Source organism: Astyanax mexicanus, chromosome 23, assembly GCF_023375975.1.
Source record: "Astyanax mexicanus isolate ESR-SI-001 chromosome 23, AstMex3_surface, whole genome shotgun sequence".
NCBI classification, from domain to species: domain Eukaryota; kingdom Metazoa; phylum Chordata; class Actinopteri; order Characiformes; family Acestrorhamphidae; genus Astyanax; species Astyanax mexicanus.
Genome location: NC_064430.1, coordinates 4,852,589 through 4,996,767, shown reverse-complemented (window position 1 = coordinate 4,996,767; position 144,179 = coordinate 4,852,589). Strand labels below are relative to the sequence as shown.

At 36.8% G+C, this 144,179-nt stretch overlaps 5 protein-coding genes across 7 annotated transcripts; 2 read left to right on the top strand and 3 right to left on the bottom strand.

Annotated features, from left to right (window-relative positions):
- Positions 1-27,098: 27,098 nt before the first annotated feature.
- Positions 27,099-32,154, bottom strand: crybgx (crystallin beta gamma X). Its single transcript, NM_001320206.2, is given in 6 exon segments — positions 27,099-27,410; positions 27,986-28,125; positions 29,254-29,389; positions 30,498-30,619; positions 30,972-31,020; positions 32,081-32,154. Coding segments are annotated over 6 exon segments (624 nt in total). The 5' UTR covers positions 32,125-32,154; the 3' UTR covers positions 27,099-27,277.
- A 4,057-nt stretch (positions 32,155-36,211) lies between these two features.
- Positions 36,212-52,471, top strand: lctla (lactase-like a). 3 transcript variants are annotated; one of them, XM_049470978.1, is made up of 15 exons: positions 36,629-37,087; positions 39,250-39,421; positions 39,604-39,764; positions 41,707-41,794; positions 43,037-43,146; positions 43,257-43,385; positions 44,626-44,721; positions 44,832-44,886; positions 45,716-45,881; positions 46,769-47,039; positions 47,981-48,107; positions 48,225-48,424; positions 49,989-50,052; positions 50,308-50,372; positions 51,331-51,414. In XM_049470978.1, exons 2-14 carry the CDS (start codon positions 39,286-39,288, stop codon positions 50,370-50,372), a joined length of 1,668 nt encoding a protein of 555 aa, XP_049326935.1. In that variant the 5' UTR covers positions 36,629-37,087; positions 39,250-39,285; the 3' UTR covers positions 51,331-51,414. The 3 variants fall into 3 exon arrangements, with proteins under 3 accessions (XP_049326934.1, XP_049326935.1, XP_049326933.1); XM_049470977.1 differs by lacking the exons at positions 36,629-37,087; positions 50,308-50,372 and adding an exon at positions 36,212-36,616 and having other exon boundaries at positions 51,331-52,471; XM_049470976.1 differs by lacking the exon at positions 50,308-50,372 and having other exon boundaries at positions 51,331-52,471.
- Positions 52,472-53,572: 1,101 nt separating this feature from the next.
- tipin (timeless interacting protein) lies at positions 53,573-62,002 on the top strand. The gene is made up of 8 exons (XM_022665266.2): positions 53,573-53,735; positions 55,062-55,212; positions 55,429-55,522; positions 56,323-56,398; positions 56,990-57,112; positions 57,404-57,470; positions 57,559-57,768; positions 60,647-62,002. The coding sequence occupies exons 2-8, from the start codon at positions 55,074-55,076 to the stop codon at positions 60,886-60,888; spliced, it is 951 nt and encodes a 316-aa protein (XP_022520987.2). The 5' UTR covers positions 53,573-53,735; positions 55,062-55,073; the 3' UTR covers positions 60,889-62,002.
- Positions 62,003-62,241: 239 nt separating this feature from the next.
- dis3l (DIS3 like exosome 3'-5' exoribonuclease) lies at positions 62,242-83,948 on the bottom strand. The gene is made up of 17 exons (XM_022665252.2): positions 83,727-83,948; positions 82,437-82,590; positions 81,602-81,730; positions 80,947-81,082; positions 79,957-80,124; positions 79,056-79,134; positions 78,775-78,954; positions 77,445-77,614; positions 77,038-77,199; positions 75,764-76,014; positions 74,871-74,963; positions 72,997-73,521; positions 68,405-68,559; positions 67,497-67,675; positions 65,844-65,989; positions 65,539-65,710; positions 62,242-64,553 (listed from the first exon to the last, which is right to left on the bottom strand). Exons 1-17 carry the CDS (start codon positions 83,854-83,856, stop codon positions 64,206-64,208), a joined length of 3,177 nt encoding a protein of 1,058 aa, XP_022520973.2. The 5' UTR covers positions 83,857-83,948; the 3' UTR covers positions 62,242-64,205.
- Positions 83,949-84,347: 399 nt separating this feature from the next.
- muc15 (mucin 15, cell surface associated) lies at positions 84,348-96,930 on the bottom strand. Its single transcript, XM_007246935.4, has 4 exons — positions 96,677-96,930; positions 91,466-92,270; positions 88,215-88,385; positions 84,348-86,463 (listed from the first exon to the last, which is right to left on the bottom strand). The coding sequence occupies exons 2-4, from the start codon at positions 92,253-92,255 to the stop codon at positions 86,342-86,344; spliced, it is 1,083 nt and encodes a 360-aa protein (XP_007246997.3). The 5' UTR covers positions 92,256-92,270; positions 96,677-96,930; the 3' UTR covers positions 84,348-86,341.
- Between the last annotated feature and the right edge of the window lie 47,249 nt (positions 96,931-144,179).

Below are 144,179 nucleotides of genomic sequence, written 5' to 3'. Positions count from 1 at the left end.
ATATATATATATATAGTATCTTGCACCAAAAACAGTTCTACAGTGTCACAAAAGTCATGTAATAGTTTGAAGAAGACTTTATCTTGATCAAACACATTTTAAATAGGAAATTATTTGGGATACCGACTGCGGATGAAGAAGAGTTTACTGAGTTTATGGAGTGTGTGTGTGTGTGTGTGTGTGTGTGTGTGTAAGAAAGAGAGAGGATGTGCTCAGCATGGGTCAGGCACTCTTGGGGAACGTGCTTTATATCACAAGTAATTGCATGTGATTCTCCGTCGACTTCAAAGCCGGCAGTATTGCAGTTCAGGGGTCGGAGGCCAGACCACTACCAAACCCGTCCCCCAATTTCCTGTCCCCGTCTGGCTGCGAGCGGGACGGAGGCCCAGCCTCGGCAGCAGAGGAGCAGCGTGTGGAGGAGACACCACTGCTCCCTGACCTGCTTTCAGGACAAAACTACAAAAAAAAAAATCAATGTCTTCAGTGAACTTAGTCCCAGAGACTAATCCTAGATCAGTGCCGCTGCTCTGCTTTCTAAATAGCAGCCCGCATTTAGCCTGAGCTCCTGGACGCCACGCTCTGCCATTCTGGATAATATGGAAATGATATGTTTGGAGGCCTGTTGGACCCAAACACTGACACAGATCTTCAATTTTAAACTGCATGAACATCCAGAACTAAAAAAATACATACTTCAGATTGAACCTCATTATCGGTAGGGCTGTGTGTTGACTAGAACTTTGCAATATATGCATATGTATCTCAATATACTAAACTCCAAAACTCTTGGAACAGTGAGATTGATCCCTTAATCATTCCTGTAGATTAAAAACATTTAGGTTTGACATTAATAAATAATTAATAGGCGGCAAAAGATCAACATTTCAGCATTCAGCACAAATGTTGGCTATAGTTACTACAACTGTTTGGAATGTCCTAAAGAAGAAAGTCGTCACTGGTGTACTAAGTAACAGATATTGAACAGGTAGAGCTAGGAAAAGCACAGCAATTGATGTCAGGAACATTGTGTGTTCTGTAAAGAAAGACCCTAAAACAATTGTTATTAACATCAGCAACATCCTGAGGAAGGCAGGAGTGAAAGAATCACAATCTACACTTCACAGAATACGTCTATTAGGAAGAAGAATAGGAAGGCCAGGCTGGAATTTTTCAAAAAGTACAGAAACGATCCTTAGAATTTATTTTTGTACTTAGCTAAGAGTCTTTCAATCCTTGTTTGGCTGATTTTAGCCCAGGCTTTTAGCTTGTTTTTGTATTTAATTACACCCATTTTTTAACCCATTTTTTTTTTTACATTAATAGTGAAGTGTTCACTGTGGCACTGGCTGCAGCACGATACCACCACCACAATGTTTAACAGTTGGAGAGGTGATCTTTTCATGACGTTTTTTTAAGAATTAAACTTTACAAATGTGATGGAAAGACTGAAGTTTTGAGAAATAAAGAATCTGCTACATTGTGCTCCCCTCTGTTATAAATGTGATCCATATAATTATAAATATAAATGTAAATGCAGCGGAATACCTCCATCAAATAATGTATGCGCCCTCGAGAACGGATGCATCTTGTGGCGGGATGCCAAATTTTGCACAAATTTAAACCAAAACCTGTGCAAACTTACCAGATGCTTCAACGCAGCAACCTGCAAAATGTGCAGGTTGCATATTTAGGTAATATTTAAAGAACCACACAAATCACTAAAGCATTGAATTGATTGTAAAGTTCTGAATGACTGCACGCACTGCACTGTCTCAGCTCTGGAGAAACCCAGATTACGTACAAGTCGAGGTACGATAAGACCCATCTTTCAGCTTAGGTTCTGTCACTTGTCTCGTGATACCCAGGCTTACGATATCCCAGAGGGCCATTCTGCTATCAAATCAGACAGGGCTAACCATATCCCCCCCCCCCTTGGCTTATCTCCCTTGCTCTCTTCTTCCCGCCATCCCTCCCTCGTCTTCCCTTTTTTAATCATTTCCCGTTTTTGCACTGCCAGCGTCAGTGACACACTGCAGTAACGGTTAATTGCGGGAGAGATAAGGACGTGCAGAGACAGCGAGAGCCCCGGGGAGGAGCGTCTACATACAGACTACAGGACTCAGAGTCCTGATCCAGGACCAGCTTCACACACCACCTTCCACCACATTTACAGCACTGTGCAAAAGTTTTAGGCACCCGTGGGGAATTTCAGTAAAGAAAAAGCATCTTATCTGTGAAGTAAGAGTTTATTAGATCAGTAAAACACAATAGCTCAGCATTACAATAAATACAAACAGCACTTTTACAAAAAGCAAGCTGAGCTTTTACAGCCCTGTTTTTTTTTTCCTTAAAACATCTCCTAATCTCTCCTCGTCTGAGTTTAATAGAGTTATTTCGGTAACACTTTCTATAAATGTCACCTCTATAAGACTCTATAAACGTAGTCATAACATATTATAATGCATTCATAAGGCATTATAAACATGGCTATACATATTTATAAAACTCTAGAATTCATCATAGCCATGTTTATTATGCATCATGAACTGTGATTATAAGCTGTATATATATGTAAGCTTTATATCATGTTATACGTCAATACCAAGAAACTCAATCCCTGCTTGCAGACTATATCATGACTAAAAAAGCTTCCAACTTATAAACACACCCTCAATAATCCTATAAATATATTTTAACCGCTCATTAATTATACTTGTCTTGAATATAATATTAGTTATAGTCCATTATAATGTATTATAACAGGTCTTTGTGCATTTTAAGTAAAGTGACAGACTTTTTCATTGCAGGACTGGATTATTAACGATAGATATATACTATTTTAACATGTATATCATAAACATAGCTTATAATGTATTATGATCACAGGTCATAATGCTTACTAAACATGGCTATAATGGGTTATGCATTTTTATAAATATTTACATCCATGTTTATAATGCCTTATGAATGCATTATAATATATTATGAATGTAGTTATTTCTAATAAAGTGTGAGAATTTGCATTGGTGCCTAAAACTTTTGCACAGTACTGTACATTGCTGCAATCAAAAATTGTGGCATCTCTTTTGCTGCCATGGAAAAATGTGGTTGCCAAATAAACCACAGATGCTAGCTCCATCTTACTTAGCAACTTATCAATTTGGGTGCAACTAGCAGCTCATTTATGCAGTGTTTTTAATAGGATGTGCAGCTGCAAGCAGTGAGCACAGCACATACTGCGAGTGTGAACAGCATGGAGCAGCAGAGACAGTGTTTGTTCATAGTTATAATCATAGGTAATTAGTGTTATCTGGCTTATATATCAGATTAAACTGCACCGTATCAGCAGTTTAGCTCAAATAAAAGAAGTATATTTGATATCTGGGTCAGACAGATCAAAACCGGATCATGTTTTAATCACAAGTGAACCTCTCCAGAGTTCGTTTGGGACCGGACCGAGACTCAACTCCTCTAACAAGTCTCAGTCTGGTTGTTTTGATCCACACCAAGGTCCAATACCTTTTTTACACCTGCTTAAAGGAGAACTCCAGTGTAAAATGGAAAGAGTTTTACACTTTTACTTACTTTTGATGAATAGCACACCTCCGTTCTCCTACAGCGTTCTGAGATCCAGAAATTTTAACAGTTTGTCCAAACAGCCTTCAGACTGGGTGACACGGGGCATAATTTGACCTACTAAATCATATTTTCCACAATTATCAAGGTTTAAAGTAGTCTATGTAGACTCCGCATAGCATAGCAGCCGGCGCCAGGAGTAATGGCGGCGCTCGGAGCTGAAGCTAGAGTTATAGGATGTAAACAGAGGTTTTTAATAAGCTTCTTGTGCACTTTTTAAGTTATTAATGCCTCGTTTTAAATGTCAGGGCTCTCCCTGGATTCTAGTGTAGTATCTGGAGCTATGATGCCATGTAGATGCATGAAATAAGTCTTCGCTGATACTGTTCTTTGTATATAAGAAAATTTATTACAGAAAAAAGAATAATTAGTACAAAAGATAACAGCATCATTAACAAGCAAACCGGTTTTGCAGGGAGAGAGCTCTTTTCCCAAATTTCTGTAGCTCTCTGCTTTTCCCTTTGCGTTCAAGGGCTTTTATACCTCAGACCACAGCATATCACATTTCTTTACCATAAAAGGACATATGTATGTTTTTCAGGCAAAAGACCAACAGTTTAGAGTAAAAACAGATGTGGGGTGTTCTCATTTCTCGGCCCACGTCCCAACGAGCCCCTTCACTCCAGGCAAACCCAATGACCCAGCATTCTCTTTTGCACAGACAGACTCCTTAATAGATTTTCATATGGAATACAGTGTTTTACCATTTTAATACACCACACTAGCAAGGAGGTGTGGAGCTACTTTGAGCTGGATAATGATGGAAAAAGCTATTTATCGGGGCAAATTATGCCCCGTGTGTCACAGTCTGAAGGGTGTTTGGACAAACTGTTAAAATTTCTGGATCTCAGAACGCTGTGGGAGAACGGAGGTGAGCTATTCATCAAATGTAAGAACTTTTTATCATGTTTTACTACAACAAAAGTCCATTTTACACCAGAGTTTTCCTTTACAAACAGTACAAACAAAACAAATAGCGATCGTATGAAAATAGCCACACTCTAAAAAGTGATTTTGTGTTGAAGTTGAGTGAAATTACCAGCCAGTACAACTCAATAAAATGAGTTCAGAGAACTTTAACCTGAAACTTTAAAATTCTTGTTGAGCCAATGAAAAAATGTGATTTAAACCAACTTTTAGTTATACTACACGTGTCAATACTCTTTCTACAGTGTTGGTTCAAACAGCTTTCCCATAGGCTCCTGGCATCATATATTTGCATATTGGGTGTGGCCTCTTCCTTACCTACTGTCTTTTTGTTGTCTGTTGCCCAAAACTACCTTATCCTGGGCGTACTTTAGTGTAATATGTGTGTCGACTAAATGATTTAAGCCTACTAACATGAAAAAAAACTGTTGAGTTAAATAAACTATTGTTGTGTGAATAAAACTCAGTTAAGTTGAATAAACTTAACTGATTCAAGTAATCATCTAGCTTTGGCTCAGTTAAGTTGAATACAATTAAAGTTGTATGTATTTACAACGAAACTGAGTCAAATCTAAATGATAACTCGACTAAGTTAAGTTGAGCCAATTAATGATTTTTTACAGTGCATGTATTTAAGTTTGTAGCTGTTTTATTCATAGGATGTTCTTCCACATTGATAAATATAAATATATCTAATACTAACACTCTATTATTCAGTACACATGTGCAAAACACACATTTATGTTAGTTCTATTCTCAATTATGTTCCACAGCAGCATAAATATTCATATCCTTAATAACTGAAATAACATAAAACAATAAATCATATTTTCTTGTCCAAAAAAAAAAGAAAAGCGCTGGCAAAGCTCAAACCCAGCATGCTTTATAAGGTGGGTTGGGCCATACTAGAGGCCCTAGGTTAATACACACACACACACACACACACACACACTCAGTGCCGGGGCTCCAGATCGCAGCTTCATGGTCCGTCTCACGGCTCACAGCAGGGATTGACTGTGACACGTGAATGCGGAGCAGCTCTAATTTAGGCAGCCATGTTTCTAAGCCCATAATGGCGGCACTATAAGCGCTTTAGGAGCTGGACAGAAACAGTCCAGAACCCCTCGCTCAGTCCAGAACCTCCAACCAGCAGCAAACAACAGCAGCCTATCTGTGCTTAACAGCATAACAGCATGCAGTGAGGGTATAATCAATAAGTTCAGGGGTCAATATCAACATACTGTAGCTTTTAGCCCTTAAAACAACCTCAAAAATCAATGTTTTATTGTTTAATTTGACTATTTGTCATATTTGTAATACTATAGACTACACAGAATCGCACTTTTCCTCAGCCAATCACCAACTCATCCTAAACATAACCTGAAAAATGGTTGCTAAAGTGCCCTCTAAAATGTCCTCAAAAGTGCCCTCTAAAATGTCCTTTAAAGTGCCCTCTAGAATGCTCTGTAAAGTGCCCTCTAAAGTGCCCTCAAAAGTACCCTCTAAAATGTCCTCTAAAGTGCCCTCTTAAATGCCCTTTGAAGTGCCTGCTAGAATGCTCTGTAAAGTGCCCTTTAAAGTGTCCTCAAAAGTGCCCTCTAAAATATCCTCTAAAGTTCCCCTTTAAAATATCCTCTAAAGGGCCCTCTAAAATGTCCTCTAAAGTGCCCTCTTAAATGTCCTTTGAAGTGCCTGCTAGAATGCTCTGTAAAGTGCCCTCTAAAGTGTCCTCAAAAGTGCCCTCTAAAATATCCTCTAAAGTTCCCCTTTAAAATATCCTCTAAAGTGCCCTCTAAAATGTCCTCTATAGTGCCCTCTAAAATGTCCTCTACAGTGCCTTCTAAAATGTCCTCTACAGTGCCCTCTAAAATATCCTCTAGGGTGCCCTCCAAAATGTCCTCTAAAGTGCCCTCTTAAATGTCCTTTAAAGTGCCCTATAGAATGCTCTGTAAAGTGCCCTCTAAAGTGTCCTCAAAAGTGCCCTCTAAAATGTCCTCTAAAATGTCCTCTACAGTACCCTCTTAAATGTCCTTTAAATGCCCTCTAGAATGCTCTGTAAAGTGCCCTCTAAAATGTCCTCAAAAGTGCCCTCTAAAAGGTCCTCTAAAGTGCCCTCTAAAATGTCCTCTAAAGTGTTCTTTAAAGTGCCCTCAAAAGTGCCCTCTAAAATGTCCTCTAAGGTGCCCCTAAAGTGTCCTCAAAAATGCCCTCTAAAGTGCCCTCTAAAGTGCCCTCTAAAATGAGAGGACAAATTGTTGGTGCACGTCTTGCTGGCGCATCAGTTACCAAGACAGCAAGTTTTTGTGATGCATCAAGAGCCACGGTATCCAGGGTAATGTCAGCATACCACCAAGAAGGACCAACCACATCCAACAGGATTAACTGTGGACGCTGTAAGAGGAAGCTCTCTGAAAGGGATGTTCGGGTGCTAACCCGGATTGTATCCAAAAAACATAAAAGCACGGCTGCTCAAATCACGGCAGAATTCAATGTGCACCTCAACTCTTCTGTTTCCACCAGAACTGTCCGTCACCACAATCAATTATTGAGGTCTAAAACCAGGTGTTTCAGTTTCATTGTCCAACCCGTGTAGATATTGATGTGCAAATTCCTAGAAATTAAATTCTTATTGGTACTTTTTAAAATTATTTTATAACACAAACGTCACATAGTGTGAACAGCCCCACACAATGAACAATATAAGGAGGTTAGGCCACAGGGTCTGTAAAGGAGCTGTAAAGCTTCAGAAAGCCCCGGCTGCAGGAATGTGTTGGTTGAGCAGCTCCTGGCGGTGGAGAGCAGGGCCGAGGCACGCCTGTGTGTCAGTGAGTAAACCGCTCTGGCCTGTGTTTGTGTTTGATAGGATCAGTAGCTCAGTGGGTGGCAGAGAGCTCTGATGAGTGAGGGTTCAGCTCTTTAAAACCCGGCTCTGGTCTACAGGCGGCTCCTCGGCTCCGGCTCCACACGGACCGGACCGGACCGAACGTAAACAGCCAAACAAGCTTTTTAAAAGAGCCGTCTCCAGCCTCCAGCCTTTAATTGAAAACAGACACTGCTCTCCGCCTGCAGGGGTGGGGTTCAGGCCCCTGCTGCTACTGCTGCTGCTGCTAAAGTTCAGGGTGACATTTTAGTCAGCTTTCAGGGGGAAATGTTCACAAACAGAGACTCAAATCTCTGAAATGATAACTTCATTATTATTTTATTCATTGTAAATAAATAGGAAAGTAATCCAGATTAAGAAGGAACACATAATGACTCATGTATTAACTTAAAAGTATCTCGGGAGCTGTTAACTTGCAGTTTTTGAGGCTAATAAATCTGATGAACTTCTCCTGTGCAGCAAAGGACACTCTTGTTCTTCCTTTAATGGGCAGTCCTGATGAGAGCTAGTTTCATCATTATACAGCTCTGGAAAAAAATGAAGAGACCACTTCAGTTTCTGAATTTCTCAGATTTTCTTACTTATAGCTAGATGAACATTGCTGAATGAACATTGATGTTTTATTCTATAAACTAGCGTCAACTTTTCTTCCAAATTGCAAATACAAAATATTGTCATTTAGAGCATTTATTTGCAGAAAATGAGAAATAACTAAAAAAAAACAAAAAAAAAGATGCAGAGCTTTCACACCTCAAATAATGCAAAGAAAACAAGTTCATATTCATAAAGTTTTAAGAGTTCAGAAATCAATATTTGGTGGAATAACCCTGGTTGGTTTTTAATCACATTTTTCATGCATCTTGGCATCATGTTCTCCTCCACCAGTCTTACACACTGCTTTTGGATAACTTTATGCCTTTACTCCTGGTGCTTGGTTTGATGGCTTGTGATCATCCATCTTCCTCTTCCTTGATTATATTCCAGAGGTTTACAATTTGGTAAAATCAAAGAAACCTGGTCTCCTTTTTTTCCAGACCTGTAATGTTTTTGATGGTCTTTGCGACTGCACTTGAGGATACTTTTAAAGTTTATGAACTTTCTTTCGGATTGACTGATCTTCATTACCTAAGGTATTTTTTTCTTTCTTTACTTAGTTGAGTAGTTCTTGCTTCTCATAATTAAGCAATTATGTATGAGAGAGAGAGTGTTATAAAATGTAATATTGGCACTGCTGTGCTGATCTACGGCACTTAGCAAGAACCTTGAGAGTATTATTGCGTTTATACCAAAGTTCCTTTATCTCTGTTTATTGAAAGATTTTGAGTTAAAGAGGAGAAGACAATAGGATCTGTTTGGTTATAAACACTCCACCAGTTAAAATAGTTCCTGCTCTATTTGTAGCTGCGCTGTTTGGTTTGTAAGCGCTGCATCGTTGCTAGGTTTCCTAAATGTGGTGGAGTAATACATGGAGAGCTTTGGTTACAGTGCGTTACCGGCTGATAATGGCACTCATAGAACACCTCTCAGCCAATCACATTGAAGGGTCGGAACTAACTGTGGTAAAATATGGCTTAGAACATTACTCAGATAGGACTATTTACTGTATACCTGTAACTCTACCTCTTCACAATTTTACAACTGATGCTCTCAAACACATTCACGTAATTAACTATTGTGCTCCATATAACTTGTGCTCAAAGAAGAGGCACACGTTATATGGACATCCATTCATCTGCTTGTACCATTCTGTGGAGGAGAAACCAACCACAGATGCAGCTTCCCTTCTCTGGAAGGTGATATATGCTGTATAATTTACTAGCTGTATGGTGTCCCTAGAGCACGCCTTTATTTTTCTGTTAAGTTGGAAAGCTAGTTAGCTAAGGTTAAATAGACAGTTAAAGAGGTTAAAGAGACTATATATTTGCATTCTACTAAAATACATTCATTTTCAATGGGCATATATGCAGCTGAAGCACTAGGAAGCCTAGTGCACCCCAAATTTATCAACATTAACAATTTAATAATATAACATTATATTCATTTTGGCTTTTAGAAAAATGTGTTTTGGGGTGAGCAGGTTTTAATATTTTCTCCTTACATTACTTTTACTTTTAAACTTTAAGTAGTTCTGAAACCAGTACTTTTTAAAACCTTACATTTACTTTTACTTAAAGAGTAAAAAAAAATTGAGTTGATACTTTTTCAACTTCTACAGAAGTATTTTGAACTCTAGTATCTATACTTCTACCTTCTATACTCTCTCTCTTTCTCTGTTTAGTACTCATCCCCACTGCTGAAGGTCTTTATTACAGAGTGAGGGGGGAGAGAGGGAGTCAGGCCTGGCAGCAGCACCAGGCCTGTTAGTTCTGGCTGAATGGAGGAGAGAGTACAGGAGGCTTAATTGGTCTAGTGTGTGTGTGTGTGTGTGTGTGTGTGTGAGCGTTGGTGATAATTGTGGCTCACAGGTGGCCACAGTGGTTGCCTCACACAGCCCAGACTGGGAGTTCACATCAGGGCCTGGGACAAAAGACACACACATTCCATCACTGACTGTAGTCAAATCCTGCAGCCATGTCGCTCTGATAACCTTCACTTTGAAGCCTCGCTCTGACCGTCATCAAACGAAGCCCAAACAAAGATACTTTCATTATCAATCATGCAGTTCATGCAGTGAATGTGAACTTCGTGTGCGCACAGATTAAATTCATCAACATTTAATGTCCTTTGAGATAATGTACTGTATTTTTTGGCTATAAGGATTATTAAGGCGCACTATCAATGAACGTCTATTTTCTGGACTATTTATAAGGCGCATTATATCACAGTCAGTTCCGTCCCTGCAATGTGATTGGCTGAGAGGCATTCTATGAGTGCCGTTATCAGCCGGTAATGCACTGTAATCGAAACTCTCCATGTATTACTCCGCCACATGCTGTACAGGTAACCTAACAACGATGCAGCGCTTACAAGCCAAACAGAGCAGCTACAAACAGAGCAGCAATGGAACTATTTTAATTTGTGGAGTGTTTATAACCAAACCGATAGTATTTTCTCGTCCTCTTTAACTTTAATTATTGTATAATTACAATAATACACATGAGGTTCATGCTATAATGTGTAAAATGTGCACTGTTGTGCAAATAATACACGTTATAGCACTTGTGAATTATTGCTTAATTAAGCAACACTAGTAAGGATGCCTACATCGAAGTGAGCTAGAATGTCGCCATGTTTCCCTTTGAATGTTGAAGCTGGGGGAAGCGCCTAAGTAAACAAAACTGTAATTTAAAATAAGAAAAACATTTTCTTTCAAAGTCAAATGAGCGCTGGATGTTAATCTACACAGATTTCTCCCCTGAAAACTGTTCATTTGGGTGACTAAAGCGCTTCTGTTCATTTACAGTAAGCTTAGATTTCCAATTATATATAATTATATATTCCAATAAGGGTGAGTTCTCAGTAAAGTTTCTCCAGCACTAAGGCTGGGTTCAGCAGCATTAGCATTAGCTGCTAAATGCAGTGCTAGAGGGACGATAAAATGAGGAACACTGAATGTTCAGGTAACCCATGGTCCCACGTAGCTTGTTTTAACTTGGTAAACATGCAGACCACAGTCATTATACTCGCCTCTGAATGCCGAAAGAGCTAGTGCTGCGGTTAGCAGCTAATGCTAATGCTTACAATGTAAAAAATCATAAAAAGTAATGAAACACATTGAATAAGAAGAGGTGTGTTCAAACTTTGAATAAATCTGAACCACTAATAGAGCCAAATCTGAACAAAATGCATTATAATATAATAATAAAAACAAAGTGTTAATAACACATGGATTACATTATTTTTACTATAGTGGTCATGAAATTCTTTACAATATGTAATTAGCTATAGTTTTTCAATACTTCACGTGCAACTGAAGACCCAAACATTTAACATGCATATGAAGATCAACTTACAGACATCCCAAGTTGCAAAAGTTGATTTCAGGGAGGTTACACTCCGCCCCCCCGCCAAAAAAAAAACAAAACTTGCACACATACCAAAGGATAACGAAACTTTACTTTTATATTAATTAATTTAACTTTTTTTTTTATTAAGTTTAGAGTATTCAGAGGTGAAATGAGTTTTATCTTTTTTCTTTTTGGAAGTTCCTGCCTCTGCTTTCCTTTTTTGGGGGGGGAAAAAAGCCTTTATTTGACAAAAATTGACATCAAAAACATTTCATATCATATTACAATAATTATTAATATTGCCTCCGCCATGATCTGCTTTCTCTCACTCACTGAACAAATCCCGTCCGGGAGGGGGGAAAAACACTGCCCGCCCACACTAAAAACTGATTGGCTGTCTCACAGACTCTTTGCAGAGAACAGGCCAATCAGAACCCTCTCTGTTTTCACTCTCTCCTTCCCACACGCGATTAGAGAATAAAAGTCTGTCGCCTGTGTGCGTGTTTGTGTGCAGTGTGCTCTTGGGGAACTCATTCTGAATTCCGGGAGATTATATGTGACTCGCGGGCATCAGGGAGCCGCTACCGAAATGCGGGAGACTCCCAACACATCTCAGTTATTTCCGGCACGCACAGAAGGCGTAAAAACACAAACAGGCGCCAGGATCATACTAACCTGCATCCACTAAAACAAACCACGCCCACTACTACCTCATTCTCTGTTGGGCTATGGAACTGCCAGTCGGCTGTTAATAAAGCAGACTTTATCGCCTCTTATGCGAATCATCAGTCATTACAACTGCTGGCACTGACTGAAACTCGGATCAAACCTGAAAATACTGCTACTCCGGCGGCTCTTTCCAATTATTATTCCTTCTCCCACACTTCTCGTCTCTCTGGACGAGGAGGTGGAACGGGCCTATTAATCGCTAATGGCTTAAAACATACTCCACTATTACCGGCAAACACATTCAATACATTTGAGTATCATGCCACACTGGTTAATACTCCAGCAAAACTTGCCATTATTGTTCTCTACCGTCCTCCTGGACAAATGGGCGAATTCACGCATGAACTTTACATGCTACTGTCTTCTATCCCTGAGCAAGATTGTCCCATGCTCATTCTAGGGGATATGAACATCCACCATTACAGTACCAGCTTCACAGACTTCCTATCCCTCATGCAGTCTTTCGAACTGGAGCAGGTCCCCAGCCCTCCAACACATAAAGCTGGCAAACATCTAGACCTGATCTTCACTCATAACTGTGACACCGACTCTTTAACTGTCACTCCTTTGCACGTCTCAGATCACTACTTTATGAAACTCAATATTCATATTTCAAATAAACCCACAGCTACTCCTACTATGGTCTCGTTCCGCCGAAATCTTCGAGATCTCTCAGCAGACCAGTACTCCTCGCTGGTGACTGACAATATGCCTCCACCAGGCTCATATTCATCACTCAATGTAAATGATGCCACTGACACTCTCTGCTCCACACTAAGCTCCTGTTTGGACAACCTCTGTCCTCTTACATCTCGAGCCATTAGCTCAAACAAACCGCAGCCATGGCTTAAAAATGACACACTCAGGGAACTACGCTCCAAACTCCGAGCTGCCGAAAGAAAATGGCAAAAAAACAAAGAACAAGCAGACCTAAAAAATTACCAACTGCTCCTGGCTTCTTTCTCAGCCAACCTCACTACTGCTAAAGCTGAATTTTATCACAATAAATTCTGCTCTCTCACAGACTCCCGGAAACTATTTGCTACATTTAAATCACTACTCAACCCTCCGCCTCCTCCTCCGGCTACATGCCTTACGGCTGAAACACTTGCCTCATTCTTTACTGGCAAAGTGGCGGCCATCAGCAACCAGTTTACTGATGCACAATGTAGCAGTCCTACTGCATCCTCTACTGCCCGGTGTCCCTCCACCGAAGGCGTTGCTTTCTCCTCGTTCACTCCTCTCACTGAGAACGAGACACTGGCTCTCCTAACACGTAGCCGTCCTACTACGTGTCCGCTTGACCCAATTCCTTCAAACCTACTGCAAACTATCGCACCTGCAATCATTCCGGCTATCACTCACACGATCAATGCCTCTTTAAGTTCTGGTGTATTCCTGACTGCTTTCAAACAAGCACATGTGACACCACTGCTTAAAAAGCCTTCTCTCAACCCAGCCCAGGTTGACAACTACAGACCGGTCTCACTACTACCCTTTCTCTCTAAAACACTAGAAAGAGCAGTTCTAAATCAGGTCTCTGGCTTCCTCTCCCAGAACGACCTTCTGGACCAGAACCAATCTGGGTTCAAAAAAGGACATTCTACCCAGATGGCTCTGTTGTCTGTGACTGAAGCATTGAAAACTGCCAGAGCTGCAGGTCAGTCCTCAGTGCTCATTCTGCTGGACCTCTCGGCCGCATTTGACACAGTCAACCATGACTTCCTCCTAACTATACTCTCAAACATGGGGATCGCAGACAATGTGCTGTCATGGTTCAGATCATACCTCACTGGGCGCTCGTTCAAGGTGTCGTGGCAAGGACAGCTGTCCTCAGCCCGCTCCTTATCCACTGGGGTTCCCCAAGGTTCGGTACTGGGACCCCTTCTCTTCTCCATATACACCACCTCTCTTGGTCAGGTTATCCGCTCACACGGATTTTCCTACCATTGCTTTGCTGATGACACCCAGCTATACCTGTCGTTCTCACCTGAAGATCACTCTGACATATCTCTCTGACATATCTCTCTGACATATCCTCATGGATGAGGGAGCATCACCTTCAATTAAATCTCTCAAAGACTGAACTTCTGGTTATACCAGCAAAACCATCTTTTCAACACAATTTCTCTATAAGTATCGACTCTCTCTCTCTCACCGACAAAGGTTGCTAGGAACCTGGGTGTTATGGTTGATGACCAACTCTCCTTCACGCGCCATGTGGCCTCAGTTGCTCGGTCCTGCCGCTTTGCGCTCTATAACATCCGAAAAATTAGACCGTTCCTGACGCAACAGGCCACCCAACTCCTGGTGCAAGCGGTCGTCATCTCACGCCTCGACTACTGCAATGCCCTGCTAACTGGCCTCCCGGCCTGCGTAGTAAAACCACTCCAGATGATCCAGAACGCAGCAGCACGTCTGGTCTTCAACCAGCCAAAACGGGCACATGTCACCCCGCTGCTCATTGAGCTCCATTGGCTACCAGTTGATGCTCGCATCAAATTCAAAACTCTTACAATCGCCTACAAGGTGATGTCAGAACAGGCTCCTTCCTACCTGCACTCGCTCCTGAAGGCTTACGCTACCTCCCGGCCGCTGCACTCCTCCAGTGAACGTCGCCTCGCTTTGCCAAACATTCACACAAAGCAATCCAGACTGTTCTCATACAGAGTTCCCCAATGGTGGAACAAACTACCTTCTACTACCAGATCAGGAGAATCTCTCGCTATCTTTAAGAAACTCCTGAAGACAGAGCTCTTCAAAGAGCACTTACTCTCTTAACACCTCTAACACACTAACTACTTCTAACCTCATTTCCTTCTTCCTCTCCTTCACTCCTCTATCCTATTATTCCCCTTTGACCTCCTTTTATTCCTATCCAAAGATGTTTTTCCTTTAAACTTATTTTACATTGTACTTGACTATTGTAAGTCGCTTTGGACAAAAGCATCTGCCAAATGTAATGTAATGTAATGTAATGTAATGTAATGTAAAACTCCCGCAGCTTCAGGGAGACTTGGTTTGTCTGAACTTATATAGCGCCTTTCTAGAAACCCAAGGACGCTTTACAATTTACACGTTTTACATACATCAACACACTTGTGAGAAGCGGCAGCCAATAGCGCACAGCGTACTCTCAACCGGAAACAACCGTCCACCAGGAGGACTGCGTCGGGCACTACAGCATTTTACCCAGGACAGAGTGCCAATCCATATCTGGGCACACAGTCATGCATACATTTACACACACACAAACTTACATACATAGCACACACTTTACACACATACACTCCAGATAATTTTTTTTTCAGTATCCAATTTACCTGATCTCCATGTTTTTGGACTGTGGGAGGAAACACACAGACACGGGGAGAACATGGAAACTCTACCCAGATAGGGACTTGAACCTGAGACCCCACTTTTTTTTTCTTATATTTTTGCTCAAGTATTTTTGGTATTTTTTTCTTTAACGTCCATTAACTATTTTATTAAAGCAACAATATTATTACTTTTTTACTGTATTATTATATAGAGTTTATAAGGTTACACTCACTGTAATATATTGTGTGGTACTGCATTAAACAGCATATTGCTCAACTCCACTGCTCTCCAGATTTCCCTACAAGGCAGAAAGCCATGCAAAACAACTGTAATTCCTGCGGGGAGGTTTCTAGGGCTTCTGAAAGTGCAGGTCGGCCCTCATGGCTGATGCTGGAACTCGGCATTTTCCTTTTTCTCTCTGCTGGCTGCGCGGCCGAAAGCATGTCGTAACAAGACGCCGCGCCGCATACCGGCTTGTAGCATCAAGATTTTCCTGATAATCATCCTGAAATAGCTTGTCAGACATGCAGGCATGTGCAGTTAAGCCCTGCAAGGTATTTTCTCGTGAGATCATCTGTAATTAAATCTCACCGTACCCTAGACAGAGCCGGGTGAGAGAAAGCATTCAGAGCGTGGCCAGATCTGCCAGACTGGTATCTGGCCATCTACAGCCGGCGAATGGAAACGTGGCATGATGGGAGCTGCGAGTCAGGAGGATAAAAGGCTCGGGTTTATGGGCGTAACGATCTGCGTTGTGTTATTAAGTGTTATTAAGTGATGTTCAGCTTAAGCTGAAGGGATTTCCATCTGTGCTGCTGCAGTCGGAACAGTCGGACGGGGCGATCAGATAAATCGGCAGCGGTGATAATAATTTGCGCTGCATGCCACCAGCCAGTTTCACAAGAACCGTCTTGTTCTGCTGTTTGTAACGTGACGTTCGCGGCTGGAGATGAGCTTGTAATCCTCAGTGACAGTGGGGAGCTTCATGTTCCCCTCAAGGCCAAATCGAAGCACTTGGAAATTCCCTCTCAGAAAAATCAGCAGCGAAAACAAAGACATGTTAGTCTAATAGTAAGTTTAATAGGTTCTCAATTATAGTTTTTTTTTTGAAAGCAGGCATAAATGAATACTCTGTTAAAATATACTTAATGATGTTTCAGACCAGCACTACAATGCTTTAAATAAAAAAAGTATTTGCCCTGTCACAGAGGCCAGAGAAGAGCGGATACCAAACACACAATTTATTAAATAAGTGGTTAAACTTAAAACTGATAAGAATAGTCAGGGACAGGCATGATCAGTAACCAAAGGGCAGCATAAACAAGCAGTATGAACCAGAGTGAGCAGGCAAAGAGGTCAAACAGGAAATCCAGAATAATAAAAAGTTCAAGGCAAAAGGATAGTCAAAAGAACAAAACAGGTCGGCAATGAGTATACTTGCTAAACATTAAAGGGCTCGGTATAAAAAGTATTGAACAGAAGATGAGAGTAAACGCTGTATAATCTAGAGACATCTCGGAAAATGTTAAAGATGTGATGTGGTGGATTAGTGTAGGTAGATTGGCAGTCAGCTGCGTGGTAAAATAGAGCTGTTTTGTCACCACAAAAATCAGTACATTTTCGGGATGTCAAGAGGATGAAACAGTAGAACACCTGCTGATTGAATGTTCTAGGACTGTTGGAATTTGGAGGAAATTAAAGGACATTGGTATTAAATTTGTTGTAAATGCTAAAACAGTACTTAATAAAACTCAGATATCGGCAGATGCTGTTGTTAAACAAATAACTGGTGATCTCAAAAGACAAAGAACAATGGACATGCGGCACAATTAAAAAGAAACAAACATCCATGGACAATTTTAAATCTGTAATGTAATTTATTTATTGCTTTTTGATCTGTTTTAAATGCGTAATTGAATTAGAGAATGTGATTAATGTATCTTTTTTTGTATTATATTGATGGTTTTTGTACAATTGTCTTGTATTAAATAAATACTAATATGAAATAAAGTATATTTTAAAGAGCAAAAATGGTGGTCAAAGATGCATAAAAAAATATAGAAAACAAAAGGTCAAACAACAAAGGAAACACGAGGTAGAAGAGCTATGAAAATAGATTCTATACTGGGCAACTATTTTAAAAAAGGGGCTATTTACTGAAAAAAAGGCATGAGAACTAATTAGAAGGCCGGTGAGCTAGAACACTGAAGCGTCACGTGTTCAGGAATGTCCGGGAGGTTAGACGCAGGTGTATCCTGGGAAATGGAGTCTTTATTGAGAGAATCAGAGTCTGTGGCAGGCAGGCAGGCAGTGACAGGACTGACACATCCTTACATTTTAATATAACCTAAGTAAATATAAAAAGCTGTTTTTAAATGAGATGGGATAGAAGTTGATCTAGAGAATGGGTGGGAATTGAAGGAATAAAAAAGCAGCATTTATTTGTTCCATGGAGAAATTATGTTTGGATAAAATTAAGTTTATTATTTGGGTGTGATGAAGAATCCTAAATGACTCATGGCTTCATTAGTATGTAATACAGAATGTAATTACTGCTCTTAGATTAAAATAATGATCTAAATCAATAGAATTAAGATAATAGACTTAAAAGCATAATGTTGACAAGATAATTGAGGTAAATGAACAATACACTGGATACAGTACGTCTGAGCAGCGTTCAGGAGTGCATGCGGCGGGTGATCAAAGGTGGGGTGTGTGCTCAGGTCACTCCAACACTCTTCACACACATGCAGTGAAGCCGAGAGCTGCTCCTGGTGTGCGGGTGTGAGACTTCGGTGGGTAGAGCACTACAGGGTGAATGGTTTCGCCACTCTACTGCCAAATTCTACCACTCTGTGACAAAGGTACAGGATTAAATGTTGAAATATTGCCATTTCATTGGATACAGTGAGGTTGTAGTCGAATCTGGAACTAAAAACAACCGTGATTCTGATAAAAAAAAGTATTTCAAAGTATATAAAAAAAACAGAAACCAATGATTTACAAATCTAATAGACTCACATTTAATTCACTATACAGCTCTGGAAAAAATTAAGACGTCAAATACATATACAACATATTTCAGCATTTTATGTTGGGGAACATTTTTGTGACATTGTTCACAATTTTTAGACACATTTTTGCAGATTGATGAAAAGATGAGACCTCCACTCACTTTGGCTTCTGACTCTACCTTTAAAAAAAACATTTAAACCCAGTCATGTGAGTTAGTTAAAAATTGCACATATTGAAGCTAAAGTGTTTTTTTTACACTTATTTTTTCTAGTCTTTCCAACCTTTGTAGAATCACGCTTCTCTAAGGCAATGCACGAGTCTGGGGTTGGTAGTTACCAGGTCAATGGTATATATTTGACAGCAACATGCCAAATGTAAAGTTTGGTGGAGGGGGGATAATGTGCAGGTTGTTTTTCAGGAGTTGCGCACAAAGCAAAGTCTATAACGACATGGATGAGCGAGCTTGGTGTGGAAGAACTTTATGGTGTCACACATTAGCCTGTGTCTGTCCTGTGTTTTTCCCTCTTTTGGTTTTCTGTGCTCCTGCCCTGTTTTCCTGTCTTGTGTTCCCAGCCATGTGCTTTTTTGAGCACATGGCATTGTTTTGTTATTGTTCTGTCTCCGCCCTAGCCCCGCCCTAGCCCTGCCATAGCCATTAGTGTTGTCACCTTGTGTCTTGTTTGTAACCCTGCCCCCTCGTTACCTGTCTTCACCCTCCTTGTGAATAAATAGCCCCTTGTATGAGTGTTTGCTTGTGGAGTCTTTTGTATCTATGTGACTGTATATTCGTGAGTAGAGTTTGTGGGTTTTTCTGTTACTTAGAATCTTTTTTGTTGCTACGATCTTGGTCTGTTGTTTTTGTATTTTCTTGTTATTCTTTGTTTAAAGTTAGAGTTTCTAGTTTCATTAGTTTTCCTTGTATTTGTTTTAGTTTAATTCTTATCCTAGTCTTGTTTTTTGGAAGTTTTTCATAAGTTTTTTGCGTTACCCGTGTTTTGTTTTCTGTATTTATTTTTCTTGTTTATTTAATAAATATAAATATTTATCTGCATTTACGTCCACCTCCTCATTCGTGACGCATGGCCTGACCTCAACCTGATTGAACATCTTTGGGATGAATTACAGTGGAAATTATGAGCCAGTCATTCTTGTCCACTATCAAAGTCTGACCTCAAAAATGCTCTTCTTTAAGAATGGTGAAAATGATCCATAAACACACTCCTAAACCTTGTGAAAGCCTTTCCAGGACAGTTGAAGCTGTTAATCTCTATGGATTAAGAATGGGATGTCACTAAATTCATATGTATGTAAAGGAAGACGTGACAATACTTTGAGCATTATAGGGTAAATGCATACATACGAGATACAAGATGGCAATCAAAAAAGGTATAAGAATTTTAGAAGTATTTTGCACCTCAATAAAATGCAAGATTTCTTTGACGCCAAAAAATAAAGGGTTCAAAAGTGTAATCTAGAGGTCTGCTGGATATCAGTAAGTATATTTGTGTGTTTGAATGCATGAAATGCAACAATGCTGAGCGCGGTAAAAGCCGAGCCTAGACGCTGAAAGCCATTTAACAAATATGCAGCAATTTTCCGTGTGTTTAATGTGCGCATTGTGTAAAGCACCGAGGCGATTTGCTTCTCTGCTGGCTATTGTAAGATTAAAGGGGAAACATGGCTGGGAATGCTGAAGAATGCAGCATGGCAGACTCCGTATCAGGGTCACGTCGATTAGATGCACTGATAGTACAGACGTGTTTCTCGGCCAAGCCCTGCAATCAGGGGCCACCCAAACACATGCTAGCTCACACATGCTAACTTAAAGGGCCATGACTTATTTTTCTTAAAACCCTGAGGTCCAGTTATGACTACTGTGTGGGTGTACAATCATTATTTTTCATTTACTGTCCTGAATATTTGATTATTTATCTGTACCTCTAGCCCAATAGCCTAAAAGACCTATATTGATCCCAACCAGCCAACAAAAATGTATTTAAATATGATAAAGGCATGCATTCACTTTGGCATCATTTCTACAAGCTTCTGCAATGTCCCAACATTTAATTCCCAACAATTAGTTCCCTTAATTTTTCTCCAAGATTAATGACGGGTGATTTAGAGCACAGCCTTCTCCAGAACACCCTAAAATTTCTCAATTCAGGTTCAGGTCTGGACTCTGTGGTGTCCAATCCAAGGACTAATATACAGCTCTGGAAAGAAAAAGTTAACTTAAAGGTTTCTTTGTTTTTACCCAATTGAAAACCTCTGGAATATAATCAAGAGGAATATGGATGATCACAAGCCATCAAACCAAACTGAACTGTTTGAATTTTTGCACCAGGAGTAAATCAGCATAAAGTTATCCAAAAGCAGTGTGTAAGACTGGTGGAGGAGAACATGATGCCAAGATGCATGAAAACTGTGATTAAAAACCAGCGTTATTCCACCAAATATTGATTTCTGAACTATTAAAACTTTATGAATATGAATTTTTCTTCGCATTATTTGAGGTCTGAAAGCTCTGCATCTTTTTTTTATTTCAGCCATTTCTCATTTTCTGCAAATAAATGCTCTAAATGACTATTTGTTTTATTGGAATTTAGGAGAAATGTTGTCTGTAGTTTATAGAATAAAACAACAATGTTTATTTTACTCAAACATATATCTATACTTTACTGAGGTTTTAGAGAAAGATTATGATGAATGTTTAAGGGTAGGAAATGAAAAAAGTGAATTCCTCAGACTGAACCCAATGTTTCATAAACAACCTTCAACCAGCTTCATCTGAAAGTCCAAAACTCAGTTCATGAAATGACTAAGAACAGCCACAACTATGCTCCAAAAGCAGCGGGAAACAATGGAGGAAAGAGAGAGAGAGAATAAGAGAGAGAGAATTATAGAGAGCGAGAGAATAAGAGAGAGAGAGTAAAGTGGAGGAGGTGGAGAGCTGTGGTTAGACTCACATACTTCACTCTAGAGGCCACAACTTTAACCAGGAAAATCACAATGTGGATGAGCTGCGCTCTCTCTCTCTCTCTCTCTCTCTCTCTCTTTCTTATATTTTATCTCTATCACTCTATCTCAGTCGTTCTATCTCTATGCTTCTGCCCCACCTCTCTCCTTCTCTCTTTCTAACAAAGTTCCTCTTCTTTTTTCCTTTCTTTTCTCTTCCTGACCATTTTTCTTTTCTTCTTTCTTTCTCTCTCTCTCTCTATTTCTCATTTTGTATTTCTCTATCCCTTCCTCTCTGCCCTTCTTTCTCTGCTCTCTCTCCCACACTCTTTCTTTTCTTTGCTTTCTTTCTCCACCACATCTCCTGCTCTTTTCTTTCCCCCATTTCCTTTTTTCCATTCCACCACTTCTCTTTGTTTGTTTATTTATTTATTTATTTCCTTCTATTTTAATTTCTCCAATTTGCCACTTTTTATAATCTTTCTTTGTCAATTTTCACTTCCATATTCTCTCTCTCTCTCTTTCTCTCTTTCATTCTATCAATCTATCTTTATCGCTCTTTATATCTCAGTCGTTCTGTCTCTATGTTTCTGCCCCACTGCTCTCCTTCTCTCTTTCTAACAAAGTTTATCTTCTTTATTGGTTTTACCTCTCCTTTTTTTGTTTCTTTCCTTCTCTCTCTCTCTCTCTCTCTCTCTCACTCATTTTTTTGTCTCTATTATTCCCTCTCTGCCCTTCTTTCTCTGCTCTCTCTCCCACAGTATTTCTTTTTTTCTTTGCTCTCTTTCTCTAACACATCGTCTTCTCTTTTCTTTCTCCCTATTTTCCTTTGTCCATTGCTCCACCACTTCTCTTTCTTTCTTTCTTTCTTTCTTTTGTTCTCAAACCTGCCACTACTTTAGATTTTTTCTTTATCTCTCTTTGCCTCTCTCATTTGCACCCTTTTTTGTTGTATATTACTTTCTCTATATCATTCTGTCTCTGATCACTTCCATTATTCTCTCTCTCTTCCTCTCTCTCTTTATTTAAAAATTTCCATTGCTCCACCACTTCTCTATGTCCTTTTTTTTGTTTCTTTCCTTTTTCTTTCTTTCCATTTTTCTCTGTACTTCTCCATCTCTTCTTCTTGTTCTTTCTCCAACTCGCCACTACTTTAGAATTTTTCTAAATCTCTCTGTTACTTTTCACCCCTTTTTTCTCTGTATATTGTCTCTCTCTCTTTCTCTCTCGCTTTCTCTCTGGTGGGTGTGGTTATAGTATATAGGGTGTGGTTATATCTGTGGGCGGGGCTTGGTGTTTCGCTCTGTAAGTCAGTTGGTCACAGCTGAGACTGTAAACCAATTGACCACCCACACACTGCATTCCTCCTGCAGTTCTGAATGAGCTCCATCACTCTTTCTCTCTCTCTCTCTCTCTCTCTCTCTCTCTTTCATACACTCACATACTTCCACGATCCTATACATACACACACACACACACACAGCCCACAGTTCACATGTTATCAATCAGGCCCTGAATTCCCTGGATACTGGTTTACCCCAGTATGTTTATATACTGAGCTCTGCTGCTGTACCTCATCTGGCACAAATACCCCAGTTTACTGACCCCAGTAAACATACTGACCATTAACATTAACTTTAACCAGCTCTTATCAGACCAGTGATAAGCTGAAGCTGCCATCCGTATCAATACTGTTTCTGTAGCACATCCCCTATAGCTAGTTCTCCTCGAAACATCTGTTCTTACAGATCTGTTGTTTTAGATAAATCAATTATTTATGATCTGTTTCAACAACAAAAGAACCATTTTTGAAGGTGTCCAGTACATGTCTGACTGCAACATGCCAAATGTAAAGTTTGGTAGAGGGGGGATTATGGTATGGGTTGTTTTTTCAGGAGTTGGACTCACAAAAGAGATTTTGGACAATTTCATTCTCCCAACTTTGTGTGAACAGTTTAGGGACTGCATACCTGTGCACAAAGCAAAAAGACATGGATGGGAGAGTTTGGTGTGGAAGAACTTAAAGGAGAATTCAGGTGGAAAATGGACTTTTGCTGTAGTAAAACATGATAAAAAGTACTTATCTTTGATGAATAGCACACCTCCGTTCTCCCACAGTGTTCCAAGATCCAGAAATTTTAACAGTTTGTCCAAACACCCTTCAGACTGGGTGACATGGGGCATAATTTGCCCCAATAAATCGCTTTTTCCAGTGTAAAAGCGATTTTACCCCCGTGTGTCACCCAGTCTGAAGGGTATTTGAACAAACTGTTAAAATTTCTGCATCTCTGAACGCTGTGGGAGAGCGGAGGTGAGCTATTCATCAACTTTTTATCATGTTTTACTACAACAAAAGTCCATTTTACACCAAAGTTCTCCTTTAATGGCCTGACCTCAACCTGATTAAACATCTTTGGGATGACTTAGAGTGGAGACTGTGAACCAGTTCTTCTTGTCCGACATCAGTGTCTGACCTCAAAAATGCTCTTCTTTAATAATGGTGAACAATTTCCCATAAACACACTCCTAAACCTTGTGAAAGCCTTTCCAGAACAGTTGAAGGCGTTAAACCCTATGGACTAAGATCCATATGTATGTAAAGTAAGACATGACAATACTTTTGGCAATATAGAGTAAATACATACATACAAGATGCCAAGAAGGTAAAAGAATTTAATAAGAATTCAGGATTTCTTTGATACCAAAATAAAGGGTTCAAAAGTGTTCAAGGGTTCAAAATGCTGTTTCTGAAACACATCCCCTATTGCTAGTTTACCTTGAAACAACTACATTTAAAATAGATACATTAATTTATGTCCTGTTTGGCAATAATAGAGTTTTAAGAGTTCAGACATCAATATTTGGTGAAATAACCCTGGTTTTTAATCACAGTTTTTATTCATGCATCTTGGCATCATGTTCTCCTCCACCAGTCTTACACACTGCTTTTGGATAACTTTATGCTACTCACTCCTGGTGCAAAAATTCAAGCAGTTCAGTTTGGTGGTTTGATGGCTTGTGATCATCCATCTTCCTCTTGATTATATACCAGAGGGTTTCAATTTGGTAAAATCAAAGAAACTCATAATTTTAAGTGGTCTCATTTTTTTCCAAAACTGTATATGTAAGGCTAAGAACTATCTAAAAACTATATAATACATGTATGTGTTTTATTGGCATGTAGTGGGGCTATAAAGAGATGGATGATCACAAGTCATCATACCAAGCTGAACTGCTCGAAGTTTTCAACTTCAATTTGGTAAAATAAAAGAAAAACTCATAATTTTTGCTTGAATTAGGACACATTATTTAATCAATTACTTATAATGAGGTGAAAATTATAAGTAAGACTGATTACGATTATTTATATCTTTTTTTTTTTTTTTTGGAAATAATTTGAAATATCATGTAACCGTATCAGAATTCCCATCAACATCCGACTTCCAGGATAAACAGAAGGCAGCATTAGTCTGAACTGAAGCCCCGGGGGCCAGTATCAGTTGTTGAGGGACGTTGGTGTTGGGGGTATAACTGTGCCAGGTTCACCCTGTGACCTAGAGCAGTGCTTGAAGAGCTTAAAGCCCCGGTGGTGTAAACTCTGCAGCACAGCTGTAGATCTCTGTGTGCACGCGAGGAGGTACGGTGAGGAATTCCAGCAGCTTTAGCTCCGGGTCGGGTCGGGGAGTTGGGAGGACTGGGTAAAGGGTATTTCTGAGGGTCGTGGGAGCAGCAGTTGCTCTCCTCCTGTCGGGCCAATGACACCGGGCTACGTCTCTGTCACAGACACTGGTGCTGAGATATGGGTCAGTGCCAGCTGATGCCTCTATTATTATTATTGCAGCTCTGGGGGAGGACTTGCCACTTTACAGTGAACAGACCTCAGATTAGAATTAACATTCTTGTTTTATTCTATAAACTATAGAAACATTTCTCCCAAATTCCAAATAGAAATATTGTCATTTAGAGCATTTATTTGCAGAAAATGAGAAGTGGATTAAATAAGTTCATATTCCTACATTTTAGGAGTTCAGAAATCAATATTTAGTGGAATAACCCTGTTTTTTATTAACAGTTTTCATGCATCTTGGCATCTTGTTCTCCTCCACCAGTCTTACACACTGCTTTTGGATAATTTTATGCTGCTTTACTCCTGGTGCAAAAATTCAAGCAGTTCAGTTTGGTTTGATGGCTTGTGATCATCCATCTTCCTCTTGATTATATTCCAGAGTTTTTTTAATTAGGTAAAATCAAAGATACTCATCATTTTTAAGTGGTCTCTTTTTTTCCAGAGATGTATATGTGAAATAATTATTTGATTTTTTTTTTATAAATCAGAGGATTTGGGTAAATCTTAAATTTATGATTGAAAAGTGTTCTCTTTATTGTCAATGATTATTATTAGTAGTAGTAGTACCAATTATTATTGGTATTATTGGAGATCAGGAGAATCTCTCACTATCTTTAAGAGACTCCTGAAGACAGAGCTCTTCAAAGAGCACTTACTCTCTTAACACCTCTAACACACTAACTACTTCTAACCTCATTTCCTTCTTCCCCTCCTTCACTCCTCTATCCTATTATTCCCCTTTGACCTCCATTTATCCCTATCCAAAGATGTTTTACCTTTAAACTTATTTTACATTGTACTTGACTATTGTAAGTCGCTTTGGACAAAAGCGTCTGCCAAATGTAATGTAATGTAATATTATTAAAGACAGATCCAGGATTAGTGGTTAAGCTCACTACAAAAAATCAAATAAATATATATCTTGTATTAAGCAAAAACAAACAAAAAAAAAACAGTAAATGGGGTGACAAAGTTTTCTTTCAGTACAATTAAGTACAATTAAGTCTCAACAATTGAGAGAAGAAAGACTTAAATCAAGCAAAAATCCCTAACATTTTTCATTTTTCAATTTTGGCAAAAAAAAAATAGACAAAATATATTTAAATTTGAGACAAAATCTGCCAATAGGGCGAGTAATTGTCTTTTCTTAAAAAAATAAAGCAACCTCAATGTCAAAATGAATAAAATAAGACTTAAATCAATCAAAAATCTAATGTTTTTTAGATTAAATTGCAAACAAGCATCACTAAATGGACTGCTGATTTTTTGGTGTCAAATTTGTATTTTGAGTCAAATTACTTAAACTAAGGTGAGAATTCTAAGTAAGAATGATTAGGATTATTTAATTCCTAAAATATTAAAAATAATTTCACACTCACACAATGCTTGAAGAAAAAAATAAGCTTAGTTCCTTGAAATTTAATAATTTCACTTGCTAAGATTTAGATTTTTGCAGTGTATGCACGAGTGGAAATTATCATTAAATGTCCTACTAAGCATTCTAAGTGTAAGATTATTTGCTTATTTTAAGTCTTGCTTAGAATTAATCTGAACTCAAAATAAGCACAAGATGATATTCTGATTCTAATGTCTAAATTTAAGCCACAAAATCAGTGATTTTTGCTTAATTTAAGTTTTACTTCACTCATTTTAAGACTTTCAAGATTGCTTATTTTAATAAATCTTACAAAAAATGAGCTTACCCCATTGGCAGGTTGTTTTCCTTAGTATAAGCAAATATATCTCAATTTCTATCATTTTATATAATATACAATATATTTTTTCCAGTGTATGGTTTTACATTATGGATGAAAATAACTAACAGAACAGTAGGATTTTGTCTTTTTCAGTCGTTTATTAGTAAAAATATTGTTTCTGTTTGAATGTGAGTAGCTTGTTGAGTGTAAAAAGGTCAGCGGGAGGAGGTTCTCAGTTTCTCAGGTTCTGGTTCAGGTTCTGGTTCAGTTTCTCAGGTTCTCAGGTTCAGGTTCTGGTTCTGTAGAGGGTTTTTACAGGAGTTCAGCTGAAACGGATCTTACGCATGGAGCCCACAGTGCTGCTCTGAGCTCCCCAGTCTGAGTAGTTATTGTAGTCTTTCCTCTCCAGGATGTAGTGTGCTCCTCTGTAGTTGGGCTCCTGATACACCACCCAGCTACACACACACACACACACACACACACACACACACACACACACACACACAAATACATAAAATTATTATGCAAGTTTAAATAAGAGTCAGAAAGACTTATAGTATTTATTTTAACCCTTTCAGGCATGCACAGAAATTTCCAAAAGCAGTGTGTAACACTGGTGGAGGAGAACATGCCAAGAATCATGAAAGCTGTGCTTAAAAATCAGGGTTATTGCACTAAATATTAAAACATTTGTACTGTTGTTTCTAAATTACAATTTGTTACAATCACCATTTCTTATTTTCTTCAAGTAAATGCGCTAAATTATAGTATTGTATTAAAAATTTAGTAGAAATTTTGTCAGTAGTTTATAAAACAAAATATCAATGTTCATTTTACTCAAACACATACCTACAAATGTCTGATATATATATATATATATATATATATATATATATACATATATATTATATTATATATATGTATATATATATATATATATATATATATATATATATATATATATATATATATATATATATATATATATATATATATATATACGTATATTGTGCAACGTAGGAATACTCACGCTCCGCCCATCACTCTGATTGACGCGGCTCTGTTGAGGCTGTATCTGGTCATCAGGTTGGGGATATCATCCTGAAGCTCGACCCTTTTCCCGGAGAAACCTGGCCTTTCAAACAGCTGGGCCCGGGGGGGATTAGTGTCCTGTGGGGATCAGGAGTTCCCTCGTTAGTTACTTTTTTAGAAGTAGAAGACATTAAAAATTTTATTTTGTTAAAAATGGCAGAAAAGTACTTGACATAGTTTGTTAATGCCTCACTGTACATTAAAACTAAGAAAATCTAAAAGGTTTGGGACCAATATTTAAATTAAATAGTGTTTTATTCACTGGTATGGAATTACTATATATAATATAGAAGTATTCTGCTTTTATTCAGTGTTTTTTTCAGTGATATATGATTTATTATTCTGCTTTTAATATAAAAGAAATAAAAGAAAAATGTTTTTGTGTGTGTTTGTGTTAAATGCTTTTCTACAATTATTTCTCATTTTTTATTTGTCACTTTTTAAAATACATTGTAGAAAACCATTTAACACAACAGAAAGCAAACATTTTTCTTTTATTTCTTTTATATTAAAAGCAGAATAAATTATGTACCATTTTTTCCCTCCTCTGATACATGTAAACCCAGACTCGCATCTTTTCCAAATGTCGCATCAGCATGGCTGATTGTGCTCTCTCTCTCGGACTCCGGCTGCTGAGGCTAAGGCATTAAAACTAAGAAAATCTGAAAGGTTTGGGACCAATATAAAATTTAATCAGGGTTTTATTTAGTGGTATATGATTTATTCTAAAAATGTGTTTTTTTGTGTTTGTGTTAAATGGTTTTCTACCATTAATTTTAAAAAGCGACATTTTTCCAAATTTTTTCCCATTTTCTCCCTCCTCTTATACAAGTAAAACCAGACTCCGCCTCTTTTACAACTACCACTGTCAATGAAGGATCACTGAATAGCATCACAAAGCAGTCAGAGGAAAGCGCTGGATCACCAGCTCTGATACATCAGCTAACAGACACCTGTGCTGACCGACATTGCACTAGGAGTGATGAGAGCAGAGAGACAAAGAGAGAGAGAGAGAGAGAGAGAGAGAGAGAGAGAGAGAGAGAAAGCGCTCCATCTATTAACCCACCTTGAGAGAGCAGCATGGCTGATTGTGCTCTCTCTCGGACTCCGGCTGCTGAGGCTAAGGCAGCATGACCGTTGATTTGGCCTATAAAGGCCTATACAGCATTTTAAATGGAGTAATGTATATGTATGTATTTGTCTTACCTGTCTCACAGCGCGTACAGAGGAGACACGGTCGGCCTGGGCGCACCACTTTTCTGTGCAGGTATACTCGCCCCTGTCGGACATGTCCCACAAGTACTGCCGCCCCCGGAAGTTGTCATGTTCGTAGCCCACCCAGCTGTTCACAAAAAAAAACATTATTTTTATTATTTTAACTAGAACACTTACACAATACCCCCCACCCCCCAAAAATAGTATAATACATAATATTATAATATATAATACACTATATGGGCAAAAGTATGTGGAGCACCTGCACAGTCATTGCTTAAGAATGACAAAAAAAAAAAAGGAACGGCATTCAAATAGATTTTGGATTGAAGATTGCTGCGTGGGTTTGTTTTTATTCAGCATCAAGAGGAGAATTTGTTTAATTGAGTTCAGGATGTTTGATTATGATCACCATCCCAGCTCATCCCCAATTTCCAGCATTTATTGTTTTTATTTAAAGTGCCTTCATGAATAAAGAAAAAAAAAAAAAAAAAAAAAAAGCAATAGCGAATAATGTATTTCTCCCAAAGGAAATGATGATTCATTTAGGATTATTCTGTCCAGTAAAAAACATGTATCTCCAAAACTGGCGAGAATATTCCTTATCTCTGAATAGAAGTTCATTTAAAATAGGAGTTCTGAAAGTCATTTCAGACCCTTTCTATTCATCTCTTCACAGCAAAAGACCTCAAACAATCTAAAAACATCAGAAATGGACAAAAACATCAGATACATGGAGATACAATGGACAGCATTGATTTGTTTAGAGTTGTTTAGAATATAATGCATCTATTTAAATAAGTCTGATTTAAGCACCGATTAGCTTAAATCTTTGGCTAAATATACATCATTATTTGTGATATATTTGCTTTTTTTAGGCCGAGATTAAGCAAAATTTAAGATTAAAATCATGGTAGTGATCAGAGAAGGACAACAATGAATGCATAAAGAGTGTATATCATCACTGTCCAATGAAAAGCAAGTAATGTTTAGTTTACTACATCATTTGAACAGACAAGCTGTCCCTTACACTGTGCCAACATTTCTTGATGAGCGTAAAAAAAAAAACTCTTTTTACATAGACTTCCATTGAAAGTGGCTGTTTTGGAGATACTTGTTTTTCATTGGACAGCGACGATATACTGTATATTTATATGTGTGTTTATTTCTATATGTTTTTTATATATGTGTGTGTGTGTGTGTGTGTGTGTGTGAGTGTGTTTTTGTGTACTTACGCTCCACTCTCCACCTGCACGGAGTTGCATCTTTCAGGGAAGTTCTTGTCACTCAGTTTCTGACAGTCCGAGCTCAGGTCCAGCCGTCTGCCGGCAAAGTTCCTTTGCTCGAAAAGGGTCACCTGATGTAGAAAAACGTAGATTTACAGAAATTTCATTCATTTATTCACTTCTTTTTGGAGTGTCTGCATAACTGAATTACCTGAGATGCAAACAAAGTCTTTCTAAGTGTGGTCAGAGTTACTTTTAAGTATTAAGAATATTCAGACAAGGGACTTGGAATATAAAATGTCTAAATATCAGACATAAATAAAAAAAAAAACAATGTCAATCACTACAATGGGCTCTTTTCATCAAGTAAACCCAATAATACTGAGGTCAACAAAAACGATGTGATGATCACAAACAACACACCAAGCACCAGAACCCCACAAATATGTTTTTTTGTCCGTAAAAATACAGAGAAAGACTCACCCTCCCGCTGGACCCGTAAAAGGCACGTTGGAGCACAGACCCCAGCTTGCTGTCAAACACAAATCACCACCAGAGCGCAGTTATACCCACCAATAATACACAGCAAATTCACAGATTCACACAGAATAATATACTGTATATATGAGGCAGTTAGGTAGTAAAGTATATACAGCTCTGACAAAAATAAGAGACCACTTAAAAATTATGAGTTTCTTTGATTTTACCAAAGAAAAACCTCTGGAATATAATGAACTGAACTGCTTGACTTTTTGCACCAGGAGTAAAGGCATAAACGTGTCCAAAATCAGTGTGTAAGACTGGTGGAGGAGAACAAGATGCATCAAATAACTGTGATTAAAAAACAGGGTTATTCCACCAAAAATTGATTTCTGAACTCTGAACTTTATGAATATGAACTTGTTTTCTTTTTGCATTATATGAGGTCTGAAAGCTCTGAGTCTTTTTTGTTATTTCAGCCATTTCTCATTTTCTGCAAATAAATGCTTTAAATGACAATATTTTTTTATGGAGTTTGGGAGAAATGTTGTCTGTATTTTGAAGAATAAAAATTATATTTAAAAATTTAAATATATATATTTAAAATTGGTTAAAGTTAAAAAAAGTTAAAAGTTTTCAAAGTCATTTCAGACCATTTCTATTCAAACAATCGTTAAAACAAACAAAAATCCCATACATGCAGATAAACTGGACAGCAGCGGTATGTTTTGAAGCCTTTTTGAAAATGAAAATATTCTCTAAGCTCTAGATTCGATACTCAAAGCAAAGTCTGTAGGGCTGTAAGATGCCAAGAACTTGGCGTTTCCGTATATTGCGATATTGAATGCAAGATAATACATATATATGTTTCGTTTTTATCCAGTCATATCAGTCGGATCTTATGACATAGTACAACCCTGCTATCTAGTGGGCGGGGTTAAAAACACAACACTAACCACTATGAACCACTTCTGACACCAATTTTTACAGTGTTAACTAATGATGGTACAGTATCACAAAACAAAATATAGCGATACTTCGATATATTGATAATTTTGTACACCACAAAAAAGTATGGTGCCGCTTAAGAACAGGTGTGTGCACCGACGTACCTGGTTTGTTGGACTAGTCCGGGGACCTTAGTAAAGATGCTCATTTCAGCTCATGGTGGGCACATAAATGCCCCTTAAATACAGCGGCTTAGGAGAATAAGGGAGTACTAGAAGGCTCATTCCGCTTCGGCCGGTCTCTCCGCAGCCTCTCTCTGCATTGATATGCTAAACACAGCAACACAGCAGCACAACACATACAGGACACTGTGCTTTCACAGAACCCAGTCACCAGGATGAGCAAACAAACACACACACACACACACACACACACACAAATACACACACACAAATACACACATGCACGAGTGCGGCATACAAAACATTTACAGGCAGTGGGGCATATTCCATAAACCATTCAATGTATACATGAACAAACACACACACACACACACACAGTGTTAAAAGTATTACACACACACACACACACACACACTTTGACACACACTCATAGAAGAGAGTGCAGTGTAAACACTTTCCCTCAACAATTCAGCGTTTTTCCTGCAGCACTACAACAATGCTTCTCTCTTGCATTGTAAAGTGTATTAATACTACTCAGCTCAACGTGCGACACTAAAACACACACACACACACACACGCACACACACACACACACACACACACACACTAAATACTAGGCCTAACAGTGGGCAACTGGAACATTCATTGAATGAATAAATAAATAAAAATAAGTCTCAGTTACTCAGATTCTAAATTTTGCTCATAGTTTTGACTCTCTACACAATCTACACTGTCCAAATGTGGCCAAATAAGGTGTCGTCAAATTGTCTATTACTGCCAGAGGACACCAGTCCACCTTAAGCCAACCATACATCATGGTTGTCCAATGGAAAACCATGTATCACCAAAATTGGTTAAAATATTCCTTAACTCTGCCATTGAATGGAAGTTAATGTAAAATAGGAGTTTTTAAAGTAATTTTGGAGCATTTATAATCATCTATTTTCAGAAAAAGAGCTCAAATAATTGAGAAAACTCAAAAACGCCAAAAAATCAGGTACATAAAGATACATTGGACAGTAAGGATTTGTTTTGAGGCCTTTTTGAAGATGAAAAAGTTCTTGAAGCACTAGAATCGAAACTCAAATCAAAGTCTGTAGGGCTGTAAATGGGCAAGAATTGGCATGAATCATGATTCATGGGTTACGATATTACACACACTGAATACTAGGCCTAACAGTGGGCAACAGGAACATTAGAGAGCTTGAAGGGTAGAATAAAATAAATAAATAAAAAAATTAAATTAGGTCTCAGTTACTCTGATTCTAAATTTTGCTTAAAGTTTTGACTCTCTCCACAAAAAAAACTGTCCAAATTTGGCCAAATAAACCAAAAAGGTGTCTGCAAATTGTCTATTACTGCCAGAGGACACCAGGCCTTTTTGAAGATGAAAAAGTTCTTGAAGCACTAGAATCGAAACTCAAAGCAAATTCTCTCAAAGCAAAGGCTCTCTAAAGGCTCTCAAAACTGTCCAAATTTGGCCAAATTAACCAAAAAGGTGTCGTCAAATTGTTTATTCCAGCAATTGGACACCAGTCCACCTTAATCCAACTGTACATCATAGCTGCCCAATGGAAAACCATATATCTCCAAAATTGGTGAGAATATGCCTTAACTCTGAATGGAAGTTCATGTAAAATATCAAGAATCGAAACTCAAAGTAAATTCTCTCAAAGGAAAGGCTCTCTAAAGACTGTCCAAATGTGACCAAATTAACCAAAAAGGTGCATCAAATTGTCTATTCCAGCCATTGGACACCAGTACACCTTACATCATAGCTGCCCAATGGAAAATCACGTATCTCCAAAAATGGGGGGGATATTTCTTAACTCTCAATGGAAGTTCATGTAAAATAGGAGTTTTCAAAGTAATTTTGGAGCATTTCTATTCATCTATTTGCAGCAAAAGAAAACTCAAAAACACCCAAAAAAATCAGATATGTAGAGACACATTGGACAGCAGTGATATGTTTTGAGGCCTTTCTGAAGATGAAAAAGGGTAAAATAAAATAAAAGTAGGTCTCAGTTACTCAGATTCTATGTTTTGCTCATACATGTAGTTTTGACTCACTGCACAGTTACTCCCATCTAAATTTGGCCAAATAAAACAAAAAGATGTTGTCAAATTGTCTATTTCTGCCAGTGGACATCACACTGCAATCAACACCACAGTGGTTGGCCAGCATTAGCAGATATAACCAAAATCAATTGCAGCAAACAAAATACTGGTCAAAAGCTGGTTAACTAGCGAGCTTACAAACATATGATATATTATTTTCTGCATCTGACCCATAACCACTTTTGAAAAACATATTTAAAATATATGCAAATTTTGTCACTCAAAATGTTTTGTTTTAAATGAGACACATATAAAACAGATACAAATCTGATTGTTTAATCCAAAAACGAGGAACAGTATCGAATATCTCAATTTCAACACTCTGTCCTGTTACCTAAATTAATTCTTAGATTTTATTTGTTTAGTTTTAAAATACACATTTTGGGAAAATCACTAGAATGTGCTCAGTGTCCTCATAGCCACCATTTAGCTGTTTTTTCATGTTTTTGCTAATTCTATGCTAAAATCTCTTGTCTTGTTACTTTCAGTCCTGTTACCCAAAACATGCCAGTAACAGGAGTGAGTTTCAGTAACAGGAGTGAGTTCCAGTAACAGGAATTCTTTTTTTTTGTCATAAATATCAATTGTTTGAACATGCAGTCAACCATTTCTTTACAATTTTCAAGACTAAGACTTTCTTGAGAGAACATCAAAGGAATTAGTGGACTTGCTTTTAAACATGTTTTTTAAATGTCACATGAGTTTTGGTAACAGGACTGAGAAAAATCAACGATGATCACGTTGATTTTATCGCTAAATCAACGTTGAATCAACATCATACCTTCAACCTTTAATAAACCATAGTTCACTAAAATGAGAAAATCCTCTAGTTAACTGAGTTTAAACAATAAGCTTACATCACTGCAGTAAATCTGACTAGAAAAAAGGGTACCACTTTAAAATAAAACTACTTTTATTGAATATAGTTATAACACATACATAGAAAGGGCAACAATATAGATGGCTGTGTAATATAGTTCACTATTTGGCAAACAACAGGTCATTGTTGCCCTTTCTACCTTTGTGTTGTAACTAATTATTCATGATTTTTAAGGCATTTACAACCTAATTAGTAGCCATTAATAGACTAATTGTGAGCCATTCATAAACCCTTTATAAAGGTAGTCTTATTTTAAAGTGGTACCAAAAAAATTTACCCATCACCACTACCAATCTGATTACTGAACATCTGATCTTAAAAAACACTAAAACAGTAAAACTAATAGAACATAAACACCCGCAGGTATGGTGAAGAATTGGTGTTAAATTAAAAAGCAGTTACTGCAAATAGAAGTAAAACAATTTTTATTTTCCATCCAGCTGTTTTTAGAAATTATATGGTGATAAAATGTAAAATGCTGATTCAAAAGGCAGAAGGTTGAGGAAATTATGTTGATTCAAAATTAAAATTTCAAAGTTTGCACAACCATTGAACATTAAATGTTGATTCAACGTTGGTTTAACGATGTAAAAATAACCTTTTGACCAGTACATGTTTTAAATACTTAAATATATGTGTTATTAGACTCAGAGTTGAAAAAAAGATTTAAAAAAACTTTAATTTGGAAGAGTTACAACAAGCAAAGAGCACCCATTCGGTGGAATTGTCCTTTTAGTCAAGTCAAATCAAGTAGTTTTATTGTCAATTCTATGTTACTCTACTTTCCGAAAATTACAGCAAGTATAGAAAATAGAAGTATAATATAAAAGAATGGGAGACACTATATTTACAATACAACAAGGATACAGATAGACATATGTGAGACAAGAGACACAAGACAATAGTGCAATAGTGATTGGGGGGGGGGGGGTGATTAAGATGGAAAGACAGTGCAAGTATAAACAGAACCCGTATAAACAGTAGTGCAAATATCAAATATGGTGGTATAATAGCTTAAGAGTGGTAAAGTGAATGAAAATATGCATAAAGCTCTTAAGTTCACAGTAGTTTTATGGGAGTTAAAGTGAGTAATGCAGTGTTAAACGCTAGGCTAAAGGCTAAAAGCACTAAATGATGGATTATTTTTAGTGGTTAGTATGTTTTTTTAGCTAAGTTTCTCCTCCCTCAGGCCCCCCACACATGAATCCCACCACCAGATCAGCCTGACTAACATTAGCTTTGCTTACAGGGTGAAATCTGCGTTTCTATCGAACCTGTTTGCTGCAGCACTTTTCCCTTCTCACCCCACTGAGCCTGAATGGGGGGTAATTGTGGTCTGGTGTGGCTCATGGGGGGTCCTGAATAGGGCCCGGAGCTGCTGGATGCTTCGCTGCTGTTGTGTGGCTGTGGAACAGCGCCTCCTGAGAGCATTGTGAGAATGAATCAGGTCCAGAAGCTTGGAAAACCTTCTGGCACTTTGGAGTAGATTCCAGTCTGGACAAATGCGAGGCGTGGAGCAGGTATGGCTGTATATGTGTTGATGGGGGTATAGAGCAGTGCAAAGAGAGTGAGAGAGAGAGACAGACAGACAGGGCGAGATATAGAGAGAGAGACAGTAGAAGGAGTAGAAGGAGGGAGACAGGAGTTAAGGCCAGGACAGGTGCAGAGACTTGAGTTACAGGGGAACACCTAGACAGTCCAGAAGTTCCAGTATTTGTTCTGTTCATAGGTTTAATTCAGGTTTCTGAGATGTCTTTCTTATTGACGGCTCTGGATAAGCTCGCCTACTTCCTGTCACTGATAGCATTCTGTGTCAGCGTGTCCTACAGCTGGCTGAAATGAGAACTGTGAATTAGTGAGTCTGGGTTTGGAAGTTATGCGTTATACCTCCACTGCATTGGCGGCTAATTGAGTCTAAGAAGTTCTGGACGTTGGGTTTGGGATGCGTAGACCTTACACCTGCACACCTGTTTGGAAGCTGACTGCTCAAAGTAAGTTATGCTATACAGCTCTGGAAAAAAAATCACTTCAGTTGCTTTATTCTAGTTGTTTTATTCTATCAACTACAAACAACATTTCTCCCAAATTCTAAATAAAAATGGAAAAAAATATAGTCATTAGGAGCATTTATTTGCAGAAAATGAGAAATGGCTGAAAGGCCTGATGCAAACAAAACAAGTTCAGAAATCAATATTTGGTGGAATAACCCTGGTTCCTAATCACAGTTTTTATGCATCTTGGCATCATGTTCTCCTCCACCAGTCTTACACACTGCTTTTGGATAACTTTATGCTGCTTTACTCCTGGTGCAAAAATTCAAGCAGTTCAGTTTGGTGGTTTGATGACTTATGATCATCCATCTTCCTCAGTATTATATTCCAGAGGTTTTCAATTTGGTAAAATCAGGGAAAAACACCATCTTTAAGTGGTCTCTTATTTTTTCCATAGCTGTATATATATATATATATATATATATATATATATATATATATATATATATATATATATATATATATATATATATATATATATTTCCTGTTTGGCTTGCCATACTTGCCATACCATAATATATATATATATATATATATATATATATATATATATATATATATATATATATATATATATATATAAAGTATCCTAAATGTTTTTTATTCTTCTTTATTATGTATTAAATTATAATATTAGATCATCTCAGAAAAAAAGCTGAGCAATTATACCTGTTAAGACAGACTGGTTTACCTGTATAGACATTATTAATAGGATCGACTGGATTAACTGAACAGGTGTAACTGTCAGGGAAGGATAGTTTTACTGCTAAGACAATATATGTGTTATTGATAGGACTAGTTTACCTATACAGGTGTAATTGATAGGGCTGACTGGTTTACCTGTATATGTGGGTGTAAGTATGAGGGTATTCTGTTTCTTCTGAGTAGATTTACCTGTTAGACAGACTGCTTTACCTGTGCTGGAGTTACTGATAGACAGTTTGGTCTAACTGTGCATTCATAACTGGTAAAACAGTCTTGTGTACCTGTGCAGGTGTAACTGACAGGACAGATTGGTTTGCCTGTGTGTGTTACTCATAGACAGTTTGGTCTAACTGTACATTTGTACCTGGTAAGACAGTCTAGTTTACCTGTGCAGGTGTTACTGACAGAACTGACTGGGTTACCTAACTGACAGGACTGACTGGTTTACCTGTGCATGTGTAAGTGGAAGGACTGACTGGTTTACCTGTGCAGGTGTAACTGACAGAACTGACTGGTTTACCTGTGCAGGTGTAACTGAAAGAACTGACTGGTTTACCTGTGCAGGTGTGACTGACAGAACTTACTGGGTTACCTAACTGACAGGAATGACTGGTTTACCTGTGCAGGTGTAACTGGAAGGACTAACTGGTTTACCTGTGCAGGTTTAACTCACAGGACTGACTGGTTTACCTGTGCAGGTGTAACTGACAGAAATTACTGGTTTACCTGTGCAGTTGTAACTGACAGGGCCGACTGGTTTACCTGTGCAGGTGTAACTCACAGGACTGACTGGTTTACCTGTGCAGGTGTAACTCACAGGACTGACTGGTTTACCTGTGCAGGTGTAACTGACAGAATTTACTGGGTTACCTAACTGACAGGACTGACTGGTTTACCTGTGCAGGTGTAACTCACAGGACTGACCGGTTTACCTGTGCAGGTGTAACTGACAGAAATGACTGGTTTACCTGTGCAGGTGTAACTGACAGAAATGACTGGTTTACCTGTGCAGGTGTAACTCACAGGACTGACTTGTTTACCTGTGCAGGTGTAACTCACAGAACTTACTGGGTTACCTAACTGACAGGAATGACTGGTTTACCTGTGCAGGTTTAACTCACAGGACTGACTGGTTTACCTGTGCAGGTGTAACTGACAGAAATGACCAGTTTACCTGTGCAGGTGTAACTCACAGAACTGACTGATTTACCTGTGCAGGACTGACTGGTTTACCTGTGCAGGTGTAACTGACAGAACTGACTGTTTTACCTGAGGATGTGTAACTGGAGGGACAGACAGGGATACCTGAACAGGTGAAACATATTGACGGACTGCTTTCCCTGAACCTCTATACATTTTGATAGGATACATTTTTAGTTTGTTCTTTACCTGTCCAGGTGTAAGTAGTGAGAAACCCATATGAGCAGAACAGAATGAACAGAATGGCGTGGTGCAGACAGCTGAGAGTGTGCCACGTTCTTGTGCTGGCGCTGTGCGTTTCTGCTGCTGAGGACTTCGACTGGACCAAGAACGAGATGGGATCCTTCTATTACGGCACCTTCCCCACAGGTAACACTTTACATTCTGAACTAATTAAAATACAGGTGTTCTCAGGTTACCATTTAATTATTTTCCATTTAACTGCCATGTAAAAACAACAGTTAAAAAAAAACAGTGATATTTATTGCTATTTATTGCAGAGCGATATCACCTTTGCTATTTACCTGTGTGTTTATACTACTATATGTCAGGATTCTCCTGGGGTGCCGGCAGCTCAGCGTATCAGACGGAGGGAGCGTGGGATAAAGATGGTAAAGGAATGAGCATCTGGGACGTTTTCTCACGTAAAAAAGGCAAAATCTACCTGAACGACACTGGAGACTCCTCCTGTGATGGCTACTACAAAGTTAAGGTTGTAAAGATTATATAATTATATAATCTTTTATATTATATTTATATATATATATATATTATAGAAATATAATTATGTACTGTGTAAATGTTTTAAGCATCTGTGTGAATTTTAAGTAAAGAAAAAGCTTCTTATCTGTGCAGTAAGTGTTTATTATCTCAGTAAAACACATTACAGCATTACAATAAATACAAACAGCAATTTTACAGAAAACAGAGCTTTTACAGCCCTGTTTTCAAACATTTAAAATATCTCCTAATCTTTTCTTCTTATCTGAGTTTAATAGAGTTATTTCTTGTTCTCATCATATTAATCAACACCTGGTTTGGTAAATTGGTAAAGGTGGTAAATCAGGTGAGCTGCTGATGGAACTGAACATAATATACACATGCTGGCTGGTCAACAATACATCGCACTTTGCATGAGGAGACACTGTATGGGAGAGTGATGCGAAAGAAGCCATTTCTGCAAGCACGCCACAAACAGAGTCGCCTGAGGTGTGCAAAAGCACACCTCAGGCGACTCTGTAGAAATGGCTTCTTTTGCATCACTCTCCCATACAGTGTCTCCTTGTGCAAAGTGCGCTGTATTGTTGACCGATGCACAGTGACACCATCTGCAGCAAGATGATGCTGCAGCTCTTTGGAGGTGGTCTGTGGATTGTCCTTGACTGTTCTCACCATTCTTCTTCTCTGCCTTTCTGATATTTTTCTTGGCCTGCCACTTCTGGGCTTAACAAGAACTGTCCCTGTGGTCTTCCATTTCCTTACTATGTTCCTCACAGTGGAAACTGACAGGTTAAATCTCTGAGACAACTTTTTGTATCCTTCCCCTGAACAACTATGTTGAACAGTCTTTGTTTTAGATCATTTGAGAGTTGTTTTGATGAGCCCATGATGCCACTCTTCAGAGGAGATTCAAATAGGAGAACAACTTGCAATTGGCCACCTTAAATACCTTTTCTTATGATTGGATACACCTGGCTATGAAGTTCAAAGCTCAATGAGGTTACCAAACCAATTTTGTGCTTCAGTCAGTCAGTAAAAAGTAGTTAGGAGTATTCAAATCAATAAAATGATAAGGGTGCCCATACTTTTGCACCGGTCAAATTTTGGTTTAATGCATATTGCACATTTTCTGTTAGTACAATAAACCTCATTTCAATCCTGAAATGTTACTGTTTCCATCAGTTATTAGATATATCAAACTGAAATGGCTGTTGCAAACACCCAAATATTTAGAACTAAAAATGATTGAGATTAATAGGGGAGCCCAAACTTTTTCATACATTTACATTTACATTTACATTTATGGTATTTAGCAGACGCCCTTATCCAGAGCGACTTACAACAGTGCTTCATACGACTGTATGTGGTTCTTTTTCAGGTAAAAACTCATATTGCTAAAATAAATGGATTAGTGTAATTTGCTTTGGTGCCTAAAACTTTTGCACAGCACTGTATATACCCTATCATTATATGATCCTCTCATCATACACTGTATAATGATAATATTGCAATGTAATACACAGATATAGCAATAGTCATAAGACAGGAACTAGTATCTAGAATGGTCTTTGGATCTCCTGCATTGAATGTGGATTTGATTTCTGTACACATGGACAATTCTAGCCAGACACCACCAGTCACGATCATTACCACCCAATGCACTGCACTGTCCACTGTGGGTGGTAATTACACACGTGACACTGTGGATTGAGGAATGTAAAACACACTTTCAGGCCTTTTTCTGAACTTACCATGTGCACCCTGGCTAGTGTTCAATTAACCTCACTCACAAGATAACATCTCACAACATATACAGGTGTGAGGGATTCCAGGCCATCCCCTAATACCCATACTGCTGTCCCATGACATATATACATACATAATTTGGGCGTAAATAAAAAATATGCATCTATGCTCCGTATTATTTCCAACAGGACGACATCTCGCTAATGAAAGAAATGAAGCTGAATCACTATCGCTTCTCCATTTCCTGGCCAAGGATCCTGCCCAATGGAATGAGATGTGAGGAAATAATAACATATAAAACAATTTTATCAGTTAAACCTTCAATTATCATGTACTGTACCTGTCTAATGTTTGGACACACCTAAAAATTCGGTGTTTTTTTTAATTATTTAAAAATGTTCTGCATTGTGGATTAATACTGAAGTCAGCCGAACTATGGAGAAAAAACATATGGAATCATTTATTAAACAAAAAAGTCTTAAACAAACCAAATTATGTTTTTTTATATATATTTTACATTCTTCAAAGTTAGATTGGTTAGATTAAACAGTTTTGCACATCTCTGCTGGATTTTCTCAGTCAGCTTTATGAGGTAGAGTCACCTGGAATTCAGGCTTTCAGTTAACAGCTGTGCTGAACTCATCAAGAGTTAATTACTTAAATTTCTTGCCTCTTAATAAAGTGTTTGAGAGCATCAGTTAAAGTAAAATAGTGAAGAGGTAGAGTTACAGGTATACAGTGAATAGTGAATATTTGAGTAATGCTCTAATCCAGATTATGAAAAGCAACAACTACTAAATTAAGTAAAGAAAAAAATGGTCAGTCATTTCAAGAACATTGAAAGTATTTTCAAGTGTAGCTGCAAGGACCATCAAAAAGAATATGATGAAACTGGCACTCATCAGTCCAGAGTTTTCTGTGTTGTACAGGATAAGTTTATCAGAGTTACCAGCCTCAGAAACTGCAAGTTAACAGCTCTCCAGATAAGAGCACCTAAATACTTCTTCACAGAGTATTTTGGTTTGTTTAATAATTTTAAGTCACTACATGATTCATTATGTGTTCCTTCATAGTCTGATGGATCACTTCACTATTCATTTAAAATGCAGGAAAAAAATAATTAAACTTTTGACTGGTACTGTAATTTATATACATGATAGTTCAGTCAGAGCAGCCATTATTATTAGCATGATGGTGGTGTATGAGGTGTTAGTGTGTGTTGTTCTGATAGTACGAGTAGATCTGATAAAGCAGCAGTGCTGCTGGAGTTCTTAAACACCTCCATTTTACTTCTGGACTGTACAGCAACAGATTCAGCGCTTCTGTTTCTGACTTTACTTTATCTACAAGTTGTTTCCGCTGTAGGTTGGAGTGTCTAATAGAGTGGAGAACAGCGAGGGATTAAACACAGTGTTTAAAAACTCCAGCAGTACTGCTGCGTCTGATCCATTTTCCATGTTCTGACTGTACTGTGTAAGTACTGAGCTGTAACTGACAGGTTTTTTTTCTGTTCACTAGCTGATCAGATCAATGAAAAGGGAATACAGTACTACGAGAATCTAATCAGCGCACTCCTGGAGAATCAGATCACTCCTATCGTAACCCTGTATCACTGGGATCTGCCTCAGGTAAGTGACAGGAAAGCTAACGCTAATGCTAATGATGCAGTTTTTCCATTCAGGGCTTTAAATAATTAGAAAACTGGTTTCTTCTGAACTTTTCTGGGGTTTTTTTTCAGGCCCTCGAGGAGAAATACGGTGGATGGCAAAATAGCAGCATAGTCAACTTGTTTAACGACTATGCCAACCTGTGCTTTGAGAGATTTGGCAACCGTGTGAAATATTGGATCACGTTCAGCAACCCATGGGTAAGAAACCACGTTCAAGTTCATTGTTGAAATCAAAAGAAACTTTATTCAGTTGAGCTTTAAAGGGTTTTTAACCCTTAAAATGTTCAATATTTCTGCATAAATCTCATCATGCAGGTCAGAATTTGTGAATCAGATTCTCAGATTTTGCTATTTATAGGTATATTTTTGAAGAAAAAAAGGAAAATTGTTGTTTTATTCTATAAACTACGAACAACATTTCTCCCAAATTCCCCCCCAAAAAAGTCATTTAGAGCATTTGTTAGCAGAAAATGAGAAAATTTGCTTTTAGACCTCAAATAATGCAAAGAAAACAAGTTCATATTCATAAAGTTCTTCATATTCAAATATTTGGTGGAATAACCCTGGTTTTTAATCACAGTTTTCATGCATTTTGGCATCATGTTCTCCTCCACCAGTCTTACACACTGCTTTTGGATAACTTTATGCCTTTACTCCTGGTGCAAAATTCAAGCAGTTCAGTTCAGCTTGGTTTGATGGCTTGTGATCACCCATCTGTTGCCATGTGGGTCAGCCAGACCTCTTCCTGTACCAGTTTTCTTTAGTTTGCAGGAGTCTTTTTTTTTTTCATTCCATTTGTAATTTTTCTAAAGAAAAATACTTATTCTGTATTTCTGTGTCTCTTTTCTAGTTAGTATCAGTAGTTTTTCTAAGTTGGATGGGAATAAAAAATTATTATTAATGGTACTACCATCCCTGCGATGTATAATATATATATTCTAAAACCAGAGTGGTCTGGTAGGTTTGTTAAATGTAATTAATTTGTACATTTTGACAGCATATCATAATTGTAATAAAAATCAATAAAACAAAATACCTAGTCGTACAGAATTTCACTTAAGGATTTACATATATTTACACAAACCTGCATTAGAAGTTCAGCTTGGTTTGATGGCGGCTTGTGATCATCAATCTTCCTCTTGATTATATTACAGAGGTTTCAATTTGGTAAAAACAAAGAAACGCATCATTTTTTAATAGTGGTTTGTTACTTGTATATACTGTATATAGTATAATTTGTCAGTGCCTATATATCTAAATATATACAAGTCTCCAACTCTGATCCTACATACTTTAGATCCAACTCTAAGTTGGATAATAAGGAGAACTTTAGACCGTTGTTCAATATATTATAAATAAAGCTGTCTCCCCAAAAACTCATTAGAGCACCTTCCCAAATGCACTTACTGCAGATGATTCAGACTGTTTGTCTTTGCAGTCAGTTGCAGTTGAAGGCTATGAGACCGGCGAACACGCTCCTGGACTGAAACTGAGGGGCACTGGCGCCTACAAAGCTGCCCACAACATCATTAAGGTAATAAGGCCCATAAAGCTTGTACGTCTTTAAAGCAGGGATTCAATCAAACAAAATGTTCTGTAATAATATCTGATTCAGCTCACATTTCCCAATCTCTGAACTTACAGGCACACGCTAAAGTTTGGCACACTTACGACACCCAATGGAGAAACAAGCAGAAAGGTAATCACCACTCATCAGTCCTGCTGGAAAATGAAAGTCCAAAGTCAGTGCAGTGTTTTCCTTGAACATTTTATGAAGGTGCAGATTTCATTTTCCAGCAAGACTTGGCACACTGCCCACACTGACAAAAGAACCAATTGATCTTATGGCATATAATATAAAAAAAAATTCTGAGAGCCTGATTTTTGGGTTTTTACTGGCTGTAAGCCATAATCATCAACAATAAAATACCTAATTACCTAATTACAATTACTCAATTTATACAATATTACTGAAATTTTAATATTTTTTATTTAAAACACACATATTTAAATATTTACATAATCTCAAAGATTTAATTTGTAAACAGACCAAGTCTCACTGTCTCAACACATATATGGCATGTAATACATTATTTTTAGTATACTAGTATAAAGAATGGATTACATGCCGTCCATGTGTTGAGACAGTGTAATATGTGTGTTTTAACTAAAAACATTTATTTATAATTTCAGGAATTATAATATATTATGCATCATAAGTTATTTGAGTAATATTGTATAAATTAAGTAATTGTATTTAGGTAATATTGTATGCAGAAATTAAGTAAAGTTTATTAAAAGAAAGGATTGACAGAAGTTCAGTTCACTTATTTACTCTGTGTAACATTTAAGTCCAGAAACCGAGTTGAAGTCACTTAAATTAATCTGACATTAAATTTACTTAAAAAAAGCAAATGCAAAAAGTTGTGAACCTTTTTTAAAGTAAATTTTACTCATCATTTTTTTCAGTGTATAAACACTGATTCTGCAGTACCAGAAAGATGAAGGTTTTATCTGATTGATTGCAGGTTTGGTGGGCATCTCTCTATCTGCTGACTGGGGAGAGCCAGTGGACATCACCAACCAGAGGGACATTGAAGCAGCAGATCGATATGTGCAGTTCTACCTGGGCTGGTTTGCCACACCGCTCTTCAATGGAGACTATCCTCAAGTGATGAAAGACTATATAGGCAAGTTGTAGTATCTTTACCAATTCCTGCTGTGATTAAGTGCTTAAAAACACACTCATACAACCCCAACTCCAAAAAAGTTGGAATGCTGAGTATTGCAAATAGCATACACCCACATTTTAATTGCAGTATAACATAGAACTCATGTTTTACCACTTTAAATAAAAAGCATCTACTCATTTAGAACTTAAAAGGTTGGGAATGGGGCAACAAAAATAGAAAAAGTAAAGGGCATGTACTAATTCTCTTAATTTATTATGGGTGTGTTATAAGAGCAACTTGAAATAAATCAATCAGTGCTGTCACTTGCCATTTCCTTTAAGAGCCAGGTGCACTCTGAATTTGGCGGATTGCTATTTCAATGGCGCAGGTATCTGGACGTGGGGGTGTATGCATGTTGGGCATTCGCAGTGTTGACATTTTTTATTGCAAAGATAGCAATGAACGTCTGACTGTGGACGTCTGTCTAGGTTGTATTCAGTCAGTGTCAGTGATGTACCTGTATTTTTTGTTGCCAAGATAGCAATACACCAGAAATTTACCTGAACACACCTAATTTCCAGACCACCACACCTATCAGCATAGATATATTCACAAGCACTGTTGCTATTTAAATGATGCAGGTGGAAGGCATGAAAATTGACTGTTGTTGGGGTGTAAGATAGCAATGAGCATTGCAAAGTGTGTTGTTATATTATGAAGAGAAGAAGCCATATTTCAACGCCATCCAGAAATGGCACTTTCTTCTCTGGGCCAAAGCTCACTTTCGGTATCAACTTTGCTCTACGGTATATTAGCATTCCTTATTCTATACACTGTCACAACTTATCCATGTTTTTTCCCAAAGTTCTGACCTTCAGTCTCGGCTTTATTCTTTATTCTTGCAGGCAGGAAGAGCGCTCAGCAGGGCCTGGGCAGCTCCCGCCTGCCAACGTTCAACCCACAGGAGAAGAGCTTCATCAGAGGCACCTGCGACTTCCTGGGAATCGGGCACTTTACCACTCGCTACATCACGCCAAAGAACTACCCATCAACCCGCGGCAACAGCTACTTCACTGACCGGGACCTGGCCGAGCTGGTGGACCCGCGCTGGCCGGACCCCGGCTCTGAATGGCTGTACTCAGTGCCGTGGGGCTTCCGTCGCCTGCTGAACTTTGTGAAGGTACTGCCCAGATAAAAGAGAACATTACAAGAACAGAGTAGCCTTTAACGTTAGTTACAGTAACAATGTTCCAGAAATGTTCTAAAAATGTGTAACATTGTAATGCTTTGCATCACTATTTAATGTTTCTAGAAGAATTCTAACAATATAGAAACTTTAAAAGTAATCCTAAGCCATGAAGTGCAGCCCCGGTCTGTCCCAGCTGGCATGCACTGGACTGATTAGGTTGTCAGCAGGGACCAGCATAAAGACCCTGTATATATATATATATATATATATATATATATATATATATATATATATATATATATATATATATATGCAGCTCTGGAAAAAAATTAAATACCACTTCAGTTCTGAATCAGTTTCACTGAAGTAAAATGAGCATTGCTGTTTTATTCTATAAACTACAGACAACATTTCTCCCAAACTCCAAATAGAAATATTGTCATTTAGGAGCATTTTTTAAGCATTAGTTTTAAGAATTCAGAAATCAATATTTGGTGGAATAACCCTGGTTTTTAATCACAGTTTTGTTTTTATGCATCTTGGCATGATCTCCTCCACCAGTCTTACACACTGCTTTTGGATAACTTTATGCCTTTACTCCTGGTGCAAAAATTCAAGCAGTTCAGTTCGGTTTGATGGCTTGAGATCATCCATCTTCCTCTCAATTATATTCCAGAGGTTTTCAATTTGGTAAAATCAAAGAAACTCAGCATTTTTGTGGTCTCTTATTTTTTTCCATATATGAAAACATTCTATAACTGTAACTATAATGACATTTTGTTTCTTGGCTCCCCTGCTGCCAGAAAATAATCGCTTTTTTTACAGGTTTATGCTACAGTGTGGAAGTGCAACCTGAGTATAGTGCCACTGAACACTTGCTTTATTAAGCATGGAAACCTCCAAAACGAGCTTGTTTTTTCTCTTCTTCTCAGAGCCAGTATGGAAACCCTATGATTTATGTGACGGAGAACGGCGTCTCGGAGAAGATGATGTGCACAGATCTGTGTGATGAATGGAGAATGCAGTACTTCAGGGATTATATCAATGAAATGCTTAAAGGTCAGTGAGGAGCTTCAAAGCATAAACCACAGTATATAAAATACAGCCTGCTTCACTAATTTAAGTGAATTAGCAGATCATCATGCTCTGATGTTGTGTGTGCTGTTATCCCCTCAGCGGTGAATGACGGGGTTAATGTGAAGGGATACACCGCCTGGTCTTTGCTGGATAAGTTCGAGTGGGACGAGGGCTTCTCTGAAAGGTTCGGGCTGTATTACGTGGACTTCAGGAGCAAGAATAAACAGCGTTACCCAAAAGCCTCGGTTCAGTACTACAAGCGCATCATCAGCTCCAACGGCTTCCCCAATCAGAGAGAGGTAAAAATGGCAACACAAAAAAAAACTTAAAACCATTCTAAGAGGAATAAAAGATAAAAGGAATGCATAATAATATACAGTACCAGTCAAAGGTATAGACACACCTTAAATTTAGTAAATTCAATAGATTAATACTCTAAAGAAGCTTCAAACGGTAAAGAAAAACATACCAGAATATGTTTCATATTTTTTATTCTTCAATGTGGACTTTATTACATGGACATGGACTTTATTACTCCACCACTTAATTATTTACATTAACACTTCCCCAACCTCACTTACGTTCAAGTACACTTTACTCATGATTGGGTATTCACATATTCACAATCTCCTTTTAGAACTATATTTGTTACAGTTGCATATTTATATTATATTTCTATGTCACATCAGCCACTTTCATAATCAATGTCATTGCACACTGCACTTTGCTCTGTTAATTATTTAATGAACATCAGCAACAACTGCACTGCTCTGTATCTTACCTTGTATAGTACGTTTTTGTATAGCCTTATATATATATTTTTTTTTCTTTTCTTTTCTTCTTCTTTTTCTCTATTCTTCTGTTTTAATTTATGTTGGAATCTGTTTCTTATTGTATTGTGTTGTTGCTGCTGGATGCCTAAATTTCCTTCGGGATAAATAAAGTATCTATCTATCTATCTATCTATCTATCTATCTATCTATCTATCTATCTATCTATCTATCTATCTATCTATCTATCTATCTATCTATCTATCTATCTATCTATCTATCTATCTATCTATCTATCTATCTATCTATCTATCTATCTATCTATCTATCTATCTATCATGTAGCATAATTTGCCCTGATAAATCGCTTTTTCCACCGTTATCCAGCCTAAAGTAGCTCCACACCCCTTTGCTAAAATCCGGAGAGCCCTGACATTTAAAACGAGGCATTAGTAACTTTAAAAAAAGTGCACAAGAAGCTTATTAAAAAAACACTGTTTAAATCCCATAAAGCTAGCTTCAGCTCTGAGCACCGCCATTACTGAACTGTAAATAACATAGACATATCTATACATAGACTCTGCATGGCCTGCGTCCTATGTCTGTCATTATCAGTACACATGACGGCGCCCTGAGCTAATGTTATAGGATGTACACAGTGTTTTTTAATAAGCTTTTAAGTTATTTATACTTTAGACTCTTTAAGTTATTAATGCCTCATTTTAAATTTAAATTAAAATAGAAAATGATAAATCTCTTTTTCTCTCCATTTTTATCGATTTTTAGATTACTACATTATTTCAACAAACCAACTGTCCTTTATACTATGTGACAATTTCTTGATAAATGGACCAATAGAATTTCTTCAAAATGAAATAATCTGTTTTTACATTGAAAATTACACTTCCATTGAAATTTACGAAGGTTTTATCTCTCTCCTGTAAAGTTGCTGTTTTGGAGATACTTGTTTTTCATTGGACAGCAATGATATAATTTTTATTACTTTTTTACAGTATAACATATGTGTTTTTTTGTAGATTTTGTAGCTACTTGTTAATGGTGTTAATGGTGTTAATGGTGTGTATCCTCTACAGATTGAGAGCTGGAGAAGGAAGGCGACAGAAACCTGTACCTCCAGTAATCAGCTTTTAGCAGCAGGTCAGTATCCCTGAGCTTTCAGCTTTAACACACCGTTATGAGCTTAACTGTGGTCTAAATGGGGCAAATACAAGAAAACCTGTTAGTATAGAGTTTAAACTGGTGCATAAACACAGAAATCACTTATCTGTGAATATCTGTAGCTTGTTAAAATGAGGGGAAATCTGGCAAATAGGATGGCTTTTTTGGGGGTGGAATATTACATAAAAAGGGGCAACATCTCTAACGGGAATTTTCTTTTGTTTGCCCCTCCAGCTAGAAGAAAATCCAAGGAACATGCAGAAATGCCAAAGGTTTGGCCAGTGCATGATGAAGTTTAGGTACTAGGGACTACAGTTTTTTTAGAGCGACCACATGTCTTTTTGCATTGTGAAAAAAAACTTTAAAATCTATTTTCCATTGATTTTACACTGACACATATTCTGAATGTGAATTTTCCAGCTTTAAACAGAATTTTCCACCTTTTTAACCAGATTATTGGTCTAAATCTACCTGCATTTTCATAAATAAACATCAATTGGATGAATTTAAAACATTTTTGGCTTTCTAATTGTTTTTTTTAATTAATACATTAATTTAAGTTTAGTTCTTATAATTCCTAAAATAGGTTTGTGCTAAATATAATGCTAAAATGTTAAATAAATGTTATACAAACGATATATAAAACTTTTATTATTCTTATTCTTTTTACTATAACATACAACATTTTTGCTCTTTTTTATGTTATTCTTTTTATATTTGCATTTTAAGATTTTCATAACCCTTATCTCTACATACAAATAAAATAAAAAAAATATTATTAAATCTTCTCACCCCTATTATTGCTCTAAATCTACCTGTGTTTAAATCAACTGATTGATAGGCATCAATCTGTTTGATTTTATTAGACTTAAAATATAAAAAAAAATGTAAATGAATACATCATTTTTTGCAATATTTTGTGTGCTAATAATGCTTAAATGCTAAATATATGTTATATAAATGATTCTTAAATTAAAACTTATTAAAATATTATTATTTAATAGTATTATTATATTATTATAATATGTTTTATATTTTATTTTTTTATAACACTTAATAATTAAAAATTACTGCTCTCATAAGTGATGTGTAAATGAATTCTAATGCTTTTATATGATCATTGCATCATTATATCAATGGAATAAAATGGTTAAACAATGACAATAAATTTATTTATCACTATAATGTGTAAAATAACTGGTAATTTTGAAAGGCCTAGTCTAAAACTGCACTTTAATTCTGTTTTTATGATTTTAGATCCTCTCACCAGCCACATGGAGATGGTGACGGAGATCGTGGTTCCCACTGTGTGCACCCTGTGTATTCTCATCTGTGCTATTTTCCTCATGTTCCTGCTGAGAGGTCGCCTGTAGGCCTCGTTCTGACCCTACCTGACCCTTCCCGCTCCTTTCTCCAGTCTGTTCAGTCCATTCCTCCTCACCTGTGCTCTCTGTGAGACTAACTCTACCTGCTGAAGATGCTGAAGATACGCAAGATTCTGGTTCTGAAGCTGCTGTGAGCAAACCGGTTCCCTGGAAAACGTCCTGTTGGATTATATCTGCATACACGCAAATTCCTCAGTGGATAGCTAGAGGTTTGGTGTTTGATATGAGGTGATAAATGGGTGGATGAATATATGAAAATATGAAATATCTTTTTTAAAAAGCATATTTTCATAGCTTTAATGTATGTTTTTTTGTAATATACAGTCATGGCTGAAAATTGCTGAAATTTTTCCACAAAATAAAATATTTCTCATAGAAAATTATTGCAATTACACATGTTTGGTTTTATACATGTTTATTTCCTTTGTGTGTATTGAATCAACACACAAGAAAAATGAGAGAAAAGGTCAAAAATTGCTATAATTTAATGCAAAACTCCATAAATTAGTTGGACAAAATTATCCATTTGGATGGTTTAGAGGCTTCCTATAACCATCAACAAGTTTCTTTCACCTGCTCCAGGTCTCTTATATTTGAATGCTTTCTTCTCCCAACATAAATTTTAGGATCTCTCCAAAGCTGTTCAATTGGATTTATATCTGGACTTATTGCTAGTCACTTTTTAAACTAAGTTTTGGGGTCATTGTCTTGCTGGAAGACCCAATTTTTACCTTTTTGTTCTCCGTTTCTTTTGTGTTGCTCCAATACACACAAAGTAACAAATAAACATGTGTAAAACATAACATTGTGTGATTGCAATTTTTATGGGAGAATTACTTAATTTTCTAGAAACAATTCAGGGGTGCCAACACCTTTGGCCATGACTGTTTCTTAAGTACAGTGGGGATTAAACAGAGCGATTCTGTGAAATAAGATACTGAAAGTAATGCTCAGTTAATAATAAAGACATGTATCATCTACAGTAAATATTAAATAAAGGTTTAATAACCCTGTGTATTTTCATTGTCTTTATCTACATATTTTAAAAATAAACTAAAGAGAACTTGTAGATGTTAGTTGCTGCAGAGTAAGAGCTCTTAGAATTAAGATAAGAAAGTATATAATTTTATTTGATGATACTTAGCCCAGTAACAGGCGCTAGGTGGCGCCATGTCCATTGTTAACATGGTGAGGAGCAGAGCAGCCGCAGCTCTTGAGCAATACTCAATACAAAATGCAAAAAAAAAAAAAAGAAAGAAAAAGAAACGGTTAATTTCTCCTGAAATTGTGTTAAAAAATCATTATTTATTTTTAAATTTAAATGTATTATAGAAAAGAAAGAATGAATTTTCATCTTTTTTTTCTTCTTTTTTTTCATTTCTGACTCTCAAAATCTGAATTCCTGGAAAAAAATATATTGTGTAAATGTTTTATTTTATTTTAATAGTTTATTTAACAGGGACAGTGTACATTAATTAACATTACTGTAAATGCACCAGAATTAGCCTAAAGGCTATTTTTCATCCGTTGTCCCTGAAAAAAATCTAGATTTTCTTTCCTGAAATTCTAATTGCAATTCAGTAATCTATTTTTTATGACCCTTATAATCTAAATTCTGGGGGAAAAAATATTTTCTAATTTTCTGAGGGATGTTGTGACAAAAAATCTGATGGTACAATACAGCCTTTTTTTCTTTTTTTTTTTTTTCATTTTTCCTGAAATTCAGATTGTGAGGGGCAGAAATGAAAAACTTTGAAAACTATTTATTATAGTAAAGAACAAATTAATTGTCATCTATCTTTGGCGTTGGTTATCTATTTTATAAAACAGATGGAATTAAATGTGGATGTAAAACTTGCATTTCATCTGCTTTTCCAAATTTCTACTTTTTTATATCTGCCCCTCACAATCTGAATTCTAGTGAAAAAATTGCGTAAATCAAGTAAAGATTTTTTTTTCATTTGTCCTGGGTTATAAGGGGTAGAAATAAAGATATAATATATTATACATTTATTTATATTATAATGTATTTACTGAAAGGGCTGAGCTGAGCTTATCCGGGTCAGTAGGGGACGGTAACGCGCCTACAGCAGCTCCATTACCCGCTATAAACACTGATACCATAGATACAGCAGCTGCTGCTGCACTCCGCGGGCAGAGGGAGCGATACGACCGGGGTACTGATAATTAACCCGGGATAAATCAGCGGAACGGACGGCAGTTCAGCTCTAAACCGGCAGGAATTACTGATCTGCAGCCTGTCAGATCTTCAGCTCGGTATGGAACCGTATATCCGCGGTTATCCGGAGTTTAAGTGGTTTATTCAGCGCTGGATAACACTGCTTACAGAAGCTAAAGCTAACTAAACTATAAAAGCGCGGGAAACTGGGTCATATAGAGAGCTAATAACAGCATAACCAGCATGGAATACCTTATATACCCCATACTAACTTAATTACACTGTGTGCGTAGGCTGGCAAAGTGTATATTTTCCGAAAAAAGGCTTGAAACTGAGTCACAGTTAGCCTAGCTTAGCTTTTGTTGCCGCCAAACTGCTTCCCTGTTCAACGTTATTATTTTTTTTTTTTTACCTATTTTTGTAACCAATAGAATCGGTCGTTGTCAGTCACGTGTGTTTACTATGCGTAAGCGCCATATTTAAGGTATAGTAAAGTGTATAGCAGCACAGTACAGGTGTTAGAAACTACAATGTTTTTGTAATGTTTTGAGAATTTAAAGCAATAAAACCAGAGAAACAGGATTAAAGTGTGGAAATAGCGCCCCCATACGAGCTGAGCGAAGATGACCTTGACTTTTATTTGGATTAATTAGCTGTAGTCAGAGGTGTCGACTACTGGTGGACGATATGGCCCTTAAATAATATCACAGTATTTCATGGTATTTTCGTGATAACAATTGAATTAAAATAATTTCAAAAATGCACTACTGCAACAAAATGAAAATTACATTTTATTATTGCATACGAAAAAAATATTAGAATTTAATCAGATTTGTTACAGAAGTCAATGATCCAGAATATCATGATGCTAGTAATGCACTTTGTAAATCTCGATATATCCAAGATTAAAGTAAAATAAATTATCCTGGAACGATATAATCTGTGTCTAGTAGATATATAATGGTAAATGAGAACAGTGTGAATTTTTCTTTTACTAAAAACAGCAAAAAAGTAGTACCCTGATAATTAGGGGTGAGTGATATGGCACAATATTTTAGGGTATAATATCGTTCACCATATTCAAAAATGTTTGCAATGTGATTGAGTATGATACAATTTAGCACACCCTAAGTGTTGATTTAATGAACTACAAATACTTTTAAAATGGAAAAAAAAAAACATTTTAAAACAATTTTTCAGATTTCTTTTTACTTTTGCAACCTACTTTTCACACCATTATCTGTCCTTTCTACTTGTTAAAAATGTGAAACAAACCGGTGTATGCGTTAATTTATTTTTTGTCTATTAGAGACAGTATAACCTAATACATAGCAAACTCATGTGGGGAGATTAATTTACACAGCTGTCACCAGTATTTCTTTTTTTTTTTTTTTTTATCTTAATGAATTATCATCTCTCTCCAGGGGCTTCACACCATGCTGGATCCATCAGAAAATGGTTTGTTTGACATCCCTGACTACGATCAGATAGAAGATGAGTCATTTCCCCCTCTGCCTCCACCCCTGTCTCCTGGAGAGGGAAACCTGGAAGGAGACCCTTTTGCCAATGGAGAGGGTAAAAGCTTATGTTTTTTTCTTTTTCATAATATATTGTCCCAGAAATAACTGTGGTTAACATTATTATCATAATTTTGGGTCGATGTTGTGCCTCATATCATATAATTATACAATTATAGTATGATATTGCAAATAGAAAAATGGTTGTTGGACGTTGGATGGTATTTTTTACGATAAGTTGATAAAACGATGATTGTATTCTGTGTGCGTTTAGGTGAGGCGGAGGGCGAGGTGTCGAAGCTACCTGAAGTTCCAGTTGCCAAAAGGCGAACCGTCAAGAGGCCTCAACCTAAACTAGACTCTCAGAGGTATTAATGTTATGTTGAGTTTATTATTTTAGGAAGCATGTGTCTTACTAGAGCTGGATAAATATGATGATGATATAAATTTTCTTATCGCATCGACAATAAGCATGTCAAGGACTGAACTGTACATTTTAATACAGAGTGTAAAAATCCTGTTTAATTGGATGATGTGCAAGAAAAATTAAATAAGAATCACTGTACTATACATGCAAGAGCATTTTAAGAGTAACGTAGCAGAATCTGCCACTGCTGATGCATTTTGTCTGTGTGTCAAAATATGGTGCATAATGTGTATTGAAAAATGCTTTTCAGTTTGTTTTTATGTACACATAGAGTGGTGAATATAGTGATCATATCAATATCTGAATGGTATCGTGTTGACAGATATACAGCTCTGAGAAAAAATTTGAGAGCACTTCAGTTTCTGAATCAGTTTCTCTATTTACAGGTTTATGTTTGAGTAAAATGAACATTGTTGTTTTATTCTATAAACTACAGACAACATTTCTCCCAAATTTTAAATAAAAATATTGTCATTTAGAGCATTTATTTGCAGAGCTTTTAGGCCTCAAATAATGCAAAGAAAACACGTTCATCCATCTTCCTCTTGATTATATTCCAGAGGCTTTCAATTTGGTAAAATCAGACTCGTCATTTTTAAGTTCTCTCTTATTTTTATTTTTTCCCAGAGCTGTATATTGTGATATCAAATTTTGCCACGCCCCGCTATATGTCTCTATAACAACTAATGCCTGATATCTGCAGTACTTTCCAGTCTGTCTCTCCCTCTCTTTCTAATACAGACTAACATCTGAACGAGGACTTCCAGCCCTGCGGACGTTATTTGATAATGTCAAGTTTAAGGGCAAAGGACATGAGGTACACTACACTATATGATCTCTCTGAAAATCTAGTAGAAAAACTTCTATGGATAGAAGAGACAGTTACTCCAACAAAATCAAAAACTCTCTTTAATACCCTTGATTTCAGTTGAATCAGTGAATGAGCAGGTGTCCCTATACTTTTGTCAGTATAGTGTACCTAATCATTGAATTAATTGTTGATTTAAGCTTTGATGATGTAAAGTCAAATTATGGACTGCAGAATTAGGAACTATAAATTCTAATGTAGTTACCTGGATGAACAGGTTATACTGAATGCAAATGTATTACATTAATATTATTTGTATGTATTGTGACACATTATAACATTTGGTTGGATCGCCTTTAGCTTTGACTACGGCACACATTCCCTGCTTTATTTCTGTCCATTAATAACATGTGGTATTGATGATGGGAGACTTGGAGCACTGGCCAAAGTCTTCTTCAACATATCCCAAAGTTTCTCAATAGTAGACTCGTACCTCTTTGCTTAGTTAAATCCAGGTTGTGACCTTTTTTGGCTAGAGTGTGTGTATTATTACATATATTATTAATAATAGATAGGTTTTTACTCTGTTTTAATTTTCAGGCTGAGGATCTGAAGGTTCTTTTGCAGAAAATGGAAAACTGGGCACACAGACTTTATCCCAAATTTCAGTTTGAGGACTTTATTGACAAATTAGAGGTTCTAGGAGGCAAAAAAGAAGTACAGGTAAGATTTATTTTTCATCCTGCTTGTCACTTCATAGCATACCACAATTTGTCATTTAACTTCCGATATTTTTGTTTTACACATATAAATAAGTTATTTTGTAAGGCTTAAAAATCTAAATCGTAATCGAGAATGACTCCTATACTTGAAGATTTTTATATATATATATATATATATATATATATATATATATATATATATATATATATATATATATATACATATAATAATATCGTTACTTGAAATTTATGCCAGGAGAACTGATTTCTGATTATCACTTTTCTTCTTTAGACGTGTCTCAAGCGAATACGGCTGGATATGCCTCTGACTCATGAGGATTTCATTGGAAATGATGCTGGTGAGAAACATATATAAACATGTACAGCATTAGTAAACAGTGATCTCTTTTGAATTTGAGTTAAATATGTTTTTAATTGTGTGTTCAGAGGCACCTGAGGAACGCTTGCAGGAAGATAAAGACCCGTTTGGAGACGGAGGATTCTCTGAAGATCCTTTTATTCATTCCACTCCTGCTCCTGCAGCTGCACCTGCACCACTGCGTACCCCAGTCAGTCTTACAGAGGAGCAGCAGCGGCGCATAGAGCTCAACAAACAGCTCGCCCTGGAGAGGAGACTGGCCCGACAGAAACAGCTAGGTAACTGTTCAAATACACAACATGTATATAACTTCTATTGAATGGCCCACCTCCGCTCTCCCCCAGCATTCTGAAATACAGGGCTTTTAGCTGATGCTCCCAACAGGCTTACAATGCTAGTGATAGGGGCATAGAGTTACCCATGCAAAGAAATGGCTGTTTTTAAACCGTTAACAAGCTCAAAGAAGCTCCACACTTCACTTGTAGAAATGTGAGGGTCCTGACATTTAAAACAAGGTACTGAGAGATTTGAAAGTTAGTTCAGTGGAAGTGAATATTATATATATTTTCCAGAGAATTCATTTTGCAGTCCATTCCCCTATCCTACCTATTTGTCCTTGTCAGTTGACTTATCATAACTTTATTTAAAGCTAATTGTGCTCAAAGAACTACCTCAAGGTACTGTATGGAAAAAGTTTGCACGTTTAACATTATCCAGACCTGAACCCCATTTGAAAACCTCTGAAATGTCAAACACAAAGCTGAGCTGCTTGAATTTTTGCACCAGGAGTGACATAGGGTCACCCAAAAGCAGTGTGTAAGACTGGTGGAGGAGAAGTGTATATGAATATATATTGAAGTTTAAATTGTCTGCGCGACCTGATACCCAACAGAACTCAGGCCTAGATTTCCTACCACTTTTCTCGGGCCAGGCTTAGGAAAATATTCTGCTTTTGTTTTACGTAAAGCTATGGTATTGCAAAATAACAAATTAAACTGTGTTTAAAAAAAAAAAAAAGTTAAACAAGTTAGAATGTTATCACACAGCTCTGGGGCGCACACTTGAGCTCCTCCACTTATCCGCGTTATGCACTTGATTAGGGTCTATGCTTCTTCAGTGTTGCAATTAATTAACATAATTCTGAACAGATTTCGCTCATTTAAGCAGCCCGAAAATGTTTTTAAAAAGCTTAAGTTTACTTACTAAAAAATGTCTAGTCTAAATCGGGCTTGGGCAGAAAGTTCACGGGCTCAGGCCGTGCCGGCTTGGATTTTTTTGGGCCCGAAATAAGCTGCTTATATATACACGTTATATATATATATATATATATATACAGGTGCTGGTCAACGAATTAGAATAATTTGAAAGAGTGCAATCATGAAATTCTTTGAATGCATTTTTTGTGCAGAAAGCAAATCAGGTGTTCACCGCACCTGTCCTACTCGTTAGACTAATCACAGAACTCGTTACCTGGAAAAAAATTTGCTCAGCTGAGCTTTCCAAAAGGCCCATTTAGGCCATTTAACTGTGACACTGTTGTTTTATTGAATTAGAACAATGGAGAAACCGTTTCATTGAATTAGAATAAATGCTCAAATTTTTGTTTTCTGTGAAGAGCGTTCACTGTGCAGTATAAAGTCAGGGTTGAGTAGAATTTCTAAGTTGTAAAATCAATCATGGGTAAGCAGCGCGACCTCTCATCCGGAATAGTGGCTCAAATTCAAGCCCTTTGCCAACAAGGCTTGACCCAAACTAAAATTGCTGAGCAGCTCGGCATCAGCCAGTCTTCCGTCTGCAAAGCTCTCAAGAAAAACTGCAGCAAGCGCACCAACTGTTCCGGCATCCGAAAAACTTCTGCTCGCGACAACAAGCAGCTGAGAAAGATCGCAGTCAGCAACCGGTTCAAGTCCACTTCCGAGCTCACCGACTTGTGGAACAAGCAGACCGGCGCTGACGTCTCCAGATCAACCACTTACCGTCGTCTGCGCGAACTCTGCTTCAAATCTCGCGTTCCAGCAGTAAAACCGATGCTGAACAAGAAACAAATGGAGAAACGGCTGAAGTGGGCCAAAGAACACGGCGAGTGGACTGCTGAAGACAGGCAGAAAGTGGTCTTCAGTGACGAATCACGCTTCTGCATCTCCTTCGGTGAACAAGGTCCTCGTGTCTGGCGTCGTGGTGGCGAAACCTACAACCACGAGTGCGTGAAAAGATCCGTCAAGTTTCCCCAGAGCGTTATGGTCTGGGGATGCATGTCCGCTCGAGGTGTAGGGAAACTCTGCTTCCTCAAGAAGACTGTCAATGCTGCCGTATATCAAGATGTTCTGGAAACGTTCCTGATTCCGACTGTTGAGGAACAGTTCGGCGAAGAAGACTTCATATTTCAACAGGATCTTGCACCGGCTCATGCGGCAAAGTCGACCAAATATTGGTTCACTAAAAAACAGCTTGAAGTTTTGGCATGGCCGGCCAACTCGCCTGACCTCAATGTCATTGAAAACCTTTGGGCCATCGTCAAGCGGAAAATTTGCGACAGAAAGCCTACTACGCTGGACCAACTGAAGCAGAACATCGCCACTGCCTGTGAAGCTGTGAGTGCGGAAACTTGCGACAAGCTGGTCAAATCGATGCCGCGGAGACTTCAGGCAGTCATACAAGCTAAGGGGGCAGCCACAAAATACTGAGAAAGTGATGATTGTAATTATAATAAAAATTATTCTAATTCAATGAAACGGTTTCTCCATTATTCTAATTCAATAAAACAACAGTGTCACAGTTAAATGGCCTAAATGGGCCTTTTGGAAAGCTCAGCTGAGCAAATTTTTTTCCAGGTAACGAGTTCTGTGATTAGTCTAACGAGTAGGACAGGTGCGGTGAACACCTGATTTGCTTTCTGCACAAAAAATGCATTCAAAGAATTTCATGATTGCACTATTTCAAATTATTCTAATTCGTTGACCAGCACCTGTATATACACTGATTTAACTGAATAAGAAGTTTCCTTTTGTATTGCAACAAGCAATAAAAGCCCATGTTTAATGTGATGGCGATTTTAAAACAATATATTAAGCAACTATTATACATTTATAATGTTACTGCGCAAAATATGCACATTTTTTGTTCACTGTTTTTTTTTTTTATTTGTTGTGTTCTCAGAGTCCTCGCAGTCCTCACAGCCTGAGGAACCGTCTGAAAGCTCCCCAAAACATCAAGACAGCCAGGAAAACCGGGAAGAAGATGTAGATGATGTAGACGATACCACAAGAAAAAACGAGACCCCTTTAAAACAGAAAGCTGCTGTTTCTCAGAACTCTCCTCTATATGATAACGAGTGTGACGACCCCAAAGTTCCAGAGCTGACCAACGGCATAGAGGATAATGATGATAATGACGATTGATTATTTCACCTCCATGACCTTTCAGTTTTCTAAAGCCTTTTCTATTACAGCTGTTCAATAATATGTTCTTCCTTTTGTTAAACAAGTACAACCAGATAAGCCAAACTTTTTTTGTTAAATAGTGTTTCTGTTGTTTGTGACAGGCTGGTTTAGATTGGTTGGTTGGTTGAGATGGTTGGTTGAGATGATTAGTTGGTTGGCTGGTTGAGATGAGATGGTTGGTTGATTGGTTGAGATTGGTTGGTTGATTGGTGGAGATGGTTGGATGGTTGAGAGTTGGTGGAGATGGTTGAGTTGAGATGGTTGGTTGGTTGAGTTGAGATGGTTGGTTGGTTGAGTTGAGATGGTTGGTTGGTTGAGTTGAGATGGTTGGTTGGTTGAGTTGAGATGGTTGGGTTGGTTGAGAGTTGGTGAAGATGGTTGGTTGAGATGGTGCCTTGTCATCCGATGCCAAAATCCTGCAGCTTATAAAAAGCTTAAGAAAAGAGCCTCAAACCTGGAAGTCTCAAAGGAAAGTTTTCCTCTCTTTGCCTTATAAATGTACCATCCGAGTCTGGACCAAAGCCCAAACGAAGGTTCATATGTTTTGCTACATTTCTATACATTAGTGCATGTCGTTTCGGTTTCGCACTTCAGTTGAAAAGTGACTGAGCGCAATATAGAACTGTACTACATCCTGTTGCATCATCATTATTCATAGAATTTTGGATTCCAACACAACACCAGTTCTTTTTTTCTATTCGTCTGTTGTTTAGTTGGTGATGATAGACTGCTTCACTTCATTTGATTGATCTGAAAGTCTGAACCATCTAGAGAAGTTTCACCTGTTCAGAGATTACCTGTTCAGTGTGAAAAGCATCCTTGGGGGAAGTTTTAGTCTTGGATTCTATCCATCAGGAATGGAAAATATTATGAGTCTATGACTAGGATTTACCCCTGTCTGGATAACTGTCCCTTAGTATTAGGTTGTAAGGACCTTTATCCTCTGTGAGGGTTACTATTTTTCTGCCCCTTCTTTTCGTTCTTGTTATATATTCCGGCCTTCATGTTCACACAGTTTCCTATTTTCATTGTTTTTCTAAACTATTCTAAATAAAGTGTTTAATCAACTGTAGTTTGATTATGTCTGAGTGTTTGAAAGCTCCACATTAGTTTTACATTGCCGGACAGCGAGGACTTCCCCCAGAAAAATCCATTAGAAGAAACAATGAATAAGACTTAAAATAATCAATGTTTAGTAAATTTTTTTTGGATTAATATTTTTTGGTTGCCAAATATTCAGTGAATCCCAAAGGTTGCTGATGAATTAATCATATATTTTTGGTGATCTAACTAACAGGAGCCAACCAACAATTTAGTCTGTTCACATTCAACTTTATTAAGAAAATACACTTTTAAAAATAAAACCAACCAAAATCTACTTTATACAATCGTTTTTTTTAAAACATTGTGTAAAAGATATCCTGAGCACACCGCAACCAAACCATGAGCACTCCATTACCTCGTTACTCTGCTCTGTCTCTGGTTTATGAGTTTTCAGTGCAGCTGACTGAGTGAACTGAACTCCTTTTAGGGAAATTATTTATTTTAAAGGCAGTTTCTGAGTAAAACAGTGGAGAAGCAGCTCGGTGATGAAATGAATGAGACAGAAAACTTCACTAAAGTAAACTAAAATCAAATTCTGCAACACAGTTCTGTTAAGATCTCAGACTCCAGGGGCTCACGCTTCAAAATGTTCGAGATCAATTTGGGGGGAATGTTTTAAAAATATATTTATTTACTTACAATAGTTTAATAGTCATATAACCACAATCTCCCAATATTGTCCAAAAGTCTGTATTTAAATATGTCAAAAAGTATTTTTGTCAGTAGTGAGTAGGGGCGGGCAATATTCGTTCGATATATCGTATACAATATATCGTGACACAGAGATATCGTGATATTAAAAATCCATATTGAGATAATAGGGCTGTTCTGTCTTAAAAGTAGTCTATTATTTACTGTGAAGCTTCAGGTGTATTTATTGTATAATTGTTTTAGTTTGCAGTTTATATGCATGCACTAAATATTCTGCAATATTATTTGCTGCATTATATTATTTTATGCTATGTTATTTATTTTGCCACATTGATTATACTGTTATACTCTTATACAATATTCCTGAAATTAAGTAATTATTTTTCTGTTTTCCTATATCGCCAAGTATATCGTTATCGCAAAAATACCCTGAAATATCGTGATATTATTTTAGAGCCATATCGCCCACCCCTAGTAGTGAGCGTTTACTTAAGTTCATGAGTAGAGTGTAAAAAAATGAACTTAAACCTGTTGTTTGTAGTCTCTCCCTTGCTTAAAAAAATGTATCTGTTCCTCTATTAGAAAAAACGATGAATACAACTTAAAATTAAGAGTCACTGTTCAGTATAAACTATTTACAAACTATTTTTGCAAATTCAGACAAACACTGCTTTTTCTTTTGCCATTTTCCGATGCAGATTATCGGTTGATAAATATTCGGTGCATCCCTAGTTTTTCAGCACACCTGCCGCTTGTGGTCTGTGGAACATTGTTTTGGTACCTAGAAAAATCCATTAAAGAAAATAATGACTTAAAATATACAAGTCATTGTTCAGTAGAAATTATTCAGCATTTTTACTTACTTGAAAGTGCTCTTTTTGTCATTTTTTGATCAATATTTTCGGTTGCCTGTTCCAACAACCCCAAACAGGAGCCAACAGTTTAAACCTGTTAATGTGCTTTATTTAATGTCATTTATGTAAGCGCAGCATAAAACTTAAACCTGATATTTGAGGAAGCAATAAATAAGATTTAAAATGTTCAGTAGAAACTAATTTGGACAAACAGTAGAAATTATTCAGCATTTTCACGAATTTGGAGGAATATTGAAAGTGCTCTTTTTTGTAATTTTTTGATTAATATTTTTAGTTATCTGATCCAACAAACAGGAGCCAATAATTTAAACCTGTTCATGTGATGAGTGATGATTAAGGCCTTGATTTAATGCGAGTGCAGCATAAAAATGAACTTAAACCTGCCGTTTTTTATCTGTGGGCCATGCTATTGCTACCTAAAAAATCTACTGGAGGAAGCAATGATTTTGCTCATTTGGGTCAACATCAAAACTGCTTTTTTGCAATTTTTAAATTAATACTTTCAGTGTCCTGATCCAACAAACCGAAGCCCAAAATCTACTTTATACAATCATTTTTATACATCTGAGAAACACAACTCACTTTCTATAATCAAAAGTCTCTTAAACGACCCAGACGTCTGGATTTCCAGTCCCTGAATGAAGGCTATGCTGATGTAGTGCAGGTCTGAGGCTCGGCGGTGGGTGGATGGCAGACGGACAGGTCCAGCAGGGCGAGCTCGCTGATCTCCTGCAGCAGGGAGTAGAGATTAGGGGTTCTGCTCTGTCTGAACTCTCTCTCCTCTCGGCTCAGTTTGGGTCGTCTGGATTTCTGCTCCTCGGCCTGGAGAGACGCCTCCTCCTCCCGGCGCACCACCTCCCGGACCAGCTCGGACTGACCACGCCCCGCCGGCTGAGCCTCGCCCGACCGCACCGCCTGCTGCGGCTTGTTGTTGATGAGCTCCAGGTGCACAGCGTCAGAATGGCATCGAGAGGGCTCCACAGAGATACGCACCTGAGGAGGAGAAGGAGAAGATAAAAGCAGTGATCAAAAAGGGGATGGATTCTGAAGTAGAGCTGGGCAATATGACGATATTTTACAGTACCGTGATACATTTTCTTATTGGTTTCTTATCATACTTGTCAAGAGCGCCTTACAAAAGTGCTTTATTGATTATTTATAAAAATATATATCCATAGCTAGTGTGTAGAGATGAAAATGAGAATGATATATGAGGCTTTGATGATGTTGGAAGTGGAGGTTCGTTCCACCATGTCTTCTTCTGAGAGATTTGAGGGATGGTATGTTGAGCTGAGCCAATTAAAATTGAGTTGAGTTGAATTGCTCCTATTTAATTGGATAATGTGCAGTGACAAAAGTATAATAAATTACTCTATCATACATGAAAGAGTATTTGAATAGCAGTTTTTATTTTGTTCGTACAATTATACAATTATAAACTCAGTGTTTTACTGAGAAAAAATGACAGATTATCTGTAATTTAAATAATTTTAATAATAGCTGAAATGTGTTCCTTTGAAGTTATAAAACATACAAGTCCTGCTTAAAATGTTATAAACATTTTCTAACCTTTAAAAAAACGCTTTTATTGTGGTAATTTCACAATATGCAAATCAGTCAATCAATAACACCGCCCCCTGCTGACAGCGTCCAACCATCTGCATCTCACCACTGCGCTATCCATCAGAGCCACACTACTGTTGCTGCTGCTGCAGCTCAGCCAATCAGCTCATCCTCCTGCCCCACCCCTAAACCCATACATCATCCAGTGCCACTCCCAAACTACCCCTCCCTTTTTTTGTTTTGCCTTTTTTTTTATTTGAGCTGAGGATGAAGACAGCTAAAATCAGGGGGTTTAATGCCTCTTTAATATTTGTTCTTAACTTGTATTATTAATAATAATAAAAAAAAAATATATATATATATATATATATATATATGTAATCACGCTTGTTTATGTATGTTTTTGGGAACTTACTGTGACATGGTCAAACAGGTGAAAGGTGTGTGTTCCTCTGCTGGTGGAGGTGCTGATCCGGTCTGGATACCTCTGCAGTGTCCCCACCTGCCACTCACAGCTGCCATCATCCCTCACACTGACCACCTGACCCTCCCGATTCTTCAGATACACTGCCCCCTTTAAACCGTACCTGTATCAACACAAACAATGACACAACAGCTCACCAAGAATTTCTACAATCTTAAAAAGAGACACTCCACAGTGATGCACTAAAATCCCACACTAGCTGTTCTACCAGAAGTCTTAAAGAACAGAGTTCTCACCGCGGGATAAAGACCAGCATGCCGTTGGCTCTGATAGTGTAGATAACAGCATCAGCTACGCATCGCTCGTCCGTCAGGGGGTCCTTGTCTCTGAAGTACAGACACTGGAACAGCTCTACAGACTGCTTCTGAGCATGCTGCGCCGCCTGCAGGACAAAAACGTATGTATTTTATATATTAAATGTAACTGAATTATGAAACGTATTATTGTATTGTATTTTTTTTTTTTTACCGTGAATCACCTGAATAATTCAGAGAAAGATTGTGAGAATGTAATGTGTTTGGAGGCAGAAAAATGCTGTATATGTCTGCAAAAAACACCATCCGCACTGCCAAACGTGGAGGAGGAAACATTCTGTTTTGGTGCTGTTTCTCTGCTGAAGCAGTTAAATCTTGAAAAAAGACTTCCTAGCCATAGCCAGAACACTAAAGATGAGTCGTGGATGGGTCTTCCAGCATGACAATGACCCAAAACTGGCATAGCCATTCTCCAGAGCTTAATCCCATGGAAAATCTGGAGCTCAAACTTCAAGTTGACAAGCAATGTCCTTAAAACCTTTAGGATTTGGAGATTCTCAATAAAGTGGAGTTAAGCCAAAGTCCTCCCCAAGATCCCCAACTAATGACCAACTACAAGAAACATGTGACCTCTGTGCTTACCAACAAGAGTTTCACCACCAAGTACTAAGTCACCAAATGTCCTTGAGGATCTAATACATAATTATAGACTGTAACTTTGAAAGGGGTAAATTTACAAAATCAAGAAGGAAACTATTATTTTTACAACTGTGTGTCAAAATATTGTGATAAATATTATATATTGTGAATAAATTAGATACACTGAAATGAAATAGAAGCTGAACAAAATTAAACAAATACTCCATACTCAATATGTTTTTAGCAGATTTTTACATTAATTTTTGCCAATTTTTTCATAAATGCTTTGCTTTTCATTTTTAATTGTTTGGCCAAACGCCAAGTGTGTTTTTGCCACTATTATCAGCCAAATAATTTCGTCTGCTAAATATTCTTTGCATACCTATAATAAAAATGTCTTTAAATAGTGTGCCACCATTGATTTCTATCATGTTGCCTAGTCCTTATCCCTTGTCTAAGCAAATGCAATGATGCAACATCCATTCAATAAATGATAAGAGTAACAAATAAACCATTATTTAAAATATGTGCACTGGCAATAGCATTAAATTAAAAATACCACTTCACAAATACAGGTGCATCTCAAAAAACTAGCCAAAAGTTACTTGGCACATTGTGCCAAGTCCTGCTGGAAAATGAAATCCGCATCTCCATAAACGTTGTCAGCCGAGTGAAGCGTAAAGTGCTGTAAGATTTCATTTTCAAGCAGGACTTGGCACAATGCCCACACTGCCAAAAGTACCAATAGGTCTTATATAATATTCAAATTTTCACACAGATTATTGTTTTTTCATTGGCTGTAAGCCAAAATCACAAACAATAAAATAAATAAACGCTTAAAATAGATCACTCTGCATGTAATACATCTATATAATATATGAATTTCACATTCTGACCTGAATTACTAAAATAAAGTAACATTTCAATGATATTCTTATTTTCTGAAATGCACTAGTATTAGACATTGCAGTATGGATGACCTGTTGGTCTACTCACTCTGTTCTTGTTATTGATTTGATGAGCCAGTTCCTCCAGTTCCTTGTTGCTGGCTAATGTCTTGTGAAGGCCCTCCTGTTTCTCTGATTGGATAGCAGCCATAAGAAGGCGGTGCACTATGATATCAGCGTAGCGCCTGATTGGAGAGGTAAAATGGGTGTAGCGATCCAGAGCAAGACCTGCCAATGAGATACACACCAGATACGCTGAGCTTAAACTTCACAAGTTTATAAATAAAAAGCTTCTGTACTTTAAGTTGCAATGCTGTTCTGTTGCCAGGGTCTTAATGCCAGGAATAGAGGGGCTGTAGAACAGTGGTCAACAAATAAGCATGCATCCCCATACAATAAATCCATAAAATAGGGCTGCACGATATATCGTTTAAGCATTGCATTGCGTTGATTGCATGCACAATAGTCACATCGCAGGACAGTAGTAGATACACAGCACTGTCTCTGTGTCTGTGTGAGTGACAGGCTGCTGCTGCCTGAGAAGTGCAAGGGGAGGTAGGAGTGAACGTGAGGTAACCGCATGGCCTCCATCCACATGGCTGGGCACGTGCTTGTAAACAGAAAAGCACGTGTCTAAATCTGTGCACTTCAGTCCAGCACAGTTTTGCAGTGCAGATATTTCCAGTTACAGCTGAATTCAGGCTTTTAATCACAGAAAAACTACGCTCGTTTTCTACTTCTAAAAAGCCATTTAAATGCCTGATTAAAGGGCAATTACTGTTGTTGTTGTTTTTTCCTCGGGTTTTGAGTGCTCAGTGCAGACTCTAAAACTGCTCTTAATCGGTCCTGATGCGAGAAAAAAAGATGTAATTTTTTCCAATATCATGCAGCCCTACTATAATCTGTAGCACAAACCACTGAAGGCAGACTAAATGCAAAAAACATAAAATACTGTACCATAGTGATAGTACTGTTCCTCTGGGCAGGATCCAGTGGAGAAGTACAGGGCATTTGACATGGCCTGTGTGGCCATCACCCTCATCAGCCTGTTTACCAGGGGGTCCAGAGGGTCCACTGCATGGTCCAGGGAATCAGCCAAAGTTTTATTTGACCTGTTGCCATATAGAGATTCACAAAAATCAAGGATTACACAAGGATAAGAAGTAGACAACAGAAATTATCCTGTAGAAAACGGCAAAAATTGAGAAAAGCATTTTGGGTGCAGACAGTGAATCGACAAACGGCAGGTTTAAGTTCATTTTCACGTTGTACTTGTTTTCGTTACGTTTACACTCTCCTATACTTACCGTTTCATCTCCGCTACTTCTGCAGTCCACCAGTAACTCAGTATACAGTATCTCACAAAAGTGAGTACAGCCCTCACATTTTTGTAAATATTTTATAATACGTTTTATGGGTCAACACTGAAGATATGGCACTGATACAATGTAAAGTAGTCAATGTACAGCTACAGTGTAACAATATAAATTGTGTAAAAATAACTAAACACAAGGGCGCAGAGTATTCCAGCAGACTAACCGTGCGTCCACACCGAAAGCGACGCGAGCGACAAAGCAGCCGGAAGTCATTCATTTTCAATGAGAGCGAGCGACACTGGGCGACAGGCAGCGACGTGGCGCGATGCAAAGCGGGCGGTTTGAGCGACGCGAGAGAGTTGACCAGAACTTAACTTTATGCAAATGAGCAGCGACGAGCGGCGTCGACTACCAATCAGAAACAGATTCTCATATGTCCGTCCTGAAATCGCTGCTCTGATTTTCGGTTCCATCTGAAGATTTATTCCGCCAGCAAAACGGAGAGAACAGAACTGAACTGAGCTGATCTGAGGTAAAATACTCCACTTCACCAGCGGCTACCCCACTATAGTACGATCCTTACAGAATTACCTTATTTAATAGAAAACTATATATTAAACTGAGGAAATTATTTATAAATTAACAGAACGATTTATGACAACTAAGGGAATATTTTTTTTAATTAACAGAACCTTTTATTGAAACAAAGGGAATTATTTATTAAAGTTAACATAATGATTTATTACAACTGAAGAAAGTAATTAATACATTTAACGTAACAATTTGTTCAAACTGAGGTATGGAATTTGAAACGATTTAGGTAAAACTGAGGGAATTATTCATTACATTTTACAGAAAGATTTATTAAAACTGAGGGAATTATTTATTAAATTAAGAGAAAGACTGTTTATTAAATCAAGAGGATGATTTACTATATTTAAGTAAACATATTAATTACAAGAATTTATTTAATACATTAAGTTAACAATATTTGAAATTATGGACAAATTAAGAGAATGATTTACTACATTAAGGAAATTAATGTATTGTATTTAAGTAAACCCATTTATTGTAATATGAAATAATTATGTTAAATAATTGTACTTAAAAATAGTTATAATAGTTTTTAATGTTTAGGAATTGTGTAGAGAGGCTGAACCCTTGTTTCTGTATGTGCCGTATTTGGAAAACGCCCACCAGCGACAGCTCGTTCTGAGTGAGACACGCCCCCAAGCGACTCATCGCCTGTTGGACAGGCGACACAGAGCGATTTTATCGCGTTCGGTGTGAACGTACAGTCAGAGCTGCCAGTATGATCTGTAAATCGCTGGTTCGAATCCTTGTCATGCAGCTTGCCATCAGCTGCTGGAGCCCAGAGAGAGGGCATACTGTTGCAGTGTTTGGGGTCAGTATTAAGTTGAAAAACTGCTATGTGGCTCAGTTCCTGGAGGCCATCATGATGTGCTTTATAATGTCACAGTCAAAGTCTTATCTTCAGTTTCATGTTGTCCCGAGAAAAGATATTAAAAAATATTTAAAAAAAACATGCGTATGTGAAGTGAAAGATTTGGAGATAGATTTAAGATATTTTAAGACAAATTAAGGCCTTATTATATTTGTATGATTTTACCCTGCTAATAAAAAAAAATAAAAAAAAGGTTTCATTTATCGTTGCACGCCTAATAATAAAAAATTGTGCCAAAAATGTTGGGGCTGAACATTTCATCGTTTTTAAAATTGAATTTACAATTTGAATGGACGCGATTTTTCAATTGCAGAAGCTGTGCTTTAAATTAGCCAATAATGATAATATCGCCAAACATTTTGAATATCGTGAACAATTTTATACCCTAAAATATCCATAACCATATCACCCACCCCTAAATACCTAATTATCACATCAGGGTACTACAACCCCTGGCAAAAAGTATGGAATCACCAGTCTTGGATGAGCACTCCTTCAGACATTTCATTCTGTAAAACAAACTCTGATCAAAAACATGATACAATAATAAGGTCATTCCAAAGTGCAACTTGTTGGCTTTCAGGAACACTCAAAGAAATGAAGAAAAAACATTGTGGAAGTCAGTGAATGTTACTTTTATTGACCAACCACAGGGGAAAAAATATGGAATCACTCAATTCTGAGGAAAAAAGTATGGAATCACTCAAATTGAAGGTAGAAAATAAGGACACACCCAGTCAATTTCCTTTCCCTAAATGGACACCTGCCTCAGATTAGATCTGCTCGTTAGTCTGCAGTTAAAAACACCTGCAGTCATGACACCTTGGAGGGCTGCTGGACGAATTAGAGTGGCAAGAACCATGGCTCCAACAAGAGAAATGTCTCTTGAAACAAAAGAGAGGATTGTGAAACTTCTTGAAGAAGGTAACTCTTCACGCATGGTTGCTAAAGATGTGGGCTGTTCACAGTCAGCTGTATCCAAGATATGGACCAAATACAAACAGCATGGAATGGTTGTTAAAGCCAAGCGTACTGGTAGACCGAGAAAGACATCAAAGCGTCAAGACAAGCAACTTAAGGCCATTTGTCTTGAAAACCGAAAAAGTACAACTAAACAGATGAAGCATAAATGGGAAGAAGCTGGAGCCAATGTATGTGACCGAACCGTAAGAAATCGCCTAAAGGAAATGGGATTTCAATACAGGAAAGCTAAAAGAAAACCATAATTGACACCTAAACATAAAAGAACAAGACTGCAGTGGGCTAAGGAGAGGCAATCATGGACTGTGGATGACTGGATGAAAGTTATCTTCAGTGATGAGTCAAGAATCTGCATTGGACAAGGTGAAGATGCTGGAACTTTTGTTTGGTGCCGTTCCAGTGAGATTTATGAAGAGGCCTGCCTGAAGAAAACAACCAAATTTCCACAGTCCTTGATGATATGGGGCTGCATGTCAGGCAAAGGCACTGGGGAGATGACTGTGGTTAATTCTTCTATCAATGCACAAGTGTACATTGACATTTTGGACAGTTTTCTCATCCCTTCAATTGAACAGATGTTTGGAGATAATGAAATAATTTTCCAAGATGACAATGCATCGTGCCATAGGGCAAAAACAGTGAAGGCATTCCTTGGAGAAAGACACATTCAGTCGATGTCATGGCCTGCAAATAGTCCAGATCTCAACCCAATTGAAAACCTGTGGTGGAAATTGAAAAAAAATGGTCCACAAGAAGGCTCCGACCTGCAAAGCTGATCTGGCAACTGCTATCAAAGAGAGTTGGCACCAAATTGATGCAGAATACTGTTTGTCACTCATCAAGTCCATGCCTCAGAGACTGAAAGCCGTTATAAAAGCCAAAGGTGGTGCAACTAAATACTAGTGATGTATTTTGAATGATCTTTTGTTTATCTGTTTTTCATGATTCCATACTTTTTTCCTCAGAATTGAGTGATTCCATATTTTTTTCCCTGTGGTTGGTCAATAAAAGTAACATTCACTGACTTCCACAATGTTTTTTCTTCATTTCTTTGAGTGTTCCTGAAAGCCAACAAGTTGCACTTTGGAATGACCTTATTATTGTATCATGTTTTTGATCAGAGTTTGTTTTACAGAATGAAATGTCTGAAGGAGTGCTCATCCAAGACTGGTGATTCCATACTTTTTGCCAGGGGTTGTACTTTTTTGCTGTTTTTAGAAAAAGAAAAATTCACACTGTTCTCATTTCCTATTATATATCTAATAGAGACAGATCTGTCCAGTATCATTTATTTTACTTTAATCCTGTATATGGAGATATTTGGACTATTATGACATTCTGGATCATTGACTTCTGTTGCAAATCTGATCAAATCTGATATTGCATGCAATAATAAAATTTTAAATAATTTTTCGCCAAAAGTATCGCTATCGTGAAAATACCATGAAACATCGTGATATTATTTTAGAGCCTTATCGTCCACCCCTATAAGACACAGCCTACTTTTCACATGTGTGCCGTGACATCATCATGTTTGTAGTCCGTAGAGTGCTGGGGATTGTAGTGCTTGGGCTCATAGAATGAGCCTTGTTCCTTGAAATTTTTAAATAAAACTGACTTTAATTGCCTTTTTTTTATTCCAATATTTTATGTGGAAAGATGTTTAGTATATTATTCGATAGATATGTTAGCCATTTTTACAGGTCAAGGGTTTAATGGATTAAAAATAATCACTGTTTAAATCGCAATAAGATATTTTGCCCAAATCGTGCAGTCCTATTACCTACCTTGTATCAATAGTAAAACCCCGAGTCTTGGCACAGTCGATCAGCTGGTTGAAGAACTCCTGCCGGGGAGGTGGGTGGTGCCTCAGCAGCGCCTGGTGGGGAAAACTCTCCTGGATCTTGCGCGCCACCCAGTGGTTGGCGTAGATCATGCACTCCGCCACGGTCTCGTGGACCTCCAGGGGTTGTTTGGGCACAAGAGCAGCGATGTTCTTATCTTCATCCAGCTGTGCCCTCACCTCCACCCCCTCCAGCTCCAGAGCTCCGCCCTTATCTCTCTGCGCCCGCAGGTGCCGGGCCATCCGGGTCAGAGTCTCCAGGGCCTGCAGGAGCTCAGCCAGCTTCTGACCCTGCTCAGAGCTCTCCAGCTGGGCCAGCTCCGGCACCTCGGCCTCTTCCCCGTTCAGAAGGCTCTGGGCGAGTTCGTAGTGCAGCTGGTAGGAGGAGCGGATCAGCGTGCGGCCGTACCACACCTTACACACTTCCAGAGACTCGGCGTCCAGCTCCCACAGGACACTCATAGCATATCTGTGTAAAGTAGTATACTGTAAACCCATACGCTGTTTTAACTCAAAGGATTTAAGTCTGTTTTACATAAAATTGGATATTTCTAAACATTACTCTATTAACTATTTTGAGTTAGTTGAACATTTGTGGGCACAAATTCTGTACTATTTAAACTGATTTCTTTGATAAGTTGAATCAACTTATAATAACTGAGTTTAGTCTGTTCCCATTAACAGCTTCTTTTCCATTGGCTTCTGTCACAATCTATTTGCATACTGGGTGTGTCCAACAGTTTCTGACTAACACCATCAGTGTGATCATAGTGATTCCCCCTGGACTACCTTAGAAATAAATTAACTTGCCCTTTAGTTGTAATAACTTGATGTTTTAATTTATGCTAACTCAAGTTTTAATTCCCCATTACTTAAAAAAATTGAGCAAACCGGCTGCCTTAAAAAAGTTAAGTAAACTCAACTTATCTGGTGTTAAAGTATAACAAAAATAAAAAAGTTAAATCAACTTCTTCTTTAGCTGTAATAACTTGATGTTCTAAGTTATGCTAAATTTTAAGTTTTCTTTAGCCATTACTTAACTTTTTTTAAGGCAACCGGTTTCCTCAATTTTATAAATAAATAAATAAAATATAAATAAATGATATAAAGTACTTACCTTTGTTGAACAGCCCCCCTCCACTCTCCAGTAATTTTGTGCACTTTGCCCAAAAAGCATAGTTTGCACCTACAGATAAATTGCTTTTTTCAACCATTATTCAAGGTCAAAGTAGCTCCACACTTCATTGGTAGAATCCGGAGAGTCCTGACATTTAAAATGAGGCATTTAAGACTTTAAAAGATGTTTTTTTTAAGATGTTTATTAAAAGCCACTGTTTACATCCTATAGCGTAGGTAAATCTACGGGCGTTGCCATCTTCAAATTTAAGGTCACAATAAGTCAACCGTCGAGCACTAGAACAAATAGTAAAACATTTTTTGAGCATTGTTTATGTCATTTGTTGTTGGTTATTTGCATTTTAATATGCGACAGTAGCCAGATATTTTCAGCAAAAGCTGGATTTCATGCATTTCCATAGAATGAATTTTGCGAACTCCTCAACTACCTATTTGTTCCTGTGCCCGATGGTTGACTTATTGTGACCTAAATTGTGATTTATCATGCCTTATTTTAAATGTCAGATCTCTCCTGATTCTACCAATGAAGTGTAGAGCTACTTTGAGCCCGGATAACGATGCAAAAAGAGATGTATCTACCCTTTATCATCCAGTATAAATACCTGTTTAGGCACAAAATACTGGATCTCAGAAAGCCGAAGGTGTAAAGAAAGTGTGTGTGTGTGTGTATAGGTGTCTTACCTGTCCACTCCTCCTAGTAGGGAGCAGAGGTCAGCACTCAAGACGGTAGGCAGCATGTCATACCGCCGGTCAGCCAGGTAATAGGTGGTGGCCCTGGAGGAGGGGTGGAGAGATGCATAACATGAAAAAAAAAAAAAAAAAAGCAGAACAAAAAAAAAGTAAAAGTAAAAAAAGCTAGGGCTGTGCCACGTCGCATCATATGTATCGTAAAAATATCATTTACAACACTATACAGTACCAATCTCGAAGTTTTGGACAAACCTTCTCTCTTATTCAATGTGTTTTCTTTCTTTTTATTATTATTTTTTTTTACACTGTAAATTTAATATTAAAGACTATATATAAGAAATACTGGAACACATGCAGAATTATTCTATAAACAAAAAAAGTGTTAAACAAACTAGAATATGTTAGAATTAAACTTTAGATTATTCTAAATAAGTCTCACATTTTTCAGAGTTCAGATCTGCACACTCTTGGTTTTTTTATGAATCTCAGGGTCTTCATGAGGGAGAGTCACCTGGAATACTTTTCTCAGCATCTTGGAAGGAAGGAGTTTCTGGAGGTGCTGAACAATAGTTGCTGCTTTTCCTTCACGCTGTGAAGCTCCAGCTCATCCCAATTAAATCACCTCAAATCACCATCTCAGTTCATTAGGTTTAGATCAGGGGATTAATGTGGAGGACTAATCACCTTTTTTTTTTTTTTTTTTTTTTTTTTTTAACTGTTTACTACATAAACTTCCATATGTGCCCCTTAATTGTTTTCATGTCTTTAATATTAATCTACAATGTAGAAAATAAATTAAATGAATGAATAAAGAAGAAGATTAAATAAGAAGAGGTGTGTCCACTCTTTTGACTGGTACTGTGTTTATTGTAGAAGCCACTCACCTGGATCGAGCCTCCAGATCCGTGAGCGATCCCTCTTTAACGAAGTGTGTGACGTCTGCGATGTGAACGCCGAGCTCCAGCCGCTTCCCTCCAGGCAGCGTCTGGACAGACAGGGTGTCGTCCACGTCCTCACAGCCCAGCGGGTCAATACTGAACACCAGGTGAGTGTCCCGCAGGTCCCGCCGAGAGCTCACCTCCGCCCCGTCCATCTGCCACGGCTGATCTGCTGAGTTTACAGGCATCTCTCGCAACTGGAGAGAGACAGACAAATACAGACACAGACAGACACATACAGACACGTGCAGACACATAGACATGTAAATACAGACACATAAATACACACACAGACAGACACATACATACACACAGACAGACACATACATACAGACACAGGCAGACTCATAGACAGACAAATACACACGCAGACAGACACACAAATACACACACAGACATACAAACACCGGCAGACACATGCAGACACAGACAGACATAAATACAGACACAGACAGACATATGCAGACACAGACAGACATAAATACAGACACAGACAGACACATGCAGACACACAGACAGACACATATATACAGACAAATACATGCAGACACAGGCAGACACAGGCAGACACAGGCAGACACATAGACAGACAAATACACACACAGACAGACAAATACACACACAGACAGACAAATACACACACAGACAGACACATAAATACACAGACAGAAACAGACAGACATATGCAGAAACATAGACAGACAAATACACACAAACAGACAAATACACACAAACAGACAAATACACACACACATTCAGCACTTTAGTACTGTGGTCATTTTCTTTTTACATTATATAATGTTTATGTTGCAATTTTTGTTACATTATTATAATTACAGTACTAGTCAATAGTTTGGATGTACCTTTTCTTATTTAATGTTTTATTTTTTTTATTTGTATCATTTTCTACATTGTAGATTTACATTGAGTAAATAATTAGTAAATAATACAGATAAAAAACAACATGCAAACTGTAAAAAATGTACTAAAACTTTTTTTTTATATAAGCTTCTACATAACAGCACAATGTTTGAGACATTATTATTTTTTATTTTTTTGTATATTAAAGTGTCTAACAAATAATACAATACAAAAAAAACTATTAGCTGTCTGCTCTGTGTGTGTTTAACTGATGCAGTGGTCATTTTGTGCATTGTTTTTCTTACACCATACATAGTTATGCTTACTGTTTACTCAAGCACCTAAATCATTTTACTGACCTGAGCTTCAGAGAAAGCTGGAACATGGATGCTGTTTTCTATCAGTATGGTCTGAATCTCAGTCTCCAGCTCCCCTGCCTTCCCCAGGACCCTCACAGTGTGGCCGTTGGGGTAGAGGGAGGTGCTATCCCACGAGTCCACTCGCACAATCACCCTGTGGTCCTTCACACAGAAATTAAATATCTTAGTACTGAACATTTTAAAAAAAACATGCCACATCAGCCAATATAGTTCCCCATGACTTCTGCCATGCCTCATGGAAGTACGGACCTGTGATATAATAATTCACAAATAATTCGCGATGCCTTGCCATGAGCACATTGGCCATTGCTATTCATTTAATGAACAGGACACATACAACACTTTGTGCTTTAACAAATGGGTCCCAGTGGCCCAGTGAGGTGTACCTGAAGGGCTTCGGCCTGCTGGGTGCTGATCCGGATCTTTGGGATGCGGTAATCCCACGGAACCGCCAGAATCTTCTGGGAGTTTCGACTCTGTGACTGAAGCTCCTCCCGCGGGGGAAACGTCACCACATAATCCCTCCAGTTCCTCTGAAGAATACCTACCACCCTGCCTACAGTCAGAGAAAGAAAGAGAGAGAGAGAGAGAGAGATAGAGAGAGAAAGAGAGAGAGAGATAATAAAATAAATATGATTATTAAATATTAATAAGATAAATCCTGCATTCCCATCTCTGTCTAATGGTGATAAACTCAGAGTCGTTCTTGGAGAAGAAGCTGAGACCATAACACTATCAGCCAAATAGATATAGATAGATAGATATCTTATTCATTTATCTATCTGTTTTTTATTTATCTATATATGATTTACTTTTATATGTAATGTATGTCAATGTATGCTGTTTTATATTTATTGTTATATTTTACCTTTTGTATGTTAACTACTTGTTTCATTGCCTTGGCAAAAGTTAATTGCAATTCATGCCAATAAAGCTATTTTAAATTGAAAATTAATAGTTGAGAGAGAGAGAGAGACGAAAAGACAGAAGAAAAGGATATTTGGATATGGATAATTTAAAAAACTAAGTTTTTTTCTGCATTTCACTGTAAACGCAGACTCTGCCAATTAAAAAACACCACTAGATGGCGATCATATCTCCTATAAAATATCAAAATATACGTTAAAAACAAAATACTAAAAAGGATACGCAACTGTTCTGTGAGCTTTTCCTCTTGTTTATTATAGAACTACAAAGTTCCCTATGATCAGTGGATAATGAGCTTAGAAACAAGGAGGTCTGCATAATGTTATTTATGTTTGATTGCTGTATGATTTGGGATACCTATTATATATAAATGCATTTCCATTATGATGTTCTCTATTGTTTTTTTTAGTTTTGGTTTTAAAACCAGCATTTATTTTTTAATCATTAAACCATTAAAGGCTACTATTGCTTAACTTTGAATTCTGAGTCTATGTGTTACTGCAGTTTACCATTTCACCATTGTTGTAAGATAAGATCATCCTTTTTTATTTCCAAAGAGGGAAATTTGCACTATTACAGATGACACACAGAGGATGGGACAGAATTATGTTTTTTTTTGTTTTTTTTATGTATAAAATATGAAAGAAATACCTATAAGATTTGATTAAAAAATGTTGCCTTTATTTTAGACGCTATTCATGTTTTTTATAATTTTTATTATATTGTAAATATTTGTAATATACAAGTTTTTTTTTTTATAATGATGGTTTGTTGGGTTGCTGCAGTTACCTGAAGGCATGGGCTGGCTCTGAGCATCTTCACCAGTCTTCTCCTCCCCCTGCTCCTCTGTTAGCGCCGTGGTCCGACCCTTCCATTCACCGCGGGGCAAAAGCTCCACAGCCACCAGGTCACCATGTATAGCCCGGTTCCGAAGCTTCCCCCCACTGATCAGAATATCACTGTTCAGATCTGTGGACAGAGCCAGAGGTAGAACTTAAAGGGTGATCCTGTAAATTCCAGCTTTATGGAGTAAATAGTATAATAGTGAAAGTGATTATGCAGGTGCTGACCTGCATTCTTGCTTGAAGAACCCTCAAACCGCACAAAGGCCTCATGCTGGGCACGATGCTTGTTCACACTGAGTGTGCCCTGCAAAAAGATCAGTAATGATAGAGGTGCATCTCAAAAAAAAATAAAAATAGAATATAATTGAAAAGTTAATTTATTTCAGTAATTCAGTTCAAAATGTGAAACTCATATTATATAGATGTATTAAACACACAGAGTGATCTATTTTAAGTGTTTATACTTTTATTGTTGATAATAATTACGGCTTACAGCTGAAAGAAAAAAAAAAAAAAAAAAAAAAAAACAGAAAATTCGCAGAAATTTAGAATATTATATAAGACCAAGCAATACTTTTGGCAGTGTGGGCAGTGTGCCAAGTCCTGCTGGAAAATGAAATCTGCATCTCCATAAACATTGTCAGCAGAGGGAAACCATCTCCAAACCATCACTAATCATCAGTACATTTTACATTTAATTTGTAAATCAAGGGATCAGAGTCTGGAGGAAGGGTGGAGAGACACACAGTCCAAACTGCTTGAGGTCTAGTTTGAAGTTTCCACCAATCAGTGATGGTTTGGAGAGATACGTCGTCTGCAGTTTTGTTTTCCCACAAAATCTTACAGCGCTTCATGCTTCCCTCTGCTACTGACAACTTTTATGAAGATGCGGATTTCATTTTCCAGCAGGACTTGGCACACTGCCAAAGAGACACTGATTTTTGTTTTTTGTTTTTTTTCATTGGCTTTAAACCATAATCATCAACAATAAAATAAATGCTTAAAATAGATCACTCGGTGTGTAATACATCTATATATTTTATATCTGAATTACTGAAATAAAGTAACTTTTCATCACATCTTCAAAGACACATTAGTCATTAAACTAAAAGTAACTGGGCTGTACCTGAATGTATCTCCCAGATTTTATCCCGGCTTCCAGAACCTCAGCAGGCAGGTGCTCAGTATACTCCTTCTCTGTAGCTTCACTTTCTCTCTCCTGTAGAGCCTGAGAAATAGACGTGTACAGCTCCTGGGCTGCCTGGAGATCTGGCCAAAAGGTTTCCAAATATTCCTACAGTGATACAGATATAGATAGATGGATAGATGGTAGACCAGGAGACAGAAAGAAAGGCAGAAAGACAGATAGCAGACAGGCCAGTCAATAGACAGACATACAGACAGAAAGACCAGCAGAAATAGAGACAGACAATGACAGGCAGAGATAGACAGGCAGACAAAGACAGACAGACAAAAAAAAGACAGACAGACAGACAGGCAGATATAGACAGACAGGCCAGCAGAGAGACAGACAGACAGAGATAGACAGACTGACAGAGACAGACAGAGATGGACAGAGAGGCCAGCAAAGAGACAGACAGACAGATAGATAAGACGGACACACAGCCGACAGACCAGCAGACAGACAGACAAATAGTAAACATAAAGGCCAGAAGACAGATAGACACAGACAGATAGACACCAGACAGAGACAGACAGATAGCCAGACAGGAAGGTAGGTAGATAGACAGACAGACAGATACTGTATTGATCCCAGTGGGAAATTCTAGACATCCAGTAGCAGATATAAATAATTCACAGAAGTTACAAAAGAAGAATAAAATATAATGATCAATACACATATAACACAGAGTATATAAAACAACAGCAAATTACGATGGCACAAAAACAGCAGCTACATTAGAGAGAGATAAATTATAATTTTATAGACTATGATTTTATATACTCTTTTTTTATACAAAATATTGAAAACAGTGTCAAAAATAAAAGAACACCTGCACAAAAAAAGTATTTGGTATTTAGACTTTAGCCAAATAATTTGTTTTCTTTGATTGCATTTCTAACGCTGATATAAAAGTAGAAACAACACACATACTCGGGTTGAGATGACGTAAACCCCACTGTTGAGACTGCTGTACTCCTTAACAGCGTCCTGGTCTTCTGTGATCATAACCACTGGCTTCAGACCAGCCAGGTGGTTATAATACCACACTGCTGCATGATACACACACCTGAAACCAGCACAAATGCTCAAGATCAGCTTGTATTGATATCAAAATACTGCGATTCTTTGATTCTTTATACATCACAAAATGATTCTCTACAATACTTTACATCATCTGTTTTACTGAAGAGGGTAAAATACGCATAGATATGAAAATTACAGATTTTTTTGGTGTCATATGTGTTTATTTGCATGCTTGTTCAAATGTAAAACAACTTAATTTACTAAATTAACAAAAACAAATTTGCCAGTGGTGCAATGAATGGCCATTCCAAACTATTTATTTAATTAGAAATTAATGCAATTTTGCTTTATTATCCTCTTATTCTTTCGTTATTTTGTTGGCATTATATGGTCTTTAGATTACATCATCATCATCATCATCATCATCATCAATATATCGCAATATATGTTGTCCACAAAATGCTGTTATTGTGACAGGTCTAATATCGTGATATCATGATATCATCATTAATATCATGAATGATAAGCTTCACAAATCACACTAAATTAAATTATCAGTCACCTTGTGTGCCATTTCTCCTGCGTCTCTCCTTTCTCTCGGGGGCAGTAGGAATACTGCTGAAACTCATTGGCAAACAAGACGCAGTCATGGCGGGGGTCCTTCAGGAGACCACGTAACCTGTTATAGTGCCTGCAGAATGTAATAATAAGAATAATTTGACATACACAGTACAGAAAGAAAGAAAAAAAGACATTCTGCATTCCACACACTATTTAATTTAGCAAGGGACCAATCCACACTCTAGGTCACAAAACCAAAAATTGGTCAGGCCTTTTGGCCTTTTAAGTGGTCTCACTCTGGATCTAATGAACCTGAAAACAATTTTACAGATGGTTTAGGACTTTCGGACCAATTACGAGAAGTTGAGGCAGGCTATCGTCACTTATTAAACAATAGAAGAAGAAACAGAACTGGTCTTGTGCCGAAATCCGACTACCTTCACGTAGAGGCGCATCACGCAGCAGTATGGCTACAACAGATTACTCTGGTGATTACTGTAACTACTGTAACTGTAGATTAACTTTCATTCATAAACTGAAATAACTGAAATAAATCAAATCACATGACTGGGGAGTCAAATTCTATCAGGTAGACAGAATTCAGCACAACATCTGGAAATGCATCTCATCAAATTGACAATATTCTACAAACCAATCAGTGCAGGTATAGTATAGGGAGACTCCACCCATTTAGTAAAGTTATGCAGAGTGAAACCAATGAACTAAATGTACAGACTACAATGTAACCTTGGTTCAGACTCTGATCCAGCCTCAGAGTGTTATAATTTAACATTGTTAAATTATATAATTTAACAGACATCGTATCAGCAGCATACCTCCGTCCTCGGGCGTGATGTGCAGCCTGACAGGCCGTCTGGGTAAACACAATCCCTTGCAACTCTCTAAACTCCAGGACCTCCAGAAAGTCCCGCACCACTACAGCATCCGGCACCACGTAGTGGGTCACATCCCCAGACAGCAGCTTACCATCTATATGAGCACAGTGGGAGCATTAGCATGTATAATTTATACATATACTTTATAAAACTACAGCAGTAGAGCTGGGCAATATGACGTTATTTTATCAAACTGTGATACATTTGTGTACATTTTGATAAATGGCACACTTATTTTGTTCCATTATTATGATTGTATACAAAATCACTCTGTTAAAGCAGTATATTATCTAGGTTAAATAGGAAATCTGATATTAAGGTAAGTTAAAGAGATAATAAGTGTATTGTCTCACGTTAAATGTATAAGTTATATGGATATATTATTCTATAGTTATATATTTCTATAGGTATATAGTCATATGGTTCTATAGTTACACAGTTATACAATTATACAGCTCCTTAGCTCTACAGTTATACAGTTACATATATTTCTATAATTCTTCTGCTTTATAGTTCAGTAGTTCTACACTTATACAACTTTATAGTTTAATAGCCCTTCAATTATACAACTCAATAGTTATATAGTTATACAGCTCAATAGTTCTACAGTTATATAACTCTATAGTTTAATAGTTCTACAGTTATACAATTATACAGCTCTATAGTTCTATGACGTTAGTTATACAACTCCATAGTTTAATAGTTCTGTACAAATCTACAGCTCTATAGTTTAATAGTTCTACAGTTATACAGCTCTATAGTTCTACAGATATACAGCTCTATAGATCTACAGTTCTATACATTTCTACAGTTGTACAGCTCTATAGTTCTACATATATACAGTTATACAGCTTTATAGCTCAATGGTTATATAGTTTTACAATCATACAGCTTTATAGTTCAAAAGTTACACAGTGATAAAGATATGTGGTTCAATAGTTATTCAGCTCTATAGGTCTACGTTTATACAATAAAATAGTTCTATAGTTCAATAGTTTTACAGTTATATAGGTTTAAATAAAGATATATAATTATATTACTGTTAGTTATACAGTGTTGTGGTTTAACGTTAACTGTAAGCTGTATCTCTTGGCCACAGGGAAAATGTTACATGTGTAAGTTCTATAGTGATACAATGTTATAGTTATACATGTATATATAGTTATATAGTTATATAGAGTGCTGTGGTGGTTATATATAATGTAATATAGTGTAGTGTATGTATCTTACCGCGGTCACAGCCCGCCTCACACACTGCGCAGCCGCAGCTCACCCGCTCCCTCACATAGTGCTCCCTCACCACCCGCACCTTCCCCCCTCTACTGCTCTTTAAATGCAGCACCTTCTCCGTTTTAAACATTATATTAACTCTATATTAACTCTATGATAACTCTAATATACCAAACAACAACAAACAGCCGGCCTCTTAACTTCTTCTCCCGGAGTTCAGACCAATCACAGCGCATTACCGCCCCTACCGATCCGGAGTGTGAAGTACAGACGGCGAACCCGAAGCTCCAAAGAGATACCAAAGGGACACTTGGAGATGTCCAAAAGGACACTTGGAGATTCCCGAAAAAGATACTTGGAGATACCAAAGGGACACTTGGAGATGTCCAATAGGACACTTGGAGATGCCTTAAAGGTCACTTATATACATACATATATATATATATATATATATATATATATATATATATATATATATATATATATATATATATATATATATATATATATATATATATATATATATATATATATTAATGTACAGTATTCGTGTGCAACCACATCCTGCTTCACTGTGTGAAAACCTGGCTATGCATGCTCATGAAATAATTAGCCAACACATTTTCTTTTGAAAACTTTTTTGTTTATTTTATTGTTTGAGTGCTCCAGTGTTATTATCTATGATCTGCATTGAATAACCGTAAACTTATTATATAAAATATTCCAACCAATTAAGAGACCATCAATTTCTCTGTTTTTTTCTATGCATAGGTTTATGTTTGGGTAGAATTAACATTGTTGTTTTATTCTATAAACTACAGACAACATTTCTCCCAAATTCCAAATAAAAATATTGCCATTTAGAGCATTTATTTGCAGAAAATAAGAAATGGCTGAAATAACAAAAAAGATACAGAGCTTTCAGACTTGAATAATGCAAAGAAAACAAGTTCATATTCATAAAGTTTTAAGAGTTCAGAAATAATCAATATTTGGTGGAATAACCCTGGTTTTTAATCACAGTTTTCATGCATTGTGGCATCATGTTCTCCTCCTCCACCAGTCTTACACAGTGCTTTTAGATAAATTTATGCTACTTTACTCCTGGTGCAAAAATTTAAGCAGTTCAGTTTGGTTTTATGGTTTGTGATCATCCATCTTCCTCTTGATTATATTCCAGAGGTTTTTAATTTGGTAAAATCAAAGAAACCCATACTTTTTATGTGGCCTCTAATTGTTTTCCAGAGCTGTCTACAGTATCTTTAAGAAGTTTTGAAGTTTCTGCACAATCACTGTTACAGATCAGAAGAAGTTCAGAACCTGATTTTTTAATATATTTTTTAATATGAACACTCGTTTTTTTCAATATGACATCAAGTAGATCCACATAATAACACCACAAACTGTTCTAATACACATGCATTTCCCAGAAGCCCATTCTGCTGTCTGACCTATCATCTGATCATCTTTACTAATAAATCTGGAACAAAGATCTTTAAAATATCGAACTGAATCAAAATATTACCAGCATTATTTAATAAAACTACATTTACGTAATAAAAATAAGAAGAATTATATTAAACAGCTTATAACTGTATTCAAGGGTTCAGACACATTTGTTGTGCCCAACAAATTTAGAAGCTAATTTCTGTTTTTCCCAATAGTCAATGGTGAAATATTACTAAAATTAGCATCTTACTTTAGAAGAAAACCTGAGGTACACTGGTACCTCAAAAAGAAGATATAGATATTTTGTGTTTGTGACTAATAAAGAACTTCAGATTTTCATAGCACTAACCACATCTAAGCCTTTTTTTTTACCTTAGCTTAGCTTAGCTTAGCTTGCATTACAGTCTAAGCAAGGCAAGACACATCAACAGAAGTACCTACCTAGCAAACAGATTAGTGCCCATTCCACCAGTAGAGAAATTACACATAAAAGGTACCATAATTAAGCTTTTTATTAAAATAACTTATATTCACTCAGGATACTTCCTTATAGTTTGATGTACATTACTTAACTAACTATTACTTAAATCATATAATCTTTACTGAAATGGGATAACACATTTTCACAAAAAATGGAATCATTTAAGTTTGATACTGATGGAACAGGCACTAATTTGTTAGCTACAACAGATTCTTCAACAAAGTTAGCGAGCTATCTAGCTAGGCACTCCCTGATTTATATATATATATATATATATATATATATATATATATATATATATATATATATATATATAATATGATGTCATGTGAAACCCTAGATTAATATTAATATTAATATTTACTGAAATGGGATAACACAGGACTACATATGATTTATATTTAAATGAAAAATGAATAAAAAAATTAATGTAACACCAAAAACACTGTTCAATCTGTGCATTTTTTTCCAGCAGTCAATACGAACGAGGGAAAAAATGAGAAGAAAAAGAGGTTTTGGTCCATTTAAAGTGGCAAAATTCATTTGGCATATTATTTTCGTTATTTCTTTACAAAGATTTTTGTATATATACTTTAATAAAGATACGTTCTGCCCAGATTCACAATCAGTAACATCACGGTCCAGCACACATAACAGTGTTCTCCTTGGCACAGCAGTGTAATCTTCAGTTAGAGTGTCCTCTTGGGAAGTTGGTCATCTGGATATTGTCTCCTTGAACTCCAGGGTTGTAGTAGCCACTGCCATCGTATTTCAGGTCCAGAGGCTCGCTGTTGTCCAACCTGAGAACTATAAATAGAAGACAAATGCAAATATTGGGGTCAGATAAGTATACAGTATGTAAAACAACGGAGAATACAATAAAGCATTTAAGGCTTACATAGAAGGCCTAACAATTTCTTGGAAATAACAACTAAAATAAACTTTATTTACAGTTTTATTACATTTTTATTTTATAAAATTGTACTGCAGACTATTATACATTCATATTTTACACTGAAAGGGGAAAAAAGCCTATAGTTATCTCTGAATCCCTGCCCAGAAAACTGACCCAGTCATTATTATTATAGGCTACTGTTCACGATAAACAAGAAAACAGGAGAAACCACAGTAGGTCAAAGTAGATATCAATCTCCCCAGCAACCCGTCCTTAACAATGGACAAAACCTATTAAGTTAACTCCCAGCACAAATAGAAAGCTACAGAAGAATCAACCAATTCTGTTTATAGTTCAGGTCAGTTTCCTGGACAGGGAATAAGCCTAGTTATGAACTAAAACTGAAATATAGTCAATGACTAAGCTTAAGCCCTGTCTAAGAAACTACCCCTTAGAATAAGATAGATTAGTTTTGCTGGATGACTCAATCTAGACCTTATAGTTTTACAAGACAAAATATTGTGATCTATTGAAAATTTCTCCAAATAATACACTAATTTGGTTGTCAGACAGTTTTACACTGTCTTTTTTTTATCAAATTGATTGAACAAAATGTCTGAGCAACAGTGTATTGTTGAAGTTTTGGTAACAGTTTACAGCAAATGTCAGTCCTGAAGATGTCAGTATGTCTGCCATAAACTCTGTTGCACTCACTAAAGACTCCCAGCATGCAGTTACACCAGACATTCCGGACGCAGCTAATCGTTCTAATTCGCCTAGCTTCTAATTACACACACCTGTCATGTTAGTATGAATACCCCCTGTTTCTGTTCCTTGTCACAGATTATTAAATTTGATTAGCCAGCTCTTTTATGTCACATTTCATTAGTATTTGCCATTATTCCCTTTCTTTCCTTTCTTTCCCTTTTTGCCCTCTTTGTTGTTTGTTTACCATAGCTGACCATTATTTTTGTGTTTAGACCTTTCTTTTGCTTTGCACTGTTTTCTGCTGGATCACTCGTGTATGACCATGTTTTGCCTGACCACTCCCCCCGGTATGTTGTTGTATCTTGGTGCACTTTTGATGTTAACCAAGCCTGTCCCACGTAACTCATGTAGGTTTAAGCACTTTGTTAATAAACTTTATGTTAAGTATCTGCATACAGTATGTCTACCTCACTTCTAGCCGGCATGACAATAAGGGTCACAAATAACAGGATATAATACTTCCACATTAATAAACATTGTTAAATGGTTCGGAAATGTCTTAACTAGTTATTAATGGACACTAATTTAGACATTATTAAACATAAATAATTATTAATGCTTAAGAATGTTGTGAACCCTTTTAGTCAAAAATTAATCGAGACATTAGTTAAACATTTTGTAAAGCTTAATAATGTCTTAGCTAGTATGAATTAATAATTTGTTCACTAGACATTCTGTGGTAAGTACTGTTAATTAATGTACCCTTATTGTAAAGTTAATACAGCGTCATTAACTAAGCTGATTTGTCCTGTCATGCCTACCTATCAGGCACAAAAAGACATAAGGAATGGAAGCATTTAATTAGAAAAGGGCTGTAAATTTAGAATAATAAATTAATATATTTTTTTAGATTTGCAGTGACAGTAATGAGATAATAATGAAGCTTTGTTCATACCTGGGTCAGGAGGCATGTCCTCCACCAGCTTCCTGTGTGAGAAGTCCCTGTGGCTCCTCCGTTTCATGATGACGTAGACCACCAAGGCAACAAATCCCACTGCAACACCAATCCCTACAATGGCTCCCCATGCCTGACTTTTAGCATTCTGTTTAAAGTCTGGAGACACACCTGCAAAGCAATAATAGAAGTTCAGATGAGTAAATGGGGACAAATTATTAATGCAACCAAATAACTGTCTGCTAAAAAAAAGCTGTATAAGTTAAATGTACTTAAATTATTTGAGGAAAAGAAAAGAGTCACATTAAAACAATTAAGTGGTGGTGTGGCACAGTGGCTAACACCACTGCATGCCAGAGAGATACCACATCATGTGGGAGACTAGGGTTCAATTCCTAATCTAAGTGACTATACTCCAATGGGTCCAATGAGTGAACACTATACAGTATGATGAAATTAAATCTTTTTTTGGTTGTTTACATCCTTTAACATGAAGACCAGGCAGTTAACCAGTATATATGACCTACAAGATTACCTAAGGTAGCCTGGAGGGAGTGACTACACGCTGATGGTGCTGATGGCCAATGAAAAGCAAGCTGCCAATTGGCAACAATCTAAACTCAATTATTATAAATTGATTTAACTCAAAGACCCCGTTTGACTGTATAAAGTCAATCACAATTTGCTCTCAAACAGCTAGTCGCTAAGGTTAGCTAGCTTCTCGCTAGGGTAAAGCAGCTCATCACTAGCTATAGTCCCCAGTAACATTACTATTTTAGCTAGCTCATCACTAAAGTTAGCTAGCTCATCACTAAGGTTAGCTAGCTCATCACTAAAGTTAGCTAGCTCATCACTAAGGTTAGCTAGCTCATCACTAGGGGTAGCTAGCTCATCACTTAGGTTTGCTAGCTCATCGTTAAAGTTAGCTAGCTCATCACTAGCTTTAGTTCTCTCCAAGTTAACATTAGTACTTTAACTAGTTTGTCGCTAAGGTTAGCTAGCTCATCAATAGCTTTGGTTCTCTCCCCGGTAACATTAGTGTGTTAGCTAGATCATCACTAAGGTTTGCTAGCTCATCACTAGCTTTAGTTCTCTCCCCGTTAACATTAGTACTTTAACTAGTTTTCCACTAAGGTTAGCTAGCTCATCACTAGCTTTGGTTCTCTCCCCGGTAACATTAGTGTGTTAGCTAGCTTGTTGCTAAAGGTTAGCTAACTCATCACTAATGTGAGTGCTGTCCCCGATAACATTAGTATGTTAATTCGCTGCTAACATTCGGGTTCAGTTTCTAATGAAATTCACCTCAGTTAGATTCTCAGCTGTTCTCGTCCACAGTCTCTGAGTCCACCTCATCCAGAGACCAAGACAAGAACGATTCCAAACAAGGTCAAATCCGAGACAAGACCGAGACCACTCGTTTTTGGTCTTGAGATCAAAATTGAATACTACAACACTGTTATAAAGTGACCACAAAGTTTAAGCTCAAACAAGTGTGGGGTTCTGAGTGTAAACCCCACGTTAAATGAGATTAATTTAGGTTTATTGGAGACTCTTCCTGTTTATCCCTGTGAAGATTCACCTGCTGAAGTTCCCCTGGGTTCAGCCTTATTTCAATATGCTTTAATAGTTTAGAACAATGCTGATTCTGTGGTGTTTCCTATGCGTGAGTATATGCTAACCTTAGCCCAGCAGTGAGCGGCTCATACACTGGTCCGGTTCTGACCCGGGGACACGGCCCCTCCCAGAACTCGCTGAGAGAACACAGTGCTTATTGTGCCGTAAGGTTAGGTGTCAGTAACCGGAGAGCCCGGCCCAGCACAGGGGACAAACCAGCGCCGAAACCCAACCCCACACACAGAGCCACTGGGAGCTTTAGAACTGAAACGGGACACTGGAAATTTGGGACAGCTCGAGGGTGGAATCAGGAGGTGTGTTGTTCGACTGCGGACACACATTGTGTTGGACTGCTTAAAATGCCAGTGCCGGTGTTTCCCTCCTGTTCAGAAAAGCACTAAATAGTTCCTCCTTCCCGTTTTCTCACATTTTTATAAAAATCCCTTTAACCTCCTCTAAGACCTGAGCTCCTGCATAACATGCATTTTTATTCTTCTTTGCTATTTGGGCTAATTGGCACCTGATGAGTGTAAAAACAACAAAAAAAAATCATTTTACATGACGTAGTTTCTGAGAAAAATGATGTCCACATATGAGGACTTTAGTTTTATAGTGCAACACTACTATCAAGAGGGTAAACATGTGACAAAATAAACCACTTCTGACACCAACTTTTACAAGAAAACGAATGATTAAAAATCAATGCGTTGTTCTTTTTTTAATTGACGCAGTATTGTACATATTATGACAATCAACTTTTCTCCAAACTTTACATTTATGTTAATGTAATGTAATGTAAAAAAAATAGAAATTCCATCAGTTTTCTTTCCTGAAATAATAGATTAATAGAATAAATAGACAAAAGTAGCTGAAAGTTGATTTTCATCCTCAATTCAAGTGCAATTGTAACTCATTTGGATTTACTGTGACTGATGTTCAGTTTTTGAGTTGTTTTACAGAGTTCAATATTTCAGTGTTAACTCAAATGAATGCATTAATTAGAATTTAATTAATATAATTAATTAAAATCTCTTTTCAGTGTCAACTTTTCAATTTACGAAATTTAAGGAATGCATCTGTGAGTTAGAAAGGAACACTGGCATTATGTTATGTAAATACTATGTTAAATTTAACGTGTATCTTGACTACATGAGAATGAGATCTTTAAAAACATAGTAGTGTTATATGATAACCTCTTGATTTGATGTTTTTCGGGACTATATTTTTACTTGACAAATACGTGATGAATATTATCAAAATTTATAATATTATGGTCATTTGATAATCCTTTGATTTTAGATTAAATTCTGATATATGTGTATTCCTATAGTAAAATAATTTAAATTATACACGATTAATACTATGATTTTTTTTTTCTTTATTATATCTTTTAAGCACCTTGATTTTCTTTTTTAATGATACTTTAAATTGTGGTCTTTAAACAACGAGCTGTAAAACTGAGCAGCTTTCTCCCCCAGCTCCACTGTGCAAGCAACTACTGTAGAACACGGTTTACAAGTGCACTCTATGCTTTTTTCTACTAACATGATTTACCTTTTTTTATATTTTTATTTTAAATATGTTGTTATTACTTTTATTATGATGATTTTTCATAAACCCCACCCCACTTTCCTCACCTCTCTCTGAGTTTCCTCTCATGTCGAATGACACTCCCGTCCTGTTGGGTCTTGTGGACTCTCTCCCTCTTGTGGAGGGTAGCTCTGTGGTGTTAGCAGGAGTGGTAGTAGCATTAGCTGGGATGGTCGTAGCGTTAGCTGGGATGGTAGTAGCATTAGTTTGGACAGTAGTAGCATTAGCTTGGATGGTAGTAGCGTTAGCTGGAATGGCAGTAGCATTAGCTTGGACGGTAGTAGCATTAGCTGGAATGGCTGTAGATGTAGATGCTACTGTAGTAGTATTTCCAGTATATGGTGGATACGCAGTGGTAGAGTTCCCATGGTAGCTTGTAGTAGAGTTTTGGGTGTAAAAAGTATCGATAACCGTCACGTTCGAGGGGAAACTTCCAGAACTGGACACTGTGCTGTTCAGGCCTGTATAGTTGCTCATTTTAGTGGTCAGTTCTGGGCTGGCAGTGGTTGAACCACTGTTGCTGGTGGTTTCGTTGTTGGTTAGTTGTGGGAAATCATTACTGGAGTTGAGGGGAATGACATGGGGTGGTGGAGTTAAAGTGGTAGAATCCTCCTCGTTTTCTGGTTCTTCATTTGTAGGATCTTCTGAAGTCTGGTTTGAAAAGAGAAAGCTTTCCTCCTCTCCATTTAAACCTGATGCATTCTCACCCATCGTCTCACCATCGCTTGAGGAAATGGGTGGGTCAAAACTCCATTCTTGCGATTCCTGAGTGGACACCTGCCTCAGGTTTGAGAGCATCAGCAATAAAGCAAAGCTGAGGCCTAAAGGCAGCTTCATAGTTTCAGCCTCTCCCTGTTTAAAATTACAGAAAGACAAAGGATTAGTTGCTTAATTTACAGTCGCATACCAGCATCTTAACTGTGGGCAATTATAACAAAATATAATTTTTCTCATTATGAGATTATGCAGTTTATTAACCCTTCATAACACATTCATAAACATTCAAAAATGCATTAATAAAGCATTTTTTATAATGTATTACCATCTTATGTCTAAAATAAATTCAAACTTTGTATGAAATAAATTATATTGTGTAGATTAGAGGTGGGTGATACGGCCCTAACACAATAATATCACAATATTTCCATGCTATTTTCACTATAATGATACTCTTGGCGATATGACAAAACACTGAATTATAAAAAAAAATACGTGAATAAAGTGAATAAATGATAGTGTACAGATATAATCTGGCTCTAGTAGATACATAACGGAAAATGAGAACATTGTGAAATTTTCTTTTGCTAAAAAAAACAGTAAAAAATAGAACACTGATGTGATAATCAGAGGTGGGTGATATGGCATAATATTGATATTTCAGGGTATAATATCATTCACAATTTTCCAAAAATGTTACCGATATTACTGTGTACAATACTACATATTTTATTTAAAACTTTATATATTCATAGGTTCACGAGAGGAAAAAAACTACTATAACACTTTAATTTAATTTCTAATTAATTATTATTAAATTATTATTATTTCCTTATTTGACACAATACAAAGCACATATGTTAGATTAAAACTTAAACTTAAAACTTAAAAAATTATGTGAAAATGGCAAAAATGTACATTTAAGGTTTAGGTTAACATTTAAAGGGGTTTAGTTTTTAGGATTCATTGTTGAGATTTTTTATTTTTTTATATTTTTGCCTGAAACCAATTTTTTTTTCCCACACGTCTCATTCAAAAAAAATTCAAAGACAGCATAAAGCCGATATCAAATCTACCAAACAACACATTAGGTTTTACAGTATTTTCATATTGACATTTCCATATTCAAACAGATATATGCCTTGAGCCGGAATGCATGAACTGACTGGAGCCAATTTGAATAAAACCCTCTTTTTAATCAGGACACGCTAAGTAGCTTATTTTATTTTGGCTCTATGGAGGTTTATTCCAGTATTAGCTGTATAAATGTGGCTTAGAGCAAATTTCCAACTCTATCCATTTCAACATTCCAGATTAAGGATCGGCTTAGCTGCCGTTATGTGCTGTGTACTCAAACTGGGTGTGACTTATTTTGGAACAGTGTTTGTAACAGGTCACCTAATTTACTGTAACTGAAACTGATTATAATACTCTGTAGGCATGACCCGTTTGGTACATGTGGCTAGCTGGCATTTCCAGTTCCTGAAATATCATATCTTCTGTATCTTCCCGTTTATTGTACACAGGAAAAAGTCAAGTCTAGTGTTAAATTAAGAGAAGAGAGTTACTTCAACAGCTCTACACTCTTTTAAAGTTAAAACATCAACACTTTTAAAATAGTTAAACATTTAAAACCTTGCCAAAGCTTTGTTTCTGAAAAAAGAAAAACACTCTTTTTTTTTTAAGTGAATCAGAAGAAGAACTATTGCTTATTCATTGAAGGTTTAGCATTTTTGTCCCTAAAACTAAAAAATAGAATACGCATAAGATACGGACAACATTTCTCCCAAATTCCAAATATAAATATTGTAATTTAGAGCATTTATTTGCAGAAAATGAGAAATGGCTGAAATAACAAAATACAGATCTTTCAAACCTCCTCAAATAATGCAAAGAAAACAAGTTTATATTCATATTCAAGTTTTATGATTTCAGAAATCAATATTTGGTGTAATAACCCTGTTTTTTAATCACAGTTTTCACAGTTGCATCTTGGCATCATGTTCTCCTCCACCAGTCTTACACACTGCTTTTGGATAACTTTATGCTGCTTTACTCCTGGTGCAAAAATTCAAGCAGTTCAGCTTGGTGGTTTGATGGCTTGTGATCATCCATCTTCCTTTTGATTATATTCCAGAGCTTTTCAACTTGGTAAAATCAAAGAAACACATAATTTTTAAGATTTAATTTTTTTTTTTTCTTAAATTGTTTATTTAGGTTAAAACCATTTAAATCCACAAAAATCAACTCTCGACTGATTAACTCAACTAAATTTAAACTCTAGTGTTTGCTGTGTACAGTGGGATTCTGGGTAATAAACTTCTCAGATGTGTGGTGAAGGTTGGAGAAGTGGTAGAGCTCTGTTTAAGAGAGCAGAACAGACGGATGGCTGATCAGGATGAGCTAGCAGAGCTGCGGGTGTGTCGTTAAGCTAAAATAAGAGTAAAGCAGGTGTTGTAATGTATGGAGGAGGATGAGGAGGTATTTATGTGTAAAGATGATTAAAGGTGTTTTGGTGTTTTCTCCTGAGATAATTCACTACATCCTACACTCTGCTGAGCCTCATTAGGGGTTCTTGCATCAGAGTTCCTCCTGCCTCTTCATAAGAATTTTAGAACTGAGAGTTTCAAGCTTTGTTTATGTGTCTCATACTGTAATATATATATATATATATATATATATATATATATATATATATATATATATATATATATATATATATATATATATATATATATATATATATATATATAGCATACACCAGTATACTATGTTACAAAGTGTTACCTTGTAACCCTAAAACTTAACCCAAAAGTTCTAACCCTGAATCATAATCCAAACTTTTAATCTAACCCTAAAACCTAACTCAAATGTTAAATCTAACCCTGAAACCTAACCCAAACTTTTAATATAACCCTAAAACCTAACCCAAACTTAAAGTCTAACCCTGAAACTTAACCCAAACTTTTAATATAACCCTAAAACTAACCCAAACTTTTAATTTAACCCTAAAACCTAACCCAAACCTTTAATATAACCCTAAAACCTAACTTTAACTTTTAATATAACCCTAAAACCTAACTTAAATGTTAAGTCTAACCCTGAAACCTAACCCAAACTTTTAATATAACCCTAAAACCTAACCCAAACTTTTAATTTAACCCTAAAACCTAACCCAAACTTAAAGTCTAACCCTGAAACTTAACCCAAACTTTTAATATAACCCTAAAACTAACCCAAACTTTTAATTTAACCCTAAAACCTAACCCAAACCTTTAATATAACCCTAAAACCTAACTTTAACTTTTAATTTAACCCTAAAACCTAACCCAAACTTTTAATTTAACCCTAAAACCTAACCCAAACTTTTAATATAACCCTGAAACCTAACCCAAACTTTTAATTTAACCCTAAAACCTAACCCAAACTTTTAATTTAACCCTAAAACCTAACTCAAACTTTAAGTCTAACCCTGAAACCTAATCCAAACCTTTAATATAACCCTAAAACCTAACTCAAACCTTAAGTCTAACCATGAAACCTAAATCAAATATTACATCTAAGCCAAAACCTAGTCTTAACTTTAACCCAAACCTTAAATTTAACCCAAAAACCTAACGCAAATTTGAAAGCTAACCTTAAAACCTAATCCAAACATTAAATCTAACATTTAAATGTAATCCAAACCCTAAATATAACCCTAAAAGCTAACCCAAACTTTAAGTCTAAACTTAAAACCTAAACCAAACATTAAATCTAAGCCAAGACCTAGTCTTAACCTTAACCCCAAAACTCAAACCATAAATCAAACTCTCAAACCTAACCCAAACCTTAAATTTACCTTAAATCTTAACCTTTATGTACCTAAACTTTAAATCTAACACTAAAACCTGAGAAGTGTTTGCTTTAAAAGTGTCCAGATGCATTTTATAGATATGCAGTTGAATGTTAGTTGAGCATTTACCATAAACCATTCAAATTAAAAATAAAATTAAACCTAAAATACATTTTATACTGACTGTAACTAAAAGTGAAAACTGTTTTTGTTTCTCCTTTAAAGTTGCCATTTTATTTGACAGCAAAAATAAGGAGATAATTCACAATGAATCCAATGAATTATTCTTTCTTTTACTGTTTTTTTAAGTTAAACATTGCTTTATTTAGATTTATTTCTTAATCTGGTAAGAAATCTAAAATAAAATAAACATGTATCAGCCTTATTATTTTCTTGGGGAAGTCAATTATTTTTTTTCCTTTTTTCTTTTTTTATTTCTCTTATGTTTTCGTCAAAGTAAACAACTAAAACATTAATCTTACATTTCTTTCTTAATGAAGACCGGTATATATAAATGTACCTCTATATAATTTAAAATAAAAGAACATAAAAGAAACAGCAGTATATGTTGATGTATGGTTAATCATACATACAGGAATGTTTTGGTAATGATCGGTAATCCACCTGATACCAACCTATCTTTTATTGTCTTTTATTTTTAATGTATTTATTGAGTAATTTTGTATAGAAAAGAGGAGAATCCTACCTGTGTGTGTTTTTCTCTTCAGGTGAGCTGATGATCACAGCAGATCTTTAGTTCTCCTCTGAATGGAAACAATATGAAAGGAGGGGGGGCTGAAGCTCGTGAGCTCCAGAGCTTCTCCAGGAACTGGCCTTACCTGAATTTGCACCTGTTGGCCACGCCCCTGCATCAGTCCGCCTCACAGCAGACGTCATACCGACACTTAGTGCAGGGCTATTTATCTTAAACAGCCGAGGATTTGACGGATCCACCCTCTGTCTGAGGTTTTCTGACGTGTTTCACCTGTAGAACACGTTTCAGAACCATATTATACCAAATATTTCACCAGATAAGCACCCGCCAACGGGGGACGGACAGGTCTCCAAGGTATTCCAGCCAAGCCCCGCCTCCATGGCAACCAATGTGAGTCACGCAGATCTCTTTTCTTTAGACAGATCTCTGTTCAGTGTATCTGATTACAGAAGGCGGAGGTTATTTTTGAATACAGGTGAATGACAGGAGGCATCAGACAGCAGGATTATGCTTATTGATGCTCTCGAGGGCAAAACAGCAGCTCAGAGACAGAGAGGGGTGGAGGGGGAGGGGTTGGGTAGCTGAGTTTATTTTTAGCCATTTTTTAATTTTACAAAAATGTCCTGAGTCAACAAATATCTGACCAAATAAGGCTAACAAAATTATATAAATAATATTAAAACAGAAAGTTTCTTCACTGCTAATACTATAATTTAATATTAAATTAAATTATATTCGACAAAGCAACTAAAATACACTTTTCATTAATGCATTAAATTATCATGGCAATTAAACCAGTTCAACAGTAAGTTTTTTATTATTTATTTCTTTTTGGACTATTTAAGAAATAGGTAAGGATAGAAAAGAAGAGATAGATTAAATATTGGTAGAGAGTTATTTAGTAATTAATGGGAGAGAAGGAAAATGATTAAATAAATAAGTAATAATACTTAATAATAAATAACTGATAGAAGGAAAATAATAATACATTCAGTACACTTCGAAATTCTGCAAAATTACAATTTTAATTTTGTCTGTGAAAACATTTTTTCTCTTTTGTCTTTGTCTTTTTTGTATAATATAGAACAAAATTATGAATTTTCACTAATTTTCTCAATTTTCAAGTTTTTTTTTAAGGGAATTTTTTATTTGAAGGGGAAAATTAAATACTTTTAAGTAGATTCTCAAAGTTCTTTCATTTTAACTCGATTCTCTAAGTTCTCTAATTTTACCTCCATTTTCAAAGTTCTCTAAAATTAGCAACATTTTTAAAGTTCTCTATTTTTATATTTTCTTAAAGTTCTCTTATTTTAAATTGATTCTCAAAGTTCTCTAATTTTAACCTGATTCTAATTTAAACTCAATTATCAAAGTTTCTTAATTTTAGCTCAATTCTCAAAGTTCTTTAATTTTAGCATAAATTCTCAAAGTTCTCTCATTTTAAATTGATTCTCAAAGTTCTCTAATATTAGCTTAATTCTCAAAGTTTTCTAATTTAATCTAGATTCTCAAAGCTCTCAAATTTTAGCTTGTATAAAAGAAACGAAGAAAAGAAAAATGTTAGATTGCAATAATTTTCTGGGATAAGTATATTTTCTGGAAAGATCTATCTATCAACACTCATGGCCGATCTTCTGCCATTGCATTTTATTTCTTTCAAATGTGAACAAATACTTTGCGCTGACACTGATGCACCCTGAGCCTGCAGGACGGCTTTAATTTCTTTACTACTTGACTGGAGCTGCTTATCTACCATTTATACTATCATAGGTTGCAACCTTTGTGTGAAATTATGTCAAATTTGCCTTGTTTTTCTCTGCTTTTTGTGTTGTTCCAATGCAAACAAAGAAAATAAATGTATAAAACAAAACGTGTGTAGCTGCAATAATTTCCTGGGTTAAATACATTTTCCAATACAAACGTTCAGGGGTCGTGACTTCAAAGTCAAAGTGTTTTTTATTGTCATTTCAGCTATATACAGAGTACACAGTGAAACGAAACAACGTTCCTCCAGGGACCATGGTGCACATAAACACACTGTTATTTATATAACTGTTTATATATCTATGTACATAAAAAAAATATTGGGACACAATTTATCCATACCTGCTGTTTCTACCTCCACCCAGCAGAGGGCAGACTTTACCATTAAACCTGCATATAGAATTTGAGTCTCATTCAGATGTATTGGAACAGCTGCTAATGCTTTAAAGCTCTTATCTGATTCAGTAGAGAGGAATGTATCTTCAGTGAACCCTCACTCCTCCTCTGTGATGTAAAATATAATAAATGCAGGGGTAAACAGGGCTGCAGGTTTGGAATGCACGCTGCGGTCGTGCAGCGAGAGCAGAGATTTATTAAGCAATAATAAAACTACCTCCAGTCATAATTTTAATGGATGAGGTCTGTTGTGAAACTTTCATCTGGAGGGCAATGTTATTTTTTTCCATAAGTTTCCACACTCTGGAACAGCATCTCTGGAAAGTTGGACGAGGACGAGTTTCTCTCAACTGCCTAAAATTAATTTCCTGAAACTTTTGCTTTTTGATCCAAAAGTCTGAAATTTAGAAATCCTCTACTAAAAGATTTAAAGCAATGATTTATCAAATGTTACAATGATTTTCTTTACTTTTTCTTTTTAGCTTGAATATCGCTAATCATCCAATACTAATCATTCCAATATAAAGAACAAATGCATGAACAATACATTATAATTGCATTCTTTTCTCAACTCAACTCAACTTTATTTATAGAGCACTTTAAAAACAACAACAGCTGCAACAAAGTGCTGTACATAGCAAACTACAGGACAAAACAAAACACTAGAAACAATAAGACAAATTAAAATATAGGTATTGTCAGGTCTTTTGTCTGTCTGCTTCTCATGTCTGTGTTATTCTCAGGTCTGTGTTTCATTCCCAGTGTTTTTCCACTCACCTGTGTTCATTTGTAGCTCCGCCCCTTCGTCCCAGGTGTTTCCTGTTTCCTGTGTGTGTGCACCTCTATTTAAGGTCCGTGTTCCATTTCCCCGGTGTCGATCCTTGTACGTTTATCGTCTGCCAGTGCTCCATGTTTTCCCCAGTTTCCTCAGTCCTGTTTTCGTTAATAAATCCCTTTTTGTTTGCATTTGCGTCCGCCTCCGCGTCCTCCCTGCACCCGCACCTGACAGGTATCAATAAAAAAAATAGTATTAGATAAATATGTGAGCTAAGTAAAGTAAACGTTAATCAAAATAAAATAATAAAACAGAATAGATAAATAAATAAATAAATAAAACAAGAACAAAGTCTTACATTTGTTTAAAATCCAAGGAATAAAAATGAGTCTTTTGAGTCTTGCGCTTTGACCTCGGCACCTCCAGGAGCAGCTGATCAGCTGACCTAAGGCACCGAGCGGAGACATGGGGGCAGAGCAGCTCAGTGAGGTAAGACGGAGCGAGTCCATTTAAAGATTTACAAAATGTTGATGATGGAAAAACAACTTAGAAACAACCTTTTTAAACAATTTTAACATTAACTCATTGGCATGAATTAATGTTATAAATCCTTATCATCAGTTAATGTTAAATCAATGTTTGTTTAAAGGCTTTGAATGGTCGGGGCTCAGAATCTACACTCATATTGCTTTTAGGAGAATACAATAGAAACAATAATAATAATAATAATAATAGTTCTATACATACGAAGAGTATCCATTCACCTGCATTGAAAATGAGAAATGGCTGAAATAACATAAAAGATGCAGAGCTTTCAGACCTCAAATAATGCAAAGAAAACAAGATCATATTCATAAAGAGTTTTAAGAGTTCAGAAATCAATATTTGGTGGAATAACCCTGTTTTTTAATCACAGTTTTTTTCATGCATCTTGGCATCATGTTGTCCTCCACCAGTCTTACACACTGCTTTTTGATAACTTTATGCTGCTTTACTCCTGGTGCCAAAAATCAAGCTTGTGATCATCCGCTTTCTCTTGATTATATTCCAGAGGTTTTCAATTTGGTAAAATCAAAGAAACTCATAATTTTTAAGTGCTCACTTGTTTTTTCCAGAGCTGTATGTATCATCTTTACATTCACATTACATGTTTTTTTTGTTGTTGATAAGTGTATACATGACTTGGATGGATGCATGGATGTTATACTATTAATGTAAAGTCTATTGTCACTGTCCAATGAAAAATAAGTATCTTCAATTTTTTCGATTTCTTGTTTAGTTCATAATTTGACCACACAAACTGTCCCTTATACTGTGTTAAATGTTTTTAAAGAATGGACCAATGGCGGGGTGCCGAGTGGTCCAGAGGTCTAAAGCGCTGCAACAATGAGAGCAAGGTTGCAGGTTCGAATCCCAATAATGCAGCTTGATTTCAGCTGCCAGAGGGAGCTCAACTGGCCACGTCACTTACCATGTCACTTAAAACGGTGATGTCCACCAGTTCAAAAAGAGGTGGTGGCAGACCTCACATGTATCAGAGGAGGTATGTGCTTGTCTTTAACCTTCTGGTGTTGGGGCATCACTAGTGATAGTGGCTAGTGAGTGGGTTGGGTAATTGGCTGAAAAGAATTGGGGGGAAAATGTGGGAAAAATTAGAAAAAAAAAAACAATATATGTATATAAAAAAAGAATGGGCCAATAGAAACCCTAGAAATGAATTGGTTTTACCTCTTGACTTCAGCTTCAGAAAGTTAAGAAGATTTAAAATTGTAACCATTACAATGGTAAAATAATACGAAACAAACGAATAGAAGAAACCCCCTCTGATATTATGTAACAAGAACCATAGTACTGTATTATAACATCAAGGCTGCTTCCAATTGGAAATGTTCTTTTGAGAGGCCAAACGACATCAACATCACTTTCCCTGTTTTTTTTTTTTTTTTTCACTTTGTTGACCCTTTAAAAAACAGCATTGGTCGCTAACATCTGTCTGACTTCCATCCAAGACTTTCCATCCCAAACTTTATATGGGCATCGGGAGAGTTTGGTGTTTTCTGAGGGACTCTGTTCAAATGAATAAAATGAAATGGAGCTGTAAACTGCCTCTCAAGTGAAAAAAGAGGACAAAAATAAGCCTGAAGGCCCAGTGATTAAACTACAAGGCTGGAGACCGTAAAACTTCAGCAGTGCAACGAACTTGAAGTTTAGATTACTCAGAAAACACTCGCTGCATTTATGGAAAGTTGACTGAGGTTGAATAAACTATAAAGCAGCTCAAAGGCCTTGCATGACAACATCCTCTAGGAAAAGGTTGGGCTTTTTGTGGAGGTGCCACAGCAAATCCTTCAAGTTTCGATTTATAGCCGTAGGCCGGCCAAAGTAGCTGTTTTTCAGGAACTCGCTTAGTGGTCAGACGTAACATAAGACCTCCGAGGCTCTTAGAGCTTTTTTAGGTTCTAGGTTTGAGCAGACTAGATCTGATGGATGGAAGTGAGGCAATCCATTGATGCAACTTAAATCTACATACATATATAAAACTAAGCTGACCCAACTGAGCCGCTAAACTATTAGCAAACATGAATATGGGCCCATGAAACATCACTATTCTCTAAAAGGAATCAGTCCTCATTGGAGATCTTCTTCAAGTGTGTTGTAGAGGCATGTCTGGCAGTTAACAATCTCTCACCAAGAGGTGCACTACCTGAAAGTGGGGTAATCACTTTTTTATGCCCTCTTGTGGCAAGAAACCACCAAACTTTAAGCCTTAGCAAATCTTAGCAAAAGAGAGTTTAGAAATCAATATTTGGAGGAATAACCCTGGTTTTTAATCACAGTTTCCATGCATCTTGGCATCATGTTCTCCTCCACCAGTCTTACACACTGCTTTTGGATAACTTTATGCTGCTTTACTCCTGGTGCAAAAATTCAAGCAGTTCAGTTTGGTGGTTTGATGGCTTGTGATCATCCATCTTCCTCTTGATTATATTCCAGAGGTTTTCAATTTATTAAAATCAAAGAAACTCATTATTTTTAAGTGGTCTCTTAAAAATATATTATATCCAGACCTGTATGTAATGCAATTTTAAGTATAAAAATATTTGAGTGTGTGCCATAGAAGGAAAACACTATTTTTGCCGTTTTATTGCAAGACCCAGCCTTACAAATCCTTTAAGTCTTTGATTTTTCATTGATCAGCTGTACATTAAGGTGTGTGTTTAGTCTGAAATCTTACAGAGCTCTTAAAAAATTAAGAGATCATTTAAAAATGATGGGTTTCTTTGATCTTACCAAATTGAAAACCTCTGCAATATAATCAAGAGGAAGATGGATGATCACAAGCCATCAAACCACCAAACTGAACTGCTTGAATTTATTTTTGCACCAGGAGTAAAGCAGCATAAAGTTATCCAAAAGCAGTGTGTAAGACTGGTGGAGGAGAACATGATGCCAAGATGCACGAAAACTGTGATTAAAAACCAGGGTTATTCCACCAAATATTGATTTCTGAAATATTAAAACTTTATGAATATGAACTTGTTTTCTTTGCATTATTTGAGGTCTGAAAACTCTGCATCATTTCCATTTTTTTGGTTCAAAACTCTGTGTGTAATTTGACCCAGCTTTAACAAATGCTTTAAGTTTTGGTTTATAGCTGCAGGCCAGGCAAAGTAGCTGTTTTTTAAGAGATTTGATTATCATTAGATGAGAATGTGAGTACGTATACAGCCTAGGCAAATCCTTTACATTTTGGCTTATAGGCTTATTGGCTGTAGGACCACTGAGACTTTCAGAGCTTGGTTTGATTAGAGCAGCTCTGATGGATGATGGAAGTGAAGCAATCCTTTGGTGCAACACAAATCTATATAAAGACTGAACTGTCCATTGGACTTGTCTGTGTCTGTGTTAAAACTGACCCAACTGAGCAACTAAACTATTAGGAAACATGAGTATGGGTCCCTGAGCCGTCACTTTTCATGAAAGGAATTGAACTTCACCGCAGACCTTCCAATTGAAAGGTGAAGCACTTTCTTGTTATAGCCATGGTGACCCGTGAAGGATTTTCCATAACATCCAGCTGCTCTGACGAAAAGGGGTTTGGGAGAGAAAGAAAGCAGCTCAAAGCTCTCTCTGAATAATGGAGAAATGTTCTGGTGTTCATTTCATCGATTTTTCTTCACTTTCATTCCAAAACTATTCATTACACACAAGCTTTTCCAAGTGCAATTGGTGTTTTCCATCCGGACGTCCAGATCAAGCACAGTTTATTAGGTCTTTGGCCTTGGTTTAGGGGGTGTGTTGGTGTTAGTTTGCAATCCTGACCCAAAAAAACTCATACATCATTAAACTAATTCTCTCAGACCAATGATGTCCTCTCTCAACATTTAATAATGGGACAAAATGTTTTAAAATCTTGTTGTAGGTTTTAGCAGTCTATCAACTGTCTCTCAGTAAGAGGTAAGCTACCCAAATATGGTGGAAGCATTTTATGTCTTTTTATGGCAAGATCCACCATTCAATCATACCTGTAATCATTTATATATCTGCATGAATGCCACATTTGGTTACAAATCAAGATGTTGATCAGAAGTTTTAGAACACCTCCATTTTTTTTCTGCTTTATTTTTGCTGTTAAAGCTTCTCAAGTACAGTCAGTACCCGGAAATGGTAAATACCAATTCCAGTGTACAAAATTTTGCACTAAACTGTAAGGCCATTAAGGACAATAAATTATATAAAAATACAAAAAAAAGGGTATTAAGTATTGTAAAAAAAATACTATTATGTTAGAAAATGTTGTGAAAAAACACAGAAAACTCTGTAGCTATTAAAAATAAAAGTATTTTTTTATTAGTAGTAATTAGAGAAATTACAGATGAAGCCAGAGAGACTCTTGGAAACTGGAGAAAACTGCTACAGGAAGACGTCTGGCTGACCCACATGGAAACAGCAGCTTTAATATTTAGCTCAGATTATCATTATTAGACTAAATATCAGTTTCAGCAGTGAAGAGATGAATTAGAAATCTGACAGGTGAAGTGCAGTAATAAAGTCATTTATTGTATATATATATATATATATATATATATATATATATATATATACAGTATATACACTTTTAGACCTTGAATAATGCAAAGAAAACAAGTTCATATTCATAAAGTTTTAAAAGTTCAGAAATCAATATTTGGTGGAATAACCCTGGTTTTTAATCAGTTTTCATGCATCTTGGCATCATGTTCTCCTCCACCAGTCTTACACACTGCTTTTGGATAACTTTATGCTGCTTTACTCCTGGTACAAAAATTCAAGTAGTTCAGCTTGGTTTCATGGCTTGTGATCATCATTTTAAGTGCTCTCTTATTTTGTTTTTCCAGAGCTGTATAAAACCATTTTTATACATACCACATTTGTTGTTTCCATTTTCCATCTGGACGTCCAGATCAAGCACTGTTTTATTGAGTCCCTGGCCTTGGTTTAGAGTGTGTGTTGGTGTTTGTCTGGAATTCTGGCCCAAACAAACTCGAAAAATTACCAAATAAAAACTGCAATCTCTGCCCCTGCTGTTCCACAGAGCTGCAGAGCTTAAATACGCTAAAAAGTGATTTAATAATTAAGCACAGCGCTTCTGAATCTGTTCCTCTCCAGTAGATGTGCAGATGGAGCACAGAAGCAAAACAGATCCTCGGTACATTCATAAACGTCGCTGTTACTGCTTTAATTTATTGAGAACAATATTGTCCCGACAGAACGCATCCATCACTCGCAATTGCGTTGCATTCTTCTGGTGGATCTTCTAGAGCTCTGTAATGCAAATGGAATGTTCAACATGATCCACCATCTGCAATGTTAATCCCACTGTCACTTCCACACTTCCACTGATAAATACGACCAGGAAAAGAAGCATGTTGGTTTACAGAAATCTCCTACCAGAGTTTATACACTTTAACTACTTGCTGCACACTAAGAAAAATATGTACAGATTTACAGAAGTACTTAAAAGAGTACAAAGCTTGTCTCTGGGGCTGTACCTTATATTGAGGTACAAAAAAGTACCTTTCAGTGAAAGTCCTTTTTTGTACCCATGGTTTTTGTGCCAGTAAAGATTATAAAGATTATAAACTTTATCATCAACTAAATATAGCTCAAAAACTTGATGATCCAAAATTGTCTGGCTTTCAAATAAAAAATGTGCAATTAAAATAAATATTGTTTATCAGTACAGTGGTACAGAATACTGAATGTACCTTTTGTCTGGTTAAATGGTACAAATTTGTACCTATTACTGTTAGAAATTACTTTGTACTTCAGAGGGAACAAATCTGACCCTGTAAAGACCAATATTGTACCTTTGATTGTACAATTATGAGGTATATTATATCATACCTCTTTTAAGAGTGTGACTGTGACTTTTTTACTCAGTGGCTTCATTTCTATAGAACTTCCTCTAGTCTTATATTATTTACAGAAAGAATTATAGCTTAAAGTTATTGTACATTCTGTGGCTGAAAGGATAGACTTAACTATAACTTTATTTGCTGTAAAGAAGCATAATAATGTGTATAATAGGCTAATCTCCCCATTTTTTGGTTTTTGGTGATTTTAGGTGGTTTAAAAATTGCCCCAGTTCACTTTCAGGGCGTTTTCACACCAGTACTATTTGTTCTGGTTCAAAAACAGAATCTGGTCAGTTTGCACCCTTATTGCAGTTAGATTAAACAGGTGTAGAACAGTAATCTGGTTCCAAACAAACTCTGGAGTGGTTCACTTGTGGTCTCAATCTGACCAAGATATCAAATATACTCATTTTATTTGAGCTAAACGGCTGATTTAATCTGATATATTAGCCAGATAACACTAATTACCACAGCTATGAACAAACTCTGTTTCTGCTGCTCCATGCTGTTTACACATGCAGCCTGTGCAGCATTCACTGCGTACAGCCACATAAATCTGTTTACTACGCGTACATCTGAGCTACATATTTTATTAAAAACACTGTGTTTAAAAGCAGAGCGGCAAACTTAAAGTGTTTTGTGTTAAAGCAGCTTCACACTGATGTAAATATACCAAGATAAAACATAAAAAACTGTGATTAAAAAACAGAGTTATTCCATCAAATATTGATTTCTGAACTCTTAAAACTTTATGAATTTGAACTTGTTTTCTTTGTATTATTTGAGGTCTAAAAGCTCTGCATCTTTTTTTGTTATTTAAGCCATTTCTCATTTTCTGCAAGTAAATGCTTTTAATGACAATATTTTTATTTGGAATTTAGGAGGAATGTTGTCTGTAGTTTATAAAATAGTCTTTTAATGTGCATTACATACAGAAACAGCATTGGAACTGGAATGTATTTGAGTTGTGAAAAAGTTTAGAAGACATTTAATCTGAATTCTGTGAGATAAATATGTATATTATTGCCATGTTGTGATTTCTTGTGTTAATGCTACATGATGAGAACAGAAAAAAATAATAATTTAAAGCATTTGGATTGCTTTTTTTATTTTTGCAGTGTTAACAACTAGCATAAGTGCTACGTTTCTCATATTTGTACATGTTATTCTACATAACATAGTAGAACAACTGAGGGCCCTCCAACAGCTGCTGGTGCACATTAAATTAGAGTAAATTAGAGCATGTTTGACCTGTACATTACAAATACAGGCCTACAGGAAATGAACTGTTGAGAATACAGCAAGGTATGTTCATTTTGTAATAAAGTATAAGTTGTGTAAATAAAAGGCTTATTACTGAAATTGCTGCCAGTAATGTTCTGCAATTTTCTGTTCTGTAATTCTGTAAATTGCTTCTGCAGCGCAGGACGGCGTGTCGCAACCGAAAACCGTTAAGTAACCTTGGTTTTTAAGAGCGTGTGGGCGTGACATCATTGTTAAAAACTTCGCTTATAGACTGAAATGTTGGGACAGAATGAAAAGCGCTCAGATGCAGTTGCACAACATGTGTTTTATGGAGAGAGAGTGGACGGACACAAGATGATCCACAGTCTGCTGGACGGCAAGGCTCTCCTGGCTGACCATCAAAACCGAACCCCCCGCCCTCGTCCCCCCAAAACCACAGAGAGACTTTCCTCATTTCCCAACACTCTGTCTCTCTCTCTCTCTCTCTCTCTGTACGTTTTTTTTCTTTTTAAATCCACACGGCAGATGGTTTTCTATTCATCCCTGTATTGCACAAAGGCTGGAAAAATGTAGGAGCTGAGAGGAGCTCTCCTGTCAGGAACCGTCTACTGTTTCGGATCTGAACTGTCAGGCAGAACCTCAAAAATAATCTATGATGGTGTTCCCATCAGGACTTCCTCACTCAGAGGGTATTTGCGCTATATAGGCCTGGGCACTCCATTAAGTCCTGCAGAATAGAACTGAATGCAGACCTGGTCTGTACACAGTAAGAAAAGTAAGTACAGATTTGTACTTAAAAGAGTACAAAGCTTGTCTCTGGGGCTGTACCTTATATTAAGGTACAAAAAAGTACCTTTCAGTGAAAGTCCTTTTTTGTACCCATGGTTTTTGTGCCAGTAAAGATTATAAAGATTATAAACATTATCATCAACTGAATATGGCTCAAAAACTTGATGATGCAAAATTGTCTGGCTTTCAAATAAAAAATGTGCAATTAAAATATATATATAAAATATTGTTTATTAGTACAGTGATACAGAATACTGAATGTACCTTCTGGCTGGTTAAATGGTACCAATTTGTACTTATTGCTGTTAGAAATGACTTTGTACTTCAGAGGGAACCAATCTAACCCTGTAAAGACCAATATTGTACCTTTGAGGGTAAAATTATGAAGAGTGTACCTTTGAGTACAAAAAAGTACTCATATCGTACCTCTGTTTTTTAGAGCGTAGCAATTGATCACCATACTCATGGTAGTTGTAGTTGTATAATACTTACAGACTGTAGTGCTGCCCTAGTGAAAAAAGGGAGATTAAAGTACACTAAGGATTTTTATGTTATAGTGCAATAAAGTGTGTTCTTGTAGCCACATTATTATTAATCAGTATATTTAAAGAGTGATAAAATAGAACAATGTTTTGTTGTACTTATTATACTTTAATTACAGTATTAAAAAGTACAAACATCTTACTTAAATTGTGCTGAGTGTAATTAATTGTACTAAAATGAAACTATTTTAACCTCTTGAGACCCAACATCCTCATATGAGGACGCTCCATTTCTGCATCTCTGCGCCATTATTCTTAATGTTTTAAAATGTTGACCCTTTAGCCTTATATGGAGACACTGCCCATACTATTTAGTGGTCACATGACAACATTGTAGTTAAGTGATTAGAACAAGATGGCAAGAATCCCAGTCAAAAGTTTCTACAGCCAGGTAAAAAATATATATATATATCATAGATTTTTGTGTTTGAAACTAGGTTGTTTTAACTTTCCGTAAAAAGGAAAAATTAAGTTGTTGGACTAATTGGGTCCTTCTGATCCCAAATGGCAAGGCACATTGCTTTATTTTTTTTTAATACTTGTTGGGTACTCCTAAATAGATAGAAGAAATTTATAATGGACACCAAGCTAAAGTCCGGGTCTCAGGAGGATATATATACTTAAGTAACATTTAAACATTTAAACAAACTACTTTGTTTAATGTAACCCTATATTTTAAATATGCTTACAGTAAAATTATAATACATTTAATACAGAGTATTACAACTGTATCACTATTTTAAACACCAGGTATATATATATATATATATATATATATATATATATTTTTTTTTTTTTAAATAGTAATAGTAAATGAATTTACTTTCTAAAAAGTCACATAATACATTGTACTTTAAGTAAACTACTGTAACAGTTGTTTTTAACACACTTTGCTAAAATTGTACAAAAGTATATTTGAAAATTAGTATTTTAGAAGTATACTGAAATACATTAAACTAAAAGTATATTTCATAGTAATCTATTTTTTTTTAAATACACTATATTGTACTTTTTAAATTTTTTTGTCAAAGTTTACTTTTAAACATTTGATGAAAGCATAATATTAATGTACTTTTAATATATTTTAGGTAAGTACATACATCTAGACATTTCTCAATAGGCACATGCTCGCTTTGCTCACTTTATCACTTAGTTGACCGGGGTCTACTGAGCAATTCTGCTATTTGCGAGAGCATGTTTATAGCGAGGTGTGAACCGAATCGTGAATTTTCTGTACCGTTACACCCTTAGCCTAAGAGTACTGAATAATTCCACTTAGCAATTCGATTGGGATGAGAGAGAATCTGCTTTACTAACAGTATATTGGTTTTGCACATGTTTAATGCTTTTTGGATTCAGCTTTAATAAATCACAACTCAAGGTCATTAATCTGGTCTAGACTGAAGTGTCAGCAGCTCTCCTACCGAGTGAAAATGACGTACCGCTCTGCAGACTCATGCATGCTGAGACCCACAGAGACCCGGAGAGCGGGAGGCCGTGAGAGTGACGGAGAGATGGAAGAAATCAGCAACATTCCTTCCAGGTTCTGAAAAAGAAAAGGTCCAGATCTGGAAAGAGAAGGAAAAAGTTAAAAAGCACTATACAAGCTATATTACCAAGAGTACTGGAGGAGGCTGTGTGATGAACTCAGCTTTAGTAGTAAAGTCATATCCTTTATCAAATAAGCATTTTATTATCTTAAGAAACTCAAGTAAAGCTCTCCTTACTGTTCATACAAAAAAGATAATCAAACAGATCTATCTATCTATACATCCATCCATCCATCAACCCATCCATTTATCCATCCATCCATTTATCCCTCCATTCATCCATTAATCCATCCATCCATCCATCCATTTATTCCTCCATTCATCCATTTATCCATCCATCCATCTATTTGTGCATTTATTCAAACACCCATCCATCTATTCATCCATCTTTATATCCACTCCACTCAGTAACTTCTAGGTAGGCTCCAGATCTGTCACTCCTGTTCAGTAACATGTAATTAAATAATCTATCTATCTATCTATCTATCTATCTATCTATCTATCTATCTATCTATCTATCTATCTATCTATCTATCTATCTATCTATCCATCCATCCATCCATCCATCCATCCATCCATCCATCCATTTATCCCTCCATTCATCCATTTATCCATCCATCCATCCATCCATCTATTTGTGCATTTATCCAAACACCCAAACATCCATCTATGCATTCATCTTTATATCCACTACACTCAGTGACTTCTAGGTAGGCTTCCTTTCCTAGGGCAGTCCTGATGAGTGCCAATTCCATCATAACCTTTTTATGGTCTATGGTCTTTGCAACTGCCCTTGAAGATACTTTCAAAGTTCTTAATTGGTTTTTTAATTGACTGACCTTCATTTGACCTTTAAAGTACACTGTCTGACCAAAAAAAGATGACCACCTAAAAAAAAAGGTCACACGCACTAATGTTCGGTTGGGCCGCCTTTAACTTTGATTGCTGCACACATTCATTTTGGCATTGTTTCAATAAGCTTCTGCAATGTCACAAGATTTATTTTAGTCCAGTGTTGCATTCATTAATTTTTCACCAAGATCTTGCAGCAGCATTGATGATGGTAGAGTCTGACCACTGCACAAAGCAGCTCTTCTCCATCCAGCACATCCCAAAGATTCTCAATGAGGTTAAGATCTGGACTCTGTGGTGAACTCTCTCTCAATCCATGTGTGAAAATGATGATCTCATGCTCCCTGAACCCTGAACCCTTTTACAATTCCAGCACCATGAATCCTGACATTGTCATCTTGGAATATGGACATGTTAATGAGGGAAGAAAAAATCCATTGGTGGAATAACCTGGTCTATATTCAGTATATTCAGGAGGTCAGCTGACCTCATTCTTTCAGCACATACTGTTGCTGAACCTAAACCTGCAGACCAACTGCAGCATCAACCAACCAACCCCACATCATTTACTTACTTACATCCAGGTGGAGACTTTTATTTTGCCAGGCAGTGTATCTTGTTTTTTTACTTAGTTGAGTAGTTATTGCCATAGTATTGAATGAATCTACGGTGTGTCTAGAACATTTGAGAAACACTGGGTTACATGTGTAGTTTTAGTGAACATTTAAATCACATAGTATTTGAGTTATGAGTTATGAATATACTGTATGGTGGTGTGGCTATATGCCTGTAGGAGGAGAAAGAACTTGGGCTGAAGTTCTGGGTGGTGGTGGTCTCTGCTTTGATGGAATTTATAGGCCTGGTCCTCCTCCCAAATGTACATTATTTCATAACTCTTTTAGACATCAGAAGTAGACATAAATGGGGGGATTCAAATTATTGTTTCTGATGGGTTCTGATAAAAGAAAAATACAATAGAGTAGAAAAAAGTATAATCATTTAAAAAACTATGTAGGAAAGTACAAATCAATCAGCAGTATGTTGTATCTGGATCTCTGGTACTTGGCAATGGAAAGCAGCCATCCTGAACTCCCATGTGCCAAGAGCGCCATCTATCTTCTTCCAGGTCAGGGTCAGTTGCAGTGGGTCCAGAGCCAACCAAACGCTTGGGCATCAGGCAGGAGTACTCCCTGGACAAGACACCAGTCCATCATCTGATACCACACACACACACACACTTCCATTCACTCTAGAGGCAATTTAGCAAAGCCAATTCACCTACCATGTGTGTTTTTTGGGATTCGGGAGGAAACCGGATCAACCAAAGGAAACCCACATCCAGACCCCTGAAGCTGTGTGATACATCCTACCAGCTGTGCTAGTATACTACTCAGCCAACTGCCCTGTGTAGGATAAATGACGTGAGGTGTGAGTTCAGACTTTATCATAGACTTAAATAAAAATAAATAAATAAATAAATAAATGACAACAGATTATCAGTGATGATATAGTTACCTTGAAAAAGAAATTACTTTACTCATTACTTGATTTTAAAAGAAACTTTGAAAAGACTTTTAACAGACTAAAGTCTGACCCCCTCTCACATCTAAAGACTTAATTACAGACTAAGATTTTACAAAGACTAGGGATCACTAACTGCAAGACTGCAACTCGATTCTTTCTGAGATTATTTCCCATCATGCATAATGCAGCAAAGAACATCATTCTTGCAAAATGTGTATTAATTAAACTTGTTTGAATAAAAAATAACACTATACAATAAGTGCAAAATAAAATAACTTTAAATATAGTGACATTGAAGTGCTACCTGAGTTTAAAATACTGTATTAAACTTAGAACCATACAAGATGTAAAAAACTGTAAGATCAGTCACATCAAATATAAAAGGTCCATATCCAATCAAAAATAAAAATGTTAAACATAGGCATCCATTGCAATGGACATTAAAAAAGCAATTACATATTTTAGGATTTCATTTTATACAGATTTGCTCTTAGACTTCTTTTGTGTGCAATGCAGACAGAAAACAGCATTCTTCTATTTTTACTAGAATATAATTCAGTTCTAAAACGGTTAGGATTAAGCATTTAATATAAAGTTACATTATAACAAAAAAACTATCATCAAAAACACATACTGTTTTGAAATAAGGACCATTATTGGCTTCTACCTAGAGTCTTAAAATCATCAAATCCACCACTAACTACAATTTGTTACAGTCAACCCTAATTAAAAGTAAAAATACTAGTAATTAACTTTGAATTGAGCTGAAATGACTGTGAGGGATTTCAGTGCAAGCCTTTAGCACTGATGTCACAGTGCTGATGGGTACAGGGCTGCGGCCAAGAACACAGCCTGGGCTTTGGAAGAAGGAAATGAACATTAGGAGGAGTTTTTGCAGCTTGAAGTGAAGGGAAATTGAGACCGAAGATTCCTCAGCGTGAAACTCAGTGATCTAGCCCATCGCCCAAAACAGCCTTCGCTCTCAGATGCAGAAAGTGGGTCAGCTGGAGCCGTTCTGCAGAAACTACTGTGAGAAGTTTGTGTTCTGAGCTCGAATTCCCTCTGAGGCTGTTTGGAGATGTTGCTTAGAGATGTCATGCCTGGAATTCAGTCTCACACACCCAGACACGGACGCTCACACATGTACATCATCAGTTTCATCATCATTATCTCTATTATCATTATGGCTCAGGGTACAAGAAGCACGACACATTATCTGGAAGGAAATCTGTTGAAATAATCAAGAGACTGGACTGTTAACATGGTCATAACATGGCAATAACACCCACAAAGCAAGCTACTATATACGCTGGGTAGCAATGGCCTCAACTGACATTCAACTAACATTCAATTGAATGTCTTACCTTAACCCTTAATCAACCCTAAAATCTAACCATACACCTAACCCTACCCTAACCTTAACCATTAATCAACCCTAAAATCTAACCCTACACTTAACCCTAACCTTAACCCTTAATCAACCATAAAATCTAACCCTACACCTTACCCTAACCTTAACCCTTAATCAACCCTAAAATCTAACCCTACACCTAACCCTAACCTTAACCCTTAATCAACCCTAAAATCTAACCATACACCTAACCCTAACCTAACCTTAACCCCTAATCAACCCTAACAATCTAACCCTACACTTAACCCTAACCTTAACCCTTAATCAGCCCTAAAATCTAACCCTACACCTAACCCTAACCTTAACCCTTAATCAACCCTAAAATCTAACCCTACACCTAACCCTAACCTTAACCCTTAATCAACCATAAAATCAAACCCTACACCTAACCCTAACCTTAACCCTTAATCAACCCTAAAAGCTAACCCCACACCTAACCCTAACCTTAAACCCTTAATCAACCCTAAAATCCCTAAACTTAATAAACCCTAAAATCTAACCCTACACTTAACCCTAACCTTAACCATTAATCAACCCTAAAATCTAACCCTTACCCTAACCTAAACTTTAAATCTAACTCTAAACTCAATGCTACAATGTTAAGATTAGAGTTTGGGTTAGAGTTGGATGTTGGTATTACATTTCTCTAACAATCAACTTGTATTTAATTTTTTTTTCATATATTTTTGCTTTGGAAGCAGTGGTGTTTCCTTTAGTTATTAGTTTAGTAATCCCCAGTAATTAATCATACAGGTCCCACATGTGCATGTTATCTAGAATAACACATACAGTTTTCCATTCTAGGCCACCTTTGAGAATCCTTTGCCATCCATCATGACCCAATGTGCCAGGAATAAAGGAAAAATAAGAAATAAAAAAAAGCCAGACCAGCGGGCTAGTTCGCTTTTTCTCCTCGGTGCATCATTAGATTATTATGAGGTTGCTGTGGTGTTCATCATTAATAATAACAGACAGTTGAGCCACTATGACAGATGAGTGTAAATGAACTAAAGCTGGAAAAAAATCATCCAGTCAAAATCCCTCTGTGGATTTAGAAAATGTTCAAAACCACAGAGTCAGACTTACTCAGGCTCTCTACAGATGTGTGTCTCTGTGTGTTTGATTTAGGAAAAAGCAACAGTCCAGTCTTTTTGATTAGTTCCACACATTTAATTCAGATACTCCAGCAGATCTCACACAGAATCTGGATCATCGCTAAAGAGAATACGGTTTCAGTCCATAAAAAGTCCATGTTTCTCGATTACAATACCACTCCAAACAAAGTCAACAGTTGCTGGATGACAGACAGCCTTGGTGGCAGATGGGCAATTTGGCAAAATGAGCATCCTGATTTTAGGCATGACTGGCAGTCAGTCAACAATCCCTCATCAAGAGAAACACCTTTACCCATAAGTAGACTCTGAAAGCTTTTTTACATCCATTATTGGTAAAATCCTTCAATCACAAATCCCAGACCTTGGAATTATCACCTAAGACAATGAAGTAATCTAGGTTTCTTATTGACAAAACTGTAAACCACTTCAAAATGATGAAGTGGTACTTTTCTCAGTCTTAGTTCCTGAAAACCAATCCAAACCAAGTCAATGGTGGCTGGCTGGCAGAACGTCTAGATGGTGGGCGATCAATTTAGCAAAACAACCAGCCTGCTTCCTTCAATACCAACTGAACAGGACATGCCAATAAATATGTCAACTGAGCAAAATGTCTGAGTTGGTTGTGGAGAGAGGCATGTCTAGCAAACAATGATCTCTCATCAAGAGGTACACTACCCAAACATTTTTTACACCCTTTTGCGGCAAAACTCTATTCTAAGAAACTCTATTCATGTCTATTATTGAAATTGCTGCAAACTAAGGCTTTTTTCAGAAACTTGAACCAGACCAGACCAGATCAGTTTGTCGAAATGACGCTCTTGCCTCAGTCAAATGATGTGCACCCTCTGAAATAGATTAAAGATATATGTCTAGCAGTCAATGGTCTCTCACAGGTAGGTACTTCACACTACCAAAAAATGGCCTCTGAATGCGTTTTTCAAATGCTTTAATTCCACCAAAAGTTTGTGAAAAAAACTCATCCTGCTTCTCTCAGTCTAATGGCATGCTCCCTCTGAACGACTGTAAACTGGCCAAAATGTCTTCAACTCAACCGTTACTAGTCTTTCGTCTTTCACCAAAAGGTGCACTACCCCAAGTGTATAGCCTCTATGAGCCATTTTTTTACTATTTTGAGGCAAAACCCAGTATCTAATCAGGCCACACCTGGAATTAATATTGTGCTATTACCATGCTAGATAGATATAGATATTATTATTATTGTGTTATTAGCATGCTTTTACAATGTTTTTCATATTTTTATATTTAGGTAAGAGGAAAAATACAACTAGGAGTATTTTTATCAACTTTTTATACATTTTTAGTACTTGCCGATACTGATCAGATGAGGGTGTTTTGGGGTGTTTGGAAGCAAGTTTTTTACTTTTTTACTGGCATTGTTTTAATGCATTTAATGTCAAGGTGGAAAAACCTGATCACTGATCTTAGCTGCGGTGTGGCTGAAAAAGCAAGAAGTGGGTATCGTTGGAGCTCCGTAGCTTCTCATGGATGGTGTTTTGCCCCCTTGTATGTGCCATCTTCCGTTATTTAGAACTGATACTGAATAAATATAAAATTCGGTGTTGAGCTATGAAGTTGTCTGTTTATTAACGCAGCAATGTGCATTAGGTTTTAATTGTTGGTATCAGTTCCTCATTCCCAAATACAAGTAAGAGTACATTAGCATTGGTATTTGACCCGATATCAATACCAGTATCAATATTTATGCATCCATAGTCATAACAGTACAAAACTATTGAGTGAGTGAGTATACAGTATTTGGTGTGGTAGGTATGGCGCAGTGGATAACACCATTGCTTACACCACATCATGTGTGACACTGGGGTTCAATTCCCAGCCTGGGTGAGTATGCAGTGCTGCACCAATAAGAGTCCTTGGGCAAGACTCCCAACTCTGTAATAGGAATAACATTGTAATTCACTCTAGATAGGAGCATTAGATAAATTCCATAAATGTAATTGTGAATGTAATTGTAAATATATTCAGCCTGGGTCAAAGAATGGCTTCCCTCATGGCAGACCTCCATTGTACTTTTCATGTTATGCAGACTTAATAAATGAAAGATGTTTTTTATTTTCTTCTTCTTCCCAAGTTCTTCTCTTTAATGGACAGAGATCAAAACATCTTTCACCACTGTTAGACATTACAGACTCTGACGTCTTGACCAGATCCAGTAGATGAGTCAGTTCGCTTTCCCCACAGTGGAAAATCTTGTATCGTAGCCTAGCACGCTCGCTAATCCTGCCGGGCGTGCTCTGCTCTTTGAAGTGTTGCCTTAATAATGTGCAGAGACTAAAAAACATGTGGTGAAATAAGGACCAGATCACTCTCTTCAGTTCCACTTTTGGGGATTAGTCTATTTTTAGAAGGCAATTCACACCCATTAGCTGGAGAAGCATACATCATCATGTCATCATCATGTCATGTAGTTGACAACTAAGCCTGAGGGCTGGTCTAGATACCAACTCACGTAGGAGCTACTCAGGGTTAAGTGCTTTTCTCAACATGACGCTGGCAGTAGCAGGATAGCATCAGCCAGGATCAAACCCATGACCTCAGGTTTATAACCTGATTACCGGCGGCTTGGGTGGTGTTTGCTTTCGGCGGTGGAGATGATGGTATCATTGACTGCTTGAAGCAGATGGATTTACATCTGGTTGAAGTCAAGGGCCTCTGGGAGAAAAGCATAAATAATCGCTGTGTGTTTTGGTCACGTTGTGGTGAAGTGGCAGCAGGCACTGAATCATCAATCTGACTAACACTGACTAACATCTAGGTCATGGAAGTTCAGTCCAAACCATTCAGTCAATGGTGGACCCCACCTGGTTCCAACATAGTAGAAAATGCCTTGCTAGAGTTAAAATGCTCTCTAATGTGACAAAAAAAGAAAAAAAAGAGAATAAACTGTCCTTTTTGCTGCACTTCCCATGTAAAAAAAATATTAAGTACCTGGTAGGGTGCCTCTTAGTGATGGTGTTCTCTCTGTTGATCAATACATTTGGATAATGTTTCATAGAAAGTGTCCATCTATTCCAGATATCATGCAGAATCAGCTTAAGAAAGAGTTGATGGTTGGGTTAAGTGTTTGGGCCGATTCCCATTTTATACTCAGCAGCCGGAGTTTTGGCACGAGTGGCTCAGGATGATTCCCATATTAAATTTAGTAACTGGTATGGTGGCATATATAGCTTGGCCCAAGTGCCATATTATACTTGGCAACTGGGTTTTTTTTGCACTCAGCCCGGATGTTAACCAAGCATTGGGGCCAGAATCAGGCCTAGTGCTTGTATAAAATGTTTTACAAAATTTGCTGCAGACAAAAAAGAATAATAGCTTTGCATGTAAGTCTATCACCTGAATATTGATTACACCTGTGTACGCCCATATTAATACACCTTCACTACATACTCACCTTTGCTGAGTATTGTTGGTTCACCAAGTACAATGCGTTTATCCCATTACCCATGTTACTTTCTCGTTTCTGCTTACCCTCTGATATTTCCTGCCTGTGTATGATCTTGTTTTGTTATTTAACTACACTTTATGCCTATCCTCTGATATCTCCTGTTTCTGTATGACCTCTGGACTGAATCTTGTTTATGGTATGTTTACTCTCCATTGCTGCTGTTGACCCTGAACATTTTGACTATCCCCTGTACCACTACTTTCATATATATTAGTTGAATCTGCAGTTCTGTCCAGCCATGACAGGGTTAAAGCACAAGTATGGTGTAGATGGTTGTCTTTTCTTGTCTTGTCTTGCTTTGAAAATGTAGAACCAAGCGTCCTCAGTCCCTTGAAAAGAAAGCAGTATAAAATTTGTGATCTCCTTGATTTCAAAGGTTACTTTCTTAAAGAGTCGGGGCTATCCCAAGATGACAGGGTAGTTCAGATTTTTTTTCATTTATATATACTGTACATACATAAATACATACAGTATACAAGGAAAATCTACTAAAACAATGTTAATCCTTCTACGGTTAGACTACGGTAAGCGACACCAGACTCTGAATCCTCAATCTGACTAACACACTTAGGTCATGGAAGTTCAAGCCAGTTTAAGCCATTTGGTGATGAGTCGCAACATCGTGAGATGATGTGTCATGACTTAAATGAAAGGATATGTAGGCTAATTACATGAGGAACCTCTGGGAAACTGTATTTCATGCAATTTAACGTGGAAATGAAAGAGTGTAATAAGTCACGGTCTAGGTGGCGGCCATGTCTACGGTAGACCTGACCGTTATATATAAAAGCAGGAGTCAGCTCTCCTTAGCATTACCGAACCCAGACCGTGTCATTCACACGTCTAAAATAAGCGGATGTCTGTCAGTCCTTCCATGACGTACGCCCCGGTCCTGGAACAGTCTCCGACTGGCTGTCAATGGCCTCTCAATGCCACCAGGCTCTTTATTGCATTATATGAGAACAGCTCGCACCACGAGGAACCCTGACGTCTTTTATTAGCGATTCCTTTCTTTATTTCTCGTTGGCACCGCGGCTACATAGCTGTAGTTATGTGTTGTGGTGTCCGTAAAGCTGGCACTGCGCTGGGCACAATGAGGGCATTTATGGGCTGCAGACATTGAGGGAGACAGCCCCGGTCCTGCGGCAGGCCTGCTGGCAGACGGCTGGAGGTTTGAACGCCACCGCAGCTATTCCTGCCCAGCACGCTCCAACCATTAGCGCAGCAGCACAGAGCCCCACGCCGGCCCCAGCCAAGCACCGCAGAAATCCCAGCGCTTACTGCATGTGGAAGGCATGTGTGATCCTCCTCTTTCTCCTCGGGCTAAAATAAGAAGAAGACTGCATGCCTGGCTCCGGACCAAGGCACACTCAACAGCTCCATTGTTTCTCTGTATCTCACACCTGAGGACAGCCGGTGGAGCTTTGAAGTGAACATATGTCCAGATGTAAACACATAAACACATACAGATAGAGCTCTATAGGAATGCATGTATACATAACCTTTTTATTAACAATAAAAAACATGATAATCTGGTTCTGGTAACACTTTAGGTCAAGAAGTGGATATACATGATGAGATTCTCTGAATTTACTGCATTGAAAACCTGCTTGAATCTTTGCACCAGGAGTAAAGGCATAGCAAAGTTATCCAAGCAGTGTGTAAGACTGGTGGAGGAGAACTTGACGCCAAGATGCATGAAAACTGTGATTAATAACAAATTAAGGTTATTTCACCGACATATTGATTTCTGAACTCTTAAAACGTTATGAATATGGACTTTTTTTCTTTGCATTATTTGATTTCTGAAAGCTCTTCATCTTTTTTTTATTTCAGTCATTTCTCATTTTCTGATAATAAATGCTCTAAATGACAATATTTGTATTTGGAATTTGAGATAAATGTTGTCTGTAGTTTATAGAATAAAACAACAATGTTCATTTTACTCAAACATAAACCTATAAATAGCAAAATGTGTTCTAAAACTAGTTCTAACCTTAATCTAAATCCTTGACGTAAATCTGGCCCCTATTGTCAGTAGCAGGGCTGTAACAGATTGTTGGGTTTGAAATGGCCTGTATTAGATTTGTTACATGATCAGTCATTTCTCAGATATTAAAGTAATAACACCAAATATAGTGAAAAACAACTAAATTCAATAGTAGTCTGTTGATAATGAATGTTCATATGCTGCTACATAACTGATATGGTGTTAATAAGTAACTGCGAGTCTGATGATTATTTTTTTCTTATTTCATTTAAAAAGGACCATTCAAATTAAACTATAAAACTCATGTTTTTGGGGTAAAATCTGGTGCTAGCCAATTTTAGAGATTTTGCAAGACAGCGATGATATGTGAACCGTGTGATGATTGAAGAGCAGTGGCAAAAGTAGGACAATGTTGACCACAACATCTTCTTTAAATTCAGTCCTTTATCTTTCAGTCCTCATGCCACTTCTCTGAGCCGGGGTCTGGCTTTCTAGATCAAAGCATGAGCCGCCTAAACTCCAACCCAAAGATCACAGAGTTCCCTTCCTCTCTCAGGCTCCTCCAACATTATCTCCTGCTGATAGCACAGTCTGAACTCAGTGGCACACACTAAGAAAAGTAAGTACAAATTTGTACCTAAAAGGGTACAAAGCTTGTCGCTGGGGCTGTACCTTATATTGAGGTACAAAAAAGTACCTTTTCGTAAAAGTCCTTTTTTGTACCCATGGTTTTTGTGCCAGTAAAGATGATAAAGATTATAAACATCATCATCAACTAAATATGGCTCAAAAATTTGATGATCCAAAATTGTCTGGCTTTCAAATAAAAAATATGTAATTTAAATATATATTGTTTATTAGTACAGTGATACAGAATACTGAATGTACCTTTCGGTTGATTAAATGGTACAAATTTGTACTTATTGCTGTTAGAAATGACTTTGTACTTCAGAGGGAACAAATCTAACCCTGTAAAGACCAATATTGTACCTTTGAAGGTACAATTATGAAGAGCGTACCTTTGAGTACAAAAAAGTACTCCTATCGTACCTCTGTTTTTTTTAGAGTGCATGGACTGAAGTTTAAATCCCTAGTTTCTATTTGGTTTGAGTCAGAGAGCTTGGTAATCTCATTATGGACCGGATTAATGAACTGACTTAATAACTGATAGAACTGATTTGCACTCACACACCTCATACCTGCACTACTGCCTATATTTGCACTATTATACCAACTTTAATTCCCTGTACAACTGTAAACTTTTAAGAACTTTATGAACTAATTCACTTTACCAGCCTTAAGCTTTTACATATGTTCCTCTATATTTGCACTAATATTTATACAGGGTCTGTTTATACTGATACTGTCACTCCCTCTTTATTTCCCACCTTCACACCTTCATACCAACTGGTGCACTCTCACTCGTATTGCACTATTGTCTTGTGTCTCTTGTCTCATGTGTGTCTATATACAGTATGTATATTACTGTAACTTTGGGAAGGAGAGTAACACAGTTTCAATCCTCTGTTTGTCCTGCACATATGTGGTTTTGACAATAAAACTACTTGAACTTCTACTTGAAGGTTCAGTATAGTAAAATTCTACTGCAGCATGATTGCTCACATTTTTATAATAAATGTTTTAAAAGCAATTCATTTTTTTCACGTTTTCAGACATTTGTACTTGGCAACCAGAGAGTTGGCATAAGTGGCTCGGGCCGATTCCCATATTATACTCAGCAGCCGGAGTTTTGGAACAAGTGGCTCAGAATCAGGTCTAGTGTTTGCATGAAACTGAAACCATTTTGCTGCCAATACACAATATTGATATAGGGACACTATAATCATGTTAGTTTACTGACCTTTCAATAAGTTAATAAGTTGGTTCATGACTCTATAATAATCTATAATAAGATTACTAAGCTTTTTGACTAAAAAAAATAAAACGCAAAATACAGCTTCAAACTCATCATAATCATAAATGTGATGTTGATGTGCATCAACAAACTCAAAGCAAATTAACCAATATATTTAAAAAGTTTATTCTGGTCTGATTTATCTCAATGTATGGAGCATCTATGCTTTTACCTTTCACTTTTTGTTGCTAAAACTTTTTGTCACATATTTCTTTGTCTCTGCATCACATAAACATGTAGAGCATTGATTATTAATATGCATAAGATTGTTCACATTGATTTTTATTGGCTATTATTGAAATTGTATGTAAAAATGCAGAGTCATGCTGAGAACAGATGAACAGATGAACAGCTTCATGAATACGTTGTAGATTTGGCGTTTGTTTCTGGTAGTTGTTAGTAGTGAATGTGGCCCAGTTCCAGTAAAGAAATACCATTTCTTTTGTTTGTCATAAGAGAAATAAAGCAGATCTCAGTACTGTGTAAATGTATGATTGCAGATTTTGGAATTCTTTCCCCTATCATTTTCCTTTTTAGTGGAGTACAATGACTTATTGTGTGTGTGTGTGTGTGTGTGTGTGTGTGTGTGTGTGTGTGTGTGTGTGTAGAATAGAATATACAGTTAGAGTGTAGGGTGGGCTGGTCTGCATTACTGGACTCCTGGTGGCAATCCAGCCATGCATACAGAGAAATACATGGACATATACCCCACATATACTGTACATATACTGTAATTAAGTACTAAAATGCTGTGTCTGTACTCTACTGCAGTTTTATTTGTACTATGCTACTGTACTTAAGTACTAAAATACTGTATCTGTATCTACTGGAGTATTATTTTTACTTCACTACTGTACTTAAGTACTAAAATACTGTATCTGTATCTACTGGAGTATTATTTTTACTTCACTACTGTAATTAACTACTAAAATACTGTATCTGTATCTACTGGAGTATTATTTTTACTCCAATACTGTACTTAAGTACTAAAATGCTGTATCTGTCTCTACTGGAGTATTATTTTTACTCCAATACTGTACTTAAGTACTAAAATGTACTGTATCTGTATCTACTGGAGTATTATTTTTACTCCAATACTGTACTTAATTACTAAAATGCTGTATCTGTATCTACTGGAGTATTATTTGTACTATGCTACTGTACTTAAGTACTAAAATGCTGTATCTGTCTCTACTGGAGTATTATTTTTACTCCAATACTGTACTTAAGTACTAAAATGTACTGTATCTGTATCTACTGGAGTATTATTTTTACTCCAATACTGTACTTAATTACTAAAATGCTGTATCTGTATCTACTGGAGTATTATTTTTACTCCAATACTGTACTTAAGTACTAAAATGCTGTATTTGTATCTACTGGAGTATTATTTTTACTCCAATACTGTACTTAAGTACAAAAATGCTGTATCTGTATCTACTGGAGTATTATTTTTACTACACTAATGTAGTTAAGTACTAAAATACTGTATCTGTATCTACTGGAGTATTATTTTTACTACACTAATGTAGTTAAGTACTAAAATACTGTATCTGTATCTACTGTAGTATTATTTTTACTACACTACTGTAGTTACGTACTAAAATGCTGTATCTGTATCTACTGGATAATTATTTGTACTTCAATACTGTACTTAATTACTAAAATGCTGTATCTGTATCTACTGGAGTATTATTTTTACTACACTACTGTAGTTAAGTACTAAAATACTGTATCTGTATCTATTGGAGTATTATTTTTACTACACTAATGTAGTTAAGTAGTAAAATGCTGTATCTGTATCTACCAAAGTATTAGTTTTACTTCACTGCTGTACTTAAGTACTAAAATACTGTATCTGTATCTACTGGAGTATTATTTTTTTCTTCACTACTGTACTTAGGTATTAAAATACTGTATCTGTATCTACTGGAGTATTATTTTTACTTCACTACTGTACTTAGGTATTAAAATACTGTATATGTATCTACTGGAGTGCCTTTAGCACTGCTAACTTTCCACTGCTTTCTGTAATAACTACACTAGTAACACAGTACCTTACTTTTAATTTCAGTACTTTAGTACTACATTTTACAATAAAAACTTAAGTGTGGAGCATAAACAACTCCTCAACTTCTACTCAAGTCAGTTTTTTGATAGAGCACTTTAAGTACTTTTACTCAAGTTTGGATCTCTAGTAGTGTCCTAAAACAAAATTTCTATAATGTTACAGGCTTACCTTCTTGTAACCTTTGGAAAACATTGTTAAACATTTTTTTAATATTCTTTTTTAGCTAGTAACTTTGTGATCCCTTTTTTCCAAACAGCACTCCTATCCAACACTTCTTTTTGGGTGCAACTATTTATTTGCAATTATTTCTTTGACAAGACGTGTAATACTTTTTATTCACATGGAAATGTTGTACACATTTCAGGTTGGACCCAAGTCAGGTCAATACATCACTTCTTTAAGTGGATGTTCTATGTGGTAGTGGATTTGGAAGTAATTTCGGTGTGTTGGCAGCGCTGTAGGCCACTTTGTGCCACTGCAGTAAAAACAAATGCTTAACAGCAGTCAGAGCCTCTTTTTAAACCCGTTCCCAGCACTGACATCACTCCCGGGTCTCTCCTGGGCTTCTCTGGCCCACTTGCCGGCCGAGATTTCTGAGCAGTTCAGAACACAGCCCGTCCATTGACCTCGCCACACCGCATGCGCTCTATTAAAGCCCCACTCGCCCACCTGTGGCTTGGCTTTTACTGCTCGTCATTGACTTTTCTAGAAGCAAAGTGGCCTTAAACTTAAAAGCGCAGTTGAACTTATAAAGCGATAGTTTGAAAGTTTCTGTCGTAAAGTCATGAATCATTGGAGTTATAGTTGGATCCTCTGTTTTATATCTACCACAGTTGGGATTCAACAGGTGCGTCCATAAAGCAACTTTGAAGGGGTTTAAATAATTTATATATGTTGCACTCATTTAATAAAATGGTAAAACAAACAAGGGTCAGAAAATGAAGAAAGCAAAACAATGAAACACATCGTAGAAGAGCTAGGAAAACTAGATTCAATACTCAGCAATGAACAAATGAGCAAACAGAGGGCAATATATACTAGGGAGGGCAGGTGAAGCCAATTAGTAACATGGAGAGCGGGAACGCCGTAGCGTCATGTGATCAGTGGGGTCAGGAAAGTCCGATGTGGGTGCATGCTGGGAAATTGAGTCTTTATATACAGTTTATACATAGTTTTGAGCAGGCAGACTGACACTTGGACTGAGGTAAAGGTTAGGACTACAGCCAGGATAATGCCTGTCTATGACCCTGTTGCCAGTTCACCGGTTGTCCATAAGACAACTTTGAATGGGTTTTAATGCATTGATGTTGCATTTGTTTGACGTTTGATGAAACACAGTATTACCAGATAGCATGAAAAATTGTCCCAAGCTCGGCTGATGTATGGTTGAGACTCAACATTATTAGTCTTGTGGAATTAGGCAGAATGTGGTTTATACTCAATAACCGTAAAGTTGGAAAAAGTGACACTGTCTGATTCCTGTATTATACTTAGCAAAAACTGCACTCACTCAAATTCAAGCCGTGCATTTGGGGCTAAATTGGAAAAAAATATAGCTTATACTCATTGAGGATGTATGGGAATAGCTCAGGCCAATTGCCATATTACACTCAGCAACTGGAGTTTTGGTACATGAGCTTGGGCTAATTGGGCTATTATACTCGCCAACTGAGGTGTTGCCACAAACTCATTGGGCTGATTGCTGTATTATACTCAGCAACCAGGGTGTTGGCCCAAGCGGCTCGGGCAGATTTCTATATTATACTTCGCAACCAAGTTGTAGGCAAATGCAGCACTTCCCTGTGTTAATGGTTTATTTGCTCTCTATCTACCACAGTTTTGAAATAACAGGTGCATCCATGAGACAACTTTAAAGGGGTTCAAATGCATATATTTTGCATATAATTTAATAAAACACAGTATATCCCAGATAGCATAAAAAATTGGCCCAAGCTCGGCTGATGCAGGCTGAGACTCAACATTAGTCTTGTGGAATTGGGCAGAATGTGGAAATAAAATCAAATCCTCAAATCAAATGTATTTGTATAGCGCTTTTTACAACTGATGTTGTCACAAAACATATTTACAGAACAAAGAATCAGACAAAACACTGAACATGTAATACAGAACACCAGTGAGAGTTGGCAAAAGTGCCATTGTCTGATTTTTATATTATACTTGGCAAATGGGGTGTTGGTAAATGCAGCATTCGCCCAAATCTGAGCCATGCATTTGGGGAAAAATTGGGAAAAATATAGTTTATACTCATAGAAGATGAATGGGAATGACTCAGGCCAATTGCCATATTACACTCAGCAACTGGGGTGTTGGTACATGAGCTTGGGTCGACTGGTGTATTATACTCAGCACCCGGGGTGTTGCCACAAGCTCATTGGGCTGATTGCTGTATAGTACTCAGCAACCAGGGTGTTGGCCCAAGCGGCTTGGGCAGATGTCTATATTATTCTTGGCAACCAAGGTGTAGGCAAATGCAGCACTTCCCTGTGTTAATGGTTTATTTGCTCTATATCTACCACAGTTTTGAAATAACCGGTGCACACATAAGAAAACTTTGAAGGGGTTTAAATGCATATATTTTGCATATCATCTGATAAAACATATACAACTGCAGTTTATACTCATCAAGGCTGTACGGGAATGGTTCAGGCCAATTGTCATATTACACTCAGCAACTGGGGTGCTGGTACATGAGCTTGGACCAAAAGGCATATTATATTTGGCAACTGAGGTGTTGCCACAAGCTTATTGGGCTGATTCTCATTTTATTGATTGCTGTATTATACTCAGGAACCAGGGTTTGGCCCAAGTGGCTCGGGCAGATTTCTATATTATACTTGGCAACCGAGGTATAGGCAAATGCAGCACTCACCTGTGTTGCCAGCATAACCAAGCATGGCCAAAATTGAATGCAACATTTGCCTGCATGACCAGATTTTAAACTTCTCTGACCATCAAAGATCAGCTCAGTCTATCTGCAACCAGCTACCAGGATTTCTTCATGGGAACAGTTGTCTAAATGGAAAGCAGTAATCCCTGGCCAGATGAAATACCTCACAAACAGTTCTTCACTTCTCTCCTTTACACGTCCTGTAAAGCCTCATCTGTTTTATTTAACGTTCGGTTTTCGGCCTTTCAACAATGACGGAACACATCTGTGGGCTTACGTAAACCCAGAAATTAGTCTTTATAAAGAAATCATCGCTTCAGCACCTCATTTTTAAAGGCACTGGCCTCGGTAGACTGCTGCTTAATTGTAACACTCCTCCAGTTGTTTTGCTTTCCCCGAGAATGTGATTGGCTCTGCACTGGAATTCGTCACTGGAATGTTCTGGCTGAGGTTGTCTCAGGTCATTGATTCTCCAGGTTGCTGCACTCGGCTTCCAGTTAATCTGTCTGCTTCCCTCAGACACTACAGGATCCGCGGCCAAAGAGAGGGAGCTCGCTGCTTTTCACTGTGGCCTAAACCCAGTCCAGCACAGGTGGAGGACACACGGACAGTCATAAGAGAAAGACATGGATTTTAGAGATTAATACTGTTGCATAAGGAGGAATTCATATGGTTTTATTAAATCTCTGTGTAATAAACTTGTAATAAGAGTGTTATAGAAACCAAAATGCTCTGTGAAGCATTTAGGAGCTCTTATCTCTTATTCTGAGGCTGGTAACTCTGATGAACTTATCCTATGCAAGAGAGGAAACTGATGAGTGCCAGTTTCATCATTATAATGTTTTTGATGGTCTTTGTAGTAACCGTATTTGATAATACTTTTAAAGTTCTTAAAATGTTTCCGACTGACTTACCTTCAGTTCTTAAAGTATTTTTTTTTATTCTTGCCATAATATGGATAAGATTAAAACATTACTCAAATAGAGCTATTCACTATTAAAAACACCTCTTCAAAATGACCAGTTTCTATGATTTTGCTATTTATAGGTTTACGTTTGAGTAAAATGAACATTGTCGTTTTATTCTAGAAACTACAAACAATATTTCTCCCAAATTTAAAAACAATATTGTCATTTAGAGCATTTATTTGCGGAAAATGAGAAAATGGTCAAAGTACCTCAAATAACGCAAAGAAAAACTATGTTACTTATGTTTAATCCTATTAAAAACATCTGGAATATAATCAAGAGAAAGATGGATGATCACAATCCATCAAACCAAGCTGAACTACTTGACATTTGCACCAGGAGTAAAGGTGTAAAGTTATCCAAAAGCAGTGTGTAAGACTGGTGGAGGAGAACATGATGCCAAGATGCATAAAAACTGTGATTAAAAAAACAGGTTTATTTGACCAAATATCGACCAACTCTACCTCTTCACAACCTTACAACTGATGCTCTCAAACACTTTATTAAGAGACAAGAAATTCAAGTAATTAACTCTTGATGAGTTCAGCACAGCTGTTAACTGAAAGCCTGAATTCCAGGTGACTCTACCTCATAAAGCTGGCTTAATATAAGAGAAAGACCAGGATTCCAGAGATTAACACTGTTGCATAAAGAGAAATTCCATTGGTTTTTATTAAATCTCTGCATAAAAAACTGTAATAAGAGTTATAAAACCCAGAATTTAGGTGCTTTTATCTGGGATGCTGTTAACTTGCAGTTTCTGAGGCTGGGAACTCTTGCTCTTCCTTTTCTGGGGTGGTCCTGATGAGAGCCAGTTTCATCATAACGTTTTTGATGGTTTTTCGAATGCACTTGAGGATACTTTTAAAGTTCTTGAAATGTTTAAGACTGACTGAACTTAATTAATTAAAATATTTTTTTTCATTCTTGCCATAATATGGATTCGAACATTACCTAAACAGCACTATTCACTGTACACCAACTCTACCTCTTCACAATTTTACAACTGATGCTCTCAAATACATTAAGAGGCAAGAAATTCAAGTAATTAACTCTTGACAAGTTCAGCACAGCTGTTAACTGAAAGCCTGAATTGCAGGTGACTCTACCTCATAAAGCTGGCTTAATATAAGAGAAAGACCAGGATTCCAGAGATTAACACTGTTGCATAAAGATAAATTCCATTGGTTTGAATGAATCTCTGCATAATAAATGGGTTTAGAGTAAACAAAGTCGTTCAGAGTGGTCAGGTGTAAAATAAAGGAAATCAAGAGCAAACGACCGAGTAAGAATAGTTCACAGCAGTGGTGATTGGAACCAGATGTGCAAAGAGCTTGATGCCTTTTAAAGCTCTCTCACACAAAGCTATTACATCAAATGTGTTGAATGCACTGCCTGAAGTCTGAGAGTTTTATATGTCAGTGTTGAGTGTTGAGGTTTTGGCCTATAAGCTAATTGTTGTATGAATGGGATTTTCAGGGTTTTCTAAAGCAAAATGCCCCAGTTTAAGATATGTTTGCATCTCAGATATTAAATTATGCAAAACCTTTGAAAATTTCAGGAAATCTATTTAAATTAAATCTTGGTCATCCTTTCAGGCTGTCTTGATGAGAGCCAGTTTCATCAGGTTTTTGTGACTGCACTTGAGTTCTTAAAATTCTTTTCTTTTGGATAGTTGAGTATTTCTTGCCATAATCTGGATTAGAACATTACTCAAATATTCACTATTCACTGTATACCTGTAACTCTACCTCTTCATTACTTTACTTTAACTGATGCTCTCAAACACATTAAGAGGCTTGACGAGTTCAGCACAGCTGTTAACTGAAAGTCTGAATTCCAGGTGACTCTACCTCATAAAGCTGACTGAGAAAATCCAGCCAAGATATGCAAAACTGTCTAATCTAAGAAACTTTTTTAAAAATGTTTAAATAATAAACAATAAATGAGTCCATATGTTTTTCACCATAGTTTGGATGACTATTAAGTATCAATCTACAATTTAGACCATTTTAAAATAATGAAAAATCACTGAATTTATGATGTAACCAAACTTTTGTGAGGTCCTGTATATAAGGTGGTAATTAAAGGGATGGACATATTTGTCCATGCTTTATTATATTCTAGTTCTATTGCATTACAGTGACTGTTCCATAGATGCCTTCCAGCTGGTTGACTTGAATATATGCTTTCTGAATAAATAATTTAAAAATAAAGAATGCTAAATTAGTATCTAGAACAGTTTCAATTGTGAATTTTAAAGGGATTAAACACTAAAGAAAAGATTAAAAAGGATATATGGGGCAAGTAAGTGATCTAGCAAACATTTTGTCAGAAGTACTGAACTAACAAGTGGATGCAAAACAATTTAAATTCACTAAAAAAAGAGTTATTTGTAGTGAATACATTTTATTGAAATGTTTTACTTAAAAAATAAGATTTAAGATCAGGTTCAAGAGTAATATAAAGCCAAGGTCCCAAATCAAGGTTTTCCCAAAACTGTAAATAAAGGAACCTTCATTTTTAATGAGTGTAGGAAAATATTTCAGACCTCAGTCACATTTTATTTTTATTGTGTTTGTGGCGCTACAAGCTGAAGAAGCTGAGGAAGCATTCATTCAATCTGATCCATTATTCTACTGCTGTTCTGTTACTGTATTTGCTGTAATTCCCCTGTTGAGTCTTAGTTCCTCACAAAGTTTTTTCCTCTTGATTTAAAGAGAGGCTTTCTTGGAGAAGCTATAGACATGAGTGTCTAATATAGTGTACATTCAGATGACACAGTATTTCAAAACTGTGGTATATCCTCCTGAGACCCGGACTTTAGCTTGGTGTGCATTTTTATTTCTTCTATCTATTCAGGATTACCTATAAAAAACATATAAGTATAAAAATATAGAAACTTAACTTTCTCTTTGTTTAGGAAGCGGTTTTGCAAAAAAAAGACCTGAAAAAAACAAGGGTACTTATATTTCCACTTTAAAATGTATCCTTGCCATTTGGGATCAGATAGATCCAATTAGTCCAAAAACTAAATTTTTTAATTAAGTTTCAAACATAAAATTCGATGATTTTTTTACCTGGCTATAGAAACTTTTGACTGGGTTTCTCGACATCTTGTTTTTAATCACTTAAGTATAATGTTGTCATGTGACCACTAAATTGTATGGGCAGTGTCTCCATATAAGGCTAAAGGGTCAACGTTTTAAAAAGTTAAGAATAATGGTGCAGAGAAGCAGAAATGGAATGTCCTCATATGAGGACGCTGGGACTCAAAAGGATCAAAACTATGAATGAACACATGTGGGGTTTTATGTACTTAACAAAAAATGAGCTGTCCTCCACAGTCACCGGACCTGAACCCAATCCAGATGGTTTGGGGTGAGCTGGAGCACAGAGTGAAGAAGACAAAGGAGCAACAAGTGCTAATAAACACCTCTAGGAACTCCTTCCTTCAAGAGTGTTGGAAAACCATTTTAGGTGACCACCTCTTGAAGCTCATTGAGAGAATGATGCCAAGAGTGTGCAAAGCAGTAATCAGAGCAATTAGATGCCTTCAGTGAGAATCTACAATGTAAATAGAAAATAAAGAAAATAAAGAAAACGCATTGAAAAAGAGAAGGTGTCCAAACTTTTGGCCTGTACTGTATATATATATATATATATATATATATATATATATATATATATATATTTTTTTTTTTTTTTTTTTTTATGTTAGTCTTCTTTAAAAAGGTCAAATTACTCCCTTTGATGGAAAACACCAAAGCTCTTCATGGTTCCTTAGGGATTCTTTAGTGAAGGCAATTATTTTACCTTGTCTTGATGCTTAAATAGTATTTATGCCATATGTTGATGGTTCCATATAGAAGTCTTTAGCGGTCTGAGCCAACAACCCCCCTTTCAGTACTGTATATATATATATATATATATATATATATATATTTTTTTTTTTTTTTGCCTACAAAGTGAACTCCACTAGGGCTCTTATGTAAAGGGACCACTTGATCATTTGTCCTGGATTCTCTCCCACTTAGTAACTCGCACACATGCGAAGGCTTCAGTGACTCTGTGGAAAAACTCCCTCTAAACTATTCAGATGGTTCCGACAATTCCGGCCAGGCTGGATCCAAACAGTATGCTCAGGAATAACCACCAGGATTCATGGCCAGTGGGAGTTCCTGAAGTCTAGAGCCGCCATTTGGAAATTACATTAATGGCCATCGTTTTGCTGATTTGGCCTCGGATGCTTCCATTTGGCCGACGTGAATCTGAAATAGCTCTCCTGAACAACGTATATAATATATTTAACACATGTTGAGAGTGTACCACAATGCTGGAAACAGACACTATCAAACCGGCTCGGGCCATAAATCTTGCTGACAGCAGTTGCTTCTGGTTGTTATGGTGAGATCACTGCTGTGGCAACTGTATTTATGCTTGGTGTGAAATGTTGCCTGGCCATCATTTCCACAAAGGTCTGATAGGGTCACAAATAGCCCTGGAAGTGCTTTAGTACTAAAGGAACAATAGAAACATCGGTTAGATGTTCTGTCTACACAGCGATTGTATTACAGGGATGATGGCTTGTTGTTGAAGGCATTAAATTGAACAAGCCCAATCTTTCAATCCCAATTGTCATTCAGTTACAAGGGAAAGTGTTTGAAAATTTTCATATTAAAAAATGGGACAACCCTTCCAGAAACCAATATGTCATCAATATAAACCCTAAAAGTGCATTTCCTGAAGCTAACACAGGTTGTTTTGCACAGTTAATGGTTAATAAGGTATTCCAGATGGTTGGTAAGTGGTTGGTATGTGTTGTTAAGTGACCACAATGATATCCCAAGTGGTTTGGACTGGGTATTCCTCGTTGGCACGTGACCAACCTTCAACCTTTAAATTTGGGTAAAATAATGTAAGGTGTAGTTTCAACTTTGAAACAATGTTGAAACAATGTTTAATGCAAAATTGTTGTGACAAGATAAAAAAAACTACAAATCAACATTTAACTGTTAACTTGGAATGTTCTTGTCTCATTATTATGAACATTATTATTATTTTATATTAGTTTATACTATATTTTTTAAACGTCAGACCACACAGAAACTATATTTTTCAGCATAATCACTTTTCCTTTTCACTTGTTATTTCCTGTCATGAATGCATCCACCCTGTCACGATTATTTTTTCTTTCTTCTGCTTTTTTCTTTCTTTATTTCTACTCTAAAAGTGCATTTCCTGAAGCGAACATGGGTTGGTTGCACAGTTAAAGGTTACTAAGGTATTCCAGATGGTTGACAAGTGGTTGCTAAGTGTTGTTATGTAACCACAATGATATCCCAAGTGGTTTCAATCATTGAAGCATTTAGGCAAAATTGCGGAAAACAAATATATTTGATTGATAGAGCTTCTACAACAAGTTTTTGGGTAAAAAAAATGGGACAGCCCTTCCAGAAACCAATATATCATCAATATAAACTCTAAAAGTGCATTTCCTGAAGCTAACACAGGTTGATTGCACAGTTAATGGTTACTAAGGTATTCCAGATGGTTGATAAGTGGGTAACTGTTAAGTGACCCAAATTATATCCCATGTAGATTGGGCTGGATATGCCTTGCTGGCACATGGCCAACCTTCAACCTTGAAATTTGGGTAAAATGAAGTGTCAACCTTAAAATAAATGTTGAAACAATGTTTAATGCCAAATTGTTGTGACAAGATTAACACCTACAAATCCAACAAATCAACGTTGCATTGTTAACTTGGAATCTGCATAATGTCCTTGCCTCATTATTATAAACATTATTATTATTTTATCAGCATTTTATTAAACATTTTACTATATTTCTTAAACGTCAGACCACACAGAAACTATATTTTTTAGCATAATCACTTTTCCTTTTACACTTATTTCCTGTCATGAATGCATCCACTCTGTCACGATAGTTTCTTTCTTTCTTTCTTTCTTTCTTTCTTCAGCTTGCTTCTTCCTATCTTTATCTACTGTAAAAGTGCATTTCCCGACTCAAACACTGCTTAGTTGCACAGTTAAATGTTATTAAGGTATTCCAGATGGTTGGTAAGTGGTTGCTAAGTGTTGTTAAGTGACCAAAATGATATTCAAAATGTTTTTAACTGTTGATGTCCGAAAGCATTTGGGCAAAATGGTGGAAAACAAGTACATTTGATTCATAAAGCCTCTTCAACAAGCTTTTGGGTAAAATGTGAGGTATATTACCTCTGTAGAAGAATTACTCATTATCATCCACCCCTAATTTCTATGTGATAGGATACCTAACAAAGCTGAACCTATTCGCTGCCTCCTTGTTCAATTTTTTCTGTTCCACTTTAAATCATGCAGCAGCATCAGGTGCCAAAATGTAACTGGGCTATGTTAATTAAGGTGGAATAGACATTTTGGCTAGCTAGCTAACTAGCTACCAAGACATAGAATTGGCTGTTGCTTCTCACCAGTATATGTTGATGAGTGTCACGTCCTGGCCCTGTCTCATGTCTCTGTGTTTTTTCCCCACGTGTCTCTTGTCAGTAGTTTTCCGCCACATGTCTCATTTGTAGCTCCGCCCCTTCCCCAGGTGTTTCCACTTCTAGTGTGTTTCATGTTTAGTATATATAGCTCTCCTCTGCCACTTTGTCTCCGTGGGTCTTTGCACCTTCCTCTATTGTTTTGTCGTTCCTTGTTACTCTAGTTAATTCTCCTCGTTCCCTAGTTCCTTGCTCTGTGTTTTTCTCTGTTTTTGCCTTTGTTTTGTATATATATTTAGTCTATTTCCTTGTTTATTTCTTAGTTTATTCTTATATATATTTTCCTGCCCTGTTTAGTTTGTTTCTTATTATTATCCCTAGTTGGTTTAGTTTATGCTCTTTAGTTCCTCTCTCTTTTTGGTTATTTGTTTATCTATTTTCAGTCATTTAGTTTATTCCCCAGTTCCTTGTATATATCTCCCTGTTTTATGTTTACGTGTTTACTTGTTCCTTGTTTCTTTGTTATTTATTTATTAAATTATTATTTCTTATCTGTGTTTACGTCCGCCTCCACGTCTTCCCTGCACCTCACCATGACAATGAGTGTATTGTGACTGTGTGCAGAATGTAATTATAAGTGTCCTCGAGCGCCTTGAGAGGCAAAAAGGCACTATATAAGTGTAATTGTACGTAAGTAACTTGCAAAATAGAGGGGTAGGGCTAAGTGGTAGAAGCTATGTGAAGCTAAAATGGGATCAGGCCTTAGTTTCATATAGTTTTATATGAAGCATATCTCTGCTGCTTTGGCTGATTTGCTCTTTTTGGTGTCTCAAATTACCCAGCTCTACAAAAACACTTGTAGAGATTTGCAGTGACAGCAATTCACTGCTTCATCATAAAGCTGCAGACGTTACGATTCTTGGAACTGCAGCTGAATTTGTCTCTTGAGTTGGAATATTGATTTGTGCAGTCTAGTAAAAACAAATTGTCCCGCTATTAATTTTCTCTCTCTCTCTCTCTCTCTCTCTCTCTCTCTCTCTCTCTCTCTCTCTCTCTTTCTCTCTTTCTCTCTCTTTCTCTCTTTCACAGCCTAGAATGATGAATGTGGAACAGAAAATACTCTTATGTCTCTCAGGATGGAAAACAAGTGCCCTGCCAGACAGATCACAATTTACCCTCTCTTTTGGGCTCCTGTTGGTCCTGATGGTGGTCGCTGCTAGTTTGCCACTTTCTTGGCCTTTTTTCTTGGGTCTTCTGGTCTTCCTATATGGGTCAGAATAAGTATATTGTGTTTTTTGTGTCTGCAACATACATATTTAAAAAAAAACCCTTCACTTTAAATAATATTTTGTAAATTTTACACAGTTTTCTTCTAGTTTTCTTTGAAGTTGGGGAAGGATTTTTGCCATTTCTGCAGTGCTGCCTGGTGTTGAAAACTGTTGCACTGTTGAAAAACACATTCTATTCTTGCCAGTTTCAGTCCATTTTAGAATGAATTTAAGGGTTTAAAGCAGCGGTGTCCAAACTTTTTTTGTTGGGGGCCAGAAGGAGAAATATATTTGAAGTCACGGGCCACACTATGTAATAAAACAACTAATGAAATATACCACTTTAAATAATACATTTTTCCTGATTATTTCATTTACACACCATTTTACTTTACTATCTTTATCTTTGACAGTGTTGTGTAAACTAAGATTTTTCAAATTGATGTTTAATCATGATGTCTCTTAATATAAAACTCCTCTCTCCGCTTTTAGACTCTTTGCCCCGTTTTTCTGCGCTAAAAATGCGCACCTTCTTTGATTCTTTGGCCCGTTTCTGACACCAAGCGTTCAAACTTTGAATCTCACATTATAAAAACCTGCTTAACAGCGGGACAACTTTTATTCTATTTCTAAAATACCTCGCGGGTATTTTAGAGTTTGGACACCCCTGGTTTAAGGGCTCTGTCATGTTAATGCAAGTAAAATGTTGCTTGTCACGCCCCATGTTAACTCTGAGCGTAAAAACTCACGTCAAAACTCAAACAAGCTACTTCATGCTTAACTGCGACAGAAGCACAAAACTCTCCCTCATCTTCTGACTTGCCATGGAAAGTAGGTACAGATTCCTCCCTCAGAAGAAGTCTGCTGGCTAATTCTGCTGTGTACTGTCTAAGGTTCTCAACCAAAATGACTGAAATGGTGGATCTTTAACTGATATAGTGGGTGGGGCTCTGGTAGGGGATTGATGGGTTAGGGGTGGAGCCATGGTGGTTCAATGCAGGTTTCCATTTGAAGGAGCATCCAAATGGCTTATTGAAGCATTTGCCTCCTGACTCACAGAAAATAAATGGATATATTTTTGGTGTTTGGAGTGTTTACAGGACCAGACGAGACCCAAGTGGAAAAAAACGAGTTTTGCATAATTTTACCTATTTAAAGTTTTGAAGAGTTTTTTTTTTATAATTTAGATATTTAAAATATTAATTTAGCTACATTCAATCTATTATTAAAAAGCTATTAAACATGTCCAAGAAAGTCATTTTTGAATAATCTAAAATTTCTTGTATTGCCTCCAAGCTTAGCTTAGCTTAACTCAAAGGTAAAGCTTAAGTTGTCCATCTCATCATGGTAAATTATCACAATAATCAAAATTAAACAATAAAATCAAAATGTACATTTGGAAAAAGGACAAGGTTCCTATGCATAAATCAATATGTCTGCAACTTTAGCTTAACCATGTTTTAATCAAATGCTAATCTTCGCTAAGATTGTCCACCCTGTCATTGTCCACCTTGTCTATATCTTGCCATAAAACAGTATTAAAAATAAGTGATTAAATATGATTTAAGTGACAAATTTTGATTTCTATACAGTCTGAAATTTTACAAATATAAAGAATTGTCAAAATTTCACTTTCTCTATTCTCTTGTTATTTCCTGTCATGACAGTCTTTCCTCCTTATTTCTTTCCTTCTTTCTTTTTTCTTTCTTTTTCTGTCTTTGATTTGTCATTTTGAGAGTTGTAATCATCTAAATGAATGGTCTCTTGGATGAACATATATATATATATATATTTTATTTCTCCAGACGATCTTTCTCCTCCAGCCAAAACGTCCTTGAGCCTTCATTCTTTCCATGCAGTTGATCTGTGGTGTTGGAGAGTTCTTCTTAAACCCCTCTCACTCTGGATCTACGTATGGATGGATGGATGGCTCTGCTGTTTGGCAGCTGGTTTGGCACCAGAGAGCTGTGCTGCCCTGACAGTTATAAAACCAGCTCCACTTAGTCCAATCTCATAAAAAACACTTGGACATTTACTGGGAAATTTTCAATAAGAGCCTGAATGACCTGCTTAATAGCCAGATTTACTTAATATTAAAAGGATACAGAGCTTAATGGTGAAAACACCTGGGAATAGGTACATTACTGCCAAAGCGTTTGACTCATGGATGGTAAAAACCCAGTTAAACGATGGAGCTCAGTTCATTTTATTGTTTGTCACGTTTCTGGTTGTTGAGAACGTCTTGTTCTTGTTCTTGTTCTTGTTCTTTGGGCTGGACATTCATCGCTGGCACATGACCAGCCTTCAACCTTCAACCATGAAATTTGGGTAAAATAATGTCAGGTGTAGTTTAAACTATTAAACAATGTCGACCTGTTGTGACAAGATTAACAAAATATCTACAAATTAATGTTGAACTGTTAATGTTCTTGTTTTTTTACTATGATATTTATCTTTCTGTTTTCTTTCTTACTTTTTCCTTCCTTCCTTCCTTTCTTGCTTTCTTTCTTTCTGCAGCTTTTTTACTTCAGCTTTGTTTCTTTCGTTCTTTCTTTCTTCCTTTTTGCAGCTTCCTTATTTCATCTTTCTTTCTTTCTTTCTTTCTTTCTTTCTTTCCTTTCTTTCTTACTTCAGCTTCCTTCTTTCGTTCTTTCTTTCTTTTTTTCCTTCTTTCGTTCATTTCTTTCTTTAGCTCTCTTACTTTCCTCCTTTCTTTCTTACTTCAGCTTTTTTCTTTATTTATTTATTTAGCTTTATCTTTCTTTCTCTTTTTCTTTCTTCAGCTTTCTTCTTTATTTCTTTCTATTTTCGATTCTACTGCTCCTCACTTTTTCTTTGTTTCTTTCTTTCTGCATAACAGAGTGGACAATTTTTTGCTAAAATTGACATCTATTAAATTGTGTTGTTAATTGTTAATATTGACTGTTTTTGTTCTGTTTCAAATAAACTATGATTTTTTTTTTATTACCTCAACATTTTCTCTTAAATTCAGCTTATTTTTTTACTCAGATAAGCATGGAGGCAATATGAGAAATATTAAAAGTGAAATGATTATTATTAATATTAAGCTGAACATGCAGAAAGTGTCTTTAGTCCTTTGAAAAGAAAACAGTGTAAAGGTTTTGATGTCACTGAGGTCCAAGCTTACTCTCTTAAAGTGGGCGGAGCTATCCCAAGTATTTTTTTTTAATAAAATCTATTCCTATATGAAATGTACATTACTATGCTGTGGAGACAGAAGTCCTCGTGTTTGTTGTTTGCGTGTGTGTGTGTATGTGGAAGTGTTTTGAGTGTGAACTGCAGTGGATCTGAAATATCCATGCTGTTCCTCTCGTGCTCCCATAAATTACGTAATTGAATTGTTGATTGTTTCCTTTCTCCCCCGAGTTCCATACACACAATTAAGCCATCACGGGCTAATGAATGTCAAAAGGAAGAGCACGGGAGTCGAGCGCTGCTCCGTCTGAACATCTGCAGATCATTAGAGTTTAACGATGGAGGTTTTCTTCTAGCTACAGACATCAGCAGCTCAGCCTCTGATCTCATCAATACGGTATCAGCACTGCTCCACATTAACAAACAGCTCCCCGCTGACTAAACACGCTCAGCCCTTTATTCAGAGTCTTTCTTTCTCTTTCTTCAGCTTTTTATTTCCTTTCTTCTTCATTTCTTTCTCTTTCTTTTCTTTTTTTCTTTTATTTTCTTATTTTTTTTATCTTTCTTAAGATTCATTTTCCATATCTTCATTTCTTTCTCTTTCTTCAACCTTTTACTTCCTTTCTTCTTCATTTATTTCTCTTTCTTTAGTTTCCTTTTTCATTTCTTTCTCTTTCTTCAGTTTTCTTCTTCATTTCTTTCTTTTTCTTTAGCTTTCTTCTCCTTTTCTTTCTCTTTTTTCACCTTTCTTTATCTTTCTTCAGCTTTCTTCTCCTTTCTTTTTCTTTCTCTTCAGTTTTCTTCTTTCTTTCTTTCTTTCTTTCTTTTTCTTCAGCTTTCTTCAACATTTCTTCATTCTTTCTTTCTTTCTTTTTTCTTTCTTTCTTTTTATAATGTCTACCCTGTGTTCTTCCACACCTTCCTTTCACTTGTCTCTTTTTTCTTTTCTTTCTTTCTTCCTTTCCTCACTGCATTCATTCTTTTCTGCATTCCTTTTTCTGTTTTTCAATATTTTATGTTTTTTCTTTTAATCCCTTATTCTTAAGCACTCTTTTTTAGTTGCTTTGCTTCTTACATAATTTCATTCTTTATTTTGTTCCTTGCATTCACTCTTTCCTGACTTTCTTTCTTTCTTCTTTCAAGGTGTTGATTAACATAGAAAGCTCAAATCCAGATACCAGATGCTGGATTCCTCAGAGGTTCAAAGCTTCTACAGCTTACCTTCAAATTAACCAATTAATTCAACTCAGTGTGCAGCAGAGCCCAAAGCTACAGTATAAACTTCGTGTGTTTTGAGCAGGTAGCTGCTCATTTTCACACTAAGCCTTTATTATAACAACTGTATTACTAGACATGTTATATTATTCGGTTTTATCTCATGTTTTTGGAGGTGATAGTTGAGCATAAATGAAGTAACTGAGTATACTTTTAGTATAACTTGAGTATATTTGAGTTGAACATGTGAAGCTCAAGTGCTTGTTACTGCATAAAATCATTTCATACATTGCCAAAACAGCCAAAACACTTTGCTCACACTATGTATCCCTTCTTTCCTTGCAATCTTTCTTTCTTTCATTCTTTCTTTCCCTGTTTCACATTGTTATAAGCACCCATGAGCCATGTCTCTATCTGTCTCCATTTACAGACAGGAAAACACACTAATTGACACAACTCATATCTGTCCTTTTGGCTGAGGACTCTGATTTTTTTGTGCAATCATGTCTGCTCCACTTGTCTGGAATAATCACACTGTGATTACCCCCGAGTTCTTCAAGTTCTTCTGAAGAGCAGCAGGTAAATCTGAGGTCTGATAAGCTACTCCATGACCTCAAACTCAGACTCAGGAGGACAGAAGTGCTGCGTTCCCCAAAGAGAAAAGGGCTTCAGAGCTTTTAAAACCAGCCCCATTAGCTTCTGGTTTGGATTAAATCCTGAATTTTGGCTGGTTCTGCAGTTTTCCAGCATTTCAGCCCTGTGGGATACGTCTGAATCCAAACAGATAATATTATCAGTGTGTGATCATTTGTTGAAATCTTCTGAGAGCTGCACTTGAATGAACGCAGTTCAGCTCGAATAAGAGTAGAACTGGTGAACGGGAAGAGAGTCAGATTACATATTACATTAGAAAAATCAAATTCGACAGCCTGTCTGCATTAAGAACACGGCCTTCTATCTCGATCTGTGCGAAGAACTGTCATATCTCATAGAAATCCTCATAACTCAAGCTCTTACTGTTTGGTAAAAGAAAAAAACATTAGCTGGGGCAATGACAGAATGTTTTAGTGCTTAAACACAAAGCTGGACGAGATGTTTTATACAATATTTTAAGTTTTTGTTCAGGTGAAAGCTCAGGTCTTGTTCTGGAGGTCCAGCTTTCAACAAAACTAAGTGATTTCCATCCTCAAACACAACTGTTTCAACTTGTCATTTAATTGCCATGTTTAGTTTGTATGTTTGAGAAGTGAGATCACCAAACTAACTGTATGGAAAACTGGCTCCCCAGGGCCAGAATCAAGTTAAATCCCATTAAACCTGCAGTAAAAGAAAAGTGCATTGTGTATATATAAGGTAGCAGTAATTCAAACATTATTTTCCCTTAAAATTTCCATAAACTGTTCTGCATTTTAGCTAAAAACTAAACTCATCCAAGCTACAAAGAAAATCACAGTGGTGCCTACTTTCAAGAATCCAAAACATAAAGCATATTCTGGTTTGTTTAACACCTGGTAACATATTTGCACATCTTACCTTTAGATTTTCTTTGTCAGCTTTATAAGTGAAAGTCACCTGGAATTCAGGCTTTCAGTTAACAGCTGTGCTGAACTCATCGAGAGGTAATTACTTGAATTTCTTGCCTCTTAATGTCAGTTGTAAAGTAGTGAAGAGGTAGAGTTACAGGTATACAGTGAATAGCTCTTTGTAAGTAATGTACTAATCTGTATTATATTATTCACATTCACTCTCTGGTCTCTGAGTAAATCGCATGATGTCATCATGTCAACAGGGCAATTTGCTTTGTCCCAACCAATATTATTTACCTTTAGTGCTTCAAACATATTTATATGATGTTTCAAACCAAATAATATCAGTAAAAGTAGTTATTTTGCACTAAATATTTTTATTTATTTAGACTGAAAAGTTTAAATTTTTGTATATCGTTTTGATTGTGTATCCTAAATAAAAGTGTTTTTCTCATCATTTTGTTAATTAACTCTTTATTATAATATTCGTTTTATTATAAGCAGTTGAAAATAAATATCTAGTATAGTAAATCAGTTTTGCTATTAGCTGGAATATTGACCTTGTTGGCTCTTATGCTTTTAACTTGCTGTAAAATTTTGACCAGTTCCAGGAAAATATAAAGCTTCTTCCTTTTACATTTCTAATGATTATATTTTTGAGCAGCCGTATGTCTTCTGGAGTAAAATAGATCAGGGCATGTGGCTGTCTGATATAATTACTGTGTTATAAGACCTGAAAGAGGAACTGAAAACAAAAATGGAGAAAAAACACAACAAAACAGGCTAGAGTTCAAATGGTTAAACATATTTTAGTGCTCTTAAGCATACTTCCTTCACACAAGGAATATCCTTGCTCTAGGTTATTGTCTGCTGGAGACTAAAGTATGAGTGTGGGTAGAGGGGGGTCTAAGCGAGTTAATTTGGCCTGAGTAAGTTTCCATATGAAAGAATGATGAAACCCGACAATACGTAAGCCAATACAGGGGATAGTGAGGAGGCACTCAACCACAAGTCAACTGGAAAAATCTCACAAGCCCTTCAGTCTGAGCAGTTCCAGCATCTCTGGGCTCTCCATGTGGAGGTCACCCCATGTTTCCTTCCATCATATTTCACACACATACATAAAAACACAAATACAAACACTACAACACATCTACACTACTGGTTTGTACTCTGGTTTGTTCCATCACAAGGCCAAAAATTATAGGGTACAGAATTTTACTTTATAAATATTATTTTTTTCGATGATATATATCACAATATTAAATGATGCAGGGCCCATGACAGCACCCATCCACATGCTGTCTTGCATCCGGACCAATCAAGAGCTGAGTCAGCGCAGAGCACTTTAAACCTGAGGAAAACAACAAAACAACAGTAATCGGCCCTTTAATCAGGCATTTAAATGGCTTTTTATAAGGTAAATGCGTGGTATTAAAAGCCTGAATTCAGCTGTAACTGGAAATATCTGTGCTGCAAAACTGTGCTGGACTGAGGTGCACAGCTTTTCACACGTGTTCACATTTACAAGCACGTGCCCAACCATGTGGATGGAGGCCATGCAGTTACCTCGTGTTTACTCCTGGCCCCAAGTGTGCTTCTCAGGCAGCAGCACTCACACAGACTCTCACTCACACAGACACAGAGACAGCGCTGTGTATCTACAATACACTGCAACATGACATGTTTGATTTAATTGCCTTAAGTGACATCACATGTCCTGCAATGGGACTATTGCACATGTGCACATCACAATCACGATGCTTAAACGATATATCGTGCAGACCTAGTAAAGGACCAGGCGTTTGGATCCAGGCGCATAAAAAAGTCCGAATGGCAGTACTTTACGTTCTCACAAACCCGCTGGACCACATATCCTTAACGAAATTGCTTTACTTACTTTAACAGTCCTTTAAAAGCATATAAATAACTCAGATTGTCCCCACTTTATCACTCTACCCTAACAATGCCATAATAAAAGCCAGTATAATAATGGTGCTGTCATTCGCTCATTTCATATTTCACTCAAATATTTATATTTATATGACTACTGTGGCTGTTATCTTCTTGCCTACTTTCCAGCTGACATCATCCACATCAGGCAAGATACGTAACAGAGTTTACGTACAAGGGTTTATTCCCCAG

What these genes read in the sequence shown, in the direction of transcription:
- lctla (XM_049470977.1), top strand. Translation starts at nt 39,286, where the DNA reads ATGAACAGAATGGCGTGGTGCAGACAGCTGAGAGTGTGCCACGTTCTT. An exon ending in CTGCCCACAACATCATTAAG is followed by an intron (nt 44,722 to 44,831) that starts GTAATAAGGCCC and finishes CTGAACTTACAG; the next exon opens with GCACACGCTAAAGTTTGGCA. An exon ending in ATGGAGAAACAAGCAGAAAG is followed by an intron (nt 44,887 to 45,715) that starts GTAATCACCACT and finishes GATTGATTGCAG; the next exon opens with GTTTGGTGGGCATCTCTCTA.
- tipin (XM_022665266.2), top strand. Translation starts at nt 55,074, where the DNA reads ATGCTGGATCCATCAGAAAATGGTTTGTTTGACATCCCTGACTACGAT. An exon ending in CCTAAACTAGACTCTCAGAG is followed by an intron (nt 55,523 to 56,322) that starts GTATTAATGTTA and finishes TTTCTAATACAG; the next exon opens with ACTAACATCTGAACGAGGAC. An exon ending in TTTCATTGGAAATGATGCTG is followed by an intron (nt 57,471 to 57,558) that starts GTGAGAAACATA and finishes TTGTGTGTTCAG; the next exon opens with AGGCACCTGAGGAACGCTTG.
- dis3l (XM_022665252.2), bottom strand. Translation starts at nt 83,856, where the DNA reads ATGTTTAAAACGGAGAAGGTGCTGCATTTAAAGAGCAGTAGAGGGGGG. An exon ending in TGAGGCGGGCTGTGACCGCG is followed by an intron (nt 82,591 to 83,726) that starts GTAAGATACATA and finishes GTGCTCATATAG; the next exon opens with ATGGTAAGCTGCTGTCTGGG. An exon ending in AGCAGGCCGAAGCCCTTCAG is followed by an intron (nt 77,200 to 77,444) that starts GTACACCTCACT and finishes TTCTGTGTGAAG; the next exon opens with GACCACAGGGTGATTGTGCG.
- muc15 (XM_007246935.4), bottom strand. Translation starts at nt 92,255, where the DNA reads ATGAAGCTGCCTTTAGGCCTCAGCTTTGCTTTATTGCTGATGCTCTCA. An exon ending in GAGAGGAAACTCAGAGAGAG is followed by an intron (nt 88,386 to 91,465) that starts GTGAGGAAAGTG and finishes ATTGCTTTGCAG; the next exon opens with GTGTGTCTCCAGACTTTAAA. An exon ending in GGACATGCCTCCTGACCCAG is followed by an intron (nt 86,464 to 88,214) that starts GTATGAACAAAG and finishes TTCTATTTATAG; the next exon opens with TTCTCAGGTTGGACAACAGC.